This window comes from Chlorocebus sabaeus, chromosome 25 (assembly GCF_047675955.1).
Source record: "Chlorocebus sabaeus isolate Y175 chromosome 25, mChlSab1.0.hap1, whole genome shotgun sequence".
In the NCBI taxonomy this organism is placed as follows: Eukaryota; Metazoa; Chordata; class Mammalia; order Primates; family Cercopithecidae; genus Chlorocebus; species Chlorocebus sabaeus.
This window is the reverse complement of record NC_132928.1, coordinates 74,764,811-74,908,989: the sequence shown is the minus strand read 5'-3', so window position 1 is coordinate 74,908,989 and position 144,179 is coordinate 74,764,811. Positions and strand designations below refer to the sequence as shown.

Genomic DNA, 144,179 nt, shown 5'->3' with positions numbered 1-144,179 from the left:
TCAACAGGATGTATTTCAAAAGGAAGTCAGACCCAGGGAAGACCTCATTCCCAGGTGGCTTTGCACGGTGACAAGCTCTTAGACTCAGTTGTGGTACTGGGCCTGAACTAGCTGAGTTAACAGGTTTTTCTCTGCCCCTGACATTGATGGTTCTGACAGTTCATCCCATTATTTTTATGTCTGCATAGAGTGGTTGCTTCCTGGCTTTGACTGTGTGCTCAGATAGAATATTTCCCTGGATTCTTTGGAAGCGTGCTGCTTAAGATCAACACCTCTGAAGTCAGAGGCAATGGCCCTCACTCTAGAAAGAAGCACCTGGTTCAGGTTAACCCCCATCTTTGCTCCTGTGTGTATCAACCTGGCGTCGCGTGGCATCTGCTGCAATGATTCAAACTCTGGAGAATTCCATTTGGCCAGCTCTGCTTTCTATTTTGTAAATCTGATGAGCCACTAGATTGTGGAATCAGAACTCACTGCCTTTAAGCATATTTGCAATTGGTCACTAAACGAGCTTCAGAATAGTGTCAGGCCAGGACACAGAAGCGTGCACGCAGTGTGTGTGTGTAATCACGAATACATCATTGCATGTGTGTGCATGTCACATCTTCCCTGTCACCCAGACTACAAACTGTGGTATCATCTTGAGTCTGCTCACCCACACTCACTCACTCATCTGCCTGCATCTCTCCCTCAGTTTCACAGACACTGTCCTTTTTCAGGGTCTCTTGGTCTCCTCTGCCCCAGACAACTCTGCCAGCCTCCTGTCCCATCTGCCCTTATCCAGGCTGTCACCTCTCTGATCCATCAATCACATTAATGCCAGAATCATCATCCTTGCATAAGGCCACTTGCATCACAGATCTTCTCAGAGTTCCACAAGAATGGGAATCCCAAGTTTCTGCTCATGACCGTCGCATTCCGAGTCCTGCAAAATCTTTCTCCAAATTTACTCTCCAACTTCATCACCCATTACATGCACCTTAAAGTTCATCCACACACCGTATATAGAATCCACATTAATTGAGCCTCTGCTACAGCCAGGCATGCTGCTACCTGCTAGGGAATATTTATAAACAGAACATGAGCTTGCAATCAGCTCTGAGAGCATTCTTCAAGACCCGCAGCACAACAGACCCTCCCAGGACTCCTTGGCCTGGAAGATCCTGCTCCTTTTCTGGCCTATTAAAATCATTCTCATTTTCCAAGTCAGATGTTTACCTACTGTGACATTGACCTTAATCCCCTTAGAATCCTTTCTTGGAGCCTAAGTCCTTGAGTTTTTGTCCTGATTTTGCTATTAAACTAGTTGTGTGAGTTTGGGGAAATTTCTTAACCTCATGGGGTCTCAGTTTTCTCATCCTGAAAAACGGGGATAATACATAATACAAATACCTCCTCATGTACTTATTGAGAGGACAAAATGATTTTTTTTTCTTAAAGCATTTAGGACAAGGTAAAAAATTATTATTATTATTATTGTTTTTTGAGAAGGAGTTTTGCTCTTGTTGCCCAGGCTGGAGTGCAATGGCACAATCTCGGCTCACTGTAACCTCCGCCTCCTGGGTTCAAGTGATTCTCCTGACTCAGCCTCCCAAGTAGCTGGGATTACAGGTTCCTGCCACCATGCCTGGCTAATTTTTTATATTTTTAGTAGAGACAGAGTTTCATGTTGGTCAGGCTGGTCTTGAACTCCTGACCTCAGGTGATCCGCCTGTCTAGGCCTCCCAAAGTGCTGGGATTATAGGCGTGAGCCACCGCACCTGGCCAAAAATTATTTCTAGCACCTTGGCTCCCATGTATTGCTTATGTATTGCTATTTACATGTACGCCATTCTGCCTGCTTCCTCTATGCAATTTTTAGTTCTTTGAGATAAAGGATGGTCATTATCCATCCCAGCATCACTAGCAGAGAGCTTTGATCACAGAAGATGTTTAATAAATGTTGGCTTAGTTGAGTTCAGTTGCTAAATGATCATAGAAATTTTAAGTTCATTTTACCTATTCCTCTGCCTTCAAGTAGGACTTTCCTAATTCTAGGTAGAGGAGATTCTGGTCCCTGGCAACCTATTCCACTTTCTGATATTTCAATCTGAAGGAGACCTTAGAGGTCATTTCATGCAGAGATGTCAGTTGCCATTTTATGTGTTGACCTCAATTGATTAATAATGGCTTTCTCAAGTTCTGGGAGTGCTACAATTGATTAGTGATGTCTGGCCCTTGCATGGGCAGGGCAGCTGATAATGTGCAGGTCTCGTATTTGCCATTCCCAATTTAGTCCATTGCTCTCTTTTGAGTATGAGGAGACTAAGTCTACAGAAGCTGAGTGACATACTCAAGGTCACACAGTTAGTGGTAGCAGGGTCCAAATGGGAAGTTAGGTGTTCTGAATACAAATTCAGTATTTTTTAGAGAGATTGGAATTTGGGAGAGAAAAAAGGGGATCCAACTGTGAGTCTACGCCTCATTTGCCTGTAGATGTAACTGCCCATTCTTATCCTTCTGTAGGCTGGGGAACGTGTCTTTGAAGCACAGCACATGAGTGGCAGGAGCCTAGTGGAGGAGTTGCCCCTGCATACTCAGTGGACCCTCATACCTCATCCTTCTCTCAGACAGCCTGGCCCAACCTGGACTTGACAGATGGTGCTTGCCCAACTCACAGGGGTGGCAGGACTGAGTCCTGGGCTGTTTCAGAAGAGGGGATGTCACAAACAAGTTCTGATGAATGTTATGCTTTTACAAAATAAGATTAGATCCGGGGTAGACTCCATGGGGAAAAACATCCTCTTCTTTATAATGTTGATTTTGTTATTTTAATTCAAAACAAAAGCACTGAAAGGGTTTCTCTGGGGGAGTGGAAAAGATTATTCTGCAAGATCCAAAAAAATTATAGAATTCAGAGCTTCCAAACTAAGCTGAAATTTCTGAAGAATCCAGACTACATAACTTGTGTCAACAGAATTTAGAATCTGATTATGTAAGTAGGTAGGGGGAGAAGGGAGGCACCAATTCACACACACACAAAAAGAGTAGTAAGAGGCAAAATTCATTAAACACCAGGCATCTGCTCTCGGGAATGATTACTGTTCTAGCTATAAACTATACAGGCCTGTTGCTGACTAATATCATGTTACAGCACTTAACACCACTTGATGTCAATTATAAAATAGCACGCTTAGTTGAATACCCTTAGTACACAAACACTGGTATCTAGAATCATGAACTATTACGCCTAGGAGGAAATTAAAGATAGCAGCCCAATCCCCTTAATAGGTGTCCACAAGAGAAAAATGACTTACCCAAGGCCACACTGCAAGTTTCAGGCAGAGCTCATCCATACCCAGAGTCTTCCTTCAGAAGCTTTCTACTGTCTGATGTAGACATCCTAGCATTACATGTTTGCTATGAAATATAGGATAGCACATCAGAATTCAGGTATCCAAAGCAATTTTACTCATTCCAAAATATCAGTATTTACATCACCCGAGTTAATAGTTTCATCTGTTGTCATCCTTTCCTTTGATACAGCCACGTAATTTTCATGTACCCATTATTGGGCCCTGAAAACACTCCTACAGACGAGTGGAGGAAACCAATGCTTGTGAGTTGCCTTTTATGTGCCAGGGACTGCCCACACTGTCTCCTAGAAGCTCACAAATTATTTTCAAGAACTCTTTCTTCAAGAGATTCAAGGTCAAGTGGTTAACAAATGATAGGGCTGGCATGCAAAGCCAGGTCCACCCATCTCCAAATTTCTTGGACAGCTCAAGTGGCCATAACAAAAACACCATGGACTGAGATTTTTTTTGTTTTTTTGTTTTTTGTTTTTTGTTTTTTTTTGGAGACAGAGTCTCACTCTGTTGCCAGGGTGGAGTGCTGTGGCACGATTTCGGCTCACTGCAACCTCCGCCTCCCAGGTTCAAGCAATTCTCCCACCTCAGCCTCCTGAGTAGCTGGGACTACGGGTGCGCACCACCACACCCAGCTAATTTTTTTTATTTTTAGTAAAGACAGGGCTTCACCATGTTGGCCAGGATAGTCTCGATCCACCCGCCTCAGCCTCCCAAAGTGCTGGGATTATAGGCGTGAGCCACCATGCCTGGCTGGGTTTTTTGTTTTGTTTTGTTTTGTTTTTTTGAGACAGGCAGGAGTGCAGTAGCCCGATCATAGCTCATTGCAGCCTCAGACTCCAGGGCTCAAGAGATCCTCCCACATCAGCCTCTCTAGTAGCTGGAACTACAGATGCACACCACCATGCCTGGCTAATTTTTGTATATTTTGTAGAGGCAGGATCTCACATTTTGCCCAGGCTGGTCTTGAACTCACGGCGTTGAAGAACATTTACTATATTATTTCAGACAAGGAGAGAAGGGCGGGAGGGAGACAAAGTCATAAACAGTTGGTATTCTCATAAGAGACAGATAGCAAGACTCAGAACACTTGACTCTCATTCTCCTGTTTGCTGCAGCTCTGCAGTCATGAGGCATGTGGAAAGTTCATGGCTACCCTCTCCCCTGAAAAACTGAAAAAAAAAATCCCCTGAAAAGAATCATGGAGTGGTGGTTAATTTTATGTGTCAACTTGGCTAGGCCACAGTACCCAGGTATTTGGTCAAACACCAATCTAGTTGTTGTTGTGAAGGTATTTTTTGTATGAGATTGATATTCAAATCAGTAGACTTTGAGTAAATCAGATTATTCTCCATAACGTGGGTGGGCCTCATCCAATCAGTTGAAGATCTTAAGAGAAAAAGACTAAGGTTCCCTGAGGAAGAAGGAATTCCACCTCCAGGCAGCCTTCAGACTTGAGCCACAACATCGACTCCGCTGGGTCTCTAGCCTGCCAGCCTGTCCTGCAAATTTCAGACTTTCAGGCCTCCACAATTCTTGAACTGATTCCCCAACTTATTAAAACACACACACACTCGCACACATACACACACACACACAAATTGATTCTGTTGAACCCCAACCAACTCACAACTAACTCACATTGGGTTAGCCTCAAGAGCAACTTTAGGTAGAAGCCCCCTTGGTGGTATCCACAGACCCCATGCTGACCTCCTTTTGGCCTCCTTGGTTGGGGTGGGGTATGGAGGCTCAAGGGCCTCTTCCCCACAAGCCAGAACCTGTCCCTACCTGTTTAGAGCACTGGCTGTGATATGGAGCCATCCAAAAGTACAAGAACTGAGGGTTGACAGCCCCTTGACTCCCCCCACCAGAAGCTCTCCCCTTTTGATTGGGGGATGGGGATCTTACCCAAAGATTCCATTTTATCCCTAACACAAATTCATGCTTCTGCCCTCCTATGATCTGAATGTATGTGCTGCCCCCCAGCCGTCCCCCACCACTAAATTCATACGTTGCAATGCTAACCCCCCAAGGTGATTAAGAGGTATTAAAAGATGGGACCTTTGGAAGGTAACTTGATCACAAGGGTGGAGCTCATGTGAGTGGAACTAGTTGCCCTTATAAAAAAGGTTGGAGGGAGCTCCCTGGCCCTTCCCACCATGTGAAGAACAAGTCGCCATCTATGAAGCAGAGAATCTGTTGGTGCTCTGATCTTGGACTTCCCAGACTCCAGAACCATGAGCAACAAATTTCTGTTGTTTATAATTTACCCAGTCTTAGGAATTTTTGTTTTGTTTTAGCAGCCCAAATGGAGTAGTGCATGCCCACCGGAAAGCAGAGGGGAGAGAATGCAGAGGTCCCTAGAGGTTAGAATGAAAGATCAGCTCACCCTGGGGGATATAACTTAACACAACTTGCACTCTTCACACATTTCTGTTTGCCAGGGAGGAACTTCCAGCATCCAGTGTGGGTCCCTAGGGTCAGGTGCCTGATGCCAAAGAAGTAACCCCCAGCAAGAGCGAGGGACTGAGAACAAATAAGGGAGGGGTTATGGCAGGATCTCTGCTCTATTCATTAGCTCTTTGTTTTGTGGTTGCTTGGTGTTTTTGTCCTTTCCTTTTGTACTGAAGTAACCTTGGAGTCCTGGGAGTCAGGACTAGAACATGGTTCCAATCCAAAGTAACTGATTAAATATCTTCATTTCTTTATCTGTGACATACCACCCATTTTGTTCCCCTCAGTTGATTTGAAAGTTTGGCATTCAATTTTTCTTCTCTTCATGGACATCTTTGTGGAATCATTTTTTATCTATATGCACATGTGAAATTGCTGATATTAGGCCATTTTTTAATTTACAAAAATGGTAACTTCATATGGTTCAGCTTGATATAGTTTCTCCTAATGTAAGCCAGGAACTCAAACACACTTTTAATCTCCCTCAGATACACACTTTCCAATGCCCACTTCCTCCAGCTTTACATATATGTATATCTGTAACATGTACATATTACATGACATTTTCTGCAAATTTAGGTTCCCATTTTTAATAAAAGGCTTTTTTAAACAAAGAATATATTTTGCTTACTTTTCCTATTATACCTTGTATAACACTTCTTGCTCTTTGATTCTTGTATCCTTTAACTAGAACACATTCTTTGGTTATTTTTCAGGTAGAGTCTATATATGAGAATATCTTCTAAAGATCTTACATGACTGGAAATGTCTTTACTTCATCCCTACTCTTAAATGTTCATTCGGCTAGATATAGAATTGCATTCACATTTTTTTTCTCAGAACTTGAAAAGTATTCCTCTTGCCTGTTCTGACTTCCAGCTTTGCCAATGAAGGATCTGTTGCTATTGCAAAGTTGTATTTTCTGTTTCCAAGATAACCAAATGGTCTATTTTCAAAGCCACATGTTCTTGTTTCATAACCACCTATTCTTACTTTATGGATATAATACCCTCCTTTATTTTTTTCTGAATTTTAAGTTTGCTTTGCAACAATCCTGTTCTGATCGTTCCATTAACTTTGTGCCCTCAGGTGTAAATTTGGTTTGTTATCTTCTTTTGTGGGGCTTATTTTTCTCAAGCATCTGGTGATTCACAGTTGCATTCTCATCCCTGTGGTCAAGGCCCCTCAGTTCTTCAGGAGAGGTAGAGCTCGTTGACCACTGCCCCAACCTGCTCCAATGTTAGCAGTAGTAGCGGAAGGACAACCTGGACTGGATAAGATACCCAGGTGCCTCCATGTTCACCGTGGTGTTGCTATTCATATGTGGGTGGCTCTGTTCGCTCCATCCCAGGCTCCCACACTCACCATTCCTATTTAGAGACAAGGACCCTGATTATCACTGCTTGGCCTGGGGAAGAGAATGGAAGAGAAGACAGTGGGCAAAGCTGTAGAGTAATCCCCTGGGGCCTGAGCAGTATTCGTTTCAAGGGCACATGTTTAGACTACAGGTCTCATTGTGCCAGAGCTGAGCACTGCATCACAGGACCCAGGCCCCCGGTGTCCTCTGATCAATGCGTGTGTATACATGTGTGTGTAAGAGATGCAAGTTTTCTAAAGTGCAGGCCTGGCACCTGAGCTTCCTTTTCTTTTCTCCTGGAGATTTCTCAAGTTTTCAAGTCACCATAAGTTCTCCTTCTTGTTTCAAGGTGCAAATACATATTTTTCAAAATATATTTTCTATCATTTCTATGGATCCAGTGTGGACAGGAAGATAGTGCAGCTTGTGCCTAGGGATTATTGTGAGATGCCTCGACAAACTGTGAAGATGAGAATTAATGAGCGCATGATACAAGGCCTGACATGCATCATGATAGCCAGTATTGAGAGATTGTTGTGCTCACTATGCTAATCCTATTTCAATATGGCTTCCAGTCTACACAAGGGACATAGTTATCTCCATCCCTGGAGCTACTTCTCAGGTAAAAGAGTCATTTCTTTAACAGACCCAGGCCCAGCTTAATCACCTATCACTTCAGGAAGAACATTATTATTCTCCTTCCACAGTACATTAGAAAACAGGTGCCGTACTGCATCTGAGCTCCTGCCTTTCATCACTCATTGGCCTCTGTACTGGCTGCCATGTTAATTTAATCTTAGCTGGTAAAAGGCTTAGGAGAGAGAGGGGAGCTTCCAGCATACAGCTGTGGGGAAGAGTCTAGAATCTCAAACTTTCCATGGCTCCTTGTAGGGAAGCACATTTTGTTCTGAAATGTGCTGCATACATTTGGCTCTTTGCCTGAAGGAAAATGTTCTGGGGGTTTAAAATGCTTTAAAAAGGAAAAGGAAAGGTGAAAAAGGAAGAAAGGAAGGAAAGAAGAGGGGGAGGAAGAAAGGGAGGGAAGGGGCAAGCCATGTTCCGGTTCCCTGTCAAATCCCTTTGTCTCTGGATACATTCGTTGTCAGCCCTGCCAGATGTTGAAAGTATTTGAGAGTTGGCAGCAGGTTCCAGTGAGAAAATCAAATCTCTGCTCCTCCTGAGAACTCCATTAGCGAGACAGTTAAACTGTGGCTTCAGCTGAAAGAGGATAGACAGCAACCCACAAGGAAAACTCCCGTCTCCTTAGAGAGCTTTGAGAAGCATCTGGGTCCTGTTTCTCAGGCCTTGACAACACTTCCTACTCCTTCCACCCACAGAAATATTCTGGAAAAAGACATCAGTACACTAGAGACACTACCTCTCCACTGCTGCGCCTCATGCGGCAGAATCCAGCTAGATGCATTTGTTCGTGTTCTCGGCAGGCTGAGAGTGTCCTGGGGACAGAAAGGGAACAGAAATCCTGCCCTCAGGCATAGTAGTGTAGCTCTCCAAAGCCAAGAATACATTCATGACTCAGGAGAAGACTGATTCATTTGGTGTGTCTGAACTCAGAAGTATAAATTTATATTGTACAAATATAATACAGAATAGTCAATCTCAAATTTTTTTTTCTTTTTTTTTTTTTTTTGAGACAGAGTTTTGCTCGTTGCCCAGGCTGGACTGCGGTGGTGCGATCTCGGCTCACTGCAAGCTCTGTCTCCCAGGTTCAAGCAATTCTCCTGCCTCAGCCTCCCAGGTAGCTAGGATTACAGGCATGTACCACCATGCCTGGCTAATTTTGCATTTCTAGCAGAGATGGGGTTTCACCATGTTGGTTGGGCTGGTCTTGAGCCGCCTGATCTGCCCACCTCGGCCTCCCAAAGTGCTGAGATTACAGGCATGAACCACCACACCCAGCAATCTCAAATTTTAAAACCAGCAACATGATACAATTTTATGTATATAGCTGTTTATTTGAAAAACTCAGAAATTTTCATTTGAAATACTTTTCCATGAAATGTTATGTATACATGTCAAAAACCATGGAAGTGTTTATAATCATGGACCCTGGAATACCACTTCAAGGAATGTGCCCTACGACACTAATTCAACAGGAAAAAAGAGCAAAGATGTTCAATTGTTGTTAAAACTTAGAAACTAGATACTAATTGTGCCACATACACACACTCAATAAAAAGGTTTAAGAAATTAAGAAGGCTGAGCACACAGTAGCTCATCCCTATAATCCTAGCACTTTGGGAGGCTGAGGCAGGAGGACTGCTTGATCCCAAGAGTTTGAGACCAGCCTGGGCAACCTTGCCTCTACAAAAAAAAAAAAAAAAAAAAAAAAAATCAGCTTGGCATGGTGGTGAGTGCCTGTAGTCCCAGCTACTCAGAAGGCTGAGGTGGCTGTGATCACGCCACTGCACTCTAGCCTGGGTGACAGAGTGAGACCCTGTCTCAAAAAGTAAATAAATACATAAATACAAATTACGAGAAACCAGTATGTTGTGACATTATGCAAGTATTAAAAATGATTGCATCAATAAGGTAGTTGCATGGACAACAACTGTGATATAATGTTGGGTAAAGGAGTCCAAAGGTATCATTGGTATGTGCACCATGCTTACAATTTCACAGAAATATTTATGCCTATGGGTCTGCCAAGAAGGCATTATAGAAAAATGAAATTACTTGTATTAGAATAGTAGAAATATGAGTAACAGTTTTCTTTCGATGGTGCAATGTTGTTTCTAAAATAAAACCAGAAACATAAAACAAAAAGAATGTTGTTAGATCTCTGCATCAATGCCTAAAAGTCCTTTTAACTCATATGTAATTCATCTAAGTACTAATAGTTCCAGGGCCTGAAGTTAAGTTCTGCAGAAGAAAAATTACAAAGAGAGATGGGACAGGGAGAGAAAAACGAAAGAATTGAGGAACAAAGGGGAAGTGGGGGAGGAAATGGTGCAGAAAGACTTCCAACCACCTCACCTTTAGTCTGTATTTGCTTTCAGCATTTTATCATGTCAACTAAGAATGATGAGGTTCATAAATTTGGAAAGGAGGGCTTTATTTCTCATAAAGTGTTGCAGCCTACAGGATGGCCATTCTGATGGGCTGGGAATTGTAGCCTCCAGCCAGAAGCCAAAAACAGGCACTTCAAGGATCAGAAGAATAAGACAGGGATTGATGCTGAATGGCGTGGCCAAATACATACATTCCATAAGCTATAAGAGCAGTCATGAATATTTATGAAAGAAGAAACACACACATGCACAACTGAGCTTCATGCCTCTCCATGGGACCCATGTTCAAAAAATGACAATATTAACATGACCCAACAGTGGAGTTTTCAGCCTTCTGATGTCAAAATGTGAAGCAGAGGACAAGGAAACCCTTGCTGTGCATTCTCCAGAGGCTGGCCAGAACCACTCCGTGGTTGGTGGTCTCTTATCAGGAAGGAAAGTTGGTCGGTTCTTGTGTCAAAACTGCAGAAGAGAGGTGCAGCAGTCAGGCAGCTGGTTGAAGTCATTCATGGAGTCTTTTGAAAGGGCTGGTTTCTGTTTAGCCCTTAGGGAAGAAAGCCTAATGGCACCTAGTGAGGAGGGGCATATAGCAAGGCTTGTCTAATCTCCCATTCCATCAGAGCTGGAATTCAACTTCCAAGGTTTCTCTGGGGTACCTTTGGCTAAGAGGGAGTCTGTGCAGTCCATGTGGGGCTTAGACTTCTATTTTTATTTCCAGCCTTATGCTGGTCTTACTTCCTTAGTGTCCTGAATCTATTCCTTCCTAAATTGTAAGTTTTTTTCCTAAATTCAGATCTATCTATCTCCAATCTGGATACCACATTCTCTCGATGACTAACATTACTGTAAAACATGATCCTTGGGTTTCAATAAGCAATTGATCAAAAATCAGCTTGGCAAATAGAAGAGCAACAAGATTGTTTCTTCCCTCCAATGGTTATTGCCTTTACCCGACAATTTGTTGTAATGGGGATATTTGAATGGCTGGCAATACTTTGTGTTTTGCCTTTCCAATTGCATGACTTTTTCCTAGTTGGTTGTGAGCAACCATTTGCCTGGGGGCAGGCACAAGTTGAGGGAAGGGGGTGGTGACTGTGGGATGATTAGGAATGTCACAGAAAAAAAGGCGAAGGAAAGACTTAATTAATATTCAGGTTTTGACCTATATAATAGGATTAAGTACAAAGTCAATGGTCTTGCAACTAGGCTACGGCTTTAATAAAGGATTTTCTAAATACGTCTCCTCTTCTGGGCACATCATCCATCAAGACTGGGTGATTTGGGTTACAGAGTTATCTCCATAATGAAGAGAAGGTAACCCATTTGCTCATGACAGCTACATGGTAGGGATAACTCTACAACCTGAGTTGTATGAGAGAAGTGGAATTTAACTGTTATGAGTTGAATTCTGTCCACCCAAGATTCATAGGTTGAAGTCCTAACCCCCATACCTCAGAATGTGACCCTCTTTGGAGACAGGGCCTTAAAGAGGTAATCAAGTTAAAATGAGGTCATTAGAGTGGTCCCTAATCCATATGACTTGTGTTGTTACAAAAAGAGGAGATTTGGACACAGCAAGCCATCTAAGAGAATGTCACATGAACATGAAGATCTACAAGCCAAGGAAAGAGGCCTGGAACAGATCTTTCCGTAGAGCCCTTAGAAGGAACCAACCCTGCCAACACCTTCATCTTAGACTTCCAGCCTCCCGAACAGTGAGACAATATATTTCTGTTGTGCAGGATACCCAGTTAGTAGTACTTGTTCAGTCACAGAAAACTAACCAAATGACCAAAGGAAGATGAAAGAAAAGCCCTCCTTTCTACTCTGAGGGACTGTGGGAAAGGGGTGATGTTCCTCCCATCTTCATAGGCTTTCCTGTGCCAACCTGGGATGCTACTACCTCAGAGTCACCGGGGCCACACAGGATGGTCAGGTGAGCTCAGCTGGGCCTTCTTCAGTTCCAGTGGGGTATTTGCAAGACCCCAGTGACTGATGGAGTCTGCAAAGAAGTGGCTGCCCAGAGGTCATAGTAGCAGGGAAGAGGTGGATCTGTAGGACTACAGTGGATGCCCAAGTTCAGACTAGTGGGAGTCACAGCTAGACTTCAGAAGGGATATAGTCCCAGCAGGTGGGGCTCTAGCCAGGTACAGAGGCTAATTCATAAGTTACATAGCCGTAGGATAACACTGCAAATGCTAGCAGGGTGAGAAGGTCCCAGGTAGACTGGAGACCTCCCCGCCAAAGACCAAAGCCCCTTTAAGCATCACAGCTCTTCCCTACTACACAAGATGTACATAAGCCTCACTCCTGCTCCACATACCATCTTAGGAAGGGAAAGGGGCTGAGGGGAGAACATGCATCTGGCAGACCAAGCACTTTTAGTCAAGAGGAACTGGGCACAACCAAATGATCGTATCAGACAAAACTTTAAACCAATTCAGATATCAAATTAATTGTTTCCAGGCCACCAAGTTGTATTATGTGTTTAAATTCTACAATGTATATGCAAAGCGCTGTAGTATCACAGGACTGTGGGTTGGTGGAGGAAGTAGAAGTGGGACCATTCACCACCAGGGTCACTATCTCAATCAACAACTTCAGAAAACCCTTAGGGATGGTCCTGGTGTCTCCTCTGGTGTTTTCTAGACTAGACTGGATGTGTTCCAAAGATTCTCACAACTTTGTGCTGTCACTAGCTTCAGGTAATGAAGTTTTACAGCCTGGAGGAGTGCTAATTAAAGTCAATAGCAGCTTGATGATCCTGACACCACACCCTCAATAAACAAAACCATTGCTTAGTCTGTCAGCTGCTTTAGATGCTCAGGCAAAGAGAAGGGCTGTCAGATAGAAACTGGGAAGTGGGCAGAGCTACGCAGGGCTAGCAGAGGGTAAGCTGAGGGTGAGCCGAGAGCCGGCTGAGGGTGCGCCGGTGGGGAGAAGGTGGACCTTTTCATCTTGGCTCTGTTCTGTAGGGGTGGTACATCTTCCATTTGGGATAAGGAAATCTCTACCACAGCAGGAGGAAAGGTCATTAGCCTGGCCAGCCACGGTGGCTCACGCCTGTAATCCCAGCACTTTGGGAGGCAGAGGTGGGTGCCTCGAACTTGAGGTCGAGTTTGAGACCAGCCTGGCCAACATGGCGAAACCCCATTTCTACTAAAAATACAAAAAATTCGCTGAGCATGGTGGCACACACCTGTAATCCCAGCTACTTGAGAGGCTGAATCAAGAGAATCACTTGAGCCCGGGAGGCAGAAGTTGCAGTGAGCCAAGATCACACCACTGCACTCCACCCTGGGAGAGAGACAGCAACTCTATCTCAAAAAAAAAAGAAAAAAAAGGCCATTAGCCTTACGCCTTTTCAGGTTGAGGAGGTGAGTTTTTTATTGTAAATGAACAAACATAAAAGTTCTTTGGACATGAAACAAAAGTAAACAGTAGGACTTACAGATGACTTCCCATCTTAAGCAGCCTAGGAATCACAGCTATTAATAATGGCGTTTTCCTGGAAGGAGGTCCAAGAACTTGTAAACCAAAAAGTATCTGAAACATCTTAATTGATTTAGGAGTCTATTTTGCCAGGGTTAAAGACATGCCCATGATATAGGCTCACGAGTTGCTGACAACATGTGCCCAAGGTGGTCAGCCTATGACTTGGTTTTATATAGTTTAGGGAGACATAGGACATCAACCAATACATGTAAAGTGTATATGGGTTTGATCCAGAAAGGCAGGACAACTGGAAGCAGGGACTTCCAGGTCATAGGCAGATTCAAAGCCTTTCTGATTGACAGTTGGTTATTATCTAAAGGTTGGAATCAACAGAAAGGAATGTCTGGATTATGACAGGGGCTTGTGAAGACCAAGGTTTAATCATGCAGATGAAGCCTCCAGGTAGCTGGCTTCAGAAAGAACAGATCGTAGATATTTCTTTTCAGACTTAAAGAGTTTATTCTACTAGTTTTAAGGTCTGCGTTGATAATAATGGTTATGAGGCATGTCCGATCTCCCCTTCCCATTATGGCCCGAACTAGTTTTTCAGGTTCACTATGGAATCTCCTTGGCCAAGAGGAGGGGTCTATTCAGATGGTTGAGGGGTTTCAAATTTTATTTTTTGTTTACAAACTGTATACCCATCATTCATACCCATTTTGTATGAATAAAGGCAGCCAACTTGGGTCATGACATGATCATTACTTAAGTAGTCCTGGAGTAACTACTAGAGAGTTAAAAGTGAATCTCTCAGTGGCTGGAAGATAAAAGGAGCAAGTAAGAGGACAGTTGCTTTTCTTTCTAGGCACTTTCGCGCTTCCCAACTGCTAGGCACTGTGTGAAGCAGGGAAGGAGGTTCAGACACAAAAACTGAGAGGAAGAGGAGCAAATATGTACATATGACAGTCATTCAATTATATATTCATGCAACAAACATGTATTGAACTCTGATTATGGACTGGACATTAGGTGTTGAAGACAGCTATTAACAAAATAGTCCTTGTGTCACAGACCTGCCTCTGTAGTAAAGGAAATAGACAATAAATCAACACATAACATAGTGTCGGGTAGCGACATGTGTTATGAAGAAGGCATGTTAGGGAGCTAGATTGTGACTGAGCAGGAAGAGAAAGGAGCTGCCCTTTTAGGGGTTGGTAGGTAATGTCTGAGATGACATTTGAGTAGAGACCTGAATTAAGTTGGAGGGTGCGATGGTTAAATTTACATATCAACTTGACTGCACTACAGGCTGTCCAGATTAAACACTGTTTCTGGATGTCTGTGAGGGTGTTTCTAGATGAGATTAGCATTTGGTTTAGTGGGCTCAGTAAAGGAGATGACCCTCCCCAATATGGGTGGACACCATCCAATCCCTTGACAGCCTGAATAGAACAAAAAGGTGGAGGCAAGAGGAATTCACCCCTTTTCCTTCCTGCCTAAGTACGTGAACCAGGGCATAGATCTTCTCCTGCCCTTGGTGCCCCTGCCCTGGCCTCTGGACTTGGGTTGAATCATGCCACCCACTCCCCTGGGTCTCCAGCTTGCAGGTGGCAGATCATGGGACTTCTCAGCCTCCATAATCAAGTGAGACAATTCCAAATATGAAAGTTCTTTCTATAGACAGTTGAGTCTTAAACAACACACGTTACTTACATGCAGATTTTCTTCTGCGTCTGGCACCCCTGAGACAGCATGACCAGCCCCTCCTCTTCCTCCTCCTCCTCCTCAGCATACTCAACGTGAAGATGATGAGAATGAAGACCTTTATGGTAATCCACTTCCACTTAATGGAAATATATTTTCCTGATGATTTTTAAATAAAAATTTTTTTCTCCAGCTTACTTTATTGTAAGGATACAGTATACAATACATGTACCAAATACGGTTCTGTTTTTTTGTTTTATTTTGTTTTCTCGCTGTTGTTGCCCAGGCTGGAGTGCCGTGGCGCAATCCCGGCTCACTGCAACCTCCGCCTCCCAGGTTCAAGTGATTCCCCTGCCTCAGCCTCCCAAGTAGGTGGGATTACAGGTACATGCCACCACATCTGGCTAATTTTTGTAGTTTTAGGAGAGACAGGGTATTGTCATATTGGTCAGACTGGTCTCAAATTCCTGACCTCAGGTGATCCGCCTGCCTTGGCCTCCCAAAGTGTTGGGATTACAGGCGTAAGCCACTGTGTTCAGCCCCAGATATGTTTTTAATCAGCTGTTTATATTCTCAGTAAGGCTTTTGTCAACAGTAGGCTATTAATAGTTAAGTTTGGGAGAGTCAAAGGTTATACATGGACTTTCCACTGCAAGGGGATCAGTGCCCCTAACCCCAGAGTTGTCCAAGGGTCAACTGTACATCCCATCCTCTCCTTTCTCTTCTCAGTCTCCACAAGTTCCCCCTCCGTCATCATGCATTTATCTTCATTATTTTGTTTTCCTTCATGCTTACTCACTCTCATCCACATACACATATTTCTCCCCCTGTCCAGCACAGGAGTGCACACCTGTCACCTCCCCCGGCTTCTGTATTAGTCCATTTTCATACTGCTGATAAAGACATTCTCAAGACTTAGTAATTTATAAAGAAAAAAGAAGTTTAATGGACTCACAGTTTCACGTGGCTGGGAAGGCCTCACAATCATGGCGGAGGGTGAAAGGCACGTCTTACGTGGTGATAAGACGATAAAGAATGAGAGCCAAGCCAAAGCAGAAACCACTTATGAAACCATCAGATCCCGTGAGACTTATTCACTACCACAAGAACAGTATGGGGGAAGCCGCCCCATGATTCAATTATCTCCCACTGGGTCCCTCCCACAACACATGGGAATTACATCAAGATGAGATTTGGGTGGGGACACAGTCAAACCATATCACCCTCTATGATGTCCTCACAGTCGTTTAAGAAAATCTTCTCTCTCTGATGAAATAAAAATTTTAGAACTTGGAAAATCCTTAGAGTTGACATGGTTATTCTCAGTGCACACACACACCCCTCCCCACAATCCTCCAGATGTGTGCCTAAGTTATCCTTCGCTCAAACCTCCTACTTAAAAAGGCTCTGAGGAAGATGTTGTCCCTACTGGCAGAGAATGAATTGGTAAGAAGCTGAGAGAGGGTTGAGACAGAGGCAAGCTGACTCTCTTCCCCTCTGTGCCCTCATGATCAGCATCACATCTTTTAATGTACCTTCATCACCTCTTCCTTTCTTTCTTTTTTCCACTGCCTCCATGTCAATGCTGGACAGGTGCATGAGTGAATCATGAGTTTCATTCCATTTTCAAAACAAACCTTTAACTTAGGAATGAAGGTGAAAGAATGTTTTTTCCTAAGTCAACAGTGTGAACCCGCTGGACTGTTTTATAAAAGTATCACACCCTCTGGATGTTTCACGAGCTGATTTGCATGGCACCAGATGAGTTTCCTTTTTCCTCTTTCAATCAACTCAAGTAAATATACAACATGCAGCCAAATTACATCCTCTCACAGGAAGAGAGGTTTCAAAATCTTTTCTTATTGTTTACCTGAATCTGTTTGTTCACTTTCTCAGATAGGAAAGATATCCTCAGAACGAAGTTACTGAAAGGATTTTCAGGTGACACAGGCTGCAGCTGGAAGTTAGTTATGTAACTTTGGTTTTGTGGCTTTTTCCATTTTCAGGGTGTAGAACAGATACTGACTAATTAACATGGAAATTGATTTGTGTGCTTGAGCATTCCAGCTAGCTGCGACAAGCATTTCACGCTCTGCGTTGGAAAATGTTCTCATTGCTTCTTTGGTAATGCTGAGCCATGGATAGATGACAATGACAGTTCACTTTTGTCACTCTGCAAATGATGGAGTAAATAAGTGCCCCATCCACAGAACCACGGAGCTCATGTAATCCTCTCAAAAAGGGACCCTGATCCAGCAACTTTGACACAACCTGACTTTCCTTGGACACTTCCAGTGACAGGAGACTCATTACTGTCATCCAGCTGTTTGCCATGGCTCTGCTAGGTCTGAGTTAAAGGGGGTCACTCACACGAGTGTTTCCCCTTTTGGAGCTCCCAGTGAGAGGCCACAACCCCGGGGCAACTGGAAAGATGCCCATCCAATAGTCTACTCCCTCTAAGGTCAGAATTCTCTCATAAAGGTGCAGTGGCATGCACCTGGAGTCCCAGCTACTCCGGGAGGCTGAGGTGGGAAGATCGCTTGAGCCCAAGAGTTCAAGTCCAGTCTAGGCAACACAGCAAGACTCCATGTCTTAAAAAAAATTATCCCATAGACCTTGCTCCTTTGTAGGTGAGAGACCATCACCATTGTTTCTTTACTATTTGTTAAGTGACCATTTTGTGTCACATATTGTCTTATATCCCGGGGCTGCAACTATTTTAAATAATACTCTGTCTACCAGGAACTTCCAATCTAGTTTATTAAATTTTAATGACTTTGAATTAGATAAAACAGTATAAGTTATTTATAGCATTCTTTAATTATACATTATTTAATTCAAGAAAAATTTATTGACTAGAATTTACAGTCTAGTAGGGAGAGAAATCTAAACATTGTAACAGGATAGTGCAAGTGCCATCATAAAGCACAGCTCATTGACTTGATCCTTCTTAAGGCAACTGGCCAGGGAAACCTCTCAGAGGTATTAAGAGGCAGAAAACCTAAGGGCATTGAACATTTGTGGGCCTGGGGGCGGGATTTAGGGAGGATGCTGCCAGAAAGATCTATTGCTTTGTAATGTTATTCAAGGCTAGCCCAGCCATGCACCAGCTGATTGACTATTGGAGTCCTTGGACACCACCTATAATCATTCTTAACCACTCATGTCGCATGGCTAATGAGAGGTCTTGTGATACTGGCTTAATGAGTTGAAATGATTCAACTATAATTAGCACATTTATTATTTTAATATGAATCAATGCTTCTAAAGCCCTCACAAAGAACTTAATCTCTAAAATAAATTAAGCCCTTCCTACAAGCTCCTTCATACTACTATCACACCTAGTGTCTTTTTCTAAGCATAAATCACACATGTCATCCCCAAAATAGTTCCAATCATGGTGGATCGCAAACAGCCAGGCCAAAAGTAATCACGTTTTACTGTAAAATGTTTTCTGAGCTTTTCTGAAAATCCCAAGGAAGGGCCAGGAGGAGCAGATCTCCGGCTAGGATGACATTCTCATTGGTCGTGATGATGGCAGTGCATTTTTGGTAAAACCAACAATGGTGCTTTTCAGACACAAGTCCTGCCTAACCTAACCTGGCGTGAAGGAGGCCGGCAGCCAGGTTTGCCCTTTCACTTGTTGCCTTCGCATCTTCATCCATCAGGCTGAAAAGAGAATCAATAGCCAGTAGCCTAGCAGGATTTTTTAAGGTTATCACTCCCAATCCTTCATTTGACGGATGCTGAATGTTGATCAGATTGACTGAGAGTTGAAAAGTTGCCTTCTGTTGCAGGTTTGATGAGTTACCATTTTCTGCCAGATAAAGAAGTTTCAACAAAAGAAGAAAAATTACTTTTCTGGGATCTGCTCTTGCTCTATAGAAACAGAAACGCAGCTAAGAGGCTTAAAGTGGAAACAGCAGAATATTTAGGTCTCACCGAGGAGCCTGCCTATTTTGACAGGGAAGTCCTTTTGTTCTATGTACATATTTTGAAAAACCATGTTTCTTTTTATAGGAAAGGACTTCTAAAAGGCATTCTTTGGAAACTCCAAAGTAAAGCAAAATCTATTAGACATCTAGGATATGGTCTTGAGATTAATGTTAAGTGAGAACTGACATATCAAAGATGTAAGTATTAAGGTTCTAATCTATTTTACAATGAATTCCCATTTATCCAAAATGTTTCCAAATTCTAGAATTTTTTAAGAAATTCAGATTTAAAAAAATACCAGAGAATGCTGGCTTTGGCAATGGTCTTTTCTCCTTTCCATGTTTGTAACTACTTTCTCCAACAGTGAGAAATACCTATAATAGTTTTCGAATTGCTAAGCCAAGCCACTGAGAAAAGCAAGCCTATTAACTAGAGTTCGATATTGTTGAAATTATTTTTTCTTCTTGAGATTAAATTTGCATACAGTGCAATGCAGATATCTTAGGTGTACAATTCACTGAGGTTTGATAAATATATACCTCATAGAATTATTACTGCAACCAAGATACATGGAACATTTCTATTATCCCCAAAATTGCTCTTACGTCCTCTTCCAGTCAGTCCCCAACTCCCACAGATAACCGTTCTGAAGTCTATCACTGTAGAATACTTCAGCCTATTCTTTTTTTTTTTCTTAGAGACAGGATCTAGCTCTGTCACCAGGTTGGAGTGCAGTGGCACAATCATGGTTCACTGCAACCTTGAACTCCTGGGCTCAAGTAATCCTCCTGCCTCAGCCTTCAGAGTAGATAGAATTACAGGCACACACCACCATGCCTGGTTATTTTTTAAATTTTTGTAGAGGCAGGGTCTCACTATGTTGCTCTGGCTGGTCTTGAACTCCTGGCCTCAAGCAATTCCCCTACCTTGGCCTCCCAAAGTGCTGAGATTACAGGTGTAAGCCACCGCATCTGACTTTTACTTCAGCCTATTCTTGTACTTCATATAAATGAAATCATGAAATTATGTGTTCTTCTACATTTGGGCTCTTTTGCCCAAGAGAGTGAGTTTGATATTTGTTCATACTGTTGGGTCTAGATCATTACTAGTTCATTCCTTTTACTGCTGAATAGTATTCCAGTGTATGAATATTCCATGAATTGTTTACCCATTTTCCTGTCAGTGGACATTGGTTTTGTTTTTGTTTTTGTGGTAAGAATACTTACCATGAGATCCACCCTCTTAACAAATTTTTGATCTACCCTCTTAACAAACTGTTGAGTGTACAATGTAGTATTGTTAACTATAGTCATTACATTATACAGCAGATCTCTAGAGCACAGTCATCCTGCTTAACTGGAGCTCCACCTGTTGAACAGCTCCCCATGTCCTCCTCCCTGCAACCTCTGACAACCACCATGCTACTCTCTGCTTTTATGTACTTGACTCTTTTAGATTCCACCTTGTATTAGTCTGTTCTCACGCAGCTATGAAGAAATACCCGAGACTGGGTAATTTATATAGGAAAGAGGTTTAATTGACTCACAGTTCCCAGGGCTGGGCCTCAGAAAACTTACCATCATGGCAGAAGGGGAAGCAAACATGTCTTTCTTCACATGGCAGCAAGAAGGAGAAGACTGAGAGAAGTGCAGATCGAAGGGGGGAAAGCCCCTCACAAAACCATCAGATTTCGTGAGAACTCACTATCATGAGAACAGCACAGGGGAACCACCCCATGATTCAATCACCTCCCACGACGTCCCTCCCCCAACACATGGGAATTACAACTCAGGATGAGATTTGGGTGGGAACACAGAGCCAGACCATATCACACATCTAAGTGAGACCATGCAGTATTTCTCTATGACTGGCTTATTTCAGTTAGCACAATGCCCTGAAGTTTCATCCATGATGTCATGAATGACAGGATTTCCTTCTTTTTTCTTTTGAGATTGGGTCTTGCTCTATCACCCAGGCTGGAGTGGAGTGGTGTGGTCATAAACCACCGCAGCCTTGACCTCCTGTGCTCAAGCAATCCTCCACCTCAGCCTTCCATGCAGCTGGGACCACAGGTGTGTGTCAACACAACCTGCTAATTTAAAAAAAAAAAAAAAAAAAAAAGTAGAGACAATATCTCACTATGTTGCACAGGGTGGTCTTGAACTCCTCGGCTCAAGTGATCCTCCTGCCTTGGCCTCCCAGAACGCTGTGATTATAGGCACAGCCAGGATTTCCTTCTTTTGACGAACGTTATACTTTTTCCTCAGGATTGGTTATTATGAATAAAGTCTGTGGGAATATAAATGGGTGCAACCATTTTGGAAACTATTTGACAGTTTCTTATAAGGTTATAATACTCCTACCCTATGTATGACCCAGCAATTCCTCCACTAGGCGTTCCCCTAAAGGAATAAAAATGTATTCACAAAGAGACTTGTGCAAGAATATTTATAGTGGCTTTATTCATGCTTGGGAAAGTCTTTCAATGAAGCCATCTAGCCTTGGTTAACTAGTTGCCCAGTGGAATTCTGCTCTTTGTCATTCATTCTCTTGAATATAATAATAATACAGATTTGAACATCCGTTAACTCCAATAAGTAGGTGACCTGTACATCTGTTTATGTTGTCTTTTTTTTCCTCCTCTTCATGAGTGTCCTGGGTAATCTTTGTTTGTCTATGAGGTTCTGGTAATGTTATCATCTTCCAGAGAGGGCTAGTCCTATCTTCTGGTAGGCAGATAAAGTCATAACTAATCAGGGACTGGTTTGCTTGGTTTTTTTTGTTTTGTTTTGTTTTTTTTAAGTTTCCATCTACCTCTCATTTTCCCCACACATAGGGCATGGCCTCCAGGATTCCCAGCTAAGGTTCTGGAGTGCTGTCTGAAAGCCCTTCTCCCTTAGTGGGTCTTGAATTCCAACTATCTTGAATTCTCCCCAGCCCTGTGAGAAGGAAGGAAACTCTGCTTTACCCATTGGGAGTTTCCTGCTTTGTTTCAAGAATAGTTCAAGAATTCAGAAAGTCAGCAAATCTCTAGAAAGGCAAACAGCGGTTTGTTGGGCACAGATGTGCTGTGCCTCCCTTGTGACCAGGATTTTTGTTCCCTTCCACTCCAAATTCCAAAGAATTATTAGCCCTAAACTCCAATTTCTGTCTTTCTAGTCCTGTAAGATTGCCAACATTTCAGAAGGCATCTCTCTTCTTAGCAGCAGCTTTCTGCCTAGGCCTTCTGTCCAGAATCTCATCTTCCCGCCTCCCACGACCAACAACTGGCAACTACTCGGAGGGAAAAAAGACGGCATAAGGTTGGCTTTCCTCACTGTGTTCTTCTTCTCTAGGGGTCATAGCTGACAGGGTCTGTTTGCCTCAGGTAGTTTGTGATGCTTTCAGTTTTTTCAAAAAATAATCTTTCTAGTTGCTTTGTATGAAAGCTTCAGTTCACTGTAACCTAATTTGTCCTAGTCAGAAGCCTAAGTTATGACTTAAATTTTTCTTGTCTAACTGCACTGGATAGGACCAATTCAATGTTTAAGTAACTTGACTTTTCTTTTAATGAGAATGTTTATGAGGTTGTTCATTAAAATGGATGTTTTGGGCAAGATGGGAACAACAGACACTAGGGACTCCAAAAGAGGGGAGGGAGGGAATGAGCAAGGGTTGAAAACTACCTTTCAGGTACTACGTTCACTATTTGGGTGGCAGGATCAATAGAAGCCCAACTTCAGCATCACACGATACACTCATGTAACAAACTTGTATATGTACCTCCTGAATCTAAAAAAATAAAAGATTGATGTTTTATGTGGCTTTTTAATAGACAGCTTTTATCAGATCAAGGATATTAATATTCTTAGTTTTCTATATTTTTATTAAAAAGCATTAATTTTTCTGTATCTATTAATATATCATTTTTCTCCTTTCATCTCAATTTTATAAAGTCCTGTGTGTGTGTGTGCATGCGTGTGTGATGTGTGTTTTCCTAATTAGGGTTCTCTTGAGGGACAGAACTAATGGAATAGGTATATATAAAAGGGGAGTTTATCAAGGATTATTAACTCACACAATCACAAGGTCCCACAACAGGCCACCTGCAGGCTGAGGAGCAAGGACAGCCAGTCTGAGTTATAAAGCTGAAGAACTTGGAGTCTAGTGTTCGAGGGCAGGAAGCATCCAGCGTGGGAGAAAGATGTAGGCTGGGAGGCTACACCAGTCTCTCTTTTCACATTTTTCTGCCTGCTCATATTCTAGCCACGGCTGATCAGATTATGCCCACCATGCTAGGGTCAGCCACAACACGTAAATATCAAAGATATAGCCATTAGCTTTTAGGATTTTTTGGTTTACTTATGCAATTTCTTATTAATATGCCTCCAAGAGAACTGAGGATATTTCCAACACACCATGGAGTCAGAACACCCAATTTATCAAGATGAAATAAGATAAATATCCAAATTAGCTAAATGGGAGAAAAGCGGTTAATAGTCACAGAATCATAGAATTTAGAGGGCTGACTTCCATTTATGGCAATATAGTAAATTAACTGAGACCCCTCCTACAAAAAAATGCCTGGAAATGATGGACAAAATATAATAAACATGCTTTTAAATATATGACTGAACATGCAAGAAAATAAGCGAAATCCGTCGGGGCAAAGTCAGAAATGAAACAGAAATGCAGTTCAGATTGCCCCAATAAATGTCGCTGGACTTGATAACTGAGGGGCTACTGTTTTAACAGCCATGTGAGGACAGGAGATAAAACCTTGAATCTTGAATAGTAGGAAGACAGAGTGTAAGTTATCTAGTATCAGCACCCTCAAAGGCTTATGCTTCAGTAAAAGGGTAGATTAGGAACAAAATCCATCCACTGGCAAAGAGGTGTAACAAGAGAGCTTTCTGGTCTCATCTTGTCCTCTAGGTTACCTTGTCTCTAAAACCAATATGACTCTGAGAATTTTAATAATGAATCATTTTTCTCCTGTATTTGCAGTTCAAATTTATACTATCTTTGTGGTCTGGGACTCTCACCTCTGGTATGCCTGAGAGAAAGAAATGCTTTGAAGGACACACCTTTAACCCAAGCCTCCAAAATCTCAACAGATAAGGCTCCACCAAACATCATTAGCTCACAATCACTAAGACACATGAGAAGATTCCGGGGTTGGACCCACTCATCTGGAACTGAATCATCTGAAACCCAGATATTTTAAATGATTTGCCCAAAAGTTCCATAGCATTTAATTGGCAGAGACAGACTAGAGCTCAGGGCTTATGAGTGGCCTGCAAATTATTTACTCCTTTCAGTAATCTGCCTCTTCCCATATAGAAGCTCTTTCTCTGGAGAATCTAAGGGAAAATCAGGTTCAATTGTCTTCATTTATTTGTTTGTTTGTCTTGAGATGGAGTCTCACCTTGTTGCCCAGGCTGGAGTGCAGTGGCCCAGTCCTCCTCCTCCCGGATTCAAGTGATTCTCCTGCCTCAGCCTCCAGAGTAACAGGGATTACAGGTGCACACCACCACGCCCAGCTAATTTTGTATTTTTTGTAGAGATGGGGTTTCACCATGTTGGCCAGGCTGGTCTTGAACTCCTGACCTCCCAAAGTTCTGGGTTTACAGGCTTGAGTCACTGTGCCTGGCCACGTTATTAAATATACAATTGTTGATTTTGAAGACAATTGAGGCCAAGCATGGTGGGTCATGCCTGTAATGCCAGCACTTTGGGAGGCAGATGTGGGCAGATCACCTGAGGTCAGGAGTTCAAGACCAGTCTGACCAACATGATGAAACCTCATCTCCATTAAAAATACAAAAATTCGCTTTGGGAGGCCAAGGCGGGCAGATCACGAGGTCAGGAGATTGAGACCATCCTGGCTAACACGGTGAAACCCCGTCTCTACTAAAAATACAAAAAATTAGCCGGGCATAGTGGCGGGTGCCTGTAGTCCCAGCTACTTGGGAGGCTGAGGCAGGAGAATGGTGTGAACCTGGGAGGAGTAGCTTGTAGTGAGCCGAGATCACGCCACTGCACTCCAGCCTGGGTGACAGAACGAGACTCCATCTCAAAAGAATAAAATAAAATAAAATAAAATAAAATAAAACAAAATAAAATAAATTGATTAATTAACCAGGCATGGGCATGCACACCTGTAGTCCTAGCTACTCAGGAGGCTGAGGCAGAAGAATGACTTGAATCCGGGAGGTGAAGGTTGCAGAGCAAGATCGTTCCACTGCACTCTAGCCTGGGTGACACAGTGAGACGCTCTCAAAAAAAAAAAAACAGAAACAAAAACAAACAAAAAACACCAAAAAATGAGCCTATTTGCCCCCAAATACTCAAATAAGCATGTGGATTCTGCTACTGTCGTGCTTCAAGTTCACAAGTGTCCTCATCTGTACTCTGGAGATCCTCTGCACCTAAGCAAGTACGTTGAAAAGATGTGCTACTCAGCTCTCTCACTGTCTGCTAACTGAAACACCCTTCGGGAAAGCAATCTGCTTAAGCATACCAATGGTTTTAAACGTAATGCTGCTTTGAGTAATTCATTCTTAGGAAATTCTCAGACATATGAATAAAGGGTTAGTGTTCAACTATACTCACACTATTGCAACCTACAATGCTGAAAAACTGAAAATGCCCTAATGTTCTACAAAAAAAATGGCTACATAAATTACACCACATGTTTAAAAGAGATTGTTCTATAGGCATTTAAAAAAATTTGAAGACTGATATAAAACTGAATGGAAAAAGATGAATTAAAAATACACATATATATTGTTCTCACTCATGGGGAGCCTAAAGAACTGATCTCATGGAGACAGAGAATAGGATGATAGACACCAGAGGCTGGGAAGGGTGCGTGAGTTGGAGGGGTTTGAATAAAGAGAGGTTGGTTAGTGGGTACAAATATACAGTTAGATAGAACAAATAAGCCACAATGTTCAACTGCAGAGTAGGGTGGCTATAGCTAGCAACAATGTATTGAATATTTCAACGTATCTGTAAGAGAGGACTTGAAATGTTACCAAGACAGACATAATAAATACTCAAGGGGGGCCAGGCGGGGTGGCTCACACCTGTAATCCCAGCATTTTGGGAGGCTGAGGCGGGTGGATCACTTGAGGTTTGAGAAGTTTGAGACCAGCCTGGCCAACATGGTGAAACCCCGTCTCTACTAAAAATACAAAAATTGGCCAGGCCTGGTGGCGCATGCCTGTAATCTTAGCTACTTGGGGGGTGCTGAGGCAGAAGAATCACCTGAACCCAGGAGGTGGAGGTTGCAGTGAGCTAAGACCACACCACTGTACTCCCGTCTGGGCGACAAAGCAAGACTCCATCTCAAATAAATAAATAAATAAATAACTCAAGGTGATAGATATTCCAAATATCCTGACTCGACACATTCTATGCATTTAACAAATACGTGTACCCCATAAATGCATAAAATACTTTGTATGAATAAAAAAGTAACTTACAAAATTTGAAGAAGATAGCATTCCCTTTTTATAAATTAAAATTCACTGAATTTTGTATTCCTATGGTCTCCTCTGAAAGATTCCAATTTGTAATTGGTTTATTAAAACATATATTCACAAAATATATATACGCAGAAACTACAATGGTATAGCACTTCGCACCTGTTAGGATGGCTAATATAAAAAAAATAATAATGGGCCATGTGCAGTGGCTCACGCCTGTAATCCCAGCACTTAGGGAGGTCGAGGTGAGCAGATCACCTGAGGTCAGGAGTTCGAGACTAGCCTGACCAACATGGCGAAACCCTGTCTCTACTAAAAATACAAAAATGAGCCAGGCGTGGTGGTGGGTGCCTGTAATCCCAGCTACTTGGGAGGCTGAGGCAGGAGAATCACTTGAACCTGGGAGGCGGAGGTTGCAGTGAGCAGAGATCATGCCACTGGACTCCAACCTGGGCTATAGAGTGAGGCTCTGTCTCAAAACAAACAAATAAATAATAATAATAATAAACACTGGCAAAATTGGAAGGAATACTTGACACTGCTGGCAGGAATGTGAAATGATGCAGCTGCTATGGAAAACAGTATGATGATTTCTCAAAAACCCAACCCATAAGAAATGAAAGCAGAGACTCAAGCTGACATTTGTACACCCATGTTCATAGCAGTGTTGTTCAAAATAGCCAAAAGGTGGAAGCTACCCAAGGGTCCATCAATGGATAAGAAAATGTGGTAACTGTCTACCTGTCTTTAAAATCAATACTACTACTACTAAATAAATAATAATAAAATCAATACTACTCTGAGAATGCTAACCACGGGCCTTTTCTCCTGTATGTGCTATTCAAATTGGTACCAACTTTGAGGTCTGGAAATCCCTACACTGAAAGATTCACATAAAAAGCCATCTCAGGCTGATAACCCCTCTGGAATGACTGGCAGAAAAAAAATGGCTACAGGGACAAGCCAATCCATTATTCAGCCTTAAAAAAGGAAGGGAATTCTGACACATGCTACAGTATGGATGGACTTTGAGGACATTATGCCAAGTGAAACAAGCCAGTCACAAAAGGACAAATCCCATACGACTCCACTTATATGAGGTACGTAGTCAAATTCACAGAGATTCACAGAGCTGGAAGGCAGAATGGTGGTTGCCCCAGGCCAGGCGTGAGAGAGGATTGGAGGGTTATTGTTTAGTGGGTACAGAATTTAGTTTTGCAAGATGAAGAGTTCTACAGATGGATGGTGGTGATGGATGGATGTGTGTTTTGCCACAATAAAATATATACATGAAAATACATGGATATATACATATATACTATAACATAACAGTCATATAAAAAATACATGGCTAGGTAGGTTGATAGATATAAAAATTGATAGCTTTATGGTGTATTCATTTCCTATTGCTGCTGTGTAACAAATTTCCACAAACTTGGTGGCTTATAACAACACATATTTATTCTCTTACAGTTCTGGAGAAACAAGTCAGAAATTAAGGTGTCAGCAGGACCACACTCTCTCTCTTTGGAGGATCTAGGGGAAAATTCTGTTTCCTGGCTTTCTGCCTTTAGAAGCTGCCTGCATTCCTTGGCTCATGGCCTTTTCCTCCATCTTCAAAGCCATCTTCCTCCTAACTGAAATTTTTTATCCTTTGACCAACATCTCCCTAACTGTCCCATTCTCTGGTAACTTCTATTCTACTCTCTACTTCTGTGAGATCCACTTTTTTCAATTCCACATTTAAGCAAGATCATTGGTATTTGTCTTTTCATTCCTGGCTTATTTCACTTAACATGATGTCCTCCAGGACATCGATATCTTTGGAAACCATTATTCAGCCTACTCACTCATGAATGGACAGGAGAAAAGAGGGAAGGAAAATGAAAAACGGTGGAAGAAAATATCCTCTGTAAATAGTTTATAAGTTTTTTGTGATGAAAAAGTTTTATAATAAAAAATGCAACATTTTTAAATGGGCTTTCTTAATTGATATAATTTGGGTATTTGTCTCTTCCAAATCTCATGTTGAAATGTGACTCCCAGTGTTGGAGGTGGGGCCTGGTGGGAGGTGTTTGTGTCATGGGGGTGGATCCCTCATGAATGGCTTGGTACCTCCCTGCTGCAATGAGTGACTTCATGGAAATCTAGTTATTAAAGAGCCTGGCACCTCCCTCCCACTCTCTGTGACTCTCTCTCTTAATATGTGACAAGCCAGCTCCCCTTGCCTTTCTCCATGACTAGAAGCTTCCTGAGGCCTCACCAGAAGCAGATGCCGGCATCATGCTTCTTGTACAGCCTGCAGAACCATGAGCCAAATAAACCTCTTTTCTCTATAAACTATCCAGCCTCAGGTATTCCTTTATAGCAACACAAATGGACTAAGACATTAATGCAAGTATAATTTAGTGTATTTGGGGTGCTTTTCCAGGTGTGGGATGCGTTCCACTAGACCATCCAACATGTCTGGTATAATTATCCTAATGAGCAGAGTAATCCATTTGTAAGGTGTCAATTCTGTAACAGGAATGTTGTCTATAGTTGCAATGTTTACAGCTCCCTCTGGAAAATTTCCAGTCTCACCACAGTCAGGTTTTCCATTCCTACACTTTTCTTGTGCTACTGGCATTCATAATGAGATGTATACACATTGTCTATCAAATGAGGTATTTTGATGAGGTGTTGCATTCACTTTTTCCGTAAAGCACGGCTTTGAAGAATTGAAAAAATTAAACATTTCCCAAGGGTCATCATTATTGTTCTTCAGTTAATGAAGATTTCTCTTAAAAGCAAGCCCTGTAATGAGAGCTTTCTGTGAATTAAGGCATTGATTTCTTGCACTGTCCTATGAGGTGAGTGGTAGCACTATGGTCATTTACAGACAAGGAAGCTGCCTCATAGAGAGGGCATACAACCTGCCTGAGGTCCCCCAGTGACTAATTTTTGAAGGCATGAGAGGGGAGGCATTTATGAAACAACATGGAACCCTATTTATGCTCTATAGCTAATCACATGCATGTCTTTTGAAAAGATCAAAGACAGGTCTGACCTCAGAGTCCCCTCACACAACTGTGCACTTCAGGTCAGACTATTAGTGTTAACATATCGCCTCTGGTCTCTTCAAACTCTTTAGTGCTTCTAAAACATACAGAGAAAGCAGAAGAGACAGTTCTCGCTCTTTTAAATATCCTACAATTTAATTTGGGAGATAATACATACACCCTATAATGTAAGTAAAGTTACAAAATGATCTATACCCTCAAACATACAACACAAGAGTGACCAAGAGCAGGTCAACATACACAAAACCAAAGAGTGATAAGGATGAAGTCTGTTAGAGATTTGGTGGTTAAACGCATTTCTCTTTTCTAGGCATTTGAGGGCACAGCCTGGCAGTTTAATATGACAAACCGGGTTCTTCTATAGATTTTACTTATAAATATCCTTTAGGAGTGAACAAAAAAGTAATTTTAAAGCGAGTTAGGGCTTTTTAAAAAAATTTATGTTAGTATGAACACTGACTCCTTGGAAATTATACCAATACTCAAAAAGCAAACTTTTAGTAAAGAAAAATAGCGGAAGACAAAGAAGGGAATCTTGATTTAGAGCAATGGCAAGAAGGCAAGCTGCATTTATAAATTTCTAAAGAGTAGCTTGTTAAATAAATGGTTTCTCTTTGGAAGGCAGATGCCTATCAAGAAACGCTCCTCTGAAGTGCAGCTTGTTAATCTGCAGTGGGAGATGTCTGGGCACTTTTGTTCCCCAAAGGTCCTGATGAGATAAGGAGGGGGAAAGCTTGGCAGCTGCTCTGGGATCTGTATTCAGGAAGCAACCCGGAATCAGGTGAGCTGTGTTTATGCTCACAGCTAATCACAGACTTTCCTTCTAACATACAGAATGTTGTGCCCACATTTGTGAGTACACAAACGTGCACGCGCGTGCACACACACACACCTTCTTACCTGATTCTGGCACAGCAATACAGAGATTAATATTCAGAAAGAGTTCTGTACCAGGACTTTGTACCAGTGTTTCCAACAGTGGGACACAGCATACTAGTTTATCAGGCTAAGCAAGAAGAAATGAAACCAGGTTTGCCTGATGAAGTCTAAAACTGGAGGTCCTAAGGGGGCAAAGCGAAAGAAAGGTCAAAGTTTTTTACCTACTGTTAGCTGTACTTAGAAGCAGCAGTAAAATCTTGGGAAAGAGGCATGGAATATACATGGGCAGTGTTCCTCCAAATATTTCATGAGAGACCAGGAGATGCCGCTTTTGCTTTTAAATCCAGAGCAGAGGATGAGTTTACGTCTTGAGCAAGGTACTGCTCAAGGTACTGGAGGGAGTCTGTTCCCTACAAACTGCGAAGAATGTTACTCTCCATGAGGGCAGGGAATTTTACTTTCTTAGCATTATATCTCCAGCCCTGGCACAGGATGTAGCCCAATACGTATTTGATGAATGAACGGATAATATGAATGAATGCACAAATGCCGTATTACAGCAAATTTTTCACCTCTTGGGGATCTTAGCTAAAGCAAAAGTAGAGGCAATTTGTCCAGCCAGCATTTCCTCTAATATCAAAACCACCATTTGAACTCATTGGAAGAGAAGCTTAAAAGGCAGATGTAAATGTTTATTCCTCTATCACTGCAAATCTTAGCACAGCCTTGATAACCAAATACCAATCAACTCTACAAAATCATAGAAGTTGGCCAGGCACAGTGGCTCGTGCCTGTAATCCCAGCACTTTTGGAGGCCGAGGCGGATGGCTCACTTGAGGTCAGGAGTTTGAGACCAACCTGACCAACATGGTGAAACCCTGTCTTTACTAAAAGGGCACAAAAACTAGCCGGGCATGGTGGTGGGCGCCTGTAATCTCAGTTAGTCAGGAGGCTGAGGCAGGAGAGTTGCTTGAACCTAGGAGGCCAAGGTTGCAGTGAGCCAAGATTGTACCACTGCACTCCAGCCTGGGCGACAGAGCAAGACTCCCATGCCTCTGGATGGAATGGGACATTCTTTTCCCTACAGAAGGCATGTTTCATCCCTTTAATGTTGGTAGGAAAATAGTTGGGTAAAGTCCTTTCCATCTCTCCCCATTTTGGGGGCAGTCATGTCCTCATTACTGTTTCCTTTCCTCTCTCTCATCCCCAAATATATATCCACAAATGTTTGCTACTTACATTACAAAACATTTAGAAAATTCTCTCTTCCCACCGTCCAGAGTTCTCAATTTTCCCCTGTTCTCTTCAACCCTCCTCACTTTTCAAGTAAAATTGTAAAGATAGCATCCAAAGTCAAACCTCACTTCTCACTTGACAAAACCCAGTAATTACTGTTTTCTTAAGTCAGATGCTCCTGCTAATCTGATACAAACCATCCAAAATTAGCCTTTTCCCTCCCCCTCAATGCCAATGGCATTAAATGACTCAACTCTGCCTCACACGGGCCCCTTCAGCTTCCACCGTTTGAGCTGACCTCCTTGTCAGGACACACTCTCTTGTCCCATAGCATCTTTTCCATTCACCCTGATAAACCATCTTCTTCACTTCAGCACCCCTCTCTCTAGCTTAAACAATGTGAGGCTTGGCTCTTTTGCCACAGGGTTATAGCAGCGGCAGATGCTCTGCTATCTGGCATAGTGGGGGGAAGGAAAAATGTTGCTTAATCTGCATTCCAGTTAAAGGATAGGGGTCACATTTATCATACTTGGGTGGTCAACCTTCAAATACAGTAATTCACATGGTAAAATGTACTTAGTACTGAAGTGACACTGAATTTTAATGAATCTTCGATGATTCAGAAGGTATTGCAGGAATATTACAACACTTACGAGTCATCATTAGGAATATCAGCCATCACTGAATTGTAGGTTTGGAAAGTACCACTGATGGATGGACCAGATTTGCTTCTGTGCAGTTGTCTGTTTCCTTGCATTGGACAGGGGCAGCACATCTCTGAACTTGCCTGAAAAATCGCTGGAGGGCACTAGCTGGCTTCTTGGCGTCCAGTCCTCTAACATGACTTTGCCCACTCAACAAATATTTAAGTTCCTACTATGTGCCTGGCAGATTTGCTAGATTTTTGGTTCAGACGTTATCTACTGCATATGATGATCTTCCTCCTTGAGTGCCTTAGCAAATAGAATGGGTACCATGCCTCCCTGTCTCTAACTTTTAGGAAGAGGTTTATTTTTTTCTGTTTTTCCCAGTTGATGGTCAATTTTAACAAATGGAGAAGTTTCACAGGGTCTTTCTCTTGATCTTTATCTGATCTGTTGGGTAATAATGCACATTTGAAGTGTAAAGCATAACTAGGTTTCTAAATTATTTTCAGCTGATTGACAATGTTTCTAACTGCAAAAGAAAACAAATTCATTTCTATGCCAAACAGGACTAAAAAACATTCATGGATGTGTCCACTTCCTTGTCACTCACCAATTTATTTTGGTTGGGGGGTAATATATCCACTGATTGATATTTGATCCCTAACTTTATTCAAGATTTATTTATTTATTTTGAGACAGAGTTTCGCTCTTGCTGCCCAGGCTGAAGTGCAATGGCACGGTCTTGGCTCACCGCAACCTCCACCTCCCGGGTTCAAATGATTCTCCTGCCTCAGCCTTCCGAGTAGCTGGGACTACAGGCATGCACCACCACGCCCAGCTAATTTTGTATTTTTAGTAGGGACGGAATTTCTCCATGTTGGTCAGGCTGGTCTCGAACTCCTGACTTCAGGTAATCCACCTGCCTCGGCCTCCCAAAGTGTTGGGATTACAGGCGTGAGCCACCGCGCCCAGCATCAAGATTTAATTTGAAGGCCCACTGGAGAGAAATGGGATCCTGCAGACAGGAAGTAGTTCTGGCTCTCCTGGGGACCAAACTATCACCTCTATTTGCTATACTTCAGCATTCCCAATGGTTTTAAACTGGATGTTAGTACTTGCTCATAGCAATGTAAGGAAATATCTGATGGTGACTGGAAGGCTTTCTATGAGCCACTGAAATATCTCTTGGAGCGAATTGCTACCTTTTCTGAAAAGAGCTGCATTATCTTAAAAATAACCAAGCACTTTAACACTAAAATGTTTTCCCCTGGAATCCTTCAAACTTTCTTGATAAGTTCATCTCAACAGAATTTTTAAAAATCAACAATCTATCACATCAGGTTAAAATATTTTTAATTAATGATATTTAGCACTATATAACAACTCGATTTTATGTATTTTTATTGAAAATATGAACAAATACCTCTTCTTTTCTATTAATAAGATGTCACGTGATTAAAGGTAAGCATTGAAATTCTTTCAGATAATCTGGAAGGAAATGTCCCTTTTCTCTTTGCCAAGTTTCTCTCTGGGAAATGAAGAAACAAGATTGTGAGAGTTCAAAGTTCCTTCCTCATCTGCTGCCAAGTTCACACTCAGCAGGTTGCCGTATGTATTATATTTACCTTATGGATGGCAGAGATTGTCCGTGACCAACAGCATTTATGACTCTGTCTAGTTCTTGTTCCTTCCATTTCATAGAATATACACTCTCAAGGTTCTCAAAAACTATTTATTCCAAGAGACTTTCCTAGGCAAGAGTTTAGGGCTGCTTGTTTTGTGAGTCTCCAAAAGGCTATAATAATACTTAAAAGCAAGGGATGAGGCAAAAGGCATCTTGAAGAATGCAGTATAAATGGAATTAGATATTCCAAGTGTTAAAAAAAAAAAAAAAGGGACTGGCTGAGTTTAGGGGTTACTTCATTTAAATCCTCACTTTTCACTCAGACTAGTCAAAAGAGCACCCATTTCAGGCTAGACTTGTTGCCAAGCTAATCTTTTTAAAAGTGCAATAACATACACTTATAAAAATTTGAAACAGTGCAGAAAGAATGAGAAACAGCCAAACCATGAGTTCCCTCACCTCTGATCCCCTAATCCCATTCCATGGAGGTAACCACTTAAAAATTTCTGTGTATCCTCTTGGACTTTTTAAGAGATGAGGTCTCAGTACAGGCTGGAGTGCAGCGATGCAATCGTAGCTCACTGCAGCCTCAAACTCCTGGCCTCAATGGATGCTCCCACCTCAGCCTCCTGAGTAGCTGGGTTTACAGGCATGTGACACTCTGCCCAGCTCTTGATGTTTTAATGCATACACTAGCGTATATTTCCTTAAATAGAAACACGCACACACCAAATCAGAATATACTTTCAGTTCTACAATTTGACAATACATGTAGTTGATTTATAGCAAGTATGCCAGGAATTGAGGGGTTTGTTTTGTTTTTGCAGGGCTGCCAATATGCTGTCTTCATGGGATGGTAAAGAAAATATCACTTGGGCCCCATCTAATATGAAATCCTGAGGTGGGTATAGAGAAGGTGCTAGGGCTTTGATAGTGCAGTTTCTTTCTGAAAGAAAAACCATCATAGTGCACCCGCCCCCAACTCATTTAACAAGGCTTGACGGAGTGAACAATTTCATGGCAGGCACTGCATTAGGCTCTGGGTATTCTGAGCTCAGGAAGAGGCAGGGCCCCTACTCTCACGAGGCTTTACAGTCTGCTCTCCATCCAACTCCTGTCCCTAGAGGATCTGCTCAACTCATTCAAGACAACATTTACTGAGCACCTATCATAAAGCAAGCACTACTCTAGACACCATATAAAGACGAGTAAGGTTCCAAACCTGCCCTTAGGAAACGTTAAGTCTAACAGGGAACTAGGTTATGTCTCAGCAAGGACTGTATGATATGTGCATGGCGGTGTTACAGAGGCAAGAAGAGGGGTCACTTCACTTAGCTTTGGGGTGGTGGGAGGGAGGGGTTGGGAAGCTTTCCTGAATTGGGCGGAACTGGGGTGGGTGTATTCCAGACAGAGGGGCCAATGTGAGCAGATACCTCCTCCAGGGTACAGCAGGGGTCTATGGCTTCCAAGGCATAAGGCAGGGTCAGATATGGAAGGCTTTACATGCCTCTAAGGGGCTGGGATATACCCTAGGTGATGGGGAGATGGTTATTCAGGCAGCAGGAGGATTGAGGCGGGGGTGTAAAGAATCAGAGCGCCCACTCTTCCAGCCCTAGGAGGTGGGAACCAACTCGGCAGCCTGTGTTGCAGACGAATTCAGAGGAGAAATGATGAGAACCTAAACCAGGGCAGGCGTAGAGATGAACTTAAGACCTATCTAGTGTGTAAAACCGCCAGGGCTTGAGAACCAACTAGATGTGAAGGTTGCAAAAAAGTGTTATGGTCTGACGTATCCCCCAAATCATGTTGAAATGGAATCCCCAGGATGATGGTATTTGGAGATGGCATCCTTGAAGGTAATTAGGTCATGAAGGTGGAGTCCTCATGAATGGGGTTAGTGCCCTTATTAAGAGAAGGCCAGAGAGCAAGCTTACCCTCCACCCACTGTGAGAACATGAGAAGCTGGCCGCTGCATCCCAGAAGAGGGCCCTCACCAGAACCCGGCCATGATGGCACCATGATCTTGGACTTCCAGCCTCCTGAACTGTAAGAAATAAATGTCTGTTCTTTCTAAGCCACCCAGTTTGCGGTATTCTGTTACAGCTGCAGGAGCTAAGACTGGAGGGGTCGGGGCAACTCCCAGGTTGATGGTGTTATTGACTGGCAGAAGAAATTCAGTCTCCCTGGAAGTTGGGTTAAAACAATTGTTTTTAAAGATTTCTGCACTATCTGCAACCCTCTGTACTTGTGCTTTACCCTCAGTATATAATCCCTTTTCTGCCTGAAACACTCTCAATCTTACCTTTTCCTCCAATCTTATTTAACTGAGCCAAAAAATCTTCCACACCTCCCATTGTCTTCAACCTAGCAAAGCCGGCTGAGTCTGCCAACAGTCCCCACGATCCGGACGTTGCTCTTGAAGGACTCACTGTGAGAAGGGCCCTCAGCAATCCCATTCCCAGAGCTCTTCGCAGCACTGGGTTCTACAGACACGCTTTGAAACACTCTTCCTTGCTTTCTTGGCATTGCACTCTCCCTCCTGGCTTCCTCCAACCCACAGCTGCTCCCCTGCTGGCTCCCCTCCTCCTCCTCCAGATTCTCCTTTCCTCATATGCTCCATAGGTGATCCCACCACACTGCAGCCTGACCTCCATCTCCACGTTGATGTCTCTCAATTCTAACTCCAGATACTCTTTTAAAATTCCAAAGTCTAGTATCCAACTACCTATATTCAGTCTAGTCCCACTGAATCTTTTCAAAACTCATCCTTTCTCCCATCCCCTGGCGCCTGTCTTAGCAAATGGTGCTGCCATCCACTCATTCCCCAAAGCCTGGTACCTGGGCACTGCTGGCAGCCACACGGATGCAGCACTCTCCCGCCCCTCACCTTTCTAGCTCCTGTTTACCCTAAGATGCTCTTCCTTTCCTTAAAAACTGTATTTGACGGCCGGGCATGGTGGCTCAAGCCTGTAATCCCAGCACTTTGGGAGGCCGAGACGGGCGGATCATGAGGTCAGGAGATCGAGACCATCCTGGCTAACACAGTGAAACCCCGTCTCTACTAAAAAAAAATACAAAAAGCTAGCCGGGCGAGGTGGCGGGCGCCTGTAGTCCCAGCTACTCGGGAGGCTGAGGCCGGAGAGTAGTGTGGACCCAGGAGGCGGAGCTTGCCATGAGCTGAGATTCAGCCACTGCACTCCAGCCTGGGTGACAAAACTGTATTTGACATGTACAAACATTAACTACAAAACCATACCAGATTTTAGCTTATCATTCCACTTTGCCTTTATTTTTTATATTTAATATTAAGAACATATTTAATATGTACAAAACTCTTATCTATTAGTTATAAAGCATAATATATTAATAGTATATAGTAAACACTCGTAAGTCTACCAGGAGAAACCAGAACAGCCGCATAACTTCACATCTACCTATGTGCTCCTGTCCCTTCCACTTCCTCCTTCCGTGGGTAATTACTATGCTCAATTTTGGTTTATCATTGTTACCTTCTTTTCTTTTTTTAATAGCATAGTTTTATTGTATATGTATGTTTAGACTACATATTCTTTGGTTTTGCTTGTTTTTGAGCTCAATAAAAATAGTACACCACATGTGGTCTCTTTGAACTTGCTACTTTTCCTCAATATTTTCTGAGATTCATTCTTATTGTTAGCTACAGTTGTAGTTCACTCATTTCCACTACTGAATAATATCCCGTAGGATGAATATATATATATAATTATTCACCTATTTTCCTGCAGAGAGACATACATTTCACTTTCTCCAGTTATGAACTATTATAAATACATTATATGAACATTCTTACCCATTCCTCCTAGGGGCCACATACAAGAGTTTGCTGGACATACAGGTGGGAGTTGGAAGTAAGATCATAAGGTCTGCAAATGTTCAAGTCTGTGAGGGAAAATTGTTTTTTAAAGCAGTGGTGCCTGTTTACACATCCACAATGTTGTACAAGTCCCTACAGATCTAACACCTGGTATTGTCAGACCCAACTTTTGCAAATCTTATGGATATAAAATGGAATCTCACTGTGGTCCTAATTCGTATTTCCCTGACCACCAATGCTACAGAACATCTATTTATTTCAAAGCCCTATTTATTTCCTCTTGTGTAGTCTTCTCTATTTTTCTATTTTTTTTTAAACAGGAATTCTCTGTATTTGTGATTATGAATCCCGTGTAACTTATTTGTATTATAAATGTCTTCTCAAGTTGTGGCTCATCTCACTTCAAGTGTTTGCTTAATGTAAGTCTTTAGTTTTAACAGAATTCACTTAACCACCTTGTCATTTGTGATTACTACTTCATGTCTCAAGAGATTCTTTCCTGCCCTAAGGCTTTTTTCATCCAAACACTGACAATTTTTGCTTTCTGTATTAAAGCCCTTAACATATTTAGAACTTATCATTGGGTAAGGTGAGATAAATTAAAATTTCTTTTTTTCCCACATGAATAGCCATTGTTCTGGGACTACTTAGGGAGTGATCCTTCCTGTCCCCACTGACCTGCCATGTCACCAGGTCATTTTGCAAAGGTCAACATATGCCTAGGCAAGTTTCTAGACCCTTATTTTGTTCCCCTGCTCATAACGCCTACCTCTGCACCACATGACACTGTCTTGACAATAAAACTTGGTATCACATAGGGTGTGTCTCCTCAATCTTTCCTTCATATTTAGAAGCATTTGGTAATTTTAAGTCCTTTGCTAATCCATATAAATTTAAACACCTGCTTGTTTCATTCAATAAAATCTCTGTTGGAATTTCCAATGAAAATGGTATTAAATCCATAGATCAATTTGGGGAGATCTGATACTTTTACAATCTTTAATATTCCTATTCATGAACAAAGATAGTTTCTCATTTGTTCCTCTCTTGCTTCTTCATCTTCATCCTTCAAATCTCAAATCAGGACTCCAACGCTACCTTCTCCTGAATATTTCCACCACCATCTTCAAGTAGGATGAGTGTATATTTTGCATGCAAATTTTTGAGATAACTGCAATCATCCAAGAAAAAGATGACATGGGTGAGTTTGAGGCTTGTTGCTTGAGTGGTGGCGTCATTCTTCATTATTGAATACATTGAGAATTGGAAGGGAATAACATGGTAAGAAATGAGTGATGTTATGCTGCCCACCTGTCCAACTATCCACAGGATATCAAGAGCCCAGCTGAGAACCTGCTCAATCCTGAAAACAATTAGAAGATGTTAACAATCCTTAACAGTAACTTTCTCTCCTCATTTCCTTTTTGTTTCCTCACGGGCACGGAAATATGAAATTATGGGAGGACGAAAATGCCCAGAGAGCATGGCTGCTTGACCACACTGGGGCAAACGGCTTCAGTGTTTCTGACAAGCAAGCAGTGAGAGCATGCCTTTTGCCAAAGGCAGTTCTGCAACCATTTAATCCAGACTTTAGAAAATGAGGTCTTCTGAAGAAAACAGAGCTATACCTTCCCCGTCAGAATCCACTGTTATAACCACTTAGATTAAAATGCCCCATTTCTCACAGTATCGCTTTGTCACAGGGTCACACTTCTCTATTCAACTCAGTTTCAGGCTTTTCTTCTAAGAGGAAAAAAAGAGGACGAAGTGGCCTCCTAGATTCCACTCTAAAAATAGAAAAAAGCAAGTTGACTTGCTTTGAAATGCAGAAGACCTGTCTTCAGTCTGTCCCCATCTCAGAGGGACCAGGGAAACCACAGGAGCCCTGCTCACTGCTCTTCACGCAAGGTCCTGAAAACACAGCACCTGTTTTCCAGGCACTGTAGGAAGACCCTGCTCCTCTGCAAGGTTCCACTAAATAGTCTTCGAAAACCAGAAGCAGGGAAGTGTCAGCCAGATGCACACAGGATTTTTGTTGTTGTTATTTTTAAGGCACTCCAGGTTGTGTTTCCTTGAGGATCATCAAGAACAAAAAAGGCAAAAAAAAAAAAAAAAAAGTTACTCTGTATCATATCCCAAAATGGGTCCAAGCCATTTCTCAACCTCAGCCACAGACATGTTCTTCCTCAAAGCATAATCCTCAACCTGCAAAAGATGAGAAGCATTTTATTAAACCAACGTGAAAGACTTTTGGAATAGAAGTTTCCATAAGATTTGCCAAAAAACATTAAGTACCTTCCATTTCTTGTCTTAATAGCAATCTACAGAGTTAAATGTAGATAGATATTTATTTACCAAGTTGCCTTATTCTCTGGGCAGAAAAACAACATGTAGTAAACATCTGATGCTTAGAAGCTGTGTGTGTGTGTGTGTGGTTTGCATGTAGAAGTGAGGGCTACAATAGAAGCATTCTGCTGAAATCAAATTAAGACATTAACTGGAGTAAATTTCTTCATCCTTTCCCCTCACTTTATTCTCATTCACATTTAAAATGAAAGAGGTTCTAGAATTTCATTTGAACTAGGGAAGCCACATATAATGAAACAGCTAGCTTACCTGATCCTTGGAAATCTTCCCCACAGCAAAATATTTGGACTTCAAATTGGAGAAGTAGAGGCCTGAGACTGCTGAAGCAGGTGCCATTGCTAATGATTCTGTTAACCTAATGCCTAGAGAGAGCAACATGGGGAAAATGCTTATTGACTCAGTGTCTAGCACAGGGCCTGCAGCTGGCAGGCACTCAATGAACTCTTGTGGAACAAGTGAACCAAAGTGAACTCATGCCTTCTAGGTAGACATATGACACAGCATGAAAGCTGTGATCAGACAAGTCTAGCAAATTCCTGCCATGTGAAGAAACAAATTCGGGACATGCAGATCTCCTCTAACCCAGGGGGACAGGCCTAGGAACGACTCTATACTCCTACCTCCGGCCATCCTAGATCAGTTACAGGCACCCTGATTTGCTCCTAAGAATAGACCTTCTCAGGCAGGAACTCTACCCTCGGAGATGAGAACACCAGCTGAAGAGCTCTCTACGGGCTCTGTGCAGCCACTGGTACTAGGGATGACTGAGAGTGCCAGTGAACAAGGAGCCCACAACATTGTGAGAAAGAAGAGACAGTTTTCCTTGGGATCAGACAGCTCAAACAGACCCTCAAGGATATCTATTCGAAGCCACACGTTTTATGGACAAGGAAATAGAGCAACATGAAGGATGAGTGCTTTGCCAGGGTTGCCCAGCTAGCTTATGGCAGAAACAGGACTCAAACCCAGATCTCATGGCTCCTAGAGTTAGTGTTGTTCCTGCTGAAGCAGATGCAGCACAGCTCATGGTTTCTCACTGAAATCTGGATGCCTTTATCAGCTTTGATGGCATGCTTTCTATTAATTCTGCTGAAAACGGTAAGCTTAGCCTGGGCCATCTCAACTACATCAACTCTGCAGTAATGACAGAACCAGCACATCAACGTGACAATGTGCAGCCACAGAACCACAAGCAATTCAGCTCTGGGCACAGGACGCTGAGGGCGTGTGTCGGCGTCTGGGCCGTTGTCTCAGAAGGGCACATGCCAGCTTCTCATTTTCAGCTATTAGAATCAATCCACAGGCAAAACATAACAGAGAATTATGATTACAGATGAGTATAAATGTTAGTATCAGGGTAAAAGTAAAGAGAAGAGAGGGCTGAAGGGAAGGCTGCGTGCTCTGCAAGACCAGTGCCCAGGGACACTATCCATAAGCAATGGGACAAGAGCGTGAAGCATGTGAGGTTACTGAGGGACAAAGGTCGGTCTTTAAGGGAAGGATTAAAGACATGACCATGCCTGTCACAGGAAACTGGGGCAGGAGAGGCACGGGATGGTATATGTAAGCTAAACTCCCATCTGTTGTAGGCCAAGAGGAAATAATTTAAACTGAAATTTCTAAAACTGATGATGTAAGAATACTAATCAGTAATACTGAAATAAAATGCCAGAATAAATAGTTACAAGTGAAAAAGGACAGCATAAGGGACAATGTGATGAGAAGCCCTTCCATTTTAAAAACATGTTTAACCCTAAGTGTCATTATGTTGATAAGACTCTATCTACTGAAGGAGGACGACAGGAACCCGCGGCCTTCTGGCTCATACCCGTAGATTGCTCAATGTCCGCGAGTCTCCACATGGTGAGCTTCTCGGTGTGGTCAGGCTGGCTGGGGTAGCCGGGAGCCGGGCGGATGCCCTCGTACCGCAGCCTGCGCAGGTCTGCGACGTCCAGCTGCTCACTGCCACAGTAGGCCCACAGTTCTCGGCGAACCCTTTCATGGAGCTCTTCTGCAAAGGCCTTGGGACCCAGGGCACCAGGCATGCTTAGGCGGTGGTGGGGGCTCACGGCATCAGTGCAGCCTCCACCCCCTGAATCACAGCCATGAGGACAGCCTCCCTCATCTGGACCACAGCCAGGGGAAATTTGCTAAGAGGGAACAGGCTGGATTCTCTATTGGTTTGTACTTTCATTAGCTGCTCTGCAGCTCAATTTTGGCCTCAACCTGAGCTCTGAAGGACCATCCTTAATGACCCAAGGATTTTCTACCTTAAAACTTAACAATTTCCCCAAAGGTCAATCCAAAGCTGCACTGGCCAGAAAGAGCAGCTGGGACCATACAGCTGTTAGTTCCTCCACTGTTCACTGCAGGAGAAGGGAGAGGCTCTCCCCAGGGCCAAGGCTACCCCCATTCCATGCATAGGAAGATGAAGAATCTATAGATGACACCAGCATTACAATGAGGGGCTCTGAAATAAAAATTTGTTTTTAATTTTTTAGGGTACTGAGGAAAATGTCACATCACAACAAGCAAAGAGAGACAACAGAGATAAGGCAGAAGTAAAGGCTCTAAGAGCAACAGCCAACTATGGCACCATTCAAGGTTTTTCTTTGCCCCAAAGATAACGTACACAAGCAATCTGGGGATACATGATATTAAAATATGTGTAATGTTAAAGTCAGCAGCATCCAACTCAAGAAAAAAAAAAAAAAAAAAAGACACTGGTTCTAAGGGCCGATCAGTTTTCAGACACCCACCTCAGGCTCCCTACCCCTCCTGGCCTCTATCCTCAGCCCCTTGGCACTATGCCCCTGCCTTACCTCTGCCAGCCGGTCCCCCAGCGCCTTGACCATGATGCTGCTGTAGTCGTCACCGTCATCCTCATAGGCCTTGCTCAGCTCTTCCACCCCAAAGCAGGCAACAGCAAACAGGCCCAGGTAGTCACGGATGCCAGAATGCAGAGGAGCAATGAAGTCCGAAAGGCAGTAGTATGGCTCCGTGCTGGCAGAGTCCTTCTCGGCCTTAAAACCAAGCAGTGTGCAGGGGCGCCATTAGCAAGAACGTGGCACCAGCATACCATGAGGAGCAATCAGGCAGCTTCAAATGAGAACAAGCTTCACAACACAATATATCCCCAGTACTTGGACTGGTGTCTGACACATAGTATTCAATAAATATTTGTAAGATAAACAAATGAAATGAGATTTTAAAAAATGTATGACATGACGTAACATAAACAGTCAAGACAGTAGCTCATTCGCTCATTCCCGCACGGACAAAACATTTACTGCATGCCTTCAGGCACTGTGCTGACGTCATGGTTTTTGTTTTTTTTTTTAAGTTTGTCCCCGAGTGTTTTCAATTAAGTCCAGCAACATGTTTGAAAGAGATCCAATAAACAGAAGCGCCTCCACTCTGCATCAACTGAAGCAGTTCAAACAACACACTGCTGGGGTCAGCAATGCCCAGGCCACGTGCTGGATGACGTGTGGGGTGGAGTCGGGGGTCATTCAGGAGCCGGCTGAGGACACTAGGGCCGGCCGGGCACCAAACCAAGAATTCAGCAGGATTTGCTTCTGGATTCTCTCCACAGCCCTGGGGCCTATCCTCCCCCATTTTTCACCCTCAGCTGATAAGCAACTCTTCCCTGCAACTAAGGTAACAAATAAGGTCTTATACATATTTAAAAAATCAATAAATATTTGCTGAGAAGGTAAACAGCTTACAACTAATACTCATTCAGTGGTTACCCTATGCCTGTTCTTGGCGCTTTATATGAATTACTATTTAACCCCTTCAGCCACCTTGTGACATAAGTGATACCATCAGCTCCATTTTACAGACCAGAAATCAGGGGCACAGGAAGCTTGATCAACTGGCCCAAGGCCAGACAGTGCAAGGGCCAGGGGGCTGGTACCACAACCCATGCTCCTGCATATATGGTACTGCTTAGGACTGATCAATTAATGAGTGGCCAACCAGACACTTCACAGCTTGCTGCCCACGGTGGAAGCAAGTGCAGCTTCACTGACACAGGGCAGGAAATTGTTAAGTGCAGGCGAGGAGGTGTTTGGTAATGGCACACAGGAATGTCACAGAGTTTAGGGACAGCTGTGCATGGGGAAGCCGTTTTCCATGTACACTTGGCCCATCAATTATTCTTTGCTAACAAAGGCCAGAGGGGGACCCAACGCTTCCCTGCACCACAGGAGACACAGATCACAGAGCCCCATGGTACCTTAGAAGAGACAGCAATCAGAGCCTACTCAGAAGAGCAGACTCCCAGAGTAATAAGGCACTGCCGCCAGAATGTTCCAGAGTGCACTGGAGGAAAGCCCCTCCTGAGAAATCACTACCTGGGTAGCTAATGTATGTGCCTGGCCCAGTTCCCCTCTCCAGAGGCTATTAAAAAGGTGAACTCTGAGAATTCATTCTATTAAATGCCCTAATATGTCACAGATTGCCTGGACATGAATGGTACTGTAAGTAAAAAGAGATCACAGAGGACACAGGACTTGAAAGATGAAAGACTGGGCTGGAGCAGAGGTTTCTGAACACAGTTATGTCTGTAAAAGAAAAGCCACAGATTCCCTCGTAAGGAGGGGCTGGAACTTAACATTAGAATCCCCAAACCTTGTATTCTGTGGCGTCGGAGCCTGGGTGCATACAGTAAGGATTTACTGAGCCTGAGTGCATATGGTAAGGATGTAGCTGTCCTTGTTTAACTCTTCATGGTACTGTTTAAGGCCCCAAATTTAAGAATCCCTTCAGCTGTTGTTATGGTCATAATTTCTACGATTATGAATTATACTGTGGTTGGGATTAAAATGCGCCACTATCTTTTGTGTTTGCTCGTTTTTTAGAGACAGGGTCTTGCTCTGTTGCCCAGGTTGGAGTACAGTGGCATGATCACTGGACTCAAGTGATCCTCCCGCCTCATCCTCCCGAGTAGCTGGCTGAAGGAGTACAGGCATGCACTCCCCAATGCATGGCTCATTTTTAAATTTGTTTTGTAGAGGCAGGGTCTTGCCATCTTGCCGGGGCTGGTCTCACACTTCTGGGCTCAAGCAATCCTCCCACCTCGGCCTCTCAAAGTGCTGGGAATACAGGTGTGAGCCACTGTGTCCAGCCAACACTATTATTTTTGAATGACTGAAAATGGCAGTAAAACAGAAATAATAATTTACTGCAAATTATTAAATTTGTTAATGACTGGTGAATTCTGGCTCCAATTCTTGATTAAGACACTCTTTTTTACAGCAGCTAAAGGGACATGCATATGATATCTGCCTTTTCAAAGGTGGCGGGGATGAGAGAGAAGTTGCTGGAAGAGTCTGTTCTCACCACTCAAAAGAAAAGAAGTCAGCATAGTCAAAGAACAGCCCCTAGGGGTGTGTACAGGCTGGGCTCTCCCCTCTCTACTGGGGGACTCAGCACAATCTCTAGCAGCCTTCATCTTCTCCTCTGTAAAACAGAAACAATCTGCCTCACACGGCTGTATGGAAGTTAAAAGGATGACCATCAAGCATCTTACTACGCACCTGGCACCTGCTGTACATTCTGTAAATGCTTGTTTCCACCTGTCTTCCCCTTTCAAGGGGAACCACCTGACAGCCTGTTTTAATAATATGCACAGATATTAACCAATATTTTTGAACAAGTGAGTGTTCTCTTTCTTCAGAAGCTAAGAAGACTGAGATCCTGACGTGTGACCACCTGAGACAGCAGCAGTGGTCCTCGTCCATCCATGGAACACGACGTGGAATGCCTCACTCCTGCTGGGTGGCCCTGCCTCTGGCACCCATGCCTCTGACACCCATGCCTCTGACACCCATGCCTCTGGCACCCATGGTGGTGCCTTCGCTCCCCGATCCTCACAGATGGCTTGGGCTTAGGCGTGTGACTGCTCATCTGGGAGGAGGTGAAGCAGACTCTCATTTATGCAAAGCTATTTTGTTTAGTGCTTAAACTCACAAGTGAAAGCAGCGTGCTGGCTGTCAGTACACCGCCCATACCTGTTGCCTTAACCCATAGAAGGTGGCTATGGGTTCTGCAGCCTGGGGCACGGCACTCTCTGTGTACAGGTGAATGTCGTCTTGGATACTCTGTGCTGGCCAGAACCCAACCACACCCCGGGCTTGGAGTTTCTTTTGATTAATCAGTGTGTTCAGCATATTTTGGGCATCATCGTAGACTTTTTTGGCCTCTTCACCTATTAGAAAAACATAATTAGAATCCACTTAAAGATGCCGAAAATAACCATCAAACAATGCTTCTTTTAAAAGCCATTACCCCTCCTCAGACACCTTCCCTCTTCAGGCTTCTCCATTTTCCTCAAATGCTTTCTGGTGTTTGCCATTGACCCAGCTTAAAGTGGAACAGCCAGGGTTTTGTGGTTCCTGCTAAGTGCAGCTCCCACAGTCTGCTTCTCCCAGTTCAAGCCACTTAAGTTTTCCATTGGACAAAAAGCAGAGCCAAAGCTGTGGCTCCCCAAAGCATTCTGTCAGAGGGGACGAGAAAAAGCAGGCCAGATTCCTCACTCGCTGACGTTCCTCGTGCATGTACAGCTCCACTGACTTCACAGTGACCTCTGGGAGACATGACCTGTGCCTCATATTCTGTGGTGCTTTTAATCCCAACCACAATATAATTCATAACAATTGATATTTTGAACATAACAACATCTGAAGGGATTCTTATATTTGGGGCCTCAAACAGTACCATGAAGTGTTAAAAAAAAAAAAAAAGGACAGCTACATCCTTACCATATGCATTCGGCCTCAGTAAATTGTTACTGTATGAATCCAGGCTCAGACACCACGGAATACAAGGCACGGTGCATACAAGGCACAGGTCATGTCCCCTAGAGGTCACTGTGAAGTCAGTGGAATTGTACATGAACAGGGAACGTCAGTGGTAAGGGGTGAAGTATGGCCCAAACCCTCACACGTGCCTTCAGTGCTCCACCTGGCTGGCCTGCTCCCGGACCTGCAGTGCAAGCCAGGCTCCCAAGACACCCTCTCGGTTTCTGTTGTCTGTGAGACTGGGCCATCCTGCCCATGGTGAGAAGCCTGCCCTATGGCCCCTGGACAGCTCACCTGTGATGATTCAGGGGCAGCACATCGAGAAGCCCCTTGTCCACCATCACGTTCCTGGCTACCTGAGAGCTCCTGAGTCTCAGCATCCTAACACCTACACCCAGGCCCACCCCCCATGGGAAACTTGGCAATAATTTGGTTTCTAGGCTCCTCTCAGCCCTAATCCCATGCTTCTGTGAGCCTACCCCTCCCTGTTGCTCTGATCTGGCTACTACCTGATCCTTTGAATGGCTTTGTATTTGGATTTTGTGTCTCTGTTGGTGGATTCTGGGGTGAGGCTAGAAGTGAGAAGTGGGGGGTAGTAATTTATCACCTCACCTACTTCTCTAGTTTACACCCCAAATTCCCATTCCCTCCCCAATGCTCCAAGCACAATGGGCTCTTTGCAATTCCCCAAACAGGCACATGTGCCTATGCCTTCTCACACTGTCTCCTCTACCTGGAATGTCCTTTTCTTCAACACCATATCACATCCACAGTCCCAGCCACGGCAACTCCCACTGAATCCTCAAAAACAGTTCAAACACCACCTCATCCAGGAAGCCTGCCCTGACCACCCAGTCTGAGCTCTGTCTCCTCTTGTGTGCACAGGAGCCCAGGCAGGGCCCATTACTATTGGCTGTGCCAGTTAGTCGGGTGCTAGACGGCAGGGATTTTGTTATCTTCCATTTATCCCTAGTGCCCAACAAGTAACTGAAGTCAATAAACATGTATTAAAATAATAAAGTAGATACCAAATTTAGCTGATATAATAAGGACCAATCTAGCAGTTTGAAAACATTAAAAAGTTGGGCAGGTGAGCAATATGAAAGCAGCTGTAATCTGCACAATCCAAATCCGCTGCTCCTCACCGATTCCGGTCTCCAAAGTCACAATCCTACATCTTGAATATCAGAGGCAGAAAGGAAGGACATACTGCACTAACCTACTGTTTTGTCGTTAAATATCTTGGGGAAGCCTCGATTTGGGTACTTGCCCCGGAGCTGCCAGACATCAAAGAAAGGCTTCCAGTCAATGTAGTCCACCAGCTTCTGCAGGTCATAGTCTTCAAAGACCTGGGTCCCAATAAACGTGGGCTTCACTACAGGAGAGAAGTATGGTTGTCAATGCTGATGCTGGCACCCTGCCTGATGGAGGCCTCCCTGCCAGCTTCTCACTGCTCTGCCAGCTCCCACGCTCTGCCTCCCTCCTGTCACCCGTAGGAGTTGTTTTACAAAGAGGGGAACTTTAAATTATCGTGGAGAAGGAGTAATTCTGCACTGAGTCTTAAATAAAACTATTCTTCACATGCAGCTGACTACACCACCCTTGGAAACTGTTCCCTCAACCCTTCCATCCCCACCCCCCACCCAAGAAGGAAAGACAAGATGGGTTAATCCTCACTTATACAAATGAAGACAAGGTGAACGTGAAGAACACTCCAAAAACACACGGAGAGTAAGCCACTTATGTAAAGTTTCAAAACCGGAAACAATTATCTAGATTGCCTACTGATACATATGCCCAGTCAAAATATAGGCAAATGAAGTCCCAAATTCAGGACTGCTGTGCTTTCTGCAGGGGAGGAAGGGACACATGTGGGACTTCCAATACATATTCTTCAATACATAATCCTCCACTCTGCCAAGCACGTGTGTAGCACAGATGTATGAGCAAGGTAAAGCTGATTTATCACCTTGGAAATATGGATTCAATTAATATAACCTTTGTTCACTCTGTATTGTTTCATTTTTAAAAAATCAGATGGTAGGTTATGTCTTAAGCTGGCTAGTAGGTAAACATGGATGTTAATATATTGTTCTTCATACCTCCTGGTGAGTCTAAAATATATCATAATTTAAATAATGGTGAAGACTTCAGAGACAGATGGTGCTGCTGGGCTTTCTGGGGCAGGCAGAGCAGCACTGCCACCTGCCCTCCAGCCCATAGTGTGGTCTGCACCTCGGACTCTGGTCTGACATGGCAGGATCAGGCTGGAATCTAAGGTGTTGGCCCCACTGCCATTATCTGAGCCTTCCTGTCTCTCTACTTTATGATTTGCAACCAGGGATCGGAGAACTTCCTACTCTACTAATCTCAGGGGCTCTGGGAGAACACAGAAGCTTCTATTTTTCTCTCATTTGACTTCTTAATTCTGTCTGGAAATCTCTACCTTTTCATACTTGTTCACAGTAGCCTTTTCCCATTTGTTCCTCGTCATCCTTCTACTACACAGGACATTCCTTTCTTTGGAAATATCCTATTACGTTGGTTTGTTGGCAATAAAGTCTTTATGGTCCCCTTAGTAGAGAAACTAAAAGGAATCTACAGATAGACCCTTGATTCAAGTGTCCTCTCACCTGGGAAGGCAGCGAGAACGTGCTGCTGCAGAGCCACTGATGGACTCTCTCTTGACCAAGCTTGTCTTCCAGAGTTTAAGAAAAGTTTGAGGTTTTACCATCAGGGCCTTAAAAGAAGACCCTCTTTTATCTCCTACCAACTTCCTGCAACTACCCTAAGACAGGCTGTCCTCAGATATATTTCAGAGGGCCAGGCCTCAAGGCCCCATGGCCCTCGGGCAGCAGGACGGGCCCTGCAGTAGCCCCATGCCACAGGTTAAAGCGGCCACTAAAAAAGCATCCCAACTGCTGCCAGGTGCTATGGCCTTGGGAGCGTATTTCCAGCAAAGTATGTTTTGGATGTTTGACTTGATCCAAACAGACTTGCCCTTGTGTTATTATTCCAATTTCACAGGGAAAGATACAGAGCAAATAATCGGAGCCTGAACTATATATAGCAACTTATAGTTTTTCAAAGGTTTTCAGAGAGTATTTTACCCTTACAACATTTCCAAAAAGTAACTCCTTTTTTCACATGGTAGAAACTGTCAAACGTGAAAGCAAGCTGCTCAAGGTCACTCCGTGAGTCAGAGCCAGGAGCCACATTGGGATGAGAACCCCGGCCTCCCGGCTCCCAATATGGCATTCTTTCCACCAAACCACGCTGAACTCAGCAGGGATGAAATTAGAACCAAGCACACCTACATTTCCAATTTAATCAACTCAACTCTGCCAAGCATGTGTACAACACAGATGTCGTGAGCAATGAAAGCTGATTTGAGGCATTACCTTGGAAATATGGATTCAATTAATATAACCCCTGCTCACTCTGTCTTGGTTTTGCATTTGTGTCTCACGCCTCTCTGCGCCTGTCAAAACATCTTACATGTTTTATTCCCTTGTGAACACCTATATGAAGCAAGAAAGGTGGCTAGAAATTGAAAAAAGGAAGAAACCAAATAAAAGAAATAAAAAGAGAGTGAAAAATCCAGAGAGAGGACGAGAGAGAAAGCAAGAAATAAAGGATCCTGCTTTGCTGCAGTGTTTTAAAGATGTGTGAATGCAAAGGTGTTTCCCATTTTAGGCACTTCACATCTGCCCTTGGGCCTGTGAGAGACCCAGGCCACCTCAGGTGACAGTACCACCAGGCAGGTTTCCACAGAACTTCCTTCAAGGAGACAGAGACCAACTCAAGCACAGCACAGAGGAAAGAGCATGGCTTTAGAAGACAGACCACAGACAGATTCCTAGTAACCTTTCAAGTTTCCACCCAAAACTCAGTTTCTTCAAATTAAAATGAGGATAATTCCCATGTCCATTACGGAGTTGTCTGAAGGACTCAGAGAGCTGCTACGAGTCCATTTCAGGATGGTGTCTGGCACACAACACCTGCTCCATAAATGGCACCTATTCTCTTTCTTTCCGTTCTTCAGTCACTCATCAGCATTAGACACAGTTGAGAGTTGTTAGCTGTTGGTTTGATTTTGTAGCCAAGTAAACACATATATCTCCTCAGCACATTGTCAGTTACCACACCCAGTCTTTCTCTAGTCCACAGCCAAACAGACCTGGGTGAGGTTCAGACAGCCAATCCATTTGGAAACCACTTTTTCTGGCTTGATTTAAGGGTAAGTATCTCCTCTCCTGTTAAAAAACAAAGAAAAATTAGAGACTGTTAGCTTTTCTACAGCTACTATGAAAACATGTCCAAGAAGGCCAGTATGTAAGCTTTGCAAAAAGGCAAAAGCTCTTGTTCATGAGAATCCTTACCCTAAAAAGCTCTTCCTTTTCTATCCAGTCGGTTTCACATTGGCACCAGAATAATAGAGAGTAAAGATTCAATAAGCATCCGTTAACTACTGATATGTAAATATGAGCCTGGCTCTGCGGCCTGAACCTGAGGTACAAGGGAGGTGTCCCACCTGTACTTTTAGAACACCTGAGGCCAGCTGTTAACTGGCCTTCCATGGCCCACCCTGAGGACCAGAAGGTGGAATTAAAGAAACTGTCCATTGTGGGCAAACCTAAGGAGAGAAAAAAGCCAACCACTGCATCTAGCCAGCACCTCAGAAGCAAAACAGCATGTTTTCTTCGTGCTGTTGATCTCATTTCACTTGCCTAGCAACTCCCAAAATGCTCCCTCCAAAGCCCATAAGGCAAATAACCAGAAATAAATATTTCAGTGACTTCTAAAGCATAATTATGCCTGTTCTCCATGGACTCCCTGAAGCTTATCAAGAGAGGGACAGGACAGTTCTTGAAACATCATTCTGTACAGTCAGTGTTGGGCAGTCAGGCAAAGAGGCTTATACTGGTCCTGCCTTATGTCTCCATTTTCTTCCATTAGCTCCTCAAGAATGGGGATCTGTGGGAGTCATTTCAGTAAACTGTTTCAGCGCCTGTCTCCCTGCTGAGTACGAACTCATGTTTTATTCATTACCAAAGCTCTGGTATCTAGCACAGCAGCCCCTAACACCTACTGGGTACCCAATAAATGTTTGACTGAATAAATAAAATTCATTTTAATATAACCAAAAATTATTTGGGAACTCAGACACTGAAGACCTCTGATTTGAACTAGAAGACAGAAATTCTCTAAAATGATGCCAAGCCTTTTATTCTTCTCAAAACCATTTTAAGAAGTCACATTAAAAACTAGGATGATAAAAACTAGTCACATTAAACACAAGCGAAGATCTGTTTCTACCACTTACCTTGAGAGACTCATAATGGTCCTGTCTAATATCTTCATATTCTTCCATGATTTCCTCAAAGTATTCATCCTTTAGATTTTCATCTAACAGCTGAGAACACTGAAAATGTAAGATAACCATAGATGAGCAAAAGATGATAAAACTGGTGCAGTAATGGTCAACTCTGATAACACCTCCTTCAGGAAGGCTTCCTTAACTTCATTTCTTCTCCCTTCACCAACTGTGCTAATTCCTGCCTGGTATGCAGGAAAGGGTAAACTTAGTGGCCTTGGGATGTTCAAACCCTGCACAAGCCAAAGGCAGGCCTGGCCCTTGACTGGTTTCTGGGAGACAAACTCTAAACCCTTGGGATAGCCTGTCTGATAAGAGAGTCACTGCGTGCCTGGCACCCTGGGCCACGTCAGATCGTTTATGCTAACAGTCTGATTTATGGTGGGGGACCGTAGCTCATGCTTGTTTGACCTCTGCAGGGATTGAAGACTGAGCAATTAAGGCTACACACACGGGCATTCTGGGCCTATGTGACCAAACCCCAACAAAAACCCAGGACATGAAGGTTCAGGTAAGCTTCTGGGTTGGCAAGGCTCCTTACATGTTGTCACACATCATTAGTGGAAGCAATAAGCACCATCGGGATCACTCTATGGGGAGACGACTCCTGCAAGTCTGTACCTGGTCTCTCCTGCATTCCATCCTATGTGCTTTTGCCTTTCCTGATTTTACCTACATCCTTTCACAATAATAAACCATGGTCACAGCAGTGTTTCTGGGTTCTTTGTGTCCTTCTAGTGAAACCTGGAACCTGAAGGCGGTCTTGGGAACCCTCTGGGTTAAGTAACCCCTAACCCAATGTTTCAAAAATATTCCATTCATCTACTACTGCACTTTCCAAAGCCTTTTAGTATCAATTTATATATCCACTTCCCTTACTAGAAAGCCCTATGAGAGCTGCAATCACACATTCACCACCTTCATGCCCTGGTGCCTAGCCCAGTGTCTGGAGGTGCATTCGCACTAAATGTTTGCTGAGGGAACGAGGGTAATCTTCATAGTCCACTGTGACTTTCTGCTAAAATTGGAAAGGAAACCAATAATCTGAGAAAATGTGAGTCTACTCATTAAATTGTAAAACCAGGATCGGCTAAATATCATTTGTTACTATGATTATCAAGTTGATAGAAGAATAGCTACCATCAAAGCACAAAATTAAATTACATAGAAAGAAGAAATGGCAACTACTGATCACATCAGTTGAAAAATAAACATAGCACTACCCCATCCCTGCATTCTCCAGCATGATTATCTAATACATAAAAAGGCAAGAAATTTCAACATCTTCATCTAAACTTAAGGAAGTTAGACTGAATGATGGCTAAAGTGCCTATCAGCTTTAAAAGTCTGTAACTCTACGTGGGTTTTCTAAGTATCTCTAATAACAATTCAATCACCTATGAGTTAGTATAAAACAAAATCACCTCATTCAGGAATACAATCAGAAAAGGCCATTGTGGCAGGCCAAAAATAGATTCCCAAATAGTGTTCACACCACAAAGTATTTCCCAGCCTTACATTAAACTCACCTCAGTAGAGTCCTCGTTTAGGAAACCCAGCATAGCCCAATGAAACAAGAAGGGAATGTCTACTCTGAACTCCCTGCAGTACATGTAACCAACGTTTTAAAACCCTCTTGCATTCTGCCAGATTATACACCTGAGAGAGCAAACCCAGATGTCCCTGACATCCGGAGAAATCTATGACCCCTAATGCTGGTGCTACTGGGTAGACAGAACATACCACTGCAGTTTGCTGGCACCTTGCACAGCCCCATGGAGCCCACTGCTCCCAGAGCCACAGTGGCAGGCCCCTTCTGGCCCAGTCTGACTTCCTTGATGGAAACAAGTTCATGGTCAATATGTGGGCTAACCTACATGATCCTTCCACCAAAAAATCAAATCCATCATGTGTTTTCATGCCAACCACTGGGACATATTGCAGTTTATATTTTCCTTCATTTTTAAAAATTGTATTTCATGGCAACAACCACACAATAAGAGCAAATAAACTGAAAAGATATTTTATAATTTAAAAAGAATAAAATACTGCCCCTTGTTTTTTATTAAAGAAGAAAAAAGAAAGCAAGGGGGAATCCTCAGGTCTAAATCTCCAACCATTAAGTATTTGCTACATTTTTTTGGAATCTTCCAAATACATGAGACAGCTGCTAAAATGTGATCCTGTTCCATGTTCATTTCAGTTAGATCAAAAGAGCCTAGGCCAATGAGCCCACAACCAACTGAAACAAATTATACCACTGGCTCCTGAAGTGTCACTAGCAGTTACCCACATGATTTATCATCTGACTTACGTTTGAGTAATTTCAAAACGTGGTCGCTTCTTTGTACATGGGACGAGCTAACCATTGCTGGCCGCGTGGCTGGACTAAACTGTAAAGAGCACAAACACCCACTCCTCATTCCCTGCCTGGCTTTCAGCAAGGCCCCCACTGCTCTAGTTCTTCAAGATAGTGAAGCAGGCCGGGCGCGGTGGCTCACGCCTGTAATCCCAGCACTTTGGGAGGCCAAGGCAGGTGGATCACTTGAGGTCAGGAGTTCAAGACCAGCCTGGCCAACATGGTGAAACCCCGTCTCTACTAAAAATATCAAAAAATTAGCCGGGAGTGGTGGCGCACACCTGTAATCCCAGCAACTTGCGAGGCTGAGACAGAAGAATTGCTTGAATCTGGGAGGTGTAGGTTGCAGTGAGCCAAGATCACGCCACTGCACTCCAGCCTGGGCAACAGAGTAACACTCCGTCTCACCAAAAAAAAAAAAAAAAAAAAAAAGGTGAAGGAGCTTATCTTCCAAACATGGAATCAAAGGGCTGATTCTTTCCCCTGCCTGCAGAGGAAAAGTTGGCACTGTGCAACTAAATGGATCCAAAAGTCTTGCCTCTGAATGGAAACTATTCAAGGCTATGCATCAGTGTTTGAAAATGACGACAAGTGTTAAAAAGAGGCCCATGGACCTGACCTAAGCTCCTATGGAGCACAATCCAAGAATAAGAAATAAACATTGTTTTAAAATGGAGGTGTAGAAATATAGCTTATTTGCATATTTGTCTACAACAATGGCAAATAAAAAATTGCAATTTTATGATCCCAGACTGAGTTACTTTTATCCTTTTTAATAAAGGCGAATTGTTAAGTATTAATGGGAAACAAGTTTAATTTAACATAGAGTAAGATAACCTGCATTCAAATCCCACACCTGCCACTTGGCAGATGAGTGGTCTCAGTAGAGTTCCTAATCTCTTTATTCTTCTGTCTCCTGATCTCTAAAATGGGGACAATAAAAATATCCACCTCATGAGGTTAGCCTCAGGATTAAATAAAATCCATGTAAAGCACTTAGCTCAGTACCTGGCACACTACACGTTTTCAATAATGTTAGTGATTATTATATAACTTTCATGTAAATAAATTCACAGATCTGAAATAATTTCCTTGGAAGATAGCTCAGGAAATGTGGTCACCCTGGTCCAGGTCGCGTGGCATCACTGGAAGTCTCGCAGATCACCAGGCCACCTCAGTAACCTTCCTCGTCTGTAAAATGTGAAGGCTAGACTAGATCTGTGGTTCTCAAACTGTGCTCTTTTGATGAACACTAGGAGCGGGATGTGATGGTAAGTGATGTCTTACTTGGAAACTCTGCCACATTGAATTTCCAGGTAAGACATCACTTAACAGACAAATATTCTGTGGCTGAAATCGATTTGGGAACCACTGGACCACAAGGTCTCTCGGGTGCCCGCCAGCGGTTATAGCCCATTATTCAGTGAAAACAATGAAACCTGTAACAAGATAGAATATTAGGCTTCACCGAAAAAGAAAAGCAGAATGTGGGCTAATTGTTTATGATGTTCACTGAGAAGCAGAAACCACTGTTCTGGGTTTTAAATATCTAGAAGACGTTTTTCTGTCTTTGGGTAGGGTCAACGAGGATACTTTCAAGTTTGTTTTTCTATCTGGAAAAAGGTCATTTAAAAATCCAACATTCTTTTAGACAGTCAAGTAAATATCTATTCATGTTTGTGAGTGGGTGAAATCTTTGTCTGGCTGGTGTCCCAGGTCAAAGGTGTCTTGGTGCCAGGCCGTCTACCTGTCTGCTGCTCAGTTCTGTAACTGTCTTTGAAAGTACAGGACACGGTCACCTGGACCTCCTTCCAGCAAGGCAGTCACTGCAGAGGCACACCATAAGCCTCAGGCTGCTCTTTGACCTTTATTTAGTAGAACTGAATAAAAATGAACAGATCTTAAGTTATACCCTTACTTGTAATGCACTCTGTCCAACACATCTGGAATAAAATGTAAGGTCACCCACTTACCACCACGACACTCTTGGACGCATCCAGGACGTGGATTACAGGCGCACTGTATCTTGGAGCTATTTTAACCGCTGTGTGGGTTCTAAAAAGAAGGGTCAGAAAGAAAATATATCCATCAGCACTGACAGTTCCTATACAACTCTTGTTCAGAGCCATTAGAGATAATGCATTTCTACAGTGCTTTCCAGAGAAACATTTCAAGGTGCTTACCTACAAATACTGAACTTCAAATTTCCCTTGTAAAACATGAATGACTTTTTCCCTACCCTAAGATGGGAAACCTAGCCCAGGCTCTGCAGAAGTCTGTGGCAAAAATGAGAAAGACTTTGTCCTCAGCTCCATTAACAAGGGACTGAGCCCGTGCATGACCTGGTGCTCATTAGCAGCCCGTGTGACTTAAGGGAGGTAACCAGGCCCAGGAAATCACACTGCTGCCATCAAGGTCAGGTTGAGTTCCCTCCTCCAAATGAGCTAGGATAGCAGCCAGGGCCCCTAAGGAACCGGGAACCAGGCAGAGGATTCAGGACATGGCTGTCTAGCAGCTGCTCCCCTGTTCATGGGAGACATCAACACTCCTCGGCCCCAATCCCACCTTGTACTTGCAGAATGGAACCCCAAACCCGAAATTCTACACAGAATAATTCAGAGAGGCAAAAGCAATAAAAATACTGTATTTTATTTTATTTTGTATTTATTTATTTATTTATTTATTTATTTATTTATTTATTTATTTTTTGAGACAGAGTCTCACTCTGTTGCCCAGGCTGGAGTGCAGGGGCACAATCTTGGCTCATTGCAAGCTCCACCTCCCAGGTTCACACCATTCTCCTGCCTCAGCCTCCCAAGTAGCTGGGACTACAGGCACCCGCCGCCACGCCCGGATAATTTTTTTCTATTTTTTTAGTAGAGACGGGGTTTCATTGTGTTAGCCAGGGTGGTCTCGATCACCTGACCTCATGATCCACCTGCCTCAGCTTCCCAAAGTGCTGGGATTACAGGCATAAGCCACTGTACCTGGCCAATATTTTACTTTTAATATTTAAGATTATTTCTGCCCCAAATCCCTATTACCAAACCTGAAAATGTTGGTATTAGGAAGAAACACCCTTTCATTCCTAAAATTGCCTAATTAATAGAAGTGCAAAACAAACTGCCCCGTGATGACTGGATGTTTACAGCAATAGGATAGGCTATAGATCTGCTACTATTGAAGTGGAAACTGAAAACGTGTGCAGCCTCCCTCACAGTGGTTAATGCAGAACCCCTGGAGAGGGAGGAGAAGTGTACTCTGGCCACATCCCACCTTCAGAAGGGCGGCCAGCAGCAGTCCCCACGAGACGGGCAGTGCTTTCCACCTTTTCTCCCCTTTCCTCCTCCCCAGAAGCAGCACTACTCTTCCTCAAGTGCTTTCATATTCTTCCCCCTCAACAAAAATGTGTGCTTGGACTAGTATCTAGAATATGCTACTATATGAGAAAGAAACAAAGTAGCAGAACACTATGTTTAATGCAATTGTATTTTTAAAAAAACAACACCCTCAAGCTTTTCCAAACAACCAACCAATCCTATATTCTAAGTTTCTATATATTTAGAAAAAACACAGGGAGATACACATCGAAGTGTCCACACTGGTTATGGGGGTTAGAGGTGAGGCTGAAGGTGGGAAGAGAGAGACTCAATTGTACTTTACATTCCTCTGAATTGTTTGACAAGGTCTAGTAAATGTGGATTATTGAGGTAATTTTTAAAAACCAAGAGACTGTTATAGGTGTAATATATGCATGAGTGTGTTTTTAACAGGCTTCTCAAGGAAAGCTCTAAAAACTCATAATAAGACAGACAAAACCAGTAACACTTCATCTGTTCCATCTTCCTAACAGTATCTCCACTCGTAAACAGGAAGCAAAGGACTAAAAAGCCTTCGGCTATGAGAACTGAGCTGGAAGATGGGCATTCGTGCATAAGCCAGTGAGTCAAGAGCCATCTTTTGGACCGGGAAGGGTGGGGTACGGAGTGGCAGGGGGGCCAGACCATGGTCCTGGGGCAGATGAATGAACTCCATGGCCTTCTGAGACCCTCCTGTTTTATGCCTAGTGTATGCTCAGGGACCAAAGATCCCAAATCTATTTAACTCTTTCAATCTCTCCAAATATCGATTCATTCACTAGACTAAGCTTGTCCAACATGCAGCCCAGGAAAGCTTTGAATGAGGCCCAACACAAATTCGTAAACTTTCTTAAAACATTATGAGATTTTTGCAGTTTTTTTTTTTTTTTTTTTAAGTTCATTAGTTATCGTTAGTGTTAGCGTATTTTATGTGTGGCCTGAAACAATTCTTCTTCCAATGTGGCCCAGGGAAACCAAAAGACTGGACACTCCTGCACTAGACAGCCTTAACCTTCATTTCGAGTGTCCTGGGGGTACAGTTTCAGTTCTACTCATGCTACTGCAAGTCACTGATGTCTGAAAAAGCCATAGGGTCATTTCCCCTCAGCGATGTTTTCATGAAAACATGGAAGTCCTGAGCTAATGAGCTACTGCTAAGTCCTCCACTGGTTTGTAGGAAATAATAAGGGCTCCTAGATGGGTTTCTGAGACATTTCAACTCCTGAATGCTTTCTAGCAAAGGTGGTTTTCCTAGGAGATGATTTACTTATTTGGATGCAAAAGGCATTAACCATATATGAAGAGACTGATAAATCAGACTTTATAAAAATTAAGAACTTCTGTTATCCAAAGACAGCACTAAGACAGCAAAAGGCAAGCCAGATTTAAAAAAATCTTTCGCAACATATGTATTTCTGATAAAGGGCTTGTAACTACTATAAATTAAAGAATATGTACAAACTAGTCAGAATAAAGCAGAATACCCAATTTTTAAAAATATTTAAAAGGCATACCCAAATGGTCAATATACAAATGAAAAGGTGTTCAACATCATTACTCAGCAGAGAAATGCAAACGAAAACCATAGCAAGGTATTACTACACCCATAACGAGGGATAACACTGAAAAGGATGTGGAATAACTGAAACTTTCACAATTGCTGGTGGGAGTGTAAACGGCTACAATTACTTTGGAGAACTATGTGGCAATAGCTAATGAAGATGATCATAGGCAGATCCTATGATCTGGCAATTCTGCTTCTAGGCAGAAATACACATACATGTGCACCAAAATTCATAAGCATAAGTGTTCACAGCAGCATTGTTTGTGATAGCCCCAAAGTGGAAAACCCCAAATGTCCACCAACAGTAGCAAGAGTCAATAAGTCACAGCACATTATACAATGGAACACTACGTTGAAAAAGAACAACAACAAAACAAATGACTATTGTAACAAGGCTGGGACCTCAGAGACTCAGAGACATGATGTGGGGCAAAAGAAGCTGGACACAGGAGAACACATACAATATGACTCCACTTATATAAATTTGAAATGCAGGCAAAACCAACCTATGGTGACAGAAGAAAGAACAGTGGTTACTTTTGTTGGAAAGGATGACTGGGTGGAGGAACCTGGTGAGGTTCCTAGGGTGCCATTAGTGTTCTATTTCTTGATCTGGAGGTGGTTACATGGGTGGGTTCCCTTTTGTAAAAACTTGTCAAGTTGTACATCTATATGATTTGTGTACTTTTCTGCATAACTGCTAAACTTCTGTAAAAGCACTTACTTAAATAAGAGAGCCTGATAAAGCAAGACTTCAGATCGAAGACCTCTTCCACTGTCACTAATAAGAATGGAGTCAGAACTGGGAAATTCTACACTGAAGTGCTTGGAGGTTGCACGGGACTCTGTTTTCCAAAGGCTGTTCCAGCACCGCAGTGTAGAAGGGAATTGTCCCCGGGAAGCAGTGCTACCTACTGGCTCTTATTTTCCAAGTAATTTCCCAGAAACTGCAACAGGTATGGAAGAGAAGAGAACCGGAAGAGGCAGGGCTCACAGAGAAACAAAGCACTGGAGAGTCGAAAGAAACCTTAGGCGGCCAGCGGTCCCAGCTTTCTACCTTCAGGCCAAACACATTTACGGTTTCCCAGACAACGAGAATAGATATTTCGCAGTAACTGAAGAGATGTTGGTGATTTCCTATCTCATTAATTCTAATTTCATGTATCAGGTTATAACTGTTAAGAATCATTAACAAGCTAATTTTGCCAATAATGTATCCTGAGAGGCTAGTTGCACTGCTTCTCAAAGTTTTTTTTCTTTAATCTGGTAGCTTTTACATGGTAAACAATAGGATGGACTATTTGGTAAAGTTCCAATTTGCCCAAGAAGCAAATTTCTGAGTATAGTGTCCCACCATATAAAAAGATTCTTTTTTTGAAGCCAGCATCATATTTACATAACACGTAACGTATTTTAATTATATTCCTTTAAATACTTATTTATTCTACTTTACAATTGATATTAAAGTCTTTCATTCTGACAAGTCCTTAGGTCCTCTTACCATTCTCTTCACTAAGCTTGTCGTCAATTACCCAAGCTCATGCTCATCAAAACCCATTATGAATGGGTGGCCATATCCCTTGAGACGAAGTCTGCCACATTTCCTGGTACATAAGTCCTTTGTGGAAAAACAAACCCTGTTTTCTAACGTTAGCAATGACAGTCAAACTATCGAATCCTTCAAGTATGAAGAAGAGCTAATGGATAAAAGACACATCATACTGTTTCTACTGATGAAGATGACTCATTCAAATTGTAAATGGTATGATGGTTAATTTCACGTATACACTTGGCTAGGCCATAGTATACACTTTTTGGTTAACCACAACCTAAATGTTACTGTGAAAGTATCTTTTTTAGATGTGATTAACATTTATCAGTAGACTTACAGTAAAGCACATTATCCTCCACTTATGTAGGTGGGGCCTCATCCAGTCAACTGAAGGCCTTTAAGAGACAAGACTAAGGTCCCTTGTTCACTCCCCAGCCCTGCAAGGAAGAAGAACTTCCACCTCCAGACTGTCTTTAGACTCAAAAAATCAACTTACCTGTGTCTCCAGCCTGCAGATTTCAGACTTGCCAGCCTCCACAATCACAGGAGTTAATTCTTTAAAATAAATCTCTTTCTCTCTCTATATATAAACATATCCTATTGATTCTGTTCCTCTGAACAACCCTATACAAATTGGTTGAATGTACAGTTGTTTCTAGTGCAAAAGGAACTCTGGCATACCTATAACCAGACCTTTATTGTATTTCCGCATCAGAAAAATAAACTAGATGTTATGGGACCACTGAGTTCAATGCTCCAGTATGATAATGCTCCCTAAGAAAGTGAACTGTACATGGCATAAAAGGTCTAGTACCCACAGTTAACATAGCACTTACCACATATCACTATGATCATGATCCCAGGAAAAATCTGGTAAACTGAATACATGTGAACAAATTTGAACTTTCTCATCTTTACATTTTATACCTCTTTATGTTGTTAACCCAAAGGTTCCCAAAAAGGTCCCCTTTCAACTCCCCAAAGTGACCACTTAGTTCATTCTTGCTAGATGGGCTTTCTGTCTCCAAACTACTACAAGGTTAAGGTTCCTTCAAAGGAACCTATAATTATTCAATCAGACACCTGCTTCAAGACAGTGTGGGCAAAAGTTCAAGTAATGATTTTGTGCCAAAAAACACAGCTTCTCCACTCAGTTTAATTTCAGAAGAAGAGTTCATTATAATTCTCAGCGACTGAATCGGAAGTGAGAGCGTTAAGAAAAAGATTATTGCAAGCCAAAGAAATCCAAGAAAAAGCAAAGAATAGAAATCACAAAAAGTTTCCTATAGCATGCTCTGAAAGTATTCTGGCTCTCACCCAAGTGAACACCACAAAATTTTTGTGTTTATATAACAAAAAGTCAATGTACTAAACATAAGAGAAAATCCAAAACAACACAGGTTTACCACTGTTTTAAACACTGGCATTTAAGAGAATTTGAAGTGAGGACAAAGCTCATTAATATAACTTACCTTGAAGTGGTTGCTCCTCCAATCAACAATGGAATCTTTATAGCTAATCTCTCCATTTCCTTGGCAACAAAAATCATTTCATCCAGGGAAGGAGTGATGAGTCCTGACAGGCCAATTATATCTATTATTTAAAAAAAAAAAGGACAAAAAGGACAGTGAGGATGACAGAAAAAAGAAAAGGATGAAGATCCATTTTAAAAACTTTGTAATGAAGACCAAAAGACCTAATACGAATTCCCAATTCCTTTCTTTTTTTTTTTTGAGATGGAGTCTCATTCTGTTGCCCAGGTTGGAGTGTAGTGGTGCGATCTTGGCTCACTACAACCTTTGCCTCCTGGGTTCAAGTGATTCTGCTGCCTCAGCCTCCTGAGTAGCTGGGATTACAGGCGCCCACCACCAACCTTGGCTAATTTTTATATTTTTAGTAGAGACGGGGTTTCACCATGTTGGCCAGGCTGGTCTCAAACTCAGACCTCAAGTGATCCGCTGGCCTCAGCCTCCCAAAATGCTGGGATTACAGGTGTGAGCCACCGTGCCTGTCACCAGTTTCTAATTCTAAGACATCTTTTCCGACTGGGTAATTTCAATTTACTGTTTGCTTTTGGTAGTAAATGAGATTTATAACTTAAGGTTGCAATACTTGCCATAGTTTTAGGAAGCCATGCAATAGAAGGTATATTTAGCTCATGATTTCCCAGACTTGAATATATCACAGTGTGAGAAGAAATGTAAAAATGACTACACACAGAAAAAAAATCGAATACAACTGTCCTCTTATAAGAAGTCTGTCCCCTTCCCCATCTCCAGCACTTGGTCCCATAGTCACTCACTCTCCTCTCTCAACCCTGTTAGAAATGGCAACAAGAGCAACCTTGTGCAGGATCTGGCACTTGATTGTCTGCATGTCCCACAGATCCCTCACAGGCATCACTATTCACTGACAGACAACTAGGGAAATGACAGGCACCTGGGGATACCACATTTAGAGAAATGCCCAAAGTACAGTTGCACAGTACCTGCTTTGTGGTCAAGAGCAGCTTTCAGTATCTTATCACATGGAGTCATGACTCCTAAATCAATAACTCTGAGGCACAGAAATGAGATATGAGAAAATTAATGAGAGCCCATTAGAGACAAAACTGAAACAAACATTTTAATTTCAACCATTAAATATTGCTCTAATGCCTAGAATCAACTTTAAACGCTCACTAAATATTAAGGATTACCACCACAACTACCATTTATTCAGTACTTACTACATATATGCCAGGCACTATGCTAAGCTTGCTTTTAAACAATTTTACTGACCATCATTCACAGACCATACAATTCACCCATTTCAACTGTGTAATTCAATGGTTTCTGGTATGTTATTTTTTTTAATTGTGGTAAAACATATATAATACATACTTCTCCATTTTAATCATTTTTCAATGTACAATCCAGTAGCATGAATTTCAGTTACAATGTTGGGCAACCATCACCACTATTTACGTCCAAATCTATTTTATCACCCAAAGCAGAAACATTATAACCATTTAGCAATAACTACCCCTTCTTCTCTGGCACCCTCTCTACTCCATCCCCTGGTAACCTCTACTCTACTTTCTTTCTCTATGAATTTGCCTAATCTAGGAATTTCACGTAAGTAGAATAATACGGTATTCATCCTTTTCTGTTTGGCTAACTTCACTTAGCACAATGCCTTCCAAGTCCAACCATGTTTCGAGCATGTCAGAAGTTCAGTCTTTTTTAAGGCTGAAAAATATTCCACTGTATGGAGATACCACGTTTGGCTTATCCATTCACCTGTTGAAAGACACTGTGCTAAGCTTTTTGCATAAGCAATCTCTTCTGCTGTTGTTTTTGAGACAGGGTCTCACTCTGTCACCTAGGCTGGAATGCAGCAGTGTGATTACGGCTCACTGCAGCCTCAACCTCCTGCCTCAGCCTCCAGAGTAGCTGGGACCACAGGCATGCCCCACTAAACCCTATTAATTTTTAAAGTTTTTGTAGATAGGGTTTCCCTATGTTGCCCAGACTGGTCTCAAACTCCTGGGCACAAACGATCCTCCCACATCGGCTTCCCAAAGTGCTAGGATTACAGGTTTGAGCCACAGTGCCCAGCCTGCATAAACGATCTCATTTAACCCTCATAGTAACTCTATAATGAAAGCACTACTATGGGTCTCATTTTAATGAGAAGGGGCCCAGAGAAATTAAGCAATCTGTCTAGTCACACAACTAATTAGAGGCAGAGTTGGGATCGAATCAGTATCTCACTCCAAAATCCATTATCTTATCCATTTAGGCCAATAAAAAGAGCTAGGGAAGCTCCTCAATAAATATCTGTTGAACATGGAAGCCAATGGGGACGATAATGAAAAAGAGGTCAGGTCCTGCACATGAACAGCTGTAAGGGAACTCTGGTTACTTAAGGCAAGAAAAAGAGGGAGAATGATTCAGGGTGCAGGTCACCGAGGGCAAGAGGGCAAGACTCAAAGGAAAGGCTGACTCTCGATGGGCACACAGGAGAGACAGAACAGGCCCTGGGGCAGAGGAAGCCTGGAGCACACTCTCAGAGAACAGAACAGTGCCAGACAAATTTCAATTCAGGGAGGAGACAGCTTCCTGGAACTCAGAGGAAACAGGAATGTCTGCCCCGGAAAATGTTCTAGGAATTACTTCTATTTTAGATTTACAGAGTACCCTTAATGTCATTTTGATAATTTAATCTTCTTCTATTTGTTAAAAGATACTGAAAAACTCACGGCATGCATTTTTACTCATTTCATTACATCAACAATTCTTAAAATTAAATAGGCAAAAACGTTTAAATAACAAGAACAAAAAAGAAGGCTTAAGACCTACGACATGACATATTGGCTGGTAACAATGGGCGCTGAACGCTGGGGCAGGAAGGGGACTGGCTTCTTACTATATGCCCTTTCATACACTGGATTTTTAGCTTGTACTCCTATTACTTTTTTAAAAAGAGTTAAAAAAAAAAAACTATGACATATGGAATCTTCAACAAAAAGTAAGACATCTTCAAATCAATGATAAGTATATTCAGCTTTGTTGGCACTAACCCGATAGCAAACGCACGCTGGAGGTGTTAATGATGTATAACCACTGCAGGTTACAGCAGGAGGAGATGGTACCACGCACTTTTTTTTTCTTTTTAACATATTGAAGAAAGTCTAGTACCTGGATCTTTTGTTAAACAATGACTAAGCATAGACTGTCACATACAAAACTAGGAAAAATAGCATATTGCTTTTAAATCAAGACAAAAAGGCATATATTTCAAAGTTGATTTTTTTAACATTGTATGTTTTAAAATTCAACTAAAACTCATCAGTATGATGGCAAGAATCATCTTGCTCTCACTACTTTTTCTTGTTTCAGAGTGTTTCTCTCAGAACATCTTATACGGATGCTTGCCATGTTTAAGGAAGAGCAAGGAGATTGCTGTGGCTGGAACAGAAATGGAGAAGGACAGAGTGGTGGGTGATGAGTTCAGAGGAGGAGGAAAAAGCCAGAGCCTGCGTAGACTTTGCATCAGAATCACCAGGGGAGGCTTTTCAAAATCAAACAACCTGAAGCTTGGACTCCATTTTCCAGAGAGTGTGATTTAACTGGCCAGGGGTGGGGTTTGGGCAGCTTCCAGATTATACCCACTACACAAGGGCCTTGCAGACCACTACAAGGGCTCTGAGTTTTACTGAGTGAGGAGAGAATTCACTGGAAGGTTTGAACAGTGGCGTAAGAAATCTGACTTCGATTTAACAGATTTACTTTGGACTGAAACAAGTCCAGGGTAGAGAAGCAGAGAGACTGATTAGGCTGCTGCAAAAATCCAGACAAGAAGCAGTATAGGCAGTGAGAAGCGGTCAGATCCTGGAAATACTGTGAGAGGAGAACTGATGGGTTACATGTGGGTCATCCGATGAGAGGATGACACGAGAGTTTCGGTTTGAGCAGCAAGAAAAAAGAAGTTGCTATTTCTTGAAATAGGGGAGAGCTGGGGAGGTGTTCACAAAATGGTGGCAACTAGTTCTGCTTTCAAAATATTAAATTTAAGATTTCTTTAGATATCCAAATGGAGCTGTCAGGGAGTCAACTGGATATGTAAGTCTGAAGTTTTGGGGAAAGATCCACAGTGGAGATACAATTTGGGACTTGTCAGTACATCAGATGATACTGAAGTCACAAAACGAATGCGACGACTTCAGCCCACCCCAGGCCTTGTTACTCCAGGTGTGCTCCTGTACCAGCAGCACCAGCCCTACCTGAGAGCTTGTCGGAAATGCAGAACCTCCAGTCCAGACCTACCCTAATCAGAATCTGACTTTTAACAAAATCCCCAGGTGACAAGAAGGCACATTACAGTTTGAGAAACACAAACCTAGATAGTGAAGACAGGGAAGAGGTCCAAGTGTTGAGCCCCAGAACATTTCTGTGTTTAAAGACCACTCCCAGAAGGAGAAATCAGCAGGAGAGAACCATAACCACTGATCAGTGAGGTAAGACGACAACTGAGAACACTGAGCCAGGGGGCCTGGGAGACAAGTTCAATTTCCAGCTTATTAGCCTGCCTTCAAAGTCGTCTTGCTGGGGAAATGGTCGAAGGTACTACTGATTAAGGAGCAATTCCCACTTTTTCCACACATAGAAAATGACACTTATGGTACCAGGATGCACAAAGGAAGTTGCTCATAGCCCTGGGCAATCAATCTAGGACAGAGGCCCAGCTCCACTCTTGAGCAGGAAAGAGAATGGGTTTCCTGGCACATCTGAGTTGAGAAACTGTTGGGAAGCTCTGAATTAGAATATGGTGTGGCAAGCACTACAATGAAAGCATTTACAGTGTACTATGTATGGAAGGCCCAAAATGGGTGACACTTAGAAGCATCCTAGGGGGAAGTCTGAAATGAATTTTGAAAAATTAAGTGGATATTAGCTGAAGGAAACACGGAAGTCTAGGCAGAGACCAGCACTATGAGGGCCCACAGTCCTGAACCAGCTAGGAATCCCAGGGTATATGAAGTCAGAAAAGGGCACAGGTAAGATCCAGCCCTGCCCTCTGTGCCTGCTACCATTCTTCCTACCATCCCTCTCTATTCCCTCTCACCTCTACCACAACCTCCTGTTCTACCCCTACACATAACCCCATCTTCCTTGACTCTCCCTCAGTTTCCCTTTGTCATTTTGAGCCATACCCTATGTCTGTAAGCCTCTCCCTATACACATTCTTGTATTTCGCCACATGAGAAGCTAAACATAATAAAAATGAATGTTATGGAAGATGTTGATTTTACAGTATTTGTTTTAAAGTGCTTAGAACAGAGGTTGGGTATGGAGGCTAATGTCTGTAATCCCAGTGCTTTAAGAGGCCAAGGCAGGAGAATCACTTGAGGCCAGGGGTTTGAGTCCAGCCTGGGCAACTTTAGCGAGACCTTGTCTCTATAAAAAAACTTTTTTTAAGTGCTTAGAATAGAGCTATGAGAGCAAACATTTAATTCGGCTACAAATCCAGGAAAAAAAAAAGTTGCTCTGAATGTTTTAGCAAAGGCATCTCATACTATTTAAGAATACATAGAATTTCAAAAATAAATACTGTAATAATATGAGACAAAAAGTCCTTTTCGTCTCCAGAAGAAATTTAAAAAGGAAAATAAAACTGCATCTGCATCCTTCTAAGGTACCTGATACTTACTGTCATTTTATCCTTTATTTCTCAGTTAACTAAGGTGGCAGCCTATCTGCTGCTCCTGCAATTCACACATGCCACCACAAGATGGCATGTGTTTCCATCCAGTCTACATTCCCCAGCCATGGTTTTCCAACTTACTTAAGCAATGCCAATAGGATCTGTTGCCATTTCTATTACTTTTTTAAAAAAATAAACAAAACAAGTTGTTGATCTCCCCTTCAAAAAAATGGATCCAAAGTCTCTAAATAATTATCAGCATGTGAAGTGCTCAGGAGAGACTGGATTATTATATCCTTGACTTAGGTACAGTCATGTTCCTCACTCAGCTGAACGTTCCAACATTATACAGTTTGGAATTATTTTCATGCTCAGTCATATACTGCTTTTTTACTTATACTAGACAGTTATATTAATAAACACTGGTTATCAGACCCATGTTTAAAAATATTAGATGTATACCTTTAAAATGTATCTTGAAATAGCATATTTTTCTTACATAATTAAACAGTGTGCATTATCTGTAACAGAAAATGTCCTTTGTCTTTTCCTAGTTATTATTACAGAATATATGTAAAATTAACCTCAATGGAATTAATCAAAAATATTTCCAAATATTCTACATTATTTCTTGAGGGGAATTTAGAATACAGACATAACTCAGAGATGCTATAGGTTCAACTCGAAACCATTACAATAAAGTATCTCAATAAAGTGAGTCACATGAATTTTCTGGTTTCTCAATGCATATAAAATTTATGTTCACACTATACTGTACTCTATTATGTGTGCAATAGTATTATGTCTAAAAGAACAATGTATATATACCTTAATTTAAAAATACTTATTGCTAAAAAAAAAATGCCAATGATCATCTGGGTCTTAAGTGAGTTGTAACCTTTTTGCTGGCAGAGGGTCTTGATGCTCATGGCTGCTGACTGATTAGAGTGGTGGCTGCAGAAGTTTGGGGCAGCTGTGGCAATTTCTCAAAATAAGACAACAGTGAAGTCCTTTGCCACACCAACTGAATCTGACTTTCACAAAAGATTTCTCTGTAGCATGTGATGCTGTTTGATAGCATTTTACTCACAGAACTTCTTTCAAAATTGTAGGCCAATCATCTCAAACCTTGCCACTGCTTTATCATCTAAGTTTATGTGCTATTTATTCTAAATCCTCTGTTGTTATTTCAACACTATTCATAGCCATCTCAAGAAACTACTTTCTTTGCTCAGCCTTGCTCAGCCATAAGAAGCAATTCCTCATCTGTTGAAGTTGTATTATGAGATTGTAGCAATTCATTTCCATCTTCAGGCTCCCCTTTTAATTCTGGTTTACTCTTGCTATTTCTACCACATCTGCAGTTACTTCCTCCACTGAAGTCTTGAATCCCTCAAAGTCATCTATGAGAGTTGGAATCAACTTCTTTCAAGCTCCTGTTAATGTTGATATTTTGACCTCCTCCCATGAATTACAAATGTTCTTAATGGCATCTAGAATGGAGAATCCTTTATGGAAGGTTTTTTGATTTGCTTTGCCCAGATCCATCACTATCTATGGCAGCTACAGCCTTACAAAATGTAAGTCTTGAAAGTCAAAATTCCTCCTTGATCCACAGGCTGCAGAATGGATGTTGTGTTAGCAGGCATGAAAACAATACTCATCTCCTTGTATATCTCTATCAGAATTCTTGTGACCAGGTGCACTGTCAATGAGGAGTAATATTTTGAAAGGATCTTTTTTACTGAGCAGTAGGTCTTAATGGTAGGCTTAAAATATTCAGTAAACCCATGCTGAAAACAGATGTGTTAACTTGCACTTCACCTTGTACCATTATATTAGGAGATGACTTCTTTCCTTAAACCTCATGAACCAATCTCTGCTAGCTTCAAACTTTTCTTCTGCAGCTTCTTCACCTCTCTCAGCCTTCACAAAATTGAAGACGGTTGGAGCTCTCTTCAATTTGTTATTGCTCCAACAAAGCCAAACTGCTCTGGGTGAGACTCTGGCTTAAGGGAATATTGTGGCTGGTTTAATCTCCAACCAGACCACTCAAACTTTCCCCATACCAGCAATGAGGCTGTTTTGCTTTCCTATCAGTTGTGTATTCACTGGAGGGGCATTTAAAATTTCCTTTAAGAACTTTTCTTTTGCATTAATTGTGCTATTTGGTGCAAGTGGCCTAGCTTTCAGCCTATTCCAGTTTTTGACATGCCTTCCTCACTAAACTTAATCATGTCTAACTTTTGATTTAAAGTTGAGGTATGTGCCTCTTCTTTTCACTTAAACACTTAGAGGACTTCAAGGCCATTACAGAGTTATTAACTGGCCTAATTTCAATATTGTTGTGTCTCGGGGACTATGGAGGCCCGAGGAAAGGGAGAGAGATGGGGAATGGCTGGTTACTGGAGCAGTCAAAACCTATACATTGATGGATTAAGTTTGCCATCTTCCATGGGTGTGGTTCATGGTACCCCAAAACAATTAAAACAGTAACATCGATCACTGATCACAGAATAAGGTTTGGAATATTGTGAGAATTAGGAAAATGTGACACAGAGACGTGAAATGAGCACATGCTATTGGAAAAATGTCATCAAGACACATATTCTATGCAGGATTGCCACAAAACTCAAATTTTTACAAAATGCTGTATCTGCAAAGCTCAATAAAGTGAGGCACAGTAAAACAAGTTATGCCTGTGTTAATATTAGACATTATACTTGTTTACAACTCAAGTCAAAAAAAAATATTGTAAAGTAAGGTAACATATTACAAAGTCTCAGCTTTTGGAACCAAAAGCCCTGAATGTGGCTTGACACTTGCTAGCCATGGGACTATGATGAAACCTCTCAAGTTCTCTAAGCCTAAGTTTTCTCATCTATAAAAGGAGAAATACAATAACAGGCAGGGAGTAGGATCAAAACCATGAAAAGAAAGGAAGGATGAAAGAAAAGAAAGGAAAGGAACCAAAATAACAACAACAAAAAGATGACAAAGAAAAAAACAATCAGTGATATAAAAGAACTGTATAAATTGGGACGTGGTAAAAAAAAAAAAAAAGGTAGGTAATAGTAGATTCTCGGTGAATACATCCTTAGTTCTATTCAAATCCTCAAATTTGCAATTCTATTGCATCATATCTTCCCCATTTAAAAAATACACTTTCTCTCTAAACACAACTGTCGCTTTTAGCTCTCTTTATTTCTTTTATCCTCACAAAGAAAAAACATTGTTATCATTTTGTGAGGTTCACTGCAACAATTATAAAATGCCAAGAAAGAGGATTAGATACGGGATAGTTTGCTAGACTCACTCAGTAGGCTGGGTAATTCCTTCAAGCATACTGGCCTGGTACTGACAGTAAAAGCACACATTATTCCATAAGACAATCTCCAGGGATGCTTGTCTACTAGCTAACACCATAAAATTAAACTCACCAATGGAAGAGTCTATGTGTTATCACACACAAGCCAAAGGGATGTTTGACACGAAGTTTGCACATTCGCTTGTTTTTGTAAAATGAAAGTAACGTTTCATCAGAAGGTGTTTCTCCAGTTAGACTTATTAGCAAAGATAAGCAAACCCTCAATGCCCAACATATAGCAACTGGGTTTGTTGCAGTAAAAGCCTCAGGCTTAGTAAGCATCTTCACAACTGCTGACATTCAGTTCCAGCAGCACCCTGGAGACATGCCACAATGTTCCCTGGCTTCTAAAACATCTTTACTGGAGAAATCAACATTGCTAGTATAATACTCTCAGCTAAGTATCCATTGATCAAAATAAATAATGATAAAGCACATGACGGTATCTCAAGAATCACTTTTAGGAAGTTTATCTACAAATCACTTTCTTCAGTGGCTCCTGTCCCATTATTAAGGCTGAACATGTATCTGGCTATTTAGGCTGAGAAACGGTAAACTTTTTCAAGGAGAAAAGTCAACTAAATCATTTTGGTGTCTCTAGCATAATGCCTGGTATGTAGAAGATCTATAAACATTTATTAACTGAAGTGAAATTTTAACTGATTGTGATGAATGCAAACAGGAACCAACAACCTCAGGTTTGCAAAGGTAAGCCAATAGCAGAAATGCTTCGTAGACGTTAGGAAGCGAACACCTTATCCAGATGTTTATTATATAGGTAAAATTTCATTACAACTATCTATCTTCAATAAATTTATCTCTTTTAAAAATAATAGTAAGTACATGGATAGAAATGGTATTCCTCATTTCTAGGACTAGGAGAGAATGCTAAGTCTTTAGACAGTAAGTGAGCAGGTAAATAGAAGTGCCTGTGAAGACAGTCAGATGCAGAAAAAATGCCTTCCTGACACTGCTCCTCTGTCTCTAGCCTTCCTGAAAGGTTCTTTGCTGTATTTAATTAGCCTTGAAGGCAGAGATGGACACAAATGTTGACAGCACGGAGAGAGCTTAGCAGGTAATTGTTACTTGACAGCAAAGAAGAGAACTGAGGAGTACAGGAACAGCTCCAGTCAATTTTCTTCTCTATCTACAGAAAATAGCACATTGGAAAGAAGTCCATGACTCAAAAGGACTGTTGGCTGGACATGGATATAAGAAAGCACTATTTCCATTAGGTTTTCATTACAAAGAACAGTTCAAATCTAAGCGAAACATATACTTACTACAGGTCATCAGCTCTCACATGGAAATGACTTTGTTATGAATATTAATTATAATGAGATATATCAGAAAGGGGTTTTACTTGTATATAACATTCCAAAATCTAGCTTAATCATCACCAAGAACACAGGGTCCTGCTCTAAGCAAAGCCAACTGAGACTTGTACAGAGAAGGCCTTCCTGTAAAACTCCATTTAGCCAAGGTCTCATAAGATTTTGGTTCTAAAATCTGAGTTTACTGAAACGAAAAAGAGGATATGATGAACACCACTGGCCATGGGAAGGAGCCTGATATTCCGGCCATTAGCGCCTCTGCCCCAACATCCAACCCCTGGAATCCTCTGGGCGGTTTCCACCCCACTTGAATAGCTTTTACTATTCTTTATGTCCTTATTGAACTCGGTTAATTACTAACTTATTTCATCTGAAATGCTGTGTTCGCTGAAGAAAAGTAAAAAACACAGTAAACAAAAAGAAATAAAAAATAACCTCTAACATCCACTGCCATGCCCTACTCTTCCCACCCATTAAAGAATTATTCTGTTAAAAAGTTTTTATTTTTAAATGGTAAAGGGGCTGAAAGAGGTGAGTTCCTAACTTACCGGAAATTATTGCAGCCAAGGACTACTCCAACTATGTTCTTGCCTATGTCGTGCACGTCGCCTTTAACAGTGGCCAGCACAATGGTGCCCTGGTAAGGGTCCTGGAAAGGAAGCCAAGCAGCTCAGCAAGGCAGGGTTGCTCAGGGCAGAGCACCTAGTTCTCCAGAGCAAGGCAGGGGCCAGCGCAGAAAGCAACTCAATACAACCAAGAACACCTCAAAGACAGACCTGGAAACAAAAGCCCAAGCAGTTCAAAGGAGGACCACCTAACGGGCTACCCCAAGGGGCTTCAACCAAGATCAGGGGTCCCATCCTTTCAAAGAATAGCTGATGTTCACACACAAAACAGCCCCACAGCTGAAGACCACAGCCTTAACTCTGGGTCAGGCGGAACCTATTGGACAAATGTTTACTGCTAGCAATTCAGGGAGAGGCAGGGGAGAGGGCAACAGGTTAACTGTATGTGTGTGTCCCATCCAAATCTGAAAAACTACAAAAGCCCAGGCAGAGGGCACATGAGTACCTTTCCTCAGCACTGCTGTTCTACGCACAGTCAGCATCCCCCACCACTCCCCCAAATTAAGAAAAAAAGCAAAACAAGAAGGTTTTTTTTATCAACTCTGTCTGAGCTATGCACAAACACAGATCAATTTAAAAATTCAGAATCCTAGGGGCCAAAGCTGCCCGAGCTTCACAAGGAGCTAAACAAGGTCAAAAAGCTTAATGATTTACTCTGGTGGTGCAGCCAACAAGAATTAAATTGAATCCAGAAGTGGTGCCAAGGACATCACCAGCAGAGAGAGACTATTCAGTTAAGAGTTTTCTAAAAACAAGCATGACTCAATTGCCTCAAGGGCAGGGACACACCTTTATAGTGAGTAGTGCCCGGCACAGTACTCGGCACATCACAGGAGCTTTGTAAATGACCGGTTAATGAAGGAATACAGGAATGAAATGGCTTTGTCTTGAAAACATAGGTTTTGATTGAAAATTTGTATCTATATTAAAAATGTGATAAAGCTACATTCAAAAGAAAGTCCCAGAGTACTCTGATATTTGGTTAAAAAAGCCACAGATGTGGGATCATTTCTCTCTTTTATCCTCAATAACGAATACAGCCAAGCCTGACTGCTTAGGCCTCTACCACCACCTCAGGTCTTCCAGGTCAACTCACTGAAGGCCCATAGGCCTGAACAAAATGACTTGCCTCTTCTTCTATTGTGCCGTTAAGCACTCTGGTTTCTTCTCTTTCTTTTTCCATGAAAGGGATAAGGTGGCCAACAGCCTTCTTCATAACCCGGGCTGACTTTATAACCTGAGAAAAAAAGCATAGAATCAGGCATCTTTCCCAAACCACAGGAACAACTGCTGATGGCCACTTGTGAAATTTGGGCACGCATTAAGAATGCATGCTTTGACTTCAGGACAGCCACACTGGAGTCTTTTGACAGTAGGCAGAATAAAGGATAAGCTTCCTGGAGGGAAAGCCAGTGAATAAGGGACAGCAGAAGGAAAACAAGGCTAGAAATCAAATGTTGCAATTTCTTCTTCTGAACTTCTGCTTGTTTCTTTTTCCTCTGTCTAGGAGGCCCTCTATCTTTTATCCAAGAGTTCTATGTATCCTTCAGGACCAAAGCTTCTCCACCATGAGCCCATTCCCAGCCTACTTTTCTCAATCCCCAGCTTTACAACTCACTTAAAATCTAGCCTTACATTTAGGCAAGATGAGGGCCTTTTAGTTTCTCAAATGCTGCAGTCACTAACCTACATGCTCAACAAGTATGTGTTAACTGAGGTGGTTAGTAGCTGCTGTAAATCAGAATGAGAGTTCTGGCTTTACTTTAAACAAACCCCCTAATGTGCTGCTATTTAAAACAGAAACATTTGTCTCGAAATATGCACCTTACAGATGAATAGTGCCTGGACAAATCAAGTCTTAATGCTAGTCACTCTACATTTATCTTGGGTTTTATTTTACTTTTGGAGGGGAGAGATAGGCATTGGGGGTAAGAGGTGATACAAAAATTAGAACATAAGGCCAGGCACGGTGGCTCATGCCTGTAATCCCAGCACTTTGGGAGGCCAAGGCGGGTGGATCACGAAGTCAGGAGTTCAAGACCAGCCTGGCCAAGATGGTGAAATCCCGTCTCTACTAAAAAAATACAAAATAATTAGCTGGGCATGGTGGCATGCACCTGTAATCCCAGCTACTCCGGAGGCTGAGGCAGAGAATTACTTAAACCTGGAGGGGCAGAGGTTGCAGTGAGCTGAGATTGTGCCACTGTACTCCAGCCTGGGCGACAGAGGGAGACTCCGTCTCAAAAAAAAAAAAAAAAAAAAAAAAAAAAAATTAGAACATAAGGATTATGATAGATTATGATGCTACGAATTTTTGGATGATTTCTAACATCCACACCACTCCAAAGATGGATTTTTCCAGACACGACTCCTAAACACATTTGGAGCAGGAATGACTAGCCAATGCCACTGAACTCTTGCTCAAATTAAAACCTGAGAAATACATCCCAAATCAGCATGTATTAAATAACAAAGAAAAGATGCAACTGTGAAAATTTCTCCCCATCTTTTGCCAACCTGAGGTAGAAACATTTTTCCAGCTCCAAAAAGATCACCAACAATTTTCATTCCATTCATCAGGGGTCCTTCAATTATATTGAGAGGTCGGGGATATCTTTCTTGGTTTAACCTGGCTTCCTCAGTATCCTCAATGATATGTTTTTCAATGCCCTAAAAAAAAGACAAAAAAAAAAAAAAAGAAAGAAAAAAAAGATCACCTAAAAAAACTGCATTACCTCCACAGAGCCATCATGAAAATGCTTAAGAGCATAGGTTCCAGAATCAGAGTGCACGGGTTCAATCTGGCTTCCTATCACTAATTTAGGCAATTCAATAAGCCTCAGTTTCCTCAATTAGAATATTACAATAGTATCTCATATGTTTATTTTGAGGATTGAGATAAAGTGCTTAGCTGGCTTTACTGATACAAAGTAAATACCTCATACACTTCCAAAACAGAATGTTGTATGCAGTAAATACATACAATTTCATATGCCAATTAAAAAAATGCTTTAAAATGTACCTCAGTAAAATAAGCTAACAAAGAAGGACTAATAAGTTCAAATGCATCATAAAACACATTTTGTATCTTAGTGTTTTACCAGATTATACATTAATAAATACCTGTGGGGAAATCAGTACGTTTTCTCACTGTAATGCTGTAGGGCTGGGGAGAAACGACACTGGACGGGGCCCTTAAATGAAGTTCAAATCCATGAAGACTCCACTGACTTATCCACCCTTCAATGACAAGCCCCACTCCTCCAAGGTCCCCAGTTCAATGATCCTTGGATTGGCTGACTAGCTCCACAAATTGAAATATGTGAATCTCAAAAGGTGCAAGAGTTAACTATGTTAAACTCTAGAGCCAAAGAGGAAAATAAAAAAAAGAACTCTGAGATTCTCCAGACTCACACATGAGAAAACTGTAGCCAAGAGATTATTGATCTTGCCTAAAGCCTAAAATTCCAACTATGAAACTGACTTGCAGACCAACTGACAGCAACTTAGTCCAGGACAGGATTCACAGCCTCAGCACTGCTGACACCTGGGAGGGAATATTCTTTGTTGTTTGGGGCTGTCCTGGGCACTGTAGGATGTTTAGCAGCATCCCTGGCCATAGGATGCCAGTAATACCTTCCACGCACAGTTATGACAATCAAAAATGTCTCTGAACACTGTCAAATGTGCTATGGCGGGGGGATTGGGGGACAGCAAGGGGGACCTCCCCAGGTTGAGAATCAGTGGTCTAGAGCATCTCCTTCTCCAGCTACTGTCAGCACCACACCGCCCGCAACAGCACCAGTCAGCCACGATGAGGCTCCAGGCCTCCAGTTCAGGCTCCTGTAACTCACCTTCACAAGCGCATACTCAAGGCGTTCTTCGACAGGGCCATTTCTCCACTCATCCGTCTGAATGACTTTCTTCCCTCCTGTGCCTTGAGTCTGAATTGAAATTGAAACCAAGAAATGGATACAACTCGTCACTAACAAAACTGTTTGATGGCAAAAAAATAAAAGAAAATAAAAAATAAAAACCTGTATCTTATTTTTCTTTTACTATTCCAGCCCCTAGTAGACTGTCCAGCATAAAATAAGATCTCAATGAATGTTTGAGGGAAGGGGAGGGAAAAATGAGAAATCTTTTAGGGTTTGAACAGTTAGTGTAGAGACAGAGTAAAGTTCCATTCTTTCCTTTCCCTCTTTTCTAAAAATAACAACTCAAGACAAAATATTTCCAGGACAGTGAGAGAAGCTATACTCCAAACCCAATGAGCCTTCAAAGATCTCAACAAGGATCACCACTACCCACAAACAGATGCAGGGAGGCCATAATGAAGCTAAGTCAGACATCAAAGGTGGGCATACCAGGAGGTATGACACAGACTATGCTCTCAAGGACTCTGCCATTGTTATGGTTTGAAGGTGTCCTCCAAAAGTTGTGTTGGAAACCTAATCCCCCTGCCCCCATGAATGGATTAATGAATTAATGACGGATGGATTAATGTTGCTACCATGGAAGCAGGTTTGCTATCTCTCTGGCTCTCTTGCCCTCTTCACATGAGATGCCCTCTGCCATGTTATGACACAGCAAGAAGGCCCTCACCAGGGGCCAAGGCCATGCTCTTGGACTTCCCAGCTGCTAATTAAACTTCTTTATAAATTACCCAGTCTTTGGTATCCCGTTAGAGCAAACTCATGACTAAGACAGCCATATCATAAGAGAGGTAGAAAATATGTAAAGAAAGAAAGAGAGTATATGTCAAGGGCTGAATGAGTACATAATATAGACTAGGTACGTATGAATTTTGAGGGAGGAATGCTTATCGTAAGCTATGGTGGCAAAGAAAGGTTTCAAAGAAGCTGAATGATGAGAGGGGGCAGATTCAGCAAAGGAACAAAAGCGCAATGATCATGGCACACATGATAAATTGCATTACTTTACTGTTTTCTCCACCTCAACTGGTGGTACCAGCTGCCAAACTGGAAACCTAAGTATCACCTTTGAATTTCCATTCACTACTCAAGTTCAATCAATCACCTCATCCTAATGATCACACCTCAATATTTTTCTCTCCACCCTGCCTCCATTTTCATAGCCCAAGAACTAAGTGGTCTCTACAGTGCAGAATCATTCTGGTCTGATTCGTCTTCCACACTGTAGCCAAACAGATGCTTCTAAAATGCAAATCGGATCCAACTGCTCCCTGTGAAAAAAGTCTCTGTGTAAGTTTCCTATTGCTTTCATGACATGGTACTGATTCCTTACCACACCATCCAATGCCTTAATGAGATGGTGTGGCTGTGACCCCACCCAAATCTCATCTTGACTTGTAGCTCCCACAACTCCCACATGTCGTGGGAGGGAAGCAGTGGGAGGTAACTCAATCATGTGGAAAAGTCTTTCCTGTGCTGTTCTTGTGATAGTGAATAAGTCTCACAAGATCTAATGGTTTTACAAAGGGGAGTTTCCCTGCACAAGTTCTCTCTTATCTGTTGTCATATAACATGTGCCTTTCGCCTTCCACTATGACTGTGAGGCCTCCCCAGCCACGTGGAACTGTGAGTCCATTAAACCTCAGTTTCTTCATAAATTACCCAGTCTCAGGTATGTCTTCATCAGCAGTGTAAGAACGGACTAAGACACCTGACCTGGCTTTCTCCTATAGCTTCCTCTTCTGCCATTCCCAACAAACTTCAGCCATCCATAACACTTCTGTTCCTTATGCTCTCCATCATCTCTTCACCTCCAGGCCTTCACATTTGTTCATCTGACATACATTTATGCAGTACCTTTGACAATGCCAGACTCTGGCTAGATGCAAATCTCTCTCCCCTGGCAGGGACCACAAGCACTGCACTCTACTCCCAAACCTTGGCCTGGCTACCTCCTTTATTTCTCTCAAGTCTCACCTGACCTATCACATCCCCTGGGAAGCTTTCCCTGACCACCTCTAGTTTGAGGTCAGAATCTCCCTCAGGCTTCTCCTAGCATCCTGCACTTCCCCTCTCACAGCACTTGCTGCACTGGGTGACAATCGCCTCTATACATTTTTGCATGTGTCACTGAGCTGTAGGCTCTAAGACGGTAGGGGTACATCTCTCTTACTAGTTAGATTCTCTAAGTTCAATCAAATGAATGGCTCAGAGCGACACTTCAGTAAATATTAGCTGGATGAATTAATGCTACACAAAGACTGATTTTGCTGGAGTAATGTTTGTCCAGGGTGGTAGAGGCCAAACCACAGAGGGCCAAAAATCCATGCTGTGGAGTTTAAATTTAACCTTCCAGGCAATTGCATGGGAAGAAAGGGGAGACATTATTCAAAGTTCTAAAGCTGCAGATTAACATTCAAAGTCACATGTTTAAGGGAATCACAAAATGGGGAGAATATCTAAATAGTCCCTGATGAAGGCCTGGACTCAGTAGTGGTAACAGGAGGAAAGGAAAGGACAAACATAAAGGTATTAATAGACAATAACTAAGAAGGAGAGGAGGGAGAAATGCAAATCAAAACCACAATGAGATACCATCTCACGCCAGTTAGAATGGCGATCAATAAAAAGTCAGGAAACAACAGATGCTGGAGAGGATGTGGAGAAATAGGAATGCTTTTACACTGCTGGTGGGAGTGTAAATTAGTTCAACCATTGTGGAAGACAGTGTGGCGATTCCTCAAGGATCTAGAACCAGAAATACCATTTGACCCAGTGATCCCATTACTGGGTATATACCCAAAGGATTATAAATCATTCTACTATAAAGACACATGCACATGTATGTTTTTTGTGGCACTGTTCATAATAGCAAAGACTTGAAACCAACCCAAATGCCCATCAATGACAGACTGGATAAAGAAAATGTGGCACATACATACCATGGAATACTGTGCAGCCATAAAAAAGGGTGAGTTCATGTCCTTTGCAGGGACATGGATGAAGCTGGAAACCATCATACTCAACAAACTAACACAGGAACAGAAAACCAAACACCGCATATTCTCACTCATAAGTGTGAATTGAACAATGAGAACACATGGGCACAAGGAGGGGAACACCACACACCAGAGCCTGTAGGGGGCTTGGGAGGCTAGGGAAGGGATAGCATTAGGAGAAATATCTAATGTAGATGATGGGTCGATGGGTGCAGCAAACCACCACAGCATGTGTATACCTATGTAACAAACCTGCACGTTCTGCACATGTATCCCAGAACTTAAAGTATAATTTTAAAAAAAAAGAAGAAGAAGAAAAAGAAAGAGAGGAAGAAGGAATTGGGGAGAACTCCAAGATTTAGGGCCAAAGAGGTAACTGGAATAATAACAACACAATGACTCTCATATGTTGAAAAATCTGAACGAGATAGTAATCAAAAAAGAAACCGTCCCTCTAATGTTCACAGTTCCATCACTTGATACCTGTAAACACCATTTGTTCTATTAGCCACACAATCAGACAATTCCTACCTGGCGGATGGAGTTCTGCTGTGTAAAAACAGGGCAGTGTGTTCCAAACACTCTTGAAAAAAGGATCTGGTGTGTCCACAGAAAAATACCACAATGTGCCAGACTTATGGGGTGGAAAGGGGGCAAAAAATATGTGATTATGGACAGAGGCAAAAGAGGATACAAAGAGCAGTAAAGAATTCACTGAAGTGTTGGAGGTTGCGATGTCTAAAAACTGTCCCACCTGATAGCTATGTTCCAAACCTGATGAATTTGACTCAGGAAAGCAATACTTAAAATGAAACAGTACAGTTAAAAGTAGTTATTTCAGAAATACACAATGGCATGCTGAGGCCCATCTTACTTTTCATGTAGTTATTCAATAGGGAGTTCTCCATGATAAACATCCAAGGTGCTACACAGTTTTCACACACTAAGGAAGACCAGACCCAGGCACACTCTGGAAGCTTAGTACATAGAAAGCTACAAAGCAAATTGACCAAGCAATTGTCATGTCCATCTGGCTACTCCTTGTATCTGTACGTGTACAAAGCTAAAGAGAAAAACTACTACTTCCCACTCCAGAGTTGCTTCTGCCTCACAGGGGCCTCATGGTTGTGTAGGTTATAAAAGGAAATAAACTGTTGCAGAGAAAGCCAAAGAAGAATGTGAGCCCAAATGACGAAGGGAGGGATCAAGGCCAAATCAAAGAACAGAATATTTTCCCAGAAAGTATCAAGAATATTCTCAAGCTCCAGGGTCATTCCACATCCATTCTATCCAGAGCAGCAATCCTTCCACTCCACAGGAGGCCTGGCCTCCATTAGGGTACCATTTAATAAAGATCCTCCACGTAAATTACATGGTATCTGGAAATTTTTATTGTCAAAAATAATTTACTTACCACAGGTCAGTCTGAACCCAATCAGGGAAATTATTTTTCAGAAAAATCCCATTCCTCCCCAAACATGAGATTAGAGAGCCTTGGAAGATCAGAGGCAGTATTCTTCCCACCAGTTTCAATAATATATCAGACAGGAATCTGGGTGCAGACTTCCTCATTTGCAATAACCAAAAGAGATCATTCTCTTATAAAAGAGAAAAAAATCCCTTGACTCTTATTTGCCTCATAATATTCCTGCTCTTCATGCTCCATTTGCACTCAGCGCATCCCAAGGAATTGCTACAGAGCTGGCAACTCCCAGGAGTTATTAGAGGATACCTGTTTTGGTTATTAATTCTCTTAATGGCAACGGAAGTCACCTTGAAGGTAGACAGCCTCCCTGACAGAGAGGTCAGTGGCTTATGAGAAGCCCTCATGGTTACATTAAGAATGAGGAAATTCTTCCATGATGAACTGTTAAGCTCTTGCAATTGCTATTAAGATTTCCCTCACTTTGACAGTGTCTCCAGGGGCAAAACTTCTTGGCAGCTCAGCATGACATACAGAAATGAAAGCTTGTAAACAATTGCTAAGAGAGTACAGACCAAAAGAATGTCTAGCACAAAATACAATGCTAAAAAAACCTGAAATGGGAATGGTCTTACAAATAAGGAGCCCCTTTCCTAAGTGAGAGGGCTGCCTCCTCTGGATAGATCAGGGAAAAGATAAAAACACATCATTTCATGGGTTAATTAAGAACTGTCTAATATGACTTCATGACAATAGAGGCTATGATGCCCCTTTGGCCTTCAACAGAACTCTCCGACAGTTATTAATGAAGGGCCCCCTACTAGGTAGAAGATGGACCATGACTCAAAACTGAATAGTGTTTAACGCCCATGTCTCAGTGTTCAAAGAATAAGACAGGACTAAGCACTCTGTCTATGTGAACAAAAACGGTTAATAGGAAAAAAAATTAAAATCTATGGAATGTTTCTTAAGTAATGTGCTGAGAAGTAGAAACTTGATTGTATCTGCCACAACCAAATGAGACATTCTGTCCTGGGTCCACATGAGAAACTAGAAATGTTTTTAAGGAACTGAGAGGAGGGTCATGTGAGCTTTGGCACAGTGTCTGAACTCCTTTCAGCTTTGTTGAGCCTAAGGCTTCCATAAGCAATTTCAGAAATCTAAGTCTTACTAACAGTAAAGCCAATAAAACAAGGATGTGGTTACTTTCAGAGTGTCCTATCCTTCTTCCAGAGCATTTTATTACTCTTCTGTAGAAGAGGAAAAGTTGGCTGTTCTATCAGAGCTAAATTCAGATTCTAACATGGAAAATATTAACAAAGTTGGCAAGAGACACAAAAGCATCCTACCACTTTCTCAACATGCTTTGTCGGAAAAATGTCTTCCTTTGCCATCATTCTCTTAGACAGATTAAAATGCAAGTTCTTTTGAGGTAAAGATCTCAACTTTCCTTAAACTGAATTCTAGGAAGCAGCATCTATGATAGATACTTCATGTGCCTAGGACTGCCCCCAACATGTAAGTGAGAAACAAGCTGGTATTTGAATTAGCTATAATTATACTCATTTTTTACAGATCAAATGTGCACAGACTTCAAGCCTTGAACTGCAGAACTTTGCCACAGATGGACTAGATCCTAACATAAACAGGTATACAAACCAAAACACGTAACAGCGGGGACCACGTAATGCTAACACAGCCACACAAGAAAATCCAGAACAGCTATTTCAAATAATGAGGTAGAAAAATATCAAGTAAAATGGAAATATGTTCCCAGTACACTGCTAAGAAAATATTACCATAAAAGCATCTATAGTTCTATTTTTGTAAAAAAAAATGTGTGTACATGTACCTATGCATGCATATTCATTTTGCAAAAAGAAAAAAAAAACTCCCATTACTTAAAGGTTATAACAAAATCTCAAGTGTTTAACTTTGGGTGGTAGGATTACAAGTGATTTTTATTTTCTTCCTTTGCTTACCAGAATTTTGTAAATTTTCTAGAACTAATATGTTACTTGGTACAAGAAAAATAAATTTTACATTTTAAAATAAATTTAAAGAAACCTAAGTCCAGAATACAGAAGCAGCCTAGGCATGGTCTGTTTATCCTTCCTTGCCCTAGCTACACCACCATCTCTGCAACTCTCTGTAGAAATCTTCAGTGATCTAAATATATGATTCGATATTTGCTTCTATTCCACAATGAAGGTCTACTAACTGTAGGTGAGTAATACATTCAAACATAGGAAAAATCCATCCATTAGAACACTTGTCTGTCTACCTGGGCATAACGTAAGAGCTTCTCCGTGGCCTCAGGGTCTTTATTCCAGATGAGATCTTCACAGAGCTGCAGAAGTTCCTTATGGATATCATCATACACAGGGAGGTTTCCAGCATTCACTATTCCCATGTCCATGCCAGACTAAGGGCAATACAAATAAAAATGAGAATTTACAGTGATACCCTAAGTCAGCGATCAGCAAACTTTTCTCTGTAAAGGGCCAGATAGAAACTATTTTAGGCCATAGCCTCTGTCACAGCTACTCAACTTTGCAGTTACAGCATAAAAGCAGCCACAGACAAGATACAAGTGAATGGGTGTGGCTCTATCCCAATAAAATCTTATTTACAGAAACTGGGAGCAGGCCAGACTTAGCCTAGATGCCACACTTTGAAAACCCCTACCCCAAGTAAAAGCTGGTTTCCGCAGGACAAATAGTTCTTCTCCCATACCTTGATTGCATGGTAAAGGAAAACCCCATGCATTGCTTCTCGAATGGCTTCCATTCCTCGGAAGGAGAAGGACAAGTTGGAAAGACCTCCACTTATTCTGGCTCCAGGTAATGTTTCCTGGCAAAAATGTTAAAACATGAAAAGATTCCCCTTTTTGCTAAAAACAGCAATCACATCTCTTAAGCTTTATATAGGAGTCGAAAGAAAAAAAAACAAAAAACAAAAATCATCCGAAGTTCAAAGTAATTCAGAGCTTCCTGTTACTAGACATAGAGCAAAGCTTGCTGTATTATGGTATCACAAAGGTGCTGCTTCATAAGTAGTTTTTCCTACTAGATTCCATTCTCCCTACAGAAAACACGTGAGTGTACACACACACACACACACACACACACACACACACAGAAAGACAAAGAGGAATTCCCTATTCATTAAACGTACAAATTACTAGAAGGCTTCCATAGCCTAAATGAACAGACTCCCTAGTTCACTATAAACTTGACCAACTATAAAAGGACAAAAGGAAATTGAAGTTCCAACCATACCAATAACAGTAACAAGCATCATCAGACATGTGGAATGACAGGAACTCTCACTTACTATTATTGGCTCAAGAATCTAGGGAGACAGTTTGTCATTATCTACTACTATGAGCCAACCATTCCACTTCTGGGAATATGCTACAGAGAAGCTCAGGCATGTATGTCTAAGATACATATATAAGAATACTCAGAGCAGCATTGTTCATAATGTCCAAAAGCTGGAAACAAACTAGATGTCCATTAACAATAGAACAGTTAATTGTGGTATAGTTATACCACAGAATATTATACATTAATAAAAATGAACAAACAGCTACAGACACACAGATAAATCTTTAAAATGAAGTTAAGCAAGAAAAAAAAAGCATAAAAATATTATGATTCTTTTTATTAGGCTCAAAAGCAGGCAAAACCAAACTATATCATTCAGATATTCAGTCAATTCTTATTATTTTGTGGTAGTTATGTTCCTTAAGGTCACTGCAAACACTGAATTAGGGAATACCAGAGCATTGCTCCTAGGAGAAATACAGGGTTAGGTTCCTGGGAGCCCCAATCACATTTTTTGTCAACCAATGAATACATAACCTTGTTCTGTGTGTTCATGTTAAGATACTTTATCTAATATTTATTGTTGATTAACTAACACTGAATTCACAGCCAATGGCACTATAACGCATGTCTGAACAAAGCTTGTCTAACACACATATTTCCTCCATGAGGCACATCACAGCCTTCTTGCACTTAGGAACACTAGACAGCACTAGTATGGGGCCATTTTAAAAAGTGACCTCACCAACAAAAAGCATAAAAATGTGAAAAATATGGCATTAGACTGCAAAAAGGACATCTGTGTACACGATGAGAGCTGAAATAAGAAAGTAGGTCACTGCCATGTTTGACCTCTTTGGGAACAATATGGGTCGGGCCACTCAAATTTTCCACCACTCTGCATATGGGTATGTCTAAATAACTGCAGAAGTGACGTATTGATTTTGGGGTCACAAATAAATTTCAGTGAGTGTATGAATTTGCGAATACAAAATCCATGGATGATGCAAATCAAATCTACATGTATAAGCAATAAATTTATGAAGAAAAGCAACAGAGTAGCATCATAAAACTCAGGATGATAGCTACTTTATAAAATTGAGAATGAGGTATAACCACAAAAGGAGAGACAGATGAGGGCGCTCGCTATGCTCTATTTTGGGACCTAAATGAAGGCTCTCATATGCTTCATAATTAATTATTTCTTAGGTTCTGTGGTTTTTTGTTTTGTTTTGTTTTGTTTCGTTTTGTTCAAGACAGGGTCTCACTCCGTTGCCCAGGCTACAGTGCAGTGGCGTGATCCCGGCTCACCGCAACCTCCACCATCCTGGGTTCAAGCGAGTTCATCAGGCTCTGTTATATTCTACAGTCTGTTGGTTACACAAGTTAAAACTCTACTAAAGAAAAAAAAAGGCCGGGCGCGGTGGCTCAAGCCTGTAATCCTAGTACTTTGGGAGGCCGAGACGGGCGGATCATGAGGTCAGGAGATCGAGACCATCCTGGCTAACACGGTGAAACCCCGTCTCTACTAAAAAGTACAAAAAACTAGCCGGGCGAGGTGGTGGGCGCCTGTAGTCCCAGCTACTCGGCAGGCTGAGGCAGGAGAATGGTGTAAACCCGGGAGGCGGAGCTTGCAGTGAGCTGAGATCCGGCCACTGCACTCCAGCCTGGGCGACAGAGCCAGACTCCGTCTCAAAAAAAAAAAAAAAAAAAAAGAAAAAAGAAAAAAAAAATAAGGTCTCCTACGTTTCAGAAAAACAATTTACTAACTAAGAACAAGAATGTTAACATTTCAGCCAATAAATATATGTCAGCTCTAACCATTCATTAGACCCATGGGACGAATTTGAGCCATGACTTGGGAGAGAAAATGTCTACACTTACTTTAATGACTTTTGTTGCATGGATAAAATTAATGGCATACAAGTTGTGTTCTTCCATTCCAGTCCCAATGGTTAGGATATTAGGGTCAAAAATGATGTCATTTGGATTAAAGCCCAGTTTTTTCACAAGAAGATGGTAGGCCCGGGTGCACACACTGATTTTCGTGTCTGTTTCCGTTGCCTAGAGAAAAGAGCAAAAGATGTAGTTTGAAATAGAAAAATTAAGTATCTATTAAAATATGAATATTAAACACCTGTTATTTTATTTTAATAAAATATTAATATTAAAATATTAAGTGTTATCTATTAGAGCACATTTCACTCATTGAAAACACTCAAGTGTCAATGCTTGGATTTCACAGAAATCTAAATGCCAAGCAGCTTCCGATCACTTATCAAATTAGCTCAGAGGAGAGGTTGGTTTAAAGATCTCTTTGTGTGTTCACAAACACAGCAGCTATACTTTCCGCAAAAAATCAAATCATACATATACACACATATGGTATATTATGAAAAAGCTTCTAAAAAATACATGCATATGATAAAAAATCAAATATTACTAAAGGAGAGATTAACGTAAGTGCCCCTTCCTCTCATGACCTGCCAGCAGTGTCACAACCTATCACCCAGGACACACTGCCACTGCTTTCTCAGATCTTTTTGCAAAAACACTCTAAGTGTATTCAAGGATATGCATTTATTCCTCACCTCCACCCATTATAACACCGACTTAACATGTGTCTTAAGTCATAAATACAAATTAGTCTTTACCTTCAAAATAATGTCCCTAAAAGGCAAAACACTGACTCCAGCAACACTCATCCCCCAGCTGCTTCACATCAGCCTCAGAATCTTGGCCTACATCTCCAATCTCATCTCCTACCATGTGCCCTCTCCTCTACTCCGCACCCCCTACATTGCTCCTTTGGTGGTTCTGAAACCCGCCAAGCTTATTCCTCCCTCCGCAACTTTCATTTATTGCTGCCACTACCCAGAACATACTGTGACATGGCCTTGTGCTTCATAGGACTCAGGTTTCTGCCCAAGGGCCCCCTTTTCAGAGCCTACCTTAAATCACCCTCCCTAAACCAGCCACTTCCACCCTTCCTCACCTCCTCCATTCTTCTTCAGAGTATTTCTTTCCAGAAATTGTATTATTTTAGCAACATCTTTAGTATTTTTGGCTGTTTTGTTACTTATTAATTGGTAAACTCCTCTCTCCTAGCTGGAATGCCAGTCTTGTTGTATCCCCAGTGCCCAGAGCAGTGCCTGTCAACGTACGTGCTCAACATTATGTATGAATGCTGCTTTTACTCAAAGCATTTCTGAACTTTGTCATGGAAACTGTCTTCAGATCAAATTTACAACCTCAACACAGGGTATTCACCAAATCACATCCTGAATGATTTCTGGTTGTATGAAAAATCAAATCTACTCTTAAAAACGATTACTTGCTATCACTAGAGTGATAAGAAAAAATAAGTCACAATTCTGAAGGTCAATTCTCAATGAATGTGAAAAACATTCTTGAAAAATGGCCAACCCTACTGCAATCTGCATTGCAGACTTCTGTGGAGATGAGGGGGTGGGGACACTGACATAGGTCAAGTGCATCTAGTGAGGCCCTGGACAACAGAAATGAGGAGTAGGGGAATTATGAAAAGAACTCACTCTTAGATCTAATCTTTTGATCACTTACTACTTTGGTATTCTTTTTCAACTGTTTTCTTTGGTCTCTTTAATCGCTCCGGGCAGCTGCTGGGGTGAGATTTCACCTCTACTTGGGAGGGAAGTGTCTCTAGGAGTCAGCAGACAAAGCGGCCCAGGGAAAGAGAGACAGGAAGTAGTCTTTGTGGCCTCCCTGCACCCAGGCTTTAGGGAAGGTGGCAAGCTTTCGTCTTCCTTAATGGAATTTTCTCAATGCTTACTTCCTCTGCCTTCAATTAGAGTGAAAAGGTTAAGGTTGAGACTGAGATGTGTGTCAGAAAAAACTGGTCAGAAACAGGTCATTTGCAGCTGCCTTTAGTCTTGAATTTTTAAAGCTCACCCTTCACCAGACAGCCCAATAGAGTTCTAGGCTCTAGGTTCATGGCCGAGCTAAGCTCACTATGAGAGAAGGCACAGGGATGACCAGTGCCACTAGTGTTACTGAGTAACCTAGCCTGCTTGGTAGATGAAGAAGTCAAGGTCCTGGTCATTTCTCTCCTAAGCCATGAATATTATCTGGCCAAGCAGGGCAGGTTGAAGTGAACAGTATGTTACCCACAGGAGAGTAGGGTGTAGGGCCCAGCTGTGTACCAAAGACAGCCTTGCTTGTGGGATGAGCAGGAGCATCCTCAGGACAGGCATTCATTTCTAGAACCAAAACAGAGTCATCAACTCTAACCTCCATCAGCATGACGCCCTTGTCAAATTGTTCTCATGGTACCCAGCACAGTATCTGTGCCACAGGGTTGCACAACACTGTGCAACAGTGGTTGAGTGTCACTCAACCTCTGTCACTTGATTAAATAATGACTCTCAGAGTGAACACAGCGTTGGTTTACAGGCCTTTGTCAGGAGCAGGTCATATCATGTTAGGTTCACCAAGCTTCTGTCTTACCCCTCACCAGGGCTGTGGGACAGACACACCAATAAAGCCTCAATCGTGCTTGTGGATTTCACAGATCCAGAATAGAAGTTCAGTAAAACAACAGCTTTACTCCATCAGGAAGGGCTTTCAATCCTGGCTACACATTACAATAACCTGGAGGGATTTCTGTTTGCTTGTTTTTTATAATAGTAACACCTCACCCTGAACCAGTTAAATCAGAATCTGGAGATGAGGCCTCAGCAAGTGTTTTGTAAAAGCCCCTTAGTGATGCTAATATAAAGCCAAGTAAGAACCACTGACAGGTGAGATGTGGTACCTTCTCAGCTGGAGTAGAAGAAAAACTCAGTGATACTCTAAGCAGCAAGAAGGAAGGAATAAATGCCATGTACAGCTTTATCAAACTCTTAAGCCATAGAGAAGCTAGACTGTGACCAGTGAGTACAAGGCTTTACTTCTTAAGAAGCTCATGGCTCAGATTTTGCTAAAATACCAGACACTCAGGGAGTAATGCAATAAAACAATTTTTGATTTAGTCATCAAGGCAGATACTGTAAGGAAGAGAAGGACAATGTGTAGATTCTTTAATGTAGATTCTTTAAAGAACCTAGATTCTTTAATGTAGTCTGAAAAGGAGCAGAGATGGAACAGGGCTAACTTCAGAGGTGAGTTAAAGTTTTAAAATCCAACTGAACTAGCTGAAGATGGGCAAGAGAACCCTGGAGGAAGCAGAGGCCCATTCTGGGACTGTAGTTAAAAAAGAAGTGGTCCGGCCCAGTGCAGTGGCTCACATCTGTAATCCCAGCACTTTGGCAGGCTGAGGCAGGTGGATCACCTGAGGTCAGGAGTTTGAGAACAGCTTGGCCAACATGGTGAAAAAACACCTCTACTAAAAATACAAAAATTAGCCAGTTGTGGTGGCACACACCTATAGTCCTAGCTACTTGGGAGGCTGAGCCAGGAGAATTGCTTGAACCCAGGAAGCGGAGGTTGCAGAGCTGAGGTCGTGCTACTGCACTTCAGCCTGGATGACAGAGTGAGACTTGATCTCAAAAAAAAAAAAAACAACAACAAACCAGAAGTGATAGAAATGGATATTTGTGCCTTTCAAGAGAGACAGTGACAAGCAGGAAGATAAACACTGAAGAAAAGGAAGTGTCCAAAGGAAAAAATCTAAAAATCACAACCAAAGGGAAAAAATCTACCAAAGAAAAAATATGCCACTTACAATAAAAACAACAAACCAAACACATAGGAAAGATCTAGAGATTTCCCATTTAGGGATAATTACACAACTCCATTGAATGAGTAATTGGAAAGACATTCCATGTTCCTCAGAGACAAATCTAAACATTGGCAAGATACCAATTCCTTGTTATTTTCTAGGTTAGGATTATTTAGATATTAATCAAGATCTAATGGTTCTCATAATTAGAAATTTATTTTCAAATCATTTTAAAACAAGAAAACAAAAAAAAAAGGAAAATGTGTTGCATATATTGATTATTCTTTTATATAGTTCACACATGTGCAAACAAAAACTAATATAGACTATTCTGCTATTATGTGATAATTATATTTCTAAGAAACTTCACATTATCAAAAATTGTCATACAAAAAAGTCATTTTTGTGAACCTATGGATTATATGAAAAAAATTAAAAATAATTTCATTTAGAAAAAGAGAACTAAATCTAGAGTCAGTATACTTGTCCCATAGAAATTTCAATAATAAAGGTGTCCTGTATCTTGTTATGTAGAGCTAAGAATAACAGCTGGTCAAAACTATCAGCAACAACGAAAAGCACAGAAATGCTTTCTCATTGCCTTTCAATCCAGAAGTCTCAGGCCCAGCCTCCTGTCGTATCTGGTCTTGACCTTGCAGTTTTGTTTGTAACATGGATCACAGACATTAACCAAAGACTCCAACACAGCAGCCAGCTATTGAAACAAAGCTGGTGTGCCTTGCTTAGCCGCAAAAGTAGTTTCCCATTTGAGGGAGTTGTTGTTTTTCCCCTATAATCAGTGGTGTCAATCCAAGCAAAGCAAATCCCGGTTCTTAACTGACTGCTACATCCAATAGCATTATGAGAACTCAATCAACAGAAAACATGCCTTTATATAAAAAATACCTGTATTGCTGGCTTCTTAACTTTGAAAGTATACAGGATTTTTGCTTTGCTTCTTATAATTTTCAATATTTATGACAATTTGACAGTGAGCATACATGCGACTCCATAATCTGTATAATATTTAAATGCTCTGGAGAACAGTACAGTAAAATTATGTTACCTAAGTTATTTATTTCTCTTCAGTTGGGCACTTGGGCTGTTATATTTTCCATAATGTTGGTGTAAAATCTTGGCATATATAGTATCCTTACGCTGCTGAATTCTTTTGTTGGAATAATTGCCCAGAAATAAGATTATGAGCTTAAGGGGTATAAACAATTTTTTGTCTCTTGACAGGTATTACATTCTCTTTCAAAAGGACTGTACCAGTTTACACTACACTCTGCAACAAACGAGGCTTCAGTTTTATCACTGCTGTATCTACATAGACCTTGACCATTTTTAACTTTACTAATTTAGCAGGGATAAAACATTACCTTAAGGCTGCTCTAATTTGTATATATTTCATAACTAGTAGGTTATTTTGTTTTCCCACATTTGCTTTTAATTTGTGGTCACAGTCAAGTCTAAATTGGGAAAACCTATCCTTAGACAAGACCAAGCACTAAGCAGTGCCAATAAACAAAGCACAGGGTAAACATAGGATCTGGAAACATACACTAGTCTTCAAATGAGGAAGACCAAGGGTAAAAACTTGGTTCCACCATGTCCTAGACATGGCACTGGTCCACTGTAAAACGGGATGGCTGCCACCTCAGTGGTTACTCTGAAGACTAAATTAAATCACCTCTGCTGGTGGTTTTCAACCAAAAGATACATGAGAATCACCTCTAAGGCTTTAAAATGTCTAAAGCCAGGGCTCATCCCAGACCAAATGAGTCAAAACTCAAGGGCTGAAGTCCCGGGGTGTGTAAGTTTTTTCAAAAGCTCCAGCAGTGACTGCCCTTCCCTGTCAGAGTGAGTCTGCTTTGCACTCCTGGTTAAGCACCACAGATCCCTAAGGCGCAACATTCCATTCTCACTCTGAATTGACCTTGCTTCCAACTTCACCGAGAAAACAGAAGCAATTATAGACTCCCGCCAGCACATCAACCAGCATGCCTGCAGATCTGCACTCTTTACTCTGCCTTCTCTTTTGCACTTTGAGCAAACTGCCCAGCTACTGATCTAAAGCCACCCCTCCACTCACACAGTGATTGCCATCTCTCTCAACTCACAAGGTCATGGCTCTGGCAAACGCCTCCTTTCTCTCCTGCATCAATTCCTCCCTCTCTCTCCCAGATCATTCTCATCAGCTTACAAAAACATGCTGTCACAGAATCTACACACACACACACACACACATACACATACACACACATCCTTTCTTAACTTCGTATTTCCCCCCTGGTTTCCACCCTATTTCTTTGCTCCCCTAAATGGCAGAACTGTAAAAAGTTGCCTATACTGCTGCTTCTATTCTTCTCCTATTCTCTCTAAATCCACTCCAATAAAGCTTTCATCTCCTTGGAAACAGTACAGCAAGATCACAAATGACCCCATTTCTAATCCAATGGTAAACCCTTGGTCTCATCCCACTTGGTCTATCCACAACTCTTTAAACAGCTGATCATGCCCTTTTCTTTGATGCTTGTTCTTCACTTGGCTTCCAAGGGAACTCTCTCTTCTGACTCCCCTCCTACCATGTAGGCTGTTCCTTCTCATATCCTTCTGATGGTGTTTCCTCTTCTCCCCAGTGCCCTAAGCACTGTGGTTCTAAGACTCACTTAGTCCTAGGACTTCTCTACAGTCATTCCTTTGGCGAGCTCAGCCAGTCTCACTGCTTTAAATAGCATGTACAAATAATTCCCAAATAAAGGAATCCTATCTTCAAGCCAGACTTTGCCCACAAAATCCACTCATTTACACAACTGCACACTTGACATACCCACCACATACTATGTCCAAACCCAAACTTCTCCTTACCCCAGCCCAAATCTGCTTCTCAAAGTCTTTCTTACCTCAGTAGCTCCTTCCTTTCAATTGCCCAAGCCAACAAATTCTAAAATTATCCCTGACTCCTCTTTCTTTCACAACCTATACTCAATGTGAATGCAAATCCTATTGGCTCTATGTTAAAAATATATGTAGAAACAGATGATTTTTAACGTCCTCTTTTGCTTTCACCATGGCCCTACCCATCACCATATCTCATCTGAATGATAGCAATAAACTCTAACATTTCTGCTTTGGCCCTAACAGACCATTCTCCACAAAGAACCAGAGGGTTTAAACATGAGTCAGATCATATTTACCCCTGTGTTCAAAACTTTTCCGTGGTGTCCCCACTCACACTGGGTAACAATGTTAACCAAAAGTGTGAAGAAAGGCCGCCAAGGCCCTATGTGATTTGACCTGCCACCTTTCCAACCTTGTATCTTCCCAATCTCCTCCTCTCCCCTCTGCTCCAGCTACTCTGGCTTCCCTGTTGGTTTTCAAACACGACAAGCATCTATCTACCTCAAGATTCCCTCTGCAAAGAACACTCTTCCCCCACATTTTCACACGGCTCACCTAGGCTTCTGCTAAAATGTCACATCATCCATGAGGCCTTCCCAAACTATCCTACATAAAATAATATTCCCCCATCTCCCCGCTGAGGGGGGATCAAATACTCTTCATTTCCCTTCACCGTATTCAATACCATTCAATGTGTGTATACACACACACACGTTTATTATTATCTTTTTTTTTTTTGGAGACAGAGTCTAACTCTGTCACCCAGGCTGGAGTGCAGTGGTACGATCTCACCTCACTGTAACCTCAGTCTCCTGGGTTCAAGCAATTCTCATGCCTCAGCCTCTCCAGTAGCTAAGATTACGGGCATGCATTACCACATCTGGCTAATTTTTGTATTTAGTGGAGACGGGGTTTCACCACGTTGGCCAGGCTAGTCTCGAACTCCCGAATTCAGGTGATCCACCTGCCTCAGCCTCCCAAAGTGTTGGGATTACAAGTGTGAGCCACCACACCTGGCCAATTATTCATATATATACACATGTTTTAAAAATTTGTTATTCCCTTTGTCCCTAAGAATATAAATCATACATGAACAGGGACTAGGCTGCATTCTCTGCTGTCTCCTCAGAGATTAGAATAGGATCTGGCACATAGTAAGTGCTCAGGATATATTTGAAGATATTTGCCTCATTAAAAAGTAACAAGTTGCTATATATACCGGTTTTTTTTTTTTTTTGAGACAAAGTCTCATTCTGTCGCCCAGGCTAGAGTGCAGTGGCGCGATCTCGGCTCACTGCAAGCTCCGCCTCCCAGGTTCAAGCCATTGTCCTGCCTCAGCCTCCTGAGTAGCTGGGACTACAGGCGCCCGCCACTACGCCCGGCTAATTTTTTGTATATTCAGAAGAGACAGGGCTTCACCGTGTCAGCCAGGATGGCCTCGATCTCCTGACCTCATGATTCGCCCGCCTCGGCCTCCCAAAGTGCTGAGATTACAGGCATGAGCCACCATGCCCAGCCCACTATATATATTGTTAAAAGGAACATTCAGATAACAAAAAAAGAGCTTCTGGAAAAAGAAGAAATAAAACTCTAAATAGAGGGTCTGGAGGATAAATGTAGATATGAAAATCTCACCCGATGCAGAGTAGAATACCAGAGTTGGAAAATAGGAGAGAAATATAAGAAAATTAGACAACCTGTCCAAAACATTCAATATCTCAATAATACATGTACCAAAAAAGAAAATAAAACAATCCAAGGACACTTCCTACCACTGCAGCTGTGACTTTCACAAATGAAAGGCCTACTGAGTGCCAGCATAATGGATGGCTCATCATCGCAAGAATTCAGAACACAGAGGACACAAAAGATTCCCAAAGCGTCCAGAGAATAGAAAAACAAGTTTCACAAAAATAATCAAGAGTTAGAACAGCACTGGACTTCTTACCAATACTAGTGGGAACCAGAAGACAAAGGAGCAGTATTTTGAAAACACAGAACAACTTCAAGTTTGCACTCCTATGCCCATACAACTGCCAATTAAGCGTAAAAGTAGAATACGGCCATTTTCTGACACGTAAGGTTTCAAAAATATTTACTGCCATGTTTTCTTTCACAAGAAGCAGCTACCAGAGAATGCACTCTACCAAATGACCCAAAAAAAACACGTTAACCAAGAATGAGGAAATTATGAGTTCTAAAAACCTAAGAGAAAGGCAAACGGAACCCCAGGAGGAAGGTCACAGCTCTGCAGCTGGCCTACTGAGCAGCCGTTCCGGGTCATGTCAGAAGACTTGGAGGGAGAATTCTTCAAAAAAGTAGTATGACAGTCCTCTTAATGTGTCTGGCTACATTGGATACTGGAGGTTTACACAACTGGGGTACAATCTGAAGGCGAAATACATAGAAAACAATACAAACAAAAAGGTAAGTATTACCTTCATAGAAAACAAATAAAGAGTGAGAAAGGATAAGCAATCATAGTATACTATTGCATGGCTCAGCTTTTATAATGTTTAATAATGTAAGCACTGAAAACAATTATAGCTAAAATGAACTATATTGGGAAGGATAAAAGTAAAGCTGTACAGAGGGCAGTGGATGGTGAAAAGCTAAAAAACCTTTAATCATTGTAGAAAGTCAATAAATAAAAACTAAAACTGGAATTTGAAGATAAAGAAGTAGATGCTACAAGAATCAGCTTAAAAAGCTGAAAGTGGCTGCCTCAGGATCTAGAAGGCTGAGGGCTTTTGTTTTCCTTTTTGTTTACGGAACTATTTGTCTATCTGCAGAAAATACAATTATCAAAAGGTCCCATACCACACTAAACTTGTAGTGGAAGATAGCAACTTTTCAGATGGACAATTTTAACAATGTGTCTCAAAACAGTAAATGCGCACACTCTCTGACATAGCAATCCCACTTCAATGAACTGACTCTAAGAAAAATCATTTACAAGGGGAAATAGCTGCATGAATTAGGATATTCATTGGTCACTGAACTGTTCATGCTACTAAAATATTAGAAACACAATTTCATTCAATAATAGATAGTAAGTAAAACATACTAGAATGCAATGCAACCAGAAACCATGGAGTTTTAATCCCTATTCACTAAGATGGGAAAATGCCAACATTATGTTGAGTAGGGGAAAAGAGTTACAGAATACCAGGTATAATCTCATCCTATAAAATTTTTCATTTGCTAAAACCTCTTTTGCTCTTTCCCCACATGGCCATGTGGCTTGCTCTCTCCTTTTATTCCGGTTTTCAAATGTTCCCTCCTCAGACGATCTTACAAGACCACCTCTTCTAAACAGGCCAACTCTTCCCTGACAGCCTTTTCACTCGACCCTTTAGCACAGGCCCTGATGAATGAAACCAGATCGCCTAGACCTGAATCCCAGCACTGCAAACTGTTAGCTGTGTGACAACTGCAAGTCCTGGGACATCTCTGTGCTTTAGTTTCCTCACATGACATTCAAAAATAACAAGAATACACACCCACGGTTTATATGCTTGGAGGAAGAAGTGATTTAATGTGTGTTGTGTACTTGCTTGGTGTGAATTAAGGTTCAATATATGTTAACGATCAATATTCTCTCTCTTTTGCATTCTTCTGGATGATTTGAATTTTTTCACAATGAAAGAAAATGTATCTTTCATACAAAAAAATACATTTAAAAACAAAGAAAGACAGAAAGGAAAGAAAAAGTACATATAATCCCATTACTTGTTCATTGTCAGTATGTCCCCATTTGAGACCATCCCCATCTCAGACCATCCCTACTACCCCAGTTGACAACCATCAAATTCTTTTCTCTGCTTATACAGACACACATATGTAAATGTAAGTACTTTTATATTAAGTAAAATTGGGATCATGTCACTCACTTTTTTCATTTTTCAATATATTGAAGACATGGTTCCATCTCCTGATTCTTTTTAACTGCTGCACAGTATTCTATGTAGTAAGGACCAAGGTTTAAGCATTCCCCTAGTAATTGACATTTAGTGTTCTTAGCTTATTGCTACCACAATGCTACAATAAATGTGAACATATATCCTTATATACTCAACCTTATTACTAGATTCCCAGGAAGAGCTTAATCATAAGAAATAGATTTTTTAGTGGTTTTAAATAGGTACCAAAATATTCATGAAAAGTTATGTAAAGTATAAAACGTAACAATAATCAGTGTATCACATAGTTGAACTATTATTATATCTGAAGCTTCCCATGTGCCCCACCCTGATTCTATGGCAGAGGTATTATGAAGGCTGCCATTTATCAATCTTCTAATTTTTTCTTCTATTTGGTAAAGGAAACTAATCTCATTATTTCTTTATTTTTTATTTCTTTAATGCTTACAAAAGTTAGTATCTTCTCATAAGTTTATTGGCTATTTGTTATTTATTTTTATATAAACTGTTACTCATTTCCTTTGTCCATTTTCCTATTGGGTTGACTGGGGTGTTTTGCTCTCCGACTTACAGAAACTCTTTGCATATTAGGGATATTCACCCACTACTATTATTCATGTTGCAAATAACTAACTTTATTTTAGTATATGGTTGGAAATGGGAATCTAACTTTATTTTCTTCCAGATACATAGCCAGTCGTCCCAACAGCATTTCCTGAATACTTCAACCTTTCTTCATGAATACAAAGATTTTACTATATATCAGATTTTCATATACCATCATTGACCACATAAGGACACTTAAATCAATGATGGATCATATAAACAACAATGGTTCCCTAAGGTTATAATACTGTATTTTTACTGTAAATTTTCTATGTTTCGATACATTTAGATATACAAATACCTATCACTTTGTTACAGTTGCCTACAGTATTCAGTACGGTAACATGCTACACTAGCTTATGACATAGGAACAATACACTATACCATCTAGCTTATGTGTGTAGTAGGCTATCCCATCTAGGTTGGTGTAAATACACTCTAGGATGTTGGCACAACGACAAAATCACCTAATGATGTATTTCTCAGACCATATCTCCATTGTTAAGTAATGCATGATGTATGACTGTACACAGATACATGTACGCATACGTATATGAATGTATACAGAAAGAGATACATGTATATGTGTACATATATATGTAGCTGTTTCAGACTTGCATTCTAACCTGGGTAACACAATGGATTAGGCCAAAAGAAATCACTCACCTGTCCTTCCTCATCAAAAGCCATGACCACCATAGCAGCTCCAAACTTTTTAATCTTCCTGGCCTTCTCCAAGAAGTCATCCTCTCCTTCCTTCAGACTAATGCTATTGACAATGCACTTCCCTTGGCAGCACTTTAACCCAGCTTCAATCACAGCAAAATTGGAGGAGTCGATGCACAAAGGTACCTGAGATCAGAAAGGCAAGAAAATCACAGAGAGGCCACAAGTCACTACAAATTACTTTTCAAAAGCTCTAAAGTATTCCCTGTTTCTTCTTTAGCAAAACAATAAACAAATAATAGTAGTATGTCAGAGACAGAATTTTAATACACTTATTCTTTAAGACCAAAATACTCGGAGTAATTTCAGTACTACAAGATACTCCATGCATGGGCCAGGGATTTATAGCTGAAAGATCACAGCTGAACATCAGAATGAAATCAGTGGGATCAGTTCACCAGCTTCGGTGCAGTACACTTTCAAGTGCCTAGGCCCCGAGGCAAACACCTCAGATAGGATTCAGACATCCCTGATCTGACTCAGGAATTCATGTTTAGCCTTGTGTCCTTTGGGAACAGCCCTCTAGCGAAGTTATTCAAATTCAACCTCTCCTTTAGAAAATCAAGTTACTGATTTTTTTTACTGAAAAAAAAAAAGGAAGACTTTTAATATTAGAAAGGAAAAATAGATCTAATTATCAACAAATGCATATAATTAAAATAAAGGACAAGACTGAAATGCACAGTTGAGAATAGGTTCCTTTTAATTCATACCTCTGTTCCAGGACAGGTGAAAGGAAGGGCTTGAAGAATTAGATTGATAAAAAGAAATGAAATGAGGCAACTGATCTAGGCTGCATTATTTTTGCATTTTTAGAGACAAGGTCTTACTATGTTCCCTTGGCTGGTCTTGAACTCCTGAGTTCCAGGCATCCTCCCCACTCAGCCTCCCGAGTAGCTGAAACTATAGGTGCACACCACAGCTCCCAGCATAGGCCACATTATTCAATTAAGCCATTCAGTAAATAATTAAGCGACTACCATATTAGGCCTATACAGGGAAAACAGTAAGAAAGCCAGGTCCCTGGCTCCACTGAGCTTAGAAAGATAAATAATTAAACAAGTAATGACATAAAGTGTGGTAAAAACTAAAAGCATAAGAGAAGCAAGACGGCCATGGAAGCACACACCAAACCCAATCTAGGAAGCATGGAGAATGGGGCGGGAAAATCCAGGGAAAGCTTCCCGGGGCAGGAAACATTTCAACTGAGGACTGAAAAATGAGTAGTCAGCAATTTCCTAAGCCACGCCACCAAACAAGAGCAAAAAAAGAACAGGCACTCCACCATGCTTTTTCTTAGCATGCTAGTAATGACAGGTTTGCTAAGAAAAGGGTCAAATGCAACGACAATACCAGGCCAATGTATCGGCTCGTATTTGCTTGCTGATAGTTTGGTGTCCCAACTCTACTGGTGAAAAGGTGCTGGTAAAACGATTTTATGCTTTACCCCATGGGTCGAAATTTGGCCTCCAATAAATTGTGGTAGTAGGGCAAAACCAAGAAAGATAAGAAATTGTTGTGGCAATCAGAACACTAATAATTTATTGAGTTACATGGGGTCCTTCACAGTTGATAAAGCACTTGCATCTTTACAATTCACAAAGGGGGTTTGATGATCCCATTTTAGAGATGAGGAAAGAAAGTAGGGTCAATAGTCCATTGACTTGATTGGGCCTTACAAGGCGAGTCTACCCTCTTCCCAATACTAAGCTGATAAACAATTGGCTATACCTCTGATTCTAACTAACTTTGAACAAGTTGTCTTGCTTCTTTGTACCTTAAATTCTCAAAATATTTATTCCCAGAAGAATGATGAGACTTTTTAGTAAAGAGTTTTAAGACACAAACGAAAGATGGGCAAATGTAATTCAGTACTTACCACAGACTTCTAATTTAAATCTGCTGAAGTCTAATAAAAAACCAACAGCTCAACCTGAAATATGCAACTCTTAAAGCACTAGGAAGTTTCTTTAAAAAAGAACTTCAAAAATCACTTCCTGCCAGGCACAGTGGCTCATAACTGTAATCCCACCACTTTGGGAGGCCAAGGCAGGAGGACTGCTTGAGCCTATGAGTTCAAAATCAGACTGAGTAGCACAGCAAGACCCGCCCTCTCTACCAAAAATATTTTTTAAATGATGCATGCCTGTGGTCCTAGCTACTCAGGAGACTGAAGTAGGAGGAGTCTGAGGTTGCAGTGAGCTTTGATTACACCACTGCACTCCAGCCTGGGCCACAGAGCAAAACCCTGCCTCAGGAGGGGGAAAAAAAAAATCACTCCTCATAACAAGCTTAATGGCAGAAAAATGAGGTAAGATTTTTTAAAATTTTAGAACTCATTTAAAAATGTTTAAAAGACTGACACAAAAATCAACTTTCACCTTTTAAAGAACAAATGTAAAAGCTGACATAACCTCTTGATTTAATCTTGTTTTGTATTTTTGTCTTAGTCTGATAAGCCTGAAAGTTCTCTCCTTTCTGTTATAAGAAAGAAATCACTGAGTTCCCTTGCCTATGGCAGAAATAGAGCCAATGATTTTCCTTCACAGACAGGGAAAGTGGGTTGTTATTCTGTCCAGACATCTGAGGAGACTCAGTTCTCATGAACAATCCCAGAAACCTTGGAAACAGCCAGGCTGAAGCCACAGCTGTCTCCAAGATCTGCCTTATATAGAAAGGTTATCATTATCTGAGAAAGCTGACAATCAGAAACTACTGTGCTCAGAAAACCAGTTCTTGAGTTCACAGATTAATGGGACAACTGGCACAGTTAAATGAGTGACAAAGTGAGACAAGTAAATCCCCCTGATAAATATAAACTTTGTATAACCTTTGCGATGTCTGGCTCGGAAGCAATTAAGTTGCAAAATCTGGTCATTGCACTTGGACCATCTAGCATGCCATCATCCATGTTGATATCCAGCACCTGAGCTCCCATTTCCACCTGCACTCTGGCAACACCCAAGGCTTCCTGAAGGAAGAATGAGAGAGGAAGCAGCGTTAGGAGACAGTACTTTGAGAAAAGGCTAACGACGTCATTCCTTACCCTTCCCAGCAATCCTTTCAAATTACACAGACTACCTAGCCAGACTCCCTGACTCTGGGCCTGCTGTCCTCCCATCACTCATCACAAATTAACCTTTCTCACACATCTCTTCCATCACATCATCTCACTGCTTAGAATCCACCAAAGCTGTTTTCCTACCATAAAGATTCTCAATTCCTCAGCATGGCAGTCAAGGCCCTCTGAGCGGGCCCCATCTTCTTACCCAACTGAACTTCCCATTCCAACCCCGCTGGAGCCCTCACCCAGCCAGATCTGTTCCCACCTCTGTGCTGCAGATTATGTTGTCCCCTCTGCTTGGAACGCAATCCCTTTCCCTTCCACATTGTTTAAGACCCAGCTCAAGCCCCAACTCCTCCAAAAAAAGTCCTTAGAGAAACCATCCAAAACGATGTAACTCTTCAGTATTTGCCAAAAACTATATAACTCTTCAGTATCTGCTGAAAGTATTCATTGCAGGCTGTTAATAGGAGTTACATGAAAAGAAATGTCAGTTAAATAAGTTTCAGCAGGTTTTATAACACTGGAAGGCTTTTCAAATTCTTTAATGCACTATCATACACTGCAACCTTCCCAAAACAGAATACAGCATTTCCCACTTATGACCATCTAAGGAATATTTTGTAGGATAAGTGTTCCAAAAAGAGTCTTATATACTTCCCACTCTGAACAATGTTGGGCAAAATATACATATTCCATAATGCCTTCTAACTAACGTGACAGAGACTTTTTGTTTATTTAAGTCTTCACTGTACACTTCATAGTGTAATAAAATAAGCAAGGATAAAATCAATAGTAGATGCTGATGTTGTCTTGATTTTTTTTAGCCCAAGAAAATAAAATAGAAACTTTTAGCACTCACTGTGATAGAATAGGCATGAAACCCTATGGCATATGCCACAAGGAAGCACCATATGCACTGAGCCAAGGACGCATAGAGAAAAAGGATCACAATTCAATTCAGTAAATCTGGACCGGGCGCAGTGGCTCACGCCTGTAATCCCAGCACTTTGGGCGGCTGAGACAGGCAGATCACTTGAGGTCAAGAGTTCAAGACCAGCCTGGCCAACAAGGCAAAACTCCATCTACTAAAAATACAAAAATTAGTTGGGTCTGGTGGCGGGTGCCTGTAGTCCCAGCAGCTCTGGAGGCTGGGGCAGCAGAATCGCTTGAACCTTGGAGGTGGAGGTTGCAGTGAGCCAAGATCACGCCATTGCACTCCAGGCTGGGTGACAGAGCAAGACTCTGTCTCAAAATAAATAAATCAATTAATTAATTCAGTAAATCAAAAAATGTTTTCTAGTATCAGTACCAATTTAAATACAATAAAGAATAAAAAGAAGTATAAATCACAATCCTGGTTCTTAAAGGGTTTATATCTAGTTAGGGGCACATGTCACAGTCACATAAAAAACTACTGGGCACTGCCATACAATGTGTGGGTCAAATGCCAAGATGATCTCAACATCCAGGAAAGGGAAAGGTCGCCACAAACCAAAATGGAGAAAGCTAACTGAGAAGGAGCATCTTCAGCTGGCTAATGGAGAATGGATTGGAGCAAATAGACAGGAGATAAGACAGTAAGCAACAGGGTCAAAAGACCTGGAAAATGGAAATGCCAATATCTGACCTATTTCTTAACAATCACGGAATAACAGCTTCAAGGTCTAACCTTCCCAAACAACCTCAGAGAGATGGAGCGGTTTGTTTAAAGACATTTGAGTTGAGTAAGAACACAGGACTGGAACTTCTTTCAGGTCAATGTTCTTTTCACTAAACCACAAAGGGATCACTAAGACATAAAAGCTAGACTCTAATGAAGAGTCACCTGTCCCTTCCTGTTTCTACTGCCCCCTCCTACTGTTTCCACTAGGCAGAGATAGCAGAGTGGTTAAGGGCACATGCTTGGTAGACTTGGGTTCTATCATTTACTTGCTGTAAAACAAAAGGCAAGTCATTTAACCTCCCCAAGCCTCCGTTTCTACACCTGTAAAATGGGGATAACCACAGTATCTATCTCCACCAGGCTGTGATGATTAAATGAGAAATGACATAAAGTGCTTAGCACAGTGATGGCACATAGAAAGACCTTATTAAATGATAGATATTATTACTTTCACCTGTTTGCTTCTTCCTAAAATGCTCTCAGTGTCAAATCTATCAAATCCACCAAAGGGACACCATAGAATAGGCATAAGAATCAAAACACTGCCAGCTGAAGAACACTATATGGCTAGGAAGAGTCACTGGCACTTCAGAAGGAAGCAAACAAGAACAAAGGCACAGAGTCAGAAGTGAGCCTCCTGCAATGTTCAGATGACAGATCAGGATGGGAGGGCAGTTTAATACCTAAGTGAAGAGAACGGAATGACAGACTAATGAATTTCAGTTTTATTCCACATGCAAAAACAAGTCACCCTGTGGAACTTCCAAACTGGGAAGGCTCATGATGGATGCATACAGGAGCACTGGAAAGCAGCAAGAATGAGGGGAAGACAACTGACAGGGGAAGCGGTGAAACTGGGCAACCAGGCCCTGCTAATGTGCCAGCTGAGGGACTGGGAAGGAAGACACGCCTCCAGGGATGCCATCAGGTAATAATGAACAGGTCCACGAAGGGGGATACATGGTTCTTTCCTTGTTATGAAAACTAAATCAGCTCTGGTACTGGTTTCTGGAAGATCTCCTAAAGGTTGCAAAAAAGTGAGGAAAGTTGGATGACAAAGTTAATTATCATCAAAGCCCCGGCCAAATTGCTCCAATTTTAAATTCATATTTTCATAGGAAAATCTATCCAGGAGTCTTGGGTATGCTCCGTATGGATTAAATTATGCTCATCCACAGAGTGACCAAGCTTAAAAACACCATGGCTAAAACTATCACATAAACTTTCCAAGGCAAGGGTCTATTTCTTTCATTTGTTTATTTTAGTCTACAGCTAACAAGATTCATAATACCCTCTCAACAGTGAGCATTCGATGCAGTCATAAGGAACTGACAGGAATTTTCCTGTCTTTCCCTTTCCCTAGAAGGATTTGTGAGAAGACAAAATAAAGAGCCTTCTCAAATTTTTTAACTTATTTCATGATTAATAGAAATAGCTAGAACCTGGATCCCTCCCATCTCATCCTACTTCATACACCAAATGCAGTACTTTTTAACAAATATTGACAATAGCAGCTTCAATTTTTCAAAGCCTTGTCCTCCCACCAGCCCACCCTGCTGCAAACACACATTACCATCTTCTCACACTTTCTGGCAGCTCTGCTAATAACACTATCAAAGGCAGAGAGCTGCTTCATTTACATGCTGTCTAGCCAAAGACATGGGCAGATGCCTCAGGGGTCTTATTAAGATGCTCACTTCATAGTTTCCTGCCATGATGAGTTTAGCAAACTTCCTTGATCCTGCAACATTACAGCGCTCTCCAATGTTAACAAAGTTGGTGTACTGTCCAATCCTGAAGGGCTCCAGACCTTAAAAGGAGAAGCATTTTGAAAAATTTCTGCAAATGCATATTGATGACATAAGACAGACAGACGCAAATGTATTCAGTAAGAAAGAGAAGTTCCTGCACCACAGCCCATCTGAGCAGACAGGAGATCCAATGTGGAAGTAGGGCCATAGTTGTCTCTAGGGAGATTCAAATGCAGCAAAGGCTATTTGTTACATCTACATTTACAACCAGACTCTCAAAAGAAGAAATATTTCAGAGTTTTATGCTGCAAATAACCTCAAGGACCAAATCATACCATCTCTGAGAAAACAGAAAAAATAATCATCAACCCCTATTTAACCAAGAGGCTGGGGCAAAAATCATGGACAAAGTTAGAATTGAAAGAGAGGTGTTCCACAGCTGTCTGCTCAGATACTAGCTTGAAGCTATACGGAATAAGCTTTTTCAATCCCACCAATGGTGTGTTTACAACATTACTTCATTTCTTTGATCCAGAGGCCTAGAACCCATAATCAACAAGGTTGAATCAGGGACCCAGGTTGAGACCTGAGAGACAGGAGTCACTGTGGCAGGTCTATCACTAATGAGCTGGCTCTAGGTAAGCCAGGTGGACTTCTGGTGCCTGTTTCCTTATCTACCAACATCATAACATCTCCCCTGCCGCTGGCCAATTTAGGGGCAAATATCAGATAATACATGTGGATATATTACACTGAAGTAAAAACATACAGTGTGAAGTATCACTATAGAAAAGGCTCTGAACTGTTTTTGTTCTATTCATTATGTTTAAAGTATTAGGAGAGGCAGTCTCAAACGTACAGTGTGAAGTAACACTATAGAAAAGGCTCTGAACTGTTTTTGTTCTATTCATTACCTTTAAAGTATTAGGAGAGGCAGTCTCACTAGGTGGTTATAGGCAGGTTCTGGGGACAGACGGCCTTGAGTTCAAATCACTTACCTGAATGAACAACCTTGAGGCAACTTCCCATATGCCTCTGAGTTTACAAAGACAGTAAAGTGTCTGCTTTATACTGTTATTGTAAAAATGAAACTGAATAACATTGATAAGCACAGAATTAGCACCCACAATCATTGCTTTCATCGCTAATAAGAGAAAATGGCTTTTAAGACCTTTGTCAAAGCATGGGCTGAGGAAGAAACAGCTATGAGGCAGAGAAAAATAATGACTATAAACTGGGTCATTATAAAAGCATTCCAGGCTGCTTGGTGCACTGAGATTATCGCTTTCCACGCCCAGCATTGGCTTATGGTTTCCCTTCCAACCAGCAATGATCCTCATGGCCCCAGCCTTCCATGCTAGTCCCAGGGTATCCCCGATCTTAGTCTGACCCTGAGGTTCCCAGGACAGGCAAGCAGGGAGCCAACATTTCAATGCTGACATTTCCGTGTGACTCCCCCGCCAAAGTATCTCACACATAGTGCGAATGATCTATTATGAATGTGAAGTACTTGATACAAAGATCACACTTCTCTCAAGCTTGTGGTTTATAAAAGAACAATTTTAAATAGCACATCTGATGTCACTCTTAAAATCTGATGGAAGGTGACTGTTTAAAGCAATTTAGCAATAGCATATGACATTCAAATTGAAGAAAAAATTCTTTTATTCTTACATGTAAATTATTTTTTAAAATCTTATGTAAATGGCTCTCTTGTTTCAATTTTGGCAAAGGCTGAATGTTTTCCACTCTTAGTGCTTGGCTGAAGTAATGCACTAACATTAAGTTCTAGGGATGAAAAAAATAAATTTTCCTGCCACACCTCTCTCTGATAAAAGCCACTATTTCCAGAGAGGGAGTATCATAAACCATGAATCCTACTTTTCCTAATCTCATCCTCTACCTTCTGGAGTATTTTAAAAAAAAAAAAAAAAAAAAGGCTAGCCTGACCATAGTTGGTATGTTTATTAACCCAACTTCACACTCACTGATTGGGATTAATTCTGTGCTATGTTCTTAGTGAGAAAAGTAGACACTACTTTTGCTGTCATTTGTAATTTATTTTACCTTTCATAGGACAACATATGAAACAAAAATATTTCAATTCAGAGAGATGTTAAATTCTAAGCTATTAGGGAACATAATTCCTCATATGTGTTATTTGCAGGTTCTCTAAAAAATACTTTTTCTGCTTGAAGTTACCATTTAATATATCATTAACATACCGAAGCAAAAATATGAAATTTAAAGTTATTTTTCTAACAGTTGGCCAGATGACCTAGTTTACTAACTTTCCTTGTTTGAACACAAAATTAATGCTGAAAAAGGTAGGCTATGTACCTCAAAAGGATTGTTGAGAACCAAAGAAAAAATAAATACCACAAGTCTTTGTAAAGTCCTAAACATGTGGTAAATGTAAGATTACAACAAGAATATTTCAGAAACAAACAATTTTCCAGGACGATGCTGCTGCTATTACCAAACATTACACCTTGGCAGTTTGGAATTTTCAGTAACTAATTTCAACCTGAAAATTAAAATTGTTAGGCTGTGGCCAAGAGTATGTTTTCAAAACAGTGGACAATAAAGATAGGACCATTGAGCCACCACCAAGGACTCTACCTGGGCAAATCACCTGGGCCTTCCTTCACTTTTACCCTAAAGTTGATGTCATCCTGCCCCAGCCCTGGAAAAACAAAGGGTTCTTCACTAGAATTCATGTAAGTGCCAAGAATATATGGATTCTTCTTCAACCTAATAAGCAAGCTGCCTAGCACAAATATCACTACCACTTTAGAATAGTCACATTTTACAAATGGTTTCTGAAATCATGAATACCAGGTCTTTATGACTTACCAGACAGTAACATATGTCCTTCAAAAACAGTGGCAGGTGGAACTCTAGGCTTACAATTTTTCACAGCTTCAGCAATTTCCCTGAGTTGAAAGAGAAAACACTATTTCCATTAATTCAGAATAAAATATATTTAATGAAACTAATTTCAAAACTAATTTTTAACTATGAAATTGTCTATTTAACGTAACTATATATATAGTTATATACTTAATTCCAAGTGTGCAGCAACAATTATGCCTTTTAGTTTTCTCAGCAATGCAGAAAATTAATCTATAAACTGCACCTTTTGTGTGCCTGCCCGTTGGCTATGCGCTGGCTGGGTTGTTTTTACTTTCTGAGACGTGAACCTGGAGCTACATGACAGTTTGCACAAATGCAAACTGCAAACTTCCTTCCACCTTCCCCACATCCACAGATGTCTTTTACTCTGTCAAATCTACACACACACAATCCTTGCTTCCTACTCAAAATGTGAGCAGAAAAAGGATTTCACCTTTGACAAGAAGGAGCAGGCACAAGCAGAGGGGCTAGGAGAGAAGGGAATTAGGTCCAGTGGATCTGCTTTTACTACAGCACACACACAGTAGGGCGGGTACACAGCCATAAAGCACTAAAACTCCAAAATAATTACTCTTACAGATTTGTTTTGGTAATTCACACTCCATTGAACCTTATCAGTTTTAATGAATGTCTTTGATCAACCAGAAATCTGGCTACTCCACTAAATTGATCAGGACCAGTAAGAATTGCTCTACTCTACTGTCCCCAAATTAGAATGTGAATGTCTAAGTAAAAGAAGCAAACATATACACGGAGATATAAATATAGATACACACAAACATACACACAGACATTTAAAACAACTCCTCTTTTTAAAGAGGAAACAAAAACAAAAAGAAATAGTTGCTGATCCAAAGATAAGTGATATTTACTGACAGCTTTCAGAAATTATTTGCAAGATATTTTAAAAATTATTATTTAGGCCAGGTGCCGTGGCTCACGCCTGTAATTCCAGCACTTTGGGAGGCCAAGGCGAGCGGATCACGAGGTCAGGAGACCAAGACCATCCTGGCTAACAAGGTGAAACCCCGTCGCTACTAAAAATACAAAAAATTAGCCAGGCATGGTGGCGGGCGCCTGTTGTCCCAGCTACTCAGGAGACTGAGGCAGGAGAATGGCATGAACCTGGGAGGCGGAGCTTGCAGTGAGCCGAGATCACACCACTGCACTCCAGACTGGAAGACAGACCAAGACTCCGTCTCGGAAAAAAAAAAAAAATATATATATATAAAATTTACTAAGAGTCTATCACATCAGTCAACAAAAGCAGTGAACTACAAGGTAACTCGGTAGAGTGAACATATTACACACATGAAAACAGACTTGGAACAGTGAGATGACTGGCTGGAAATATGATCATCAGTCACTCCAGGGAAAAAAACAAATATAAACAGTCCTAAACGACATTCCAAATCACTGAATTCCAATCTTCCTATAAGCTATAAAACCCTAAGGAATGAAACACATGGTCATGCTCGTTTCACTCCCTTCCTTCATACGCTCACTTGAAAACATGACTTAAGTAACCACTGTGAACCAGGCAAAGTGAAGACACTTCTGACCTCAAGATACCTGCTGTCTTATTGTCTTTTCCTTCCATGAGGGAATCTAATGGAGGCCTGTATTTGCCCACAATAAACATGAGCTGTCCTCTTTGAGCATTCAAATATTACTCAGGTATTTAAGGATAGAATATCATAATAACTGGGATTTATTTTACATAATTCAGGGGAAAAGTTGAGGGACAGATGAAATAAGAATGGAAAAACATTGAAAATTACGGCAACTATGTGACAGGCATATAGAGGTCCATTTTATTATTTCTCTAAAATTTTTCATAATATAAAAATGTATGAGCTTGTTAGGAAGGGCTGCTGTAACAAAGTGCCAAAGACTGGGTAGCTTAAATAACAGAAATGTATTTTCTCATAACTTGGAGGACAGAAGTCTGAGTTGAAGGCATCAGGCAAGGTTAGTTTCTTTTAAGGCCTGTCTCACGGCTTGTAGCTAGTTATTTCTTCCCTGTGTCTTTACATGGTCTTGCCTCTGTGTGCACATTTGTGTCCCGCTCTTCAAAGGACACCAATCATATTGGATTAGGTACACCTGTACGACCTCATTTTACCTTAGTCCCCTCTTTAAAGGCCTTATCTCCAAATACAGCCCACATTCTGAAACAGTAGGGGTTAGAACTTCAACATACAAATTTTGGAAGGACACAATTCAGCCCACAACAAAAGGTACATATTTAGAGTATTATCTGATTATCCACTTGGTTTTAGATATATTGTCTATAGGTGATTATTACCTGATATGAGCTGGTGTTGAACCACAGCATCCTCCAACTATATTGACCAAGCCATCCATAGCAAAATCCTGCATTTAGGAAAAGACAAAGTTTCAGCAAGTTCATCTGAATTCTAAACTCATTCCCACCAATTCAACATAAAAGCCATCTATACTTCCTGAACAACTAAGACTATAATAAAAAGAGAGTCAAACGTACTTAACTCTAGATATAAAGATGTCACGTGCCCTAGACATAGGATAAAAGCAAAGAATAGTTCAGATGCTGTGAAATCCTTTATACCACTTAAAATGCAGTGAGAGGCTGGGTATGGTGGCTCACACCTATAATCTCAGCACTATGGGAGGTCAAGGCAGGAGGATCACTTGGGGCCAGGCATTTGAGACCAGCCTGGGCAACACAGCAAGACCCCATCTCTACAAAAAATTTAAAAATTAGCTGGGCATGGTGGCATGTGTTTACAGTCCCAGCTACTCAGGAGTCTAGGTGGGAGGACTGCTTGAGCCCAGGAGTTCGAAGCTACAGTAGGCTATGATCACACCACTGAACTTCAGCCTGAGCAACAGAGCTGTCTCAAAAAAATAAACACAAAAAATAAAGTTCAGTGGGAGATTTGCCTATCTAATGATTTTTTTTTACCCATATGCTGAGCTGAATGAATGTGAGTTGGATAACACATCTTCAAATAACACAAATAGAGTACGGATTTTTAAATTTACATTAATTTTTAAAATGTTTAAATAACAATTCAGTTCCTCTGTCACACTGGCCACAATTCAAGGGCTCCAAAAACCGTATGGTAGTGGCTAGATACGGGACAGCATGAGTCTAGAGTTTAACCATAGGCTACTGAATAAAGAACACCATAACTAAGAGACAAAGTCAAGGAGCTGAGAAGTCAAGAGTATTGGAAAGATCGTCTACAAAGATAATGATATCATAACAAGTAAGTCAGAAATAGCTTGAGAGAGAATGTCAGTGAAACAGACGCTAAAAATTCAAGGAACAAGGGGAAAGAGACCCAGGGATTAGTAGCTAAGTGCAGTAAGAAGCGGCGGTGGACAGTATGGTCTCATGACCTAGGATTAAACAATGGCCAGTGTATGACAGACAGGGAGAATGATGGGGGTGACAATGGGAGGCCAGGGGGACATCTACTCCACCCAGCAGTCTGAGGGGTGTGACGGCAGAAAGCTACAACTTGGGAAGGCTGCAGGGGAAGCAACATCTCAGAGGAGAGCCAAGTCTCAATTATTCGTTTGGAGTGGACCCCAGTGAGAATTTTCCAACAGCCACCAGTGCCAGTTGAGGATAAGGATGCCGACAGTTAGTCCTCCCCTGTGCCTCTAGTACCTTAATTTAGGGTAGCTAAACTTTTCTTTGTTATATGTACATTGGGATTTCTCCAGGGAAAATTCTCCTTCTAAAGACTCTAAATCTAAAATTCAATCTCTCTGCCTCTCTTAAAAAGCCAGTGAAAGGAGGATCCCTGACCTTTAGGTGCTTAGCCATCATAGAAGGCGTTTCATCATAGTCACCAAAGGTGTTGGGAAGACCTGAGAAAGGATAATTCAACTATTATTGCAAATTGCCTTAACAAATATACATTGTATTTTTAAAGACTTTATGTTAATAACTATATAATTTTATATTTATATTAAATGATTACTTGCAAAAACAAACACATAATATTTACACAGTAAACAAAGAGATACCACACCTCCCAAAAAACTTAAAACACACACACACACACACACACACACACACACACAAAATTGCAGAGGAAAATAAACTCTATTATTTCTTTTCCATCTGAAAGAAAAGATTCTATTCACTGTTAGGCAGAACAGAATGCCCCCAGCCCCACCTCTTCCCATAAGGGAAATTCATTCATTCTTGTTACACAGCCGCTTGGGGGTGGGGGTGGAAGGAATACTACATAACCTTTGAACTAATTAATGAGCAACTAACATGCCATTAAAAACCAACAAAAATCAGCCAGTCTCCTTTCAAATAAATTTTCCCAAGTAAGACTTCAGCTTATAACAATCCAGTTTCTTATTTTATTTATTATCTGCTTCCAGTTATCTTACTCCTGGTGGGAAATAAAATTTATCGTGCATTAAAATGATATATTTGGAGAAAGAAGGCTGAAAAACGACTTTTCACTCTAAGTAGCTAAGCAGTGATCAAATACATTCACAGGGAAATCTGGTTAACCCTGAACAAATTACCAATATTCAATGGGAAGTTTGAGAACTGTCTACAAATATCTTCAAAAAATTTCCATATAATGAACTGCAAGTTCAAGCTTTCAGAGAAGAAAAAGGTAACACCAAACAGGATTCTTCCTTTGCTCTTCTACTAATAGAATGGACCAGAGAAAAGGGGTCTCTCTTCTCTTCTTTACACCCATCTTTCTGGTCATGTCCACAAGGCTTGCGCTGTCACCAAAGGCAAAACTCTGGTCAGTTATGTGACTAAGCTCATTTCCAGAAGTTTTGTACTGTTCTGAAGCTTCAGGGTGAGCCGAACTTCCCTCAGGTCTACAGGGAAACACTGCACACAGATACTCTTCATTTATTAAGTGTCAACTATACCAACATCTGCAAAACAAGATCTTTTATTCACGATCTCTTACCTCATCTACGCCATGTCTTATGTTACTTTTATCTCCCCATGTGTGACCCCCTTGAAACACATACCTGCATTGGGATAACAGAGGACATAGGCTGTTGTACATTTTCCAATCATTTCAATAAAAGGTCTCATTTCAGCTGCACCCAAAGCACAATTTAATCCAATGCTAGAAAAACAGAAAAAACATATTAAAAGCATCATCTCTCATTCATATTTATGCATATAAGTTATATATAGAGACAATATATCTAAAACCAAGTGGGTAATAAATCTCATTCAAAGCACTTTTATTCAACTACCTTCAAAGCCATCTCACTGAGGTCCCCTGCAGCACTAAATATTTTTGCCAATGTCTCCATCTTCAGATAATCTTACAGCTGAAAGACCCTGCCTATGGATGGACTCCTTAAATTAGTTCACATGGTATACTGTGGGGCAGAAATATCAACAAGCTAACACTGCTTTAAAAAAAAAAAAAAAAAAGCTGACCTGAAAGCAACATTTAAAAGGTGGGAAATCTTGGAGGCAGAAGGAACATGGAATGGTGGAAAGAAGCTACCCTTAAAGTCCAGGAGACCAGGACTTAGGTCCTACCCCACAGGCAGAGACCCTGCTATCCTAAAAGGTTGTCAGTGGGTGGCGGGCCTGAGGTCTTCCAGAATTTATGAGCCAACTGCGAAGTTACCAGACTATGTGATCTCTAATGTTTTCACATTTTACTTTTTTCCTTTTACTGTGATTCCTAAGTGCAATGTGGCATCCTAGACTGGATCCTTGAATAGAAAACAGATTATCAGTGGAAAACCCTTGAAATCTGAATAAAGTCTGGAGTTTAGTTAATATAGGTTAAATATCCCTAATCTGAAACGTGGAAATCCAAAATACTTCAAAATATGAAACTTCTTAAGAACTGACATGACCCACAAAAGAAATGTTCATTGGACCATATCAGATTCCAGATTAAGGACACTAAACTGTAAGTATAGTGCAAATATTCCAGAATTCGAAAAACTCTACAATCCAAAAACACTTCTGGTCCCAAGCATTTCAGATAAGGGATACTCAAACTATGGTAATATACTCTTAGTTTTTACAAAAGTACCATAGTCATGCATTATGTTAACATGAAAACTAAAAGAATATAGAGAAATTCTCTGCACTATCTTTGCAACTTTTCTATAAATCTGAAATGATTCCAAAATTAATTTTATTTAACAAACATCCAATACTCATTCATTTAAAAAATTCAGCAAACTAGGAATAGGGGGAAATTTTGACTTGATAAAGAGTATCTAGAAAAAACTTCCAGCTAACATCAAGCTTAATCATGTGAAACTAGATGCTTTCCTGCTAAGATAAGCAACAAAGCAAGGATACCCACTCTCATCGCTTACTCAATATTGTATTTGAAGTCCCTATGCAATAAGAAAAGACAGAAAGTAAAAGGTACACATACTGATCGGAAAGGAAGAAATAAAACTGTCTTTGTTCACATATGACATGATCGTTTATGTACAGAATCCCAAAGAATCACTAAAAACTCCTTGAACTAACAAGCAATTATACCAAGGTTTCAAAATACAAGGTAACTATACAAAACTCAACTGTTTACTTATATACCAGATATAAGCAATCAAAATTTGAAATTAAAAACACATGCCAGGTACGGTGGCTCATGCCTATAATCTCAGCATTTTGGGAGGCCAAGGTAGGTGGATCATCTGAGCCCAGGAGTTTGAGACCAGCCTGGGCAACACAGCGAAACCCCAGCTCTGCAAAAAATAAAAAAATTAACCAGGCATGGTGGCACACACCTGTAGTCCCAACTACTTAGGAGGCTGAGGCAGAAGGATCAATTAAGCCTGGCAGGTTGAGGCTGCAGTGAGCCACGATCATGCCACAGCACTCCAGCCTGAAAGACACAGCAAGACCCTGTCTCAAAAAAAAAAAAAAAACAAACCCATAAAACCATTTACACTAGCATCAAAACAAAAGAAATACTTGGATCTATATATAAAAAAAGACATTACAGTGGATCTAAATAAATGAAAACATACTTCAAGTTTATAAAGAGGAATAGGAAGACAATATTGTTAAGATATCAATTCTCACACTTGATCTATATTCAAAAGAATCCCAATGAAAATCCTAGCAGTTACTTTGTGACTATCAACAAACTGACTCTAACGTTTGTATGGAGAGACAAAAGACCCAGAATAGCCAACACAATAATGAGAGAAAAAACAAAAGTTGAAGGACTGACCTATCCAACTCCAATACTTACTAAAAAGCTCAAGCAATCAAGACGATGTGGAATTGGTGAGAGACAAACAGATTAATGGAACAGAATAGAGTCCAGAAATAGAACCACGCAAATATATTCAACTAATCTTTGACAGAAACAAAGGCAATCCAATGGAGAATGGATATTCTTTCCAACAAATGGTGCTGGAACTATTGGGCATCTGCATTTGAAAAAGTTAATTTAGACACAGACATTACATCTTTCACAAAGACTAATGGAATGGAACACAGACGTATATAAAAATTGCAAAACGATTAAAATTTTGTAAATAACACAGAAAAAAGTTACATGATCGTGGGTTTGGCAATGAGTTTTTAGGTAAAACACCAAAGGTAGGGTCCATGAAAAAAAAAAACTGATAACTAGAACTTCACTAAGATTTAAAACTGTTCAGCAAAAGAGAGTATTAAGAGCATGAGAAGACAAACCACATGCTGGGAAAACATATTTGCGAAACACATTATCTGATAAAGGATTTGCTATAGTTTGGATGTGGTTTGTCCATGCCAAAATTCATGTTGAAATTGAATTGCCAATGAAACAGCGTCGGGAGGTGGGGCCTTTACAGATGATTAAATCATTAAGATGGACTACTGTCTTTCTCCAGAGACTGGGTTAGTTCCCTGGAGACTGAATTAGTTCTCAAGGGAATAAATTAGTTCTTTAAAGTACGAGTTGTTACAAAGCAAGCCAGTCTCTTGTCCCCTCTCTTTCACACATGCTAACATGCCCTTTCACTTTTCTGCCATGCTATGAAGCAGCACAAGGCCCTTGCCAGATGTGGCCACTCAATCTTGAAGTTCCCAGCCTCCAGAATTGTGAGCTAAATAAACCTCTTTTCTTTATATATTACCATCTCAGGTATTCTGTTATAGCAATAGAAAGTAGAATATGACAGACTTGTATCCAAAATATACAAAGAATTCTTAAAATTCAACAATAAATGCAATTTTAAAAAACTGTCTAAAGAGCTGAACAGACCCCTCACCAAAGAAGATACATAGATGGCAAGTAAGCATATGCAAACGCTCAAAATTATCATGTTTTTAAGGAATTGCAAATAAAACAAGATACCACTAACACCTATTAGAATGGCTAAAATCCAAAACTGATGCCACCAAATGCTGGGAAGGATGCGGAACAGCAGGAACTCTCCTTCACTGCTGGCGGGAATGCAAGATGGAAAAGCAGCTTTGGAGGATAGTTTGGCAGTTTCTCACAACACACATAGTCTTACCATAAGATCCAGCAATCCTCTCCTTGTTATTTACCCAAATGAACTGAACACTTATGTCTACACAAAAACCTGCCATGAATGTTTACGGGAGCTTTTTTTTTTTAAGAAACTGATGTTTATTTTCCATCAGCCTTATTTCCATGTTGCTTAACAGCCCGGGTAAGAACAGCTTAAGACCATTCAGTGGTTGCTGCTACTCATTCAGTGGCCTGAGCAGTGGGAGCTGCAGACCAGTCTTCTGTGGCAGGCTGAGCGCTCCAGTCTCCAGTTGGGAACTGCTTAATAGGCACAGAGGGCACCTGCACACGTCAGACCAATCTGCAACCTCAGGCTGAGTAGCAGTGAACTAGGGAGCTGGAGCGTGCATTCACCCTGAAACTCCTCCTTGGTCACAGCCTTTTCAGTAGCAGCCTGCTCTTCGTTTTCAATTTCTTCAGGATTTCTGTACAAGCAGGGATCAGGCATGACCTCCCGCAAGTGTCCACGGGAAATGGTGCCATGCATGTGCAGAACTTCCCAGGCCAGCATCCACCACATCAAACCCACCGAGTGAGCTCCCTTGTTGCATGCAATGGCGATGTCCACATAGTGCAGAGGGGAATCTGTGTTACACAGAGCAATGGTAGGCAGGTTAACATAAAGATGTCTCCACAAGAGGCTGCTGGTCAGCCCTCAAGTCAGTAACCACAAGAAGCCGTGGTTCCCGGAAGGCTGCCTGGATCTGGTTAGTGAAGGTTCCAGAAGTGAAGCGGCCAGGAACTAGAGTGGCTCCAGTGGCAGCAGCAAACTTCAGCATGGCCCTCTGGTCAGTATTCCTGGAGGATATGACACTGACATCAGCAGGGTTTTTAATGGCAACAACGGCACTGCCAGCAGAAGCTTCTCCCAGGTCCTCTTCAGATTTATGATGTAGATCCCATCATTTTTCCTTTATAGAGGTACTGTTTCATTTGGAAGTCAAGATTGGTGCCACCTAAATGGGTTCCTGCTGCAAGAAACTTAAGGACATCCTCCTCTTTCATTTGCAGGGCATCCAGGGCTCCAGACTTTATGAAAGTTTCCCTTTAAGTTGCAATGGGAATCCAGAACAACGCTGGATGGACTCCTCTGTGAGTAGCACAGAAAGGCCACGGGAGATTTGTTCATAGTTGCTCCAACTTGGAAGCAACCAAGATGGTCTTCAATATGTGAATGGAAAAAACCCATAGTACGTCTTCGCAACGGAATATTATTTAGTGTTAAAAAGAAATAAGTTATCAAGCCTACAAAGACATGAATGAACCTGAAATGAAGATCACTCAGTGAAAGAAGCCAGTGTGAAAAGGCTACATACTATGTGGTCTCAACTATATTCCATTCTGGAAACAGTAAAACTTTAGAGACGGTGAAAAGATTCCTTGCCAGCGAGCCGGGACAAAGAATAAATAAGTGGAGCACAACAGATTTTGGGGGCAATGAAACTACTCTGTATGATACTGTAATGGATATATGTTACTCATGATATATTTGTCAAAACCCACAGAATATACAAAACCAAGAGTGAACCCTAAGGTAAACTACAGACTTCAGTTAATAATAATGTATTGATATTGGTTCATATTGTAATAGGTGTACCACACCAATGCAAGCTGTTGAAAACAAGAGAATTTTGAGACTCCATCTCAAAAGACAAAAAGAAGAGAAAACTCTGTCTCCTGTTTTCAAAACCTAGGTCAAATGTCACCTTCTTTACAAGCTGTCTCTAAATCCCACAAGAACTCCACTACCCCACGTATTGCCAGATTTTTATTCATAGTTCTGTATAGCATTGTGTATTTTATATTTTAATTTACTTATGCATTTCTCCTAGTGTGGACAATTCCACAATGGCCTGTATTCCAGGACATATAGTAGTATTTCAATAAATATTTGATGAATTACCAGTAATATAAAGGCTCTATCCCACTGTTCTATAGTTCGTGATAAGCGCAAGTCAGTAAGCAAAAGTTTCCTACATATATGTAAGAATATGTATCCTTTTCACATATTATTTGCTGCCTTCTATCTGCCCCTACAGTCTGTAAGATTCGTAACGAAATAGAGAGCAAATACATTCTCTCTGTGAATGGACTGTAGTTGAAGTCATAGAAAGGATTATTTTTTTAAATTTTTAATTAAACACTGAATGGATCAAAAGTCAGAATAAACTGAATGTTTCCTTAAGAAATAAAAACATAAATTATTTAGACCTCAATAAAACCTCATCTTGGGACTCCTGGTGGTGAGGCAGTGGCAGGAAGAACGTCCTCTAAGGGGCCCTTGAGAACTCTCGGCAAACTAAAGACTCCAGTGACACCCAGGACAACACAGAGGTTTTACCTAATCGCTAGGAAAGACTACATCATTATTATTAAGATCTTGCATTGGTGTGGTACACCTATTAGAATGTGAACCAATAGCAACACATGATTAGTAACTAAAGTCTACAGTGTACATTAGGGTTCATTCTTGGTTTTGTATATTCTCTGGGTTTTGACAAATACATCATGAGTAACATATATCCATTACAGTGTCATTTACTTAACCACATAACAAATTCAGACTTAGCAAAGGGGCGGGAAAAGAGAAAGACAGTCAAGGGAGGAATGCTCCAAACACTCACGGATAGGCACAAAAATTTAAATAAACTAGATAAAATTTATCTTCAGAGACCCCTACACTTCCTACCCTCAGTTTTTCTGTTAAACATTTATTACATCCCTACTATGTGCCAAGAATTCCACTAAACACTAGAGAAATAAAGATGAAGAGACTGCTCAGAAAAAAACTCGTAAGCTGTGAAGAAGGCCCTCTACAACCAGTTCAAGACAACGATTTTCTTAATTGTCAGGCCCAATCAAATGTCTATTAATGCACTTTAAATTAATAGCACTTTTTAAGAAACCACAATATGACATTAAGTCAACTGTAAGATGCGCTCTGTAATTACAAACATTTAAGTGTGAAAAAAAAGAACATCACATAATTGATAAAATGTGATATAACACAGTGGTTAAAAGTATGCTCCTGTCCCCAGATTCTCTATTTACTTCACCTTGGGTGAGTTACAACCTCTGAGTCTCAGTACCCTTCTTGTTAAAATAGGGACATTAATACCAGTACCAACCCTCAAGGTGTTACTGCCAGAATTAAAGAAAGAACTCACATAAAGCACTTAGAACAGAGCCTGGCACACAGCAAACTCTCAACAAATGTCTACTACTCTTACTTTTTATGGCAAAGGCTAAAATAAAAGTAAACAAAGAACATCGATCTGGGCTAGTGAGAGAGGGAATGTTCTCTGGAGGGAAGATTCTTGAGATGAGTCTTAAAGGCTAAGAAGTCAGCAGAGTGAAGAGGTATGGTGGACGGAAATGGGGGAAAAGGGGAAGGGGACCAGCATAGCTTCCAGGCAGGAAGAACAGAAGAAAAAAGCCCAGGAATAAAAAAAAAAACTCCAGGCAAAAAACAGTATATATACTCAGATACTCTTCCATGTCACTCAAAGTACACGATTTAAAACATTTTGATATGAAAAATAAAATGTAAATAGGGAGATATTTTTAAATAGATTGTAAAAGTCATGTTAATTTAATTGTTTAGAGACAGGGTCCTGCTATGTTGGCCAAGATGAAATACAGTGGTTATTCACAGGAGCTACAGCCTCCAACACCTGGCCTTAAGAGATCCTCTCCTGCTTCCACCTCCCAAGTAGCTGGGACTACAGGCACACACCACCATGCCAAATGCCATATTCACTTTACAGATAAAAACCTGAGCTTTAGAATTCCCACCTTATTCCATGACTGACTGCTTCTGGTTGCCTCATAAATAGGGAGTGGCACTGCCCTAAAATCTGCAAAGCACCGTAAACTATAAAGGGCACACCTACAGACAAACAGGCAACCATATGAGAACTTTTCCAGTCCCTCAAATTGACCCATTTAGGCAGCAATCTTCTGAATCCTTTTGGGAAAAGTCAGAAAGTACCTAAAGGAAACTCAATATAGAAGTGGTACAGTAAAAACATGTGGAAGCAATCCCCTCCCAGGTCATATTCCACAGCCATGAGAAGAGGTTCCCCCATAAAGAAAAGAAGTTACAGAAAGATGGATCACTCACCAGAGCGGTTCTGCATGAGACAAGCTGATGACAAATGCCTCTCCTGTCTGTCCAGAAAGAGTCCGTCCACTTTTATCAACAATCGTCCCTGAAATCTGAATTGACGAAGTAAGCAAAGTCAACAACACAGACTCAAGAATATAGCTATAAGGACAAAATCCAATGAACAAGCTGACTTCCTTTGCTCTTTTACAAGGAAAAGAAATGTGGAACTCAAATTCAAAGGGAGCACTTTCTATAACAGTCAGAACAGACATATGCCAAGAGATCAGGGGAAGAGGCAGGAAGCCACAGAAACAGAGACAAGGGAAAGTCACTGAGGCAAAAGCAATGACTGAAACAACTTTGGAATTCACACATCCAGTCTTATTAGAGGCAGTTTTCCCAGAGATAACATCAAGTTATCCTGACCTCCTGCTGTTAAACATGGGACTTATCTAACACCCTTGTTTGGATTCAATTCGCTTCTCACCAAGCAATTTTAGGACTCAGCAGAGAGGTCTGCCTACTGAGTTAACAAAGTAGCAGGCTGGTGTCTTTGGTGTTGGCTATGTGGCCATCAGCATGCAAATCCACCCCTCCTTGGGCCTTAATGAGACTTGGGCCTTGAAGCCAAAGGCACTGGGCTTCTTTTGAACAGCTTGCAGTGGGCTTCTTTTGAACAGCTTGCCTTTCATCAGCTACTTCTAGATTCATTTTCCTTGCCTCTCCAGATATAAGACTGTTATTAGTCTAGAAGTGGTGGGAGGGAAGTGAACAATGGAACTTAAAGTAGGTGAGTTCTAAAAGATACTATTAATAGTTCTACTATGCAAGGCGGGGAAAAACATGCTCAAAAGGACAATTATTAATAGAAGACAGAATGTATTGTGCAAACACTTTAGAACTTACAAAGATAGGCCGGGGAGCATATTTCTCCTCAAAAAGGTTTTGGAGTGCAAACACAGCTGCCTGTCAGGGAAAAAAGAACGTCCGTCTTTATTTCTGAGACTGTTTCCAAGATTAGTCTAACTTCCTGATTAGAATGCACCCTTTTCTAAGACCTCTTCAGATAAGATATACATCAAGCTCTCTGGGAAGAAGTGTCTTCCTTATAAGGCACAACTCCAGCACCCCTTTCTCAAGTGTAACACTGTGCATATTAAAACAAAACAAAAGCTGACTGAAAGTTCACCTAGGAACTAGTATTTCCTCTGAGGAGGAGCTAAAGGGTATTCTTTCTTCCTTTCCTCAGTAAAAATTAAAAATAAATAAATAACCTCAGGAGGCTGAGACAGGACGATTGCCTGAGTTCAGGAGTTCAAGGTTGCAGTTGAGCTGTGATCATGCCACTGCACTCCAGCCTGGATGACAGAACAAGACTCTGACTCAAAAATTAATAAATAAGAATGTCCCTGCTTTTCACATCCTTTCATACACATGGTAGGTATATGAACCAACAGTATCCATCATTGCAAAAAACAGCATCAGCTTAGATTAGGTAGTAAAGGTACAAATCCTATGTTATTCTGTGCTGTTCAGTCCACGTATTAAGTTCCAGGTAATGGATCTTCTCTTTTTATCATTTTATTTCTTGATTTTAAGATATGTATGTTTTCACAATTAATTCTCTGAAATCAGAATGCAACCTGTAATTAACGTGTACCTTTCCTGTGATGGTAGGTTTTTTTCATGGAAAGTTACTAAATCAATAATATCAGAATTTCCTCTTTAGAAATAGACAAATTGATCCTAAAGATCTTATGGAAAACAAACATGTAAGAATAGCCATGAAAAGGGGTATCTGGAAAAGGGGATGGGACTCAATGGAAAAAAAAAAAATCTAAGCCTACCAGTTACTCAGACATATTCTAATTTTATGGTAAATGGTACAATAGCGTCACATCAGCAGACAGATTACTAGAAAACACTAGATCCAAATGCACTCCAGAATTTTGGATGATAAGGATAATGTTCCACATCATTCCTATCACTGTGAAATAACAGGATGCTTAATAGATGGTGGTAGGAGAACTAAACTTTAAAGGAAAAAAGTTAGCTCCTGATTCTATTTCTCACTCCAAAATAAATACCAGATGCATCATGAGGGACATTAGTTCCATATAATAAGAATGTATACCACACATTTGAAAACTTAGAAACTCAACAAAACATATCTTTAATGCTTTATCCCCTCATGTTAATCCCTCTTATTTCTAATCTAAACAATACCATGACTCTTTGCAAATGTATATCCGAATCTCATTTCAGATATATTCCTTATCTTGTTTGTTACTGCTCTCATTTTCAAAATGTATATCTGAATTCCTTTTCAAATTATAATTTGTTTACTGGAGATTCACAAAACAATTTCTAAAAAGATATATTAAAAAGAACCCAATGAAAGTCATGTGTTAAGAACAAGGTAGGGTGGTCATCCAGCTTCAGGCTGGTAGTGGCTCTCTACATTCTTCCTGCTTGCAAGTACTTTAGAAAATGATTTTTTTGAAAAGTTCAAAAACTCTGGACCTGTGGTCTGATTCCCACAACAATTAAACATTTAATGAAACTGTAAAGTACTAGGGAGGAAAAGGCCATTTTTTCATTTTTTTCTTCTCTTCGACTGAGGAGTGCCTCTGTAACTATAGTCTCCCCCTCCACAACAAAAAAAAATAGAATCTGTAAATTCAACCATACAACATTTAAGAAAAATTCTCCTATACCATTAAAACGCACATACAAACACACACCACCACCACACTACCACCACCACCACCATAAAGAAAGTCAAATGTCAAACAAACTGGAGGACAGTAGCTGCTGTTCATTATCGAGAAGGGTCTCATTTTCTCAGTAAAGGACTCAATTTTAAAAAGCCAAAGTCCAATAGAAAAAAAGGACAGAAGACGTAAGTCATAGAAAATGAAATATAAATGGCTCCAAAACTGAAGAAAGATGATCAATTACATTAGTAGTAAGAAAAATACAAATTAAAACTACAGTGAGGCACCACCTGTCAAACTGGAAAAGGTCAAATAGTTTAATAATACACTGCGCTAGTGAGGGTGTTGTGAAACCAGCACTATTGTACACTTCTTGCTGAACGGAGTATAATTGAGTCCAGTCTCAAACGAGGGTAATTTGACACTAAAGATAAAAATTAACAATGTACATACTCTCTGATTCAGCAATTTTACTTGTAGAAATGTATCCTACAGATACACTGTGTAAAAACATATGTATAAGGATATTTGCTTCTCTCTCCATAAACTTATGTGCCTTTGCATGTATGTAAGGAACACAAACACACATGTACACGCATGCTTATATCTGTACAGCATCTGTCAGGACCCCCAAACTGGCAATAGTAGCTGTCTCTGGAAAGGGAGCTGGATAACTAAAGACTAGGAAAGGAAAGGATATTCACTTTTCACTCTGTGTATTTATGTATCTTTCAAATTTAGAACCAGCAGCATGTATTTATTACCTATATACACATTTATACTAGCTATATATCAAAATATCTATTTTCATAATTAGAAAAAAGTTATTTTAAAAGCTTCAAAAGCAGGTTTAAGTTTTTCTTATTGTACTGGCCTCAGTTAAAAACACTCAAGAATAAAAGGGAGCAAATGCAGGTAATTTATTTAACTTTGATGATGGCTAATATTCTCTGAGCATCAGGAGACTCTCCCACAGCCCTCAGCCCAGCCCTGTCTGCTTTTACTCCCTTAGCTCACCTTGGCATTGGCAGTATCAAAAATAGTTTCAATGAGTAAGATATCAACTCCGCCATCCAGAAGTCCTTTGGCCTGCTCTTGGTATGCTTCAACAAGCTCATCAAATGCTGCAAAAAATAAATCACACCCAGGACATCAGTCATCAATATCCTCTGAATGGCCCTAGGGTATCTCAAGTGTAGGTCTGGCACCTGTGAACTACTGCTGGTTTAGAATGCATAGTTAAGAACATGATCTTTTTCTTATTATTTTTATTTTTTTAATTTATACTTTAAGTTCTAGGGTACATGTGCACAACGTGTAGATTTGTTACATATGTATATATGTGCCATGTTGGTGTGCTGCACTCATTAACTCGTCATTTACATTAGGTATATCTCCTAATGCAATCCCTTCCCCCTCCCCTACCCCACAACAGGCCCCAGTGTGTGATGTTCCCCTTCCTATGTTCAAGTGTTCTCATTGTTCAATTCCCACCTATGAGTGAGAACACACAGTGTTTGTTTTTTTGTCCTTGCGATAGTTTGCTGAGAATGATGGTTTCCAGCTTCATCCATCCATATCCCTACAAAGGACATGAACTATTGTGGCTGCATAGTATTCCATGGTGTGTATGTGCCACATTTTCTTAATCCAGTCTATCATTGTTGGACATTTGGGTTGGTTCCAAGTCTTCACTATTGTGAATAGTGCCACAATAAACATATGTGTGCGTGTGTCTTTATAGCAGCATGATTTATAATCCTTTGGGTATATCCAAAATATAATGGGATGGCTGGGTCAAACGGTATTTCTAGTTCTAGATCCTTGGGGAATCACCACACTGTCTTCCACAATGGTTGAACTAGTTTACAGTCCTACCAACAGTGTAAAAGTGTTCCTATTTCTCCACATCCTCTCCAGCACCTGTTGTTTCCTGACTTTTTAATGATCGCCATTCTAACTGGTGTAAGATGGTATCTCATTGTGGTTTTGATTTGCATTTCTTTGATGGCCAGTGATGATGAGCATTTTTTCATGTGTCTATTGGGTGCATAAATGTCTTCTTTTGAGAAGTGTCTGTTCAATCCTTCGCCCACTTGTTGATGGGGTTGTTTCTTTCTTGTAAATTTTAGTTCTTTGTAGATTCCAGATAATAGCCCTTTGTCAGATGAGTAGATTGCAAAAATTTTCTCCCATTCTGTAGGTTGCCTGTTCACTCTGATGGTAGTTTCTTTTGTTGCGCAGAAGCTCTTTAGTTTAATTAGATCTCATTTGTCAATTTTGGTTTTTGTTGTCATTGCTTTTGGTGTTTTAGACATGAAGTCCTTGCCCATGCCTATGTCCTGAAGGGTATTGCCTAGGTTTTCTTCTAGGGTTTTTATGGTTTTAGGTCTAAATTTAAGTCTTTAATCCATCTTGAATTAATTTTTGTATAAGGTGTAAGGAAGGGATCCAGTTTCAGCTTTCTACATATGGCTAGCCAGTTTTCCCAGCACCATTTGTTAAATAGGGAATCCTTTCCCCATTTCTTATTTTTGTCAGGTTTGTCAAAGATCAGATAGTTGTAGATGTGTGGTTATTATTTCTGAGGGCTCTGTTCTGTTCCATTGGTCTATATCTCTGTTTTGGTACCAGTACCATAAAAACATGATCTTTTGTAAGAAACCAAATAAAGAAAGGTGGCAGAGACAGAAGGTAAACAAGTAAGCTGAAGGCAGCTGTTCCTAAACATCTGCCACATAACTTCCACTTCCCATGTACAAGCTGAGGAGTGAGAAGGAAGGTATACAAATTTCTTGAACATGTACCCCTTATTCAACATCTCTGAAATACATCATTCTTTCCACAGCTCATTTCAATCAACCGGTTAAGAGATGGCTGTGAGAAACATGCCACAGTGATGTGGACAGGTCGCAGGTTGAGTTGAAGTCCCTCTGTGATAAAGGGCTGCAAGCCTGCAGATTTTGTCTCTGCTCTTACACCAACTCTGTCAGAGAATAAACCTATCTGGTGGGCAATTTCAGTCTCAGACAAAAAGTGTTCAATCACTCCTAGGTAAAATTTTTGTTAGAAATGTCTTGGACTCGCCCAGTGCAGTGGCTCACGCCAGCACTATGGGGGCCTGAGGCGAGCAGATCACTTGAGGTCAGGAGTTCAAGACCAGCCTGGCCAACATGGTAAAACCCCAACTCTACTTTAAAAATATAAAAATTAGCCAGGCATGATGGCACACGCCTGTAGCCCTAGCTACTGGGAAGAGTGAGGCAGGATAATCGCTCGAACCCAGGAGGTGGAGGCTGCAGTAAGTCAAGCTCATGCCCCTGCACGCCATCCTAGGCAACAAAGTGAGACGCTGTCTCAATTAAAAAAAAAAAAAAAAAAAAAAGAAATGTATTTGATTATCTATTTCCACATGAGAGATCATCTCTCTCCCCATTTTATCTCCCAACCAAAAAAGAAAAAAATGCACAGATATCCAATAGAGAAGCCTATACAATAAAGTCCTCCTGTAACATCACTGACAGGTTCTCAGAAATTACAACTTTGACTAATAATCAACAAAACCAGTATTTTCTTTCTAATCAACATTATAATGAAATTCTGTTGAAGGAAATGACATTAATTGAGGGCCTACTATGCATCATTTTGCTTAAAGATGCAGTTTTCAAGAATGTGAATGACGTTAAGTGAAGACTTCCTGTACTTCGCCTTGTACAGCCCAAGAGCAAGGAGAAGTTACCTCCCCACTGGCATGTCTAGACCAAAGAGAGCATCAACAACACATAAGCCTGGTATGAGCAGCTCCTGGTGAAAAAGTGTGGTATCACAACACACAAAGTTCCATAAACCAAAAACCTACAAACTATACTTGCTTGATCTTGTCATCTCCACAGACTGCACTACCAGACATGGTATCATGACTATTCAGCTCTGATATTTTAATGCATTTTGTTTTCTACAGTCTTGATGCTTAGAAATTGACCTAGATATTTGGATGTTTTGTCAGATCTCAATATAAGTACGTTTATATATGGTAGTTTATAACATGTATAATGCCAACATGTTGATATGGCTTGGCTGTGTCCCCACCCAAATCTCATCTTGAATTCCCACGTGTTGTGAGAGGACCTGGTGGGAGGTAATTGGGAGGTAATTGAATCATGGGGGCAGGTCTTTTCTGTGCTGTTCTTGTAATAGTGAATAAGTCTCACAAGATCTGATGGTTCTATAAGGGAAAGTTTCCCTGCACTCTTTGCCTGCTGCAATCCATGTAAGATGTGACTTGCTCCTCCTTGCCTTCTGCCATGATTATGAGGCTTCCCCAGCCACATGGAACTGTAAGTCCATTAAATCTCTCTTTCTTCTGTAAATTGCCCAGTCTTGTATGTCTTTATCCGCAGTGTGAAAATGGACTAATACAGATGTCTAGATAGTACAGACTGCCTTCTGATAAATGAGGATATTGTGGGCTATTCTATAACAGACCACAAACCTAGTATCCAAATTTGCTCAACTTCTGAGTTTACAGCTTTATTTTAGTTGGTTTCATTTCCACAGCTGACAAAGCAGCATTAACACAACACCATATACATTTGAAAGCAAGTTCAAATAATAATCATCATCATAGCTAACTTTCTATTTAGATGTCTACTATATTCCAGGCACTGTTGTACACCTTTTACATGGATTAAATCACAGTAACTCTAAGGTACACCCTGTTATTGGTTCCATTTTACAGATTTATAGCTTACTGAAGCACAGAGGTACTTGCCCAAGATCAACGATTATATACGGTAAATACTCACTGATGTTCCTATAATCTGGTCTTTCCACAGACGGGGACACAGAGAGTGTCTTATTAGTCGGACCCAGAGCCCCTGCCACAAACCTCTTAATTCCTTTGGGAAAAGAAAAACAAGTGTGAAATCTCTAAGTGGCTGAACATTTTTTGCTGTGAATGAATAGCCAATAAGATTTTTTTCTAGAACACAGATCTCTAATCTTTTGTACACAACTCTGAAATCCAAAAAGCTCTAAAAGCCCAAACTTTTTTTTCAATTTGACAATAAAACTTGACCTCTCCTAAACTAGCAAGAGGCTATTTATAGTCTTTATCCAACTTAGATGATTCACAGATTCTGCTTATATATATTTGACCATGGGGCTGCCCCAGAGCCCACTAAGGAAATTATGCTATATAGGAGATATGCACGTATCACCACAAAACCAGTCCCCAAAACTCTGAATTCTCACACAACTGACTAAAACATTTCAGTAAGTAATCCTTTTCTATCACCAGAGCTGTGTTTGGACAAATTCCCTCTCCTCCTATTTTTACAAAGCCCTAAAGGTTTTGAACTTAACATAAGTTCTGCAAAATCACCTCACAGTAGCATTTAACTTGAAATGCTTTCTAGTACCATATTGCAGGCCCTTCACTAGAAGGAAATACTAAATCAGGATTAACAATTATAAAGCCTGAAATTGAAGTATGAAGCAAAGCAAATCTTTCTTCAATAACTTTTCTTCTGCCCTGGAGTCCAGGTGCTTCTAAAAATGGTGTGGGAAGTTGTGTTCATTACACAGAAGCCAGGGTCATACCGCTCACTACCTTTGATGACTTTAGCCACTCAATAACCTGGTTACTATGCTTTGTAATTTAACTGGAGAAGACTATCAGCTAATTGATAAACCAGCTTTTGAACAAGTTACAGGCCCAAATATTCTTTCGCATCCCCAAAGCTAACCAATAACGTGGGTATAAGAAAAATGTCCTTATCTCTCCCTGCTTTAGCTGGTTCACTGTCCTCTGACCTGTGACTCTGCTGGAGTAATAGTCTATGCATTTCCATGAATTTAAACACTATCTCTTAGAAACAGAGTTCACGTAAACTGCTTTGGTCTTCATTAGTATGCTGTGTATAACTTCACAGCAATTTTGCTTTCCCGTTGGCAATAACTTCACGTTTCCAAATCTTAAGGGGCTCCATATATTTCTTATATTCCTTTCCCTCCCTCAAAGCCTCCTACCAGCTGGTGCCCAAGTGTTCTGATGGCATCCAGCCAGGAGGCTAGTTATTTCAGGAGCCACTTTTCAAGTCCCAGCAAGACTGAATCTAATGCCACACTTTTTTGTGTGTTTCACAGAGCCTTCAAGGACATCAATAGTATAAAGGGAAAATGCTTGAAAGGCAATATCTCTACCTATATCAGCTAATCACAGGGACGTGGGTGGCTTTAAAAAAAAGAGATCAAATATCTTAATAATAGCCAAGATCATCAAAACAGCCAGCTGTTACTTTTAAAGACCTGATGATGTGCTTCCAAAGAGACACAAATTATTTCATCTCTAAATACACAAGGAAGTCAGGGGCCTCGCTACCAAGCCAGGCTAAACCAGGCTGAAAGAGCAACCCGAGGACCACAGGGTTGGCATCAATTCAAAGATGTTGAGTGCCTGATCATGCAACTGCAGAGAAGTAATCTACAAATATGTAAAATACAGCGTCTGCAGTGTTGCTCATAAGCCAAAGGCCACATAAGGAAAAACTGCAATAAGGACAGCCAAGTTATAGCTGACTATATCAAAGGAACCACGTGTGCAAAAAAAAGAGAAGAACATTCCTTACCTGTCTGGAGAGTTATCTCCTCGGCAGCTTTTCTGGCCACTCCTGCAGAGCACTTGTTCATCTGGTAGGCCTAATGTATCAACCACAAACATTAGCTTGTCCTTCTTTTCCTCCACACAATTCATGACCATCCAATACCCAGTGTTCTTCAGTAACAAAATGTAGAGTAAATTAATCTGAGGTCTGAGTGAAATCTTAGCCAAGCAGGCATATCAGCTCCAGACTTGAAAGGCAGCAAGCAAAGATAAGAATCCTTGAGAACTGCTTTTAGGTTCTCCTCCCAAACCATGAGCTAGCTGGTAAAAGGGCAATCCCTAGACATCTAGCATGTCAGAGAATAACCTATGTAGTTAAATATTCTGAGAATTAAGAAAAAAATAAAGCAATGGAAACAGCATAGGCTTAAGAGGCAAAACACACAGGTGCAAGGACTAGTCTGTCACTGCCTGACCAGGCAGTTCCCACTGCAACTTTTCCGGGCCTGATTCATGTACAATAGTTGGAATCAGTAATTCTGAATTTTTTGCATATTATTAACCACCTGAGAATTTGATAAAGGGCTATGAACCCTCTCACCAGGAAATAAAAAGCAAATATGCACAAACACACACAGTGTTGCCTATGATTTAAGAAGGTTCACGGCCCTCCAGAAGCTCTTCCACAGACCAAGTCGGGAGAACCTAGACTCGTGATTTTCAAGTTCCTTTGAATTCCTAAGATCCTATGTGTCTTGAATAACCACATCCAGGAATTTAATAACCAGAATATCCTAAATAGGTGTTGGCAAACTGCGGCTCATAGGGCAAATTGGGTCCACTGCCTGTTTTTGTAAATAGTTTTACTGGGATAAAGTAAGTCCATTCATTTATATAATGTCTATAGCTGCTTCCACACTACATGATGGAGTTGAGTAGTTGCAAAAGACTTTGCTAACAAAGCCGAAATATGTACTATACTATCTGACTCAGGCTCAAAAAAAAAAAGGTACAGCCACTCTGAAAGCAGTATGGCAGTTCCTCAAAAAATTAAACATAGAATTACCGTATTATCTAACAATTCGACTTCTGTGTATATATACAAAAAAACTGAATGTGGGGACTTGAATAGATGTTTGTATACACATGTACATAGCAACACTGCATATTCACAATAGCCGAAAGGTAGAAGCAACCCAAATTATCAACAGATGAATAAGCAAAACGCGGTATATACACACAATGATACATCATTCAACCTTAAAGAGGAAGGAAATTCTGACACACACGACAACATGGATGAACCTTGAGGACATTACATTAAGTGAAATAAACTAGTCACAAAAGGCCAAATACTATATGATTCAACATAAGGTACCTAGAATAGTCAAATTCATAGAGACAGAAAGTAGAATAGAGTATGCCGGGGCTGGAGTTGGGGGTAGAATGGGAAGGTATTGTTTAATGGGTACAGAGTTTCAGTTTCGGAAAATGAGAAAGTTCTGGAAATGGACAGTGGTGATGATAGCACAACACTGTGAATGTACTTAATACCACTGAAGTGTATACTTAAATATGATAAATTTTATGTTATGTGTATTTAATCACAAATTTTAAAAAAGAAACCAAGGCTGCCATCTAATACTCAAAAAGGCGTCACAATACTGTGTGCATACGGCCAATGATTATGCCTTTATCAACAGCTACTGCATAATAAGTATCATTTATACTTGATTATTACTTGCCCATAAAAGCAGCCACTTGGAAAATGAATGGGCCACCATATTCACAAGCAGGAAGGATTCACACCATTTTCCCCGTCTCATCATAAACAACAGATAACTAGGCATTAGCTTGACTCTGCAGCTTCTAGTGCTTTACTCACTAGCAACTACCAATGCAGCAAACGCTTATAAGTATCTTAGACACATGGAACAATGGAATTCTTACCAAGTGTTCAAGGCCATAGTCAGCTTGGGCAATGCTAGTGCTGCTGAAAGTATTTGTTTCAATGATATCTGCCCCAGCCAGCAAGTATTCCTGCAACAAGAGATTATAATGTCAATTATGAGCTTTAGAGTTTTTTGTCCCGCCAGAATAAACATGCCCTTTCATTACCACCACTATCACCAGCTATCTTTTGACCACTTACTAAGAGTAAGGCACTGCATTAGAAGGTAGAGATGCAAAAAGGTGTAAGGATTTCACAGAAAGGCATGTGGTATGAATAAATAAACACAGAACTTGACTTCAGACAATGTTAACATGCTAAGGTTATAAGAATTTAATCAAGTCCCTTAAACTCTCTGAGTCTCAGTCTCCTCATTCAAAAATATTATAACCCTACTTCACAGGGTAGCTATCTGCTAATATAAAGTAACACATCAGCCAGGCATGGTGGCTTAAATAATCATAGCACTTTGGGAGGCCAAGGTGAGAGGACTGCTTGAGGCCAGTTCAAGATCATTCTGTGCAACATAGAAAGACCCTGTCTCTAACTAAAACAATACAAAAAATTAGCCAGGCATGGTGGCACATGCCCATAGTCCCAGCTACTTGGAAGGCTAAGGCAGGAGGACTGCTTGGGCCCAGAGGTTCAAGTGAGCCACAGTGGGCTAGAGTGAGCCACAGTGGCACCACGGTACTCCAGCCTGGGTGACAGTGAGATCCTGTCTCAAAAAAACATCATCAAGTGTCTGGCACATAATGGGCACTCAACAAATGGTAGTTCTGTTCCCTTATCTTCTTCCTGCTTTGGCAGAACCTGATGCCTACAGAGAAGTATACCATCTCAGAGATCTCAACATCTGACCACAATTTTTTCAGTCTACATCTCCTAGTCCCTCTGAACCAACATCACATCCTTACTGAAACCCTGAAGATCTTGATGCTCCTTTGTGCTCTCTCTTCAAAACTCGTGTTCCTGGCTCCACTCTTTGGATCATCTCAACCTCAATCTGACTAGCACCCTGGAATCACCTGATCCCCCTTGATTTTCCAACACTGAATAAACTCAACCCCTCTTAAGTCGATGGACAATGCTTGCAGAAGCAGTGGGAGAAAAAAAACAAGATATGCATATTTATAGTAACAATAACAAACATCCTAAATATTTACCAATAGGGAAATAGCTAAATAAACTAAAATATATCCACTTTATTACATGCCATGTGACAGCTAAAAAAAAACTGGATATCTACAAACATTGACATGGAAAGATTCTGCAAAGTATTGTTAAATTAAAAAAAAAATAGAACGATATGTAAAGCATGACACCATTAAATTAAAAAACACACACACACAGAGTACTATGAGTTTTCTACATATATATTCACTCACGTATACACACATATACATACATGAAAATGCATAACAAAAGAATCTGGGATGACACACACCAACTAACATCAGAGGTTATCTCTAGGGAAAAAATAGCAATTTAGAGTATGGTCAAATGGGAATATATTATCTACGAGATTTGTTTTATAAGAACTAATTTAAGTTTTTTTAAAAGAATAAGAAAAACTGAAAATAAACTTAATGCCTAGGAATAAGAAGATTAGTTAAATAAATGATGATATATACAAAGAATAGATTATGAAGTTATTAAAACCATGTTTCAGAATATTTAATACTCACAGTATATAAGTAATAAACGCAAATTATAAGACAGTACGAAGCAATGTAATCCCAATTTAATTTTTTAAAATCCAAATATAGAAAACTAGACTGAAATATGAAACACATGAGTGATAATTGTATCTTAGAATTTTATAATGGGTGAGCACCAGCTTTCTAGTTCACAGACAGCATCTTCTCACTGTATCTTCACATGGTGGAAGGGGTGAATAAGCGCCCTTGAGCCTCTTTATAAGGGCACCTCCTAATACCATCACACTGGGCATTAGGATTTCACATACGAATCTCACAGAGACACAAACATTGAGACCACAACAGTGCCCTTATAAGAAGAAATATGAGAGTTTTTTGTCCTCTCTTTGCTCTCCATCAAGTAAAGATACAAAAAGATAGCTATCTATAAACAAGAGGGCCCTCACCAGATGCAGGATCTGCTGGCACTTTGTAGCCTTCCAGCTTCCAGAACTGTGAGAAATAAATGTGTGCTTGTATAACCCAGTCTATGGTAACAGGTAATATAGCAGCCGAAGCTAAGATACCACCTTTAAGCATTTCTTCATCAGGGCTGTTGCAGTGACTTGAATAAGATAGTTTTCTCACATTCACTAGTGTGAAAACCCTTATTTGTCCAGAATCTCATAGTTTTTCACTAGAGTTTACATGCCTCAAAGACAGAAAACCTACCTATCTCATCACTCTCCTTATCCTGAGTGCCCAATACACTACATAACTTTTATTTGATGTCCAAAACTTGCTTTCTGAATAAACTGCCTCTTTCTTCTTTATTCTCCAGAGCACTCGGCATAGCAATCTGCCCTGATACATGAAATAGCTCGCAGAATAACCGAATGAATACATTTCGGAACCTGGGAATACTTTACCTTATGGATTTGGTAAATGACATCGGGCTGAGTTATACTTAAAATGTCATTGTTGCCTTTCAGCGGCCTGGCATGATCTTTAAATTCCTGACCTCGGAAGTGTTCTTCGTTTAGCTTCTGCCGCTGGATCATGGTCCCCATCCCTCCATCCAGCACCATAACCCTCTTCCGCAGAATGGCATCGATCTCATCCCGCGGGGTTTTCTTCAGACCTGCTTTAAAGAAAGTGGAAGTTTTACTTTAAAGAATGAAAGGTAAAAAAGATGTGTGAGGGAGGAGCCTGAGAGAAATTTATAATAATCTGCAATAAGGAGTAAATGGAGCTCATAAAAGACGCACTCATAACTCTATATAGGAAAACGCTGCCCAAAAAGGTCGTTAGGTCGTAACAAAGCCTAATACAAGATTGCACACAGCACAAAATCCCTGGTGAAGCACAAAACCAAGGTGAAGGTAGGCTATAACTACTCCTGCTTTACAGATGAAGAAAACAGGCAATAATGGGCCAGTGATACAAGACTTTGCTCTCCCTAAATAAAATGATTTAGTAGAGAAAATTGAAAACCATCAATAATTCCAAACTACTCTTTAAAATATTAGTTTTGACCTTCCCCCTCACCTATTGCCAGAACTAATAATGGCCTGCAAACAGAGTTTTACTCACCTCTGCCCAACTATGAAATAATAACTAGCTAACACCCTTGAACTTCTCAACTCTCCCCACGCTCCTTGACTTCTAATTCCCAGTCCAGAAAAGGGCCCAATGCTTACTCCTTCTAATCCTGCTTTCTGGTTTCTATGACCTACTGGAAAGCCACAAAACTATGCTGACTGGAGTCACTGAAAATTTGTAATGTTCAGCCTCTTCTTTGGTTCACCTTTTCTTGACCTCCCTCAATACTTCTAACATCTGCTGTCCCAATTTCTGCTTTTTTTTTTTAGCACCAAATCCTTTTCCTCCTCACTCCACAAGTGATTTCACCTAATCCTATAGAAGTCTTCTGTTGGAGGCTCCTCAAATTCACACCCTCTCCAGCTCAAAATCCTCTTGCAGTCTGGCTCCTCTATTTCCCTTCTTTCTGCACCCAAGAAAGAGTGCATGATCACCAACACCTCCCATTGCTCCCCCATCTAGCCCTTCCCACTCCCACAGTTCCACCTAAGCAACCACCGATTTCTTATCTTTCTGAGGTGGCTTCCTCTTCCACCACTCTCCTGAAATTACTTTCTAAAGACGCCAATGACCTTCTAAATACCAAAAACACCTGGCCCCAATCTTAGACCCAGCTTGTAAACTATCCACTGGATATCGCTACCTCAACTACCCACCTGCCCCTCAATCTAATATTCAAAACCAAACTTGCATATATTCTCTGTCTCATCTCCTGATTTCTGTAAATGGCAACACCCTTCCCAGAAAACTAATCATAAAATCTCAATATTATCTGACTCCTTATTCTCCCTAATAACCAACATCTACTTAGATCCCAAGTCTTATAGATTTGGCCTCTAAAATGCCACGCACAATGGTCCCACATTCTCGCCCTATGACAACCCCTTCTTCAAGCCCTTACTACACAGGCCAGCTATCACCAATCCTCTCTGAGCTCTAGTTTGCATCCATGCAAATGAGATCATACATCTATGGAAGTGCCTTGTAAACTATCAAGTGTTCTACAAAGGTAAGAGATCACCACCATACCCAGTCGCCCTGTGTTCCAATCCATCCTATGAACCACTACCAGATAAATCTTCCTACAGAACAATTTTTTAAACCAGTTGCTTCCCCTGCTCAAACACCTTCAACAACTCCCTATAGCATATCAGAGTGAATACATGTTACTCAAACCTTAATGACACCAACCCATTCCTTCTGTGCTCCCTAAGAGGCAAGAAAAGCTGAGTCAAATGGAGCTGGTTCTAAGCTATTTGAGCTCCTTGGAGCTCATGCCTAGTAACACCAAGGTCAGTACTTGGCAAATATTTCTTTAATTGAAATGACAAAAAAGTGAGGGTAGATGAGAAACAACAGGCAAAGATAATTTAAAACCCAAACCAGTAACTTAAGAATATTTGTAAGCTGGTATTGGGTGCAAACTTACAACCCTGCCTTGTCTTACTGTCCAGGGTCTCAAGTATACAACACAGGAACTGGGGCTAAATGGTGGTCACAGAACTTTTTTGAGTGACTTTCTCCAAGTGGGCTTCAGGAAGGTGGCTCTAGTAACCTGAAAGAAAAATTTGCAATATCCAATACCTCATTTCTTTTCCAAAGCACTATGTTTCTTTCAGGATGTACTATTCCTTTCCAAAGCCACCTCACTGGCTAATTGTGTTTATTGAACTCGCAGGTGAGAGAAAACACTTCCTGATAAAGGAACAAAGTTAAGTTCCAATGATCTGACCAAAAGTACTTCAAGAACCAAAGAAAATCACTTCTCGGGAAATGTGGAGAAAAGGTAGGGCTTAATGAAGCATGTATAACAGAAAGACTGGTAGGCATCAGGCAGTGGGCTTCATTTCAAGCTATAGTAGACACGGTAAATTCACATGCAGCATTAATTTAGGCACTCCATGACGTGACTACCCTATCAGCCAATAGGCACTCAGAATTTGATAGGCTTAAGCTAATAGTGGCAGGGTGTGAAAATCCAAGAAATCTGGGTTTTAGCCCCAGTTCCCCTTAGTAGCTACGGGATTTTAGACAAGTCCTCTCCATGCTTCAGCAAGATGAGGAAACATCCGCCCTGCCCTCATCATTGGAATTGTGATACCAAAATGAGACCATATGTTAAGAACCGGACCTCTTAAGTCACACAAGTCATGAAATGAGACATTGGTGTTTGATGTATAGTAAACATCTGATAAATATTAGCTACTCTTATGATGTTGGTATTATTGCAGAGCTGGGACTGAAGCTCTAACAATTGCGTTCTATATATTACAAAGTTCAGTGGGCTGTGAAAAATCACGTAAAGTCTGAAGCTCTCAGTTGTTCACGTTGGGGTGGGAATGGCATATTTGCAGGTTTGGTAATGTCTTCTTCAATCAGGTGAAAGAAGAAAATACCCAGTGAAAGCTGTTAAATGTAGATAATTTCACATGAGGAATGAGAAGACAAAGAACTAAAGACTGTAACCTACATGCCCAAATGAATCGCTTTCTTCTCAAAAGGATGTAGCTGCAATTCTCCCTGAAATGACATCACGTGAACTTAAGTGGGTGACTGAATCATAAGCCTGGTGTGAGCATGGGGTGTGGCAGTGGCGAAACAGGTCATACACGTGACATTTCATATTTAAAAGGTATTCAAACTTTCTAGGGAAAAAAAGGCAATCTTTTTCACAGACAGTGAAGTATATTCTTTGACATCAGCAAAATGATTAATCAATATCAATCAATATCCTTTTACATGCCCTTCTTCCCATCTTCTCCACTGAGCGAGTGCACACATGTTTAGCAAATCTAACCACTCAGCCTCCACCCCTCCTCCCATTTTCAGAAAAAGTCTTAGTACTTCTCCATGGGGCCCTCACTGTATACCCTTTTCAATCCAGAAATAATCAGCTTTGGTTTTGGACTTTAAGACAGTTCACTATTTACCATAAAACAACCCAGCCCCACACATGCAAATTCTGGTATCTTGTTTGTTGAGCCACCATATAGGCAAGAGATCAAAAGTTTTTAAAAACATCTGCTTTGGTTTTTTAGAAACCTGACAAACTTACTGTATTAATTTATGTGGAAGAACTTTATGACTTCAAATGAAGAGGAACTTCTTAAGATGCAAAAAGACCAACCTCTTAATTAAAAAAAAAAAAAAAACGATGAATTTGATTACATAAAAACCAAGGATTTCTGTTAAATGAAAGTCACCATAGACAAAAATAATAGACGATAGGTTGGGGAAAGAGTCTTCAATGTCTAAAGCTAATTTGTTTTCTCATTGATTTGTGTTAGTTCCTTGTACATTCCAGAATGTAATGTACAATGTGAATTTAAAAATACCTATAGAGTTTACAACAAAATGTATAAATATATGAATATATGTGAAAAAGGCAGTCTATGGAAACAAGAGAATTGTGATTGGAAAATACAGACAAAAAGGAATATATAATAAAACACATATGAGCAGGAATTTTGCGGACTGAATAAAAAACTTCTATGCAACTGAGGCCCTTAAAAATCCATTACTCAGGCTGGGTGTGGCAGTTCACGCCTGTAATCCCAACACTTTGCCAGACCGAAGTAGGTAGATCACTGAGTCCAGGAGTTCGAAAACAGCCTGGGCAACACAGCGACCTCGTCTCTACAAAAACACAAAAATTAGCCAAGCATGGAGGTGTGCACCTGTAGTCCCAGCTACTAGGAAGGCTGAAGCAAGAGAACTGCTTGAGCCTGGGAAGTCCAGGCTGCAGTGAACCGTGATCATGCCACTGCACTCAGCTTGGGCAACAGAGTGAGACTGTCTCAAGAAAAAGAAAAAAAGAAAAACCATTGCTTCCTCATTATCTACTTGCTTATTTTTCCTTTAGAGGATAATTTCAGATTTCTCATTTAGGGATACTAAGAAGTCTTCCTTCAGAAGATCTGTTGGTATGAAGTGTCCACTATCTTAGCCTTCTGTATTCCTCCAGCTTTTCCAGTAGGAGGTCATTTTTCACTGGCTTTAATTACCATTCTAATTCACCGGTTTCTAATTACTATCAGAACTTGCTCAAAAGAATAAGCCACCTTGACAATTCTTTCCCTTGGCAGAGTGGGGATCTACTGAAATGTCCCTCCTCTATGAAAAACAACAACAACAATACTGTATCTATCTGTATTCAGTTCATTAAGTCTAGAACGTTCTGTATATTTACTGACTAGTCAAGTTCTAAACAAAGCAGGTTCTTTCTGATTATCTTTCACAGTAAATATAAGAATATAGTTTTGCAGTTAGTTCCTTCATTTAGCTGAATAGTTATAACACTATTTCAGAAATATTTTTATGTTTAATGTATATAAGTATATGTAAATAACTGCAGTGCAGAGGAGAGTCCCAAGGAACATTCTTGGCTTGTAAGCCTAAGAGATCACACAGTATTTTCTCCAGTTTTGAGTGGATTAAGGGAATATACTTTGTGGGGTTTTTCCCCCTGCCATTAACATCTTATTTTCTAGCTAACAATATTCTGATTCACAGCAAGTGTTCCAAAAAATAAACATGGGAATAAGTGGTTAAAGCCCTAGTCAGATTTGGAGGCGGGGTAAGTCAGCTAGCACCACCTTTAAGAACTAGCCTAAAGAATGACAAGATGAAGGCCTAAACAAATAAATTCCTAATATGTGCATGTAAGTTACAAATTGCAGTGTCAAGAACTCATCTCCCCTGAAGGTAAAATGACCCCAAGTAGGTCTGACTGACTTAGGACTCCTCTTTCCACTGTGCTAAATGGGGAACACATAGAGCCAAGCACATTTTCATTTTCTGCATTATCATCAAATGATCCCAAGGCTTTCTCACCAGTGTCCCTTCTTTGCTTTATTAAAAAGTCTTACTACTGCCCTACAAGTCACTTGCAAGATACTTTTCTCTTTCATTTTCGGATCTCTAATTTCTAGTTTGCACACACTTGCTACGCTTTGTTTTTTGGGTTTTGTGTTTTTTTTGTTTGTTTTGGAGACTAAGTCTCACTTTGTCACCCAGGCTGGAGTCTCGGCTCACTGCAACCTCCGCCTCCAGGGTTCAAGCAATTCTCCTGCCTCAGCCACCTGAATAGCTGGGGTTACAGGTGCTCACCATAAACTCAGCTAATTTTTGTATTTTTAGTACAGATGAGGTTTCACCATGTTGGCCAGGCTGGTCTCGAATTCCTGACCTTAGGTGACCCGACTGCCTCAGCCTCCCAAAGTGCTGGGATTACAGATGCGAGCCACCATGCCCAGCCTCTCTGTGGGCATCTCTTCGCTTGTACAGTATTCCATTTTTAATATATATCATTTCCTCCTTTGATTTTAATAAACTAGAGAAGAATTAGGCTGATAGCAATTAACTGGATCATTTATTCATTCCTTTATTAATCATTCATCAACTGAGTTCCAAATAACACTCATAGTACTAAGCAAGGATGAAACCAAGAAACCTTTAGAAGCTGTAGTTAAAATTTTCTCCCAAGATGTATTTGCTAGCCCACCATCCTCCTTCCCCAGGGCACACAAACATGGTCTGAAGTCGCATTTCGTTTTAAGGCCCAACCTTGAGAATCAGGAATTCTCAGCTCTCCATTAAAATTTCATTAAGATTGTACACCAGTAAACTACTAAGGGTTATTAGGAAGTTAAAATCTGATTCTAATCCCAAAAGAAGTTGCTCACATAGACAGATGCTGGACTACCTCTAAGGTCTTTTCTAGGTGCACTGGCCTGATTCAGAACTTCAGAGGCCCTAGACTTGGTTAAACTCCACTCAGTGCTCAACTCTAGAAGCCAGCCTTGGGGTGAAGGGATTAGGCTAGATTCAAACATTCAACAATTTTCATTTTCTGTTTAAAAAAAAAAAAAATCACTCACTATTCACAGTATTTTAAGTCTTCAGTGGCATTTTGCTTCTGATAATGACACCTAAATTCAGATGAAAGGGAAATAACTTTACTTGTTTAAATTAAATGGGAAGGGGGAGGCCAGAAATGAGGAGTAAAAGATATTATCCAAATAAACATATGATCTCCCTATGATCATTTATTAAACCTCTCATAGAGGTTTACATCTTATTTAATAACAGCAGCTATCTTAAATCTTATTTAAGAGGTTTACATCTTATTTAATAACAGCAGTGATGTCTTTCTCAGCCACAGTCCCACTAGTTTCAAGGATAATCCTATCAGTCCCGTTGTCAGAACCCAAGTATCAATAGAGTCACCAGTTAACCTCTCATAAATTTCCTTGCGCATTACGAATTTAGTATTCCCCCTCTTCCTGAAGCTAAACATCCCCCACTATGTCACAGGATATTTACTGTTCTGTACTTATCACTAATTCTCCGTTCTACATCTCGTACGTTTTTATGAGCATAGCTGCCCACAAATTATAATCAGGCATGACCTTAGAGATCCAGAGCTCACTACAAAGCTAACATTACGCTCAGTTCTTGGGCTAACCTAGCTTTTTCTCATTGTCGATGCCAGGGCCACCAATATCAGAATCGCTTGAAATTACTACGCCCCATCTCGGTATCTGGAGGTGGGGTCTGCTCATCTATTTTAACAGTGAGTCTATGCATATTGCGGTTTTGCAGCAATATGCGTAGACGCAGAAAATAAAAAGTTCCATGTAGTAATTTTAAATAGTTCTCTGAGTTTCCTCGTCTGTCTCTCCGCGCCTGAACTTTCTTTGGCAATAGGTGAGCAACAATATTTACGTCACACCACGCAAAACTTCAGGGGGCCCAGCTGGTTTATGCTGCGTCGAACTGGAAAGTTTAGTTACTGTGACGTTAAGAATGTGTTCCGGGGGCAAGGGGAGGAAGCTTTTTGCAGGTTTTGATGGTCTGCCTGAGGAGGAAGAGGTGAAGGTCGGAGAAAGAGTGAAGCAAATCACGGGGCCCTCCGGGCTACTGTGCCGAGTTCTCAAGATGCCGCCCACACGCGGGGAAACCCCGCCGGGCGTCTCCCTCCGCAGAAGGGAATCGCCCCAGGGATTAGGCGGCCACAGCACGCGTTAAGAAACACAACCGAACCACGCGGACGGGGTCGCAGCATTACCGGGTTGCGACAGGTCTTGGAGCGCGGGTGACATGCTGTCGAGTCTCCTCCTCGCGCAGAGGGCGCGGCGGGGAAGACGCGCTCTCCACAGGTGACGACGGCCAAGGGCCACGCCAGCCAGCGCCAGGCGAACCTGCCACAGAAGGCCCGGGTCTTCTGACGCCTCCCGTTGGCTCGCGTCGCGGGGGAACTGAGGACCCCGAAAGCCCGCAGCGCCCTAGGGCCTCTCTCGGGGCTGGGCGCAGGGCTGACGGGCAGACGCGCGGCGCGGCAACTGCTGGAGCACGTGTTTTCTTCCCGGGTACCCGGCCAGTCCTTGGTGTCTGCCTAGCAGCCAGACACGCGCGGCCAGAGGCGGAGTCGCGGGAGGGCACAGAAAAGGACCCAAGAGAAAACCCGGAGAGGAGGACAACGTGGCATCTGGCTCTAAACCCCGTAGACGTTTAAGACTCTTCAGAGCGCCGTTAGTTCTGCGCTCAATCTGGCCTTGGCGTGGGAGGTCCCGCCCCTTCCGGCCTGTGATTGGGCTGCACGAGCTCCTCGCAGCCACATTGGCTATCAATGTCAACCACTCACCTGCAGGTTAGCCCCGGGGCTTTCTGGGAGATGTAGTCCCGCTCCCCAGTAGCCCGCCGGGGTGTTTAGCGTCTCAGTGCCCAGGATCCGGAAGTGTAAGCCGAAGTGGCCCCTCTAAGGAAAAGTCACAGCGCAAGTTCGTGCTGACTTCGACACGCTGTGTGGTGTCCAGCCTGAAATTTTAGTTCCGTTTTGCTGTTGACTGGCGCTGGGCAAGACCGTTAACCTCTCAGTCTGCACACTCTAAACAAGAATGATAGGATGGTAGTAATCAGAATTTTTTAGCTTTGTAATAGGCATTAAATGAGATCGTGTGACCGCGCTATGAAAACTCTGAATTTATCATATTGTCACTTATTGACAGTAAACGTATATTGAGCACCTACTATGTGTCAGGCATTGGGGTACACACTTGGAATGCAAAATCAGACAAGCTACATCGCACCCCCACCTCCTTCTTGGAGGAGGAACTCAACCTAGTTCGATTAATAATTGAACAGGGAAAAAAGAACCACATACATTTTAAAAGAG

General features: G+C 41.1%; 1 protein-coding gene and 1 pseudogene across 2 annotated transcripts; both read right to left on the bottom strand.

The window, feature by feature from the left end:
* Positions 1–37,442: 37,442 nt before the first annotated feature.
* MTR (5-methyltetrahydrofolate-homocysteine methyltransferase) lies at positions 37,443–143,422 on the bottom strand. 2 transcript variants are annotated; one of them, XM_007989889.3, is made up of 33 exons: positions 143,073–143,422; positions 135,331–135,545; positions 132,761–132,850; positions 130,836–130,905; positions 129,012–129,104; positions 125,224–125,330; positions 122,396–122,455; positions 121,505–121,599; positions 113,888–113,988; positions 112,677–112,738; positions 111,183–111,250; positions 108,815–108,894; positions 105,905–106,017; positions 102,308–102,448; positions 99,418–99,603; positions 87,505–87,684; positions 85,028–85,144; positions 84,576–84,716; positions 77,789–77,878; positions 76,452–76,604; positions 75,064–75,171; positions 73,857–73,957; positions 63,908–63,975; positions 62,892–63,012; positions 56,918–56,999; positions 52,535–52,633; positions 51,389–51,464; positions 48,428–48,583; positions 46,420–46,616; positions 43,225–43,425; positions 42,231–42,423; positions 40,652–40,764; positions 37,443–40,240 (listed from the first exon to the last, which is right to left on the bottom strand). In XM_007989889.3, the coding sequence occupies exons 1-33, from the start codon at positions 143,104–143,106 to the stop codon at positions 40,154–40,156; spliced, it is 3,798 nt and encodes a 1,265-aa protein (XP_007988080.1). In that variant the 5' UTR covers positions 143,107–143,422; the 3' UTR covers positions 37,443–40,153. The 2 variants fall into 2 exon arrangements, with proteins under 2 accessions (XP_007988080.1, XP_007988081.1); XM_007989890.3 differs by having other exon boundaries at positions 135,331–135,542; positions 143,073–143,208.
* Positions 117,433–121,451, bottom strand: LOC140710314 (small ribosomal subunit protein uS2-like; annotated as a pseudogene).
* Positions 143,423–144,179: the final 757 nt, after the last annotated feature.

Coding starts and splice junctions, on each gene's coding strand:
- MTR (XM_007989889.3), bottom strand. CDS start 143,106: ATGTCACCCGCGCTCCAAGACCTGTCGCAACCCG. Junction 130,906..132,760: donor ACTATGGCCTTGAACACTTG/GTAAGAATTCCA, acceptor TTGATACATTAG/GCCTACCAGATGAACAAGTG. Junction 102,449..105,904: donor TCATGGCAGGAAACTATGAA/GTGAGCATCTTA, acceptor TTCTTCCTTCAG/GAAGCCTTGGGTGTTGCCAG.